The sequence below is a fragment of the Colletotrichum lupini genome, chromosome 11 (assembly GCF_023278565.1).
Source record: "Colletotrichum lupini chromosome 11, complete sequence".
NCBI lineage: Eukaryota > Fungi > Ascomycota > Sordariomycetes > Glomerellales > Glomerellaceae > Colletotrichum > Colletotrichum lupini.
The window spans coordinates 89,586-213,704 of NC_064674.1; the positions used below are offsets into that span (position 1 = coordinate 89,586).

The 124,119-nt window shown below is 41.3% G+C and overlaps 11 protein-coding genes across 11 annotated transcripts; 7 read left to right on the plus strand and 4 right to left on the minus strand.

The window, feature by feature from the left end:
* Positions 1 to 6,380: 6,380 nt before the first annotated feature.
* CLUP02_18370 (ATP synthase F1) lies at positions 6,381 to 7,487 on the minus strand (the record flags this gene model as incomplete). Its single annotated transcript, XM_049297272.1, has 3 exons — positions 6,381 to 6,628; positions 6,692 to 7,225; positions 7,301 to 7,487. 3 exons carry the CDS (start codon positions 7,485 to 7,487, stop codon positions 6,381 to 6,383), a joined length of 969 nt encoding a protein of 322 aa, XP_049138496.1.
* Positions 7,488 to 10,632: 3,145 nt separating this feature from the next.
* Positions 10,633 to 11,526, minus strand: CLUP02_18371 (uncharacterized protein; the record flags this gene model as incomplete). The annotated part of the gene is made up of 2 exons (XM_049297273.1): positions 10,633 to 10,731; positions 11,221 to 11,526. The coding sequence occupies 2 exons, from the start codon at positions 11,524 to 11,526 to the stop codon at positions 10,633 to 10,635; spliced, it is 405 nt and encodes a 134-aa protein (XP_049138497.1).
* Positions 11,527 to 12,359: 833 nt separating this feature from the next.
* On the plus strand, positions 12,360 to 12,788 carry CLUP02_18372 (uncharacterized protein; the record flags this gene model as incomplete). The annotated part of the gene is made up of 1 exon (XM_049297274.1): positions 12,360 to 12,788. One exon carries the CDS (start codon positions 12,360 to 12,362, stop codon positions 12,786 to 12,788), a length of 429 nt encoding a protein of 142 aa, XP_049138498.1.
* An 11,191-nt stretch (positions 12,789 to 23,979) lies between these two features.
* CLUP02_18373 (uncharacterized protein) lies at positions 23,980 to 26,540 on the minus strand (the record flags this gene model as incomplete). Its single annotated transcript, XM_049297275.1, has 5 exons — positions 23,980 to 24,198; positions 24,262 to 24,424; positions 25,021 to 25,367; positions 25,936 to 26,093; positions 26,315 to 26,540. The coding sequence occupies 5 exons, from the start codon at positions 26,538 to 26,540 to the stop codon at positions 23,980 to 23,982; spliced, it is 1,113 nt and encodes a 370-aa protein (XP_049138499.1).
* Positions 26,541 to 28,829: 2,289 nt separating this feature from the next.
* CLUP02_18374 (uncharacterized protein) lies at positions 28,830 to 29,444 on the plus strand (the record flags this gene model as incomplete). The annotated part of the gene is made up of 2 exons (XM_049297276.1): positions 28,830 to 28,937; positions 29,013 to 29,444. The coding sequence occupies 2 exons, from the start codon at positions 28,830 to 28,832 to the stop codon at positions 29,442 to 29,444; spliced, it is 540 nt and encodes a 179-aa protein (XP_049138500.1).
* A 19,248-nt stretch (positions 29,445 to 48,692) lies between these two features.
* CLUP02_18375 (FHA domain-containing protein) lies at positions 48,693 to 52,344 on the minus strand (the record flags this gene model as incomplete). Its single annotated transcript, XM_049297277.1, has 7 exons — positions 48,693 to 48,898; positions 49,069 to 49,185; positions 50,268 to 50,514; positions 50,581 to 50,617; positions 51,046 to 51,128; positions 51,272 to 51,431; positions 51,965 to 52,344. The coding sequence occupies 7 exons, from the start codon at positions 52,342 to 52,344 to the stop codon at positions 48,693 to 48,695; spliced, it is 1,230 nt and encodes a 409-aa protein (XP_049138501.1).
* Positions 52,345 to 59,884: 7,540 nt separating this feature from the next.
* Positions 59,885 to 60,502, plus strand: CLUP02_18376 (uncharacterized protein; the record flags this gene model as incomplete). The annotated part of the gene is made up of 2 exons (XM_049297278.1): positions 59,885 to 59,934; positions 60,337 to 60,502. The coding sequence occupies 2 exons, from the start codon at positions 59,885 to 59,887 to the stop codon at positions 60,500 to 60,502; spliced, it is 216 nt and encodes a 71-aa protein (XP_049138502.1).
* Positions 60,503 to 61,716: 1,214 nt separating this feature from the next.
* Positions 61,717 to 63,478, plus strand: CLUP02_18377 (AT hook domain-containing protein; the record flags this gene model as incomplete). Its single annotated transcript, XM_049297279.1, has 3 exons — positions 61,717 to 61,940; positions 62,511 to 62,709; positions 63,050 to 63,478. 3 exons carry the CDS (start codon positions 61,717 to 61,719, stop codon positions 63,476 to 63,478), a joined length of 852 nt encoding a protein of 283 aa, XP_049138503.1.
* Positions 63,479 to 66,841: 3,363 nt separating this feature from the next.
* CLUP02_18378 (uncharacterized protein) lies at positions 66,842 to 67,168 on the plus strand (the record flags this gene model as incomplete). The annotated part of the gene is made up of 2 exons (XM_049297280.1): positions 66,842 to 66,923; positions 67,044 to 67,168. The coding sequence occupies 2 exons, from the start codon at positions 66,842 to 66,844 to the stop codon at positions 67,166 to 67,168; spliced, it is 207 nt and encodes a 68-aa protein (XP_049138504.1).
* A 4,886-nt stretch (positions 67,169 to 72,054) lies between these two features.
* Positions 72,055 to 74,502, plus strand: CLUP02_18379 (uncharacterized protein; the record flags this gene model as incomplete). The annotated part of the gene is made up of 8 exons (XM_049297281.1): positions 72,055 to 72,319; positions 72,551 to 72,705; positions 72,873 to 72,998; positions 73,238 to 73,290; positions 73,403 to 73,493; positions 73,706 to 74,001; positions 74,093 to 74,183; positions 74,236 to 74,502. 8 exons carry the CDS (start codon positions 72,055 to 72,057, stop codon positions 74,500 to 74,502), a joined length of 1,344 nt encoding a protein of 447 aa, XP_049138505.1.
* Positions 74,503 to 109,916: 35,414 nt separating this feature from the next.
* CLUP02_18380 (VID27 cytoplasmic protein) lies at positions 109,917 to 110,492 on the plus strand (the record flags this gene model as incomplete). The annotated part of the gene is made up of 1 exon (XM_049297282.1): positions 109,917 to 110,492. One exon carries the CDS (start codon positions 109,917 to 109,919, stop codon positions 110,490 to 110,492), a length of 576 nt encoding a protein of 191 aa, XP_049138506.1.
* Positions 110,493 to 124,119: the final 13,627 nt, after the last annotated feature.

Below are 124,119 nucleotides of genomic sequence, written 5' to 3' on the forward strand. Positions count from 1 at the left end.
ATACTATATTTTACCCCGGTATATCCTTTTATAATAATAGATTTCCGTTAGTAATTATAAAGAGGAAATCTAGGTCGTTTACCCTTTTTTTAAATTCGTTAAAGCGATTATACGCTCTATCGACTTATACTTAGTTCTATAATACGAATTCCTCCTCTATAATTATTATTACTAATATTTCGTATAGCTCTCGTAATTATAATTACGTTAGTAATACCCCTTGCTTATAAAAGAATTTATAAACTACTTTTATAATTCCTAAGCTTACGCTCGCGAACTATTTATTTAGTTAGTAACTAAGGTCGTTTACGATCTCGTAAAATAGGGGTTACCCCTATAGCCCCTTTTTCTTATAAACCTTAGTTAAATAGATTAACACCGCGTTAATTTACTTACTATTAAGCTAATCCGCAATTCTATATATTTATATTCCCTAATAATCCGGGTTAATATTTACCTACTTATAAGAGATTAGGATTCTATTTAGGATCGGGTTTCGTCCTCTTCTTCTTTACCCTAACTCGCTAAGGGTCGTACTCTAGCTTATACTTATATTAATAATTATTAGCGTATTTAATTTTAATAAGGATATATTTAATCCGCGCGTTAGTTATAGTAAATCCGTACTTTTGCTACTTAACGAATTTATCGGGGTTTAAGAGATTCTTATTTCCTCTTATTATCTCGCTACTACTCTCGTTTTTATTATTTCTAACGATTACTATTACCTTTTTAAATCGCTAGCTATTATACTTATTAAGATCCTCCTTTTTATTTAATATAAAAGGGTAGGTTTTAGTAGTTCTTTTTTATAATAATAGTAATAGACGTTTATATTACTATAAAAAAATATAGTAATTAGTCTCGGGATCTTTATTAATTACCGATTTCCGCTATCCCATATACTTCTAGCTTCCTAAGCCTCGTACTCTTTATAATCTCTAAATAACTTCCTTCCTTAACCTACCTCCTCTAGGGTAGTATTTTATAAAAATAGTTAAAAATAGACGCCGGGCGGCTCGTAAAAGAGTTATATAAGCTATTAAGAACTATATAAGCTATTAAGTACGGTTAACGAAATTAAGCCCTCCTTTTTATAAAATTATAGATTTTAAGGACTTACTAAAAATGCCTACTTATCGCTTATACGTAGTAGGGTTAGATACCTTAAAAATCTTATTTTTTACGGCCTCTCGGTACCCTATTTTATATCTTTTAAATAGTTTTTTTCGTAGCTTAATTACGGTTAGGTAATTATTACTTAGGTATTTCTTTTTATTAATTTAACTAGTTAATTTCTAATTACGGGCCGGCTACGAAAAAGTCGTTTAGTAAAAAAGCTACTCGGGGCGATAGCAAAAGGCTAGTTACTTAAGTAGTTCCGTTAATTAATATATTTTAATATAGTAAACGTCGACTTCTCGTAAGTAGTAAAGGGCTATAATTACTTAATTCCGTACAGTATTTAAGAATTACCTCCTTTTTTATCTACTTCCGTAAGGTTAATTAATACGAATCTCTTATTCCGTACGGTATTAAGAGGTCGTCTTTTCTACGTAGTAAGATACCTTACCGATTTATAATAGTAGAATTTAATTACTAATTAGTATTAGTATTTTTATTATAAAGTAGTTAGTTCGAACCGTAGTTAACGAAGAGATTAATTAAACTATATAAATATCTACGTAGTAAGTATAAAAAGGAGGTTCTAACCGTAGGTTAGGCTAGCTATAATAATCGTAAATAGGGCCCCTAATTAGCCCCTGCGTAGTCGGCTATATGCCGCGGTCGAATTAGACTTCCAATCCGATAGGGTTATCTCTCTAAGGATTGCGAGAAGCCCGATGGCAGTAAGTTGCCCAGCCGGCTTTATTGACTTTTAGACACTGACACATATTCCTCAATAATTACCCGCATTAAGTGCAACAGCTGCGCTCTAGAGCTCCGAAGACGTCCGGCGCAACCTTCCTCCCAATCCCTCCTATGGCGACGATGCTTGCGGCAATTACCTCCGATGAACCTTCCTGACGGAAGCGCTACTTCTAATCTCCCGCTGCCGCCACGATCAGACGTCTAGACACGTACAGGGAGAGCGAGAGCTATGAACCCACAATCGACATTCAATTGCTTGACCAGATATGTGGGTGATATAGTTACTGACCGAGGATCTTTTCGGATCTTTGTGAGGATTCGATGATGAAAGAGCTGATGGAGAAAGATGGCAATTTACTGGTAATTGGACTATACGAAGGACGCGAGTGTCTCCTGCGCTTGTCGCCTGCTGAGACACGTGGTACTTTTTGGCAGCCGAGACGATCTCTGCTCAGGCTCTTTCAGTGTTGTAAGGCGGAGAGGCTAGGTGGGCCTGCGGCATGACGTACATCTTCCAGCCTGGCAAAGGTCCCTCTGCATCCAGGAATCAACGCACAATAGTTTGAACAGCTGACCGTTTGTCGACACCACCCGTCCCTCAGGACATTGTCGTGATGATAACCTCTGTAGGAGATGCATTGGGCTTGCGTCTAGTGTCCCTTCTAGTGCCCGCTCTGGCCGGCCATACATCCCATCGTTAAGACGCAATGCTTTAGAATAGTTAGGCGCGCGAGCACGGCACGTATCCGGTGCGAGAACGAGGTCATCTGCACGAATTCATTCGTATGATACATGTACTACCTACTGAAAGAGAGTCAATCAGCACCTCGGCCCTCGCTGTGCTTTCCCTTTCCGTTATGATTAGCTGGTGAAGGTGGAGGCGCTCGCATCTTGGACGGGTGCAACCGTCATGCCGACACGTGTGCCCATGGCAGCGGCGGAGGAATAGTCTACAATGTTCCTTTCTGCCTTGTAGCGCAGCGCTTCAGATGCAAGGATCTTTCTTGGTTTGGGGGCCGCCTGGGGCCGCCTGGAAAACCTACCTTTTCTGCTGAGGCAGACTTCGCAGAGCCAGTGCTAATTCGAGCTCGAATCTCTGCCGGTTTGATCAGAGACGATGACTGGGCGGCCAATGTCTCCTAAGGCTGATACCCTGGGTCAGAAAGTCTATTGCATGGTTGTTATATAAAAACGGAACCGTAATTACCGGCTAGTAATTACGCCTTATTACCACAATAGTCTTTGGTGGGTAGGCAAGAGTCTGGAAGTCTAGACTGAAGCGATTACTAGGGAAACAGTCATTCAAGCGTTGAGGTCAGGTATACCCAAGACTATCCAAGGGCTTATGCCGACGCCGGTGTGAGTAGAATTGAGACAACATAGGAGAACTTGGAATCGACGAAAGTGACTTACAGCATGTATGCCTTTTGCGTATCAGCGATACTACTTCTTTCATCTCGAGCTCATGTTTCCCTTGCAATCTTGTCTCGAAACTCAGGGCCAATTAACTTCAAGTTCTTACAGTGACTGTCAAATAGATCTATGACACAGGGAAGAAGCTCACAGAGGCCAACTGCTGTTAGGGTCTAGAAGAGGAATCACTGAAATCTGCCCTTCGCTCGAGGTGTACTACCAGCGCTCTATATATGCCTGAGCTGCTCCTTTGTTGCTTGGTCCCCCTCCTCATGCCCCTTAAGCTATCCCTTAATCGGCGAGGCCTGACAGTGACCCTAACAGCAGTCAGCGCCAGTGAGCTTCCTCCCTGAATATTACGCCTATTGACAGGTACAGTGAGAAAGTTTGCAATAAAGGAAGCTACATATGCACAATACCGTGCTAAACCAGTTGAAGAGATAAATTACTGAAGTCTGCCCCTTCCTAGACGTGTGTTCCCAGTACTGTATATTTATCTAAGTTGCTCCTTTGTTGCTAGGACACCTCCTAGTACTCCAAAATAACCCATATCCGGAAGTGCTCTGACAGTAATTCATGCCTGGCTTCTTGTCTTTCAACAAATATAGTCCCTGAAAGTTACAGTCGGAATTGAGGTGACAGCCAAGGCGGTCTCGTCCCACTTCCCATGCTCTGGTTGCTTGAAGCTCGAAACACCGTGGACCACGGTCCTCAGAACATGGTAGATTCTGTCCCGCCACCGGACTGAGCCACCGATCGCAGGTTTCGAATTCACCACGGTCTTTGCCGTATGTGCGTTCCATTACCTGATCCGTTGTGGTTGCCGCGTCTATGTAAAGTGGATTTATTGTCGTCATCTGCCTACCCAGAAGAAAGAGAAGCAAGAGAAGAGAAGAATGGATATAACACGGAAAATGAGGTCTTTGCCTTACCCGGTATCCAAAACCATAACTATACTAGAATTCGCTACCAAACCTATGCTGAAGACGAGCTCGGGGTGTTGATATGATCATGTAAGTTAGAAAATCTGACCTGCTACGCACGCATAGTTATATATATCAAATAGAGGGACAGATTAGAGACGACCAATCTCAAAGTGCTGCATTATTGCCTGAGCGGCAATGGGCGGGGCGTCGAAGATGGGATCTGCAAAGATAGTGGTCAGCGCGTTGTCACACGAAACTTTCCCAACGGCGTAAACAGCTAGGAAAGATCGTCCCCGGATACTGACTCCAAGAAAATGACTTGTCGAGTGGTCAGAAGCCTATGTAGTCGTATTTTATGACGTGGTCCTCGGCCATGGTTTCCTCAATGACCGCTCGGCATGTGCTAGAGCACTGTTCCACGCCTGGAACTTGGTTCTTCATGGTCTTCTAGATGAGGCACTGTTTCGTGTTCTCATCATTGTGCTTCGCCCTGTCCCAAAGTCCCACAGTCCGCCGGTTGGCTGGCTGTTTCGACCAACGAATCCTTATCTTCATCCGTCGATGACAAATACGCCGTAGGTACTTTGGGGGCAGTACCTGTACTTGCACGTAGACTTGCAGAAGCGGTGGGAGTTCAGGTCAAACTCGTCCCAGGCCGCACCCGTGCCCACAACCAACTTTCTGCAGCGATTTGACGGGCCCCGTAAGCTGCTCTCCGGGCAGAGTTCATAGTTTCATGGAGATTGACAAGTCCGCGTTCAGGTTCGGGGAGTCGACTTACACGCAGCTGATCTCGTCTGTTGTGGACTGAACGACCGGCGCTTTCACGTCTTTTTGCCGAAGGCCTGGGGATCGGCGGCGATATATATATAACCAGCGAATTTTGGCTTTTCCGATCCAATCATCGGGTGTCCCTGGTCACCGGCGTCATATTGCTGATATGTTCTCTGCGACATTCTTCGTTCCAGGGGCGAGGTCGGAACAAGAAGTTGAAAGTCGATGGTCCAAATGAGAAGAAAATTGACTGGTTTAGATGCAAATGTCCAGACACGGAGCCATCAGACTTTGATCAGCAACCAGAGCGGAATTAGAGGAGAGGACCGTCGGTCTCGAATTTATGAGCTGGTAGCAATCGGTCTTCTCCGCCCCGGATGATTCCTTTGATCTTAGCACCGTTGACATAGCCAGCTGCGTTCGCACATCTGCCATCGCTTGTATTTGACTTGAGAAGAATAATAGAGACTTCGCATGGTTGCCCCCCATAACCGTCCAGAGCTATACAGAAGGGTCGGCCGCAGCTTGAAGAGTCAATCAAAGGCTTGATTGATCAGATCCAACGATTTGAGCAAGTTTTAGACTCTCTTACCCCGATAAACTCGCCCTGATCGTGGAGAATTACACGAAATGAAGTCTAGATAGATGAAGTCGATAGTGCGGCATTCTATGTAAACTAAAGCTTGGGTACAGGATGAACTTAACTTACTTGCGATTTATATATAACCTGTTTAATGACGACAAAGAATCTCTTGCATGGCGACCTTGCCCCATGTGTATTATGGTTGAATGAAAGAGTTGAAGAGAAGACATTCAAGTGTAAGAACTCGATTGTGAAATTGTTTGATATATGCGCATTCTAGTAAAATTCATCTGCCACTATGATCAGGAGCAAGTGATAAGTCAAGGTCATAAACGTACCCTCAACACGCAATGGAATGGCTGGAAATGCATCAGTAGACGATTACTATCAACGTGATCATTTGAGGACGTGGAATGAAGGCGAACCTACATCAGCCACTGCTAAAGGTTATTAACTGTGAGGCAAGATGTGTTAGCGAATACATCAACTCATGTACTGTTAGTTCATTGAGCATAGGCCATCTGAGTTGGAATCCTAAGACGGGTTTTGAGCTGAGGGCTCCTACGTGCTCTCCGGGGGTTTGAGGCGTTCTTAGTGGTGCCCTGCTGAGTATACTTGCCTTCACTCTTATAGCTGATAGAATTGTTCCTCACCCAAGGATGGCCCCCAATCAGATCCAAGATCGACTTCTGGGGTTCGACAGTATCATGACGCTTGGACAAGTGACTACTCTGAACAGTGTCTAGCTGAGCTTCCTCGAGGTGACTTGACTTTGGCGAGTCCTCGATCTTCTTGACAGTCCCCTGAGTGAGCTAGGCTTCGCTGACGGCCGTCTTTGTAATCTCGCCAGCACTGAGAATCTTGATATCATGATCCGCTTCATGAGGGAACGAAGGAGAATCGAAGAGGACCATAAAGTTGTCGTAGTCAACTCCGTACCGACCTCCAATAGAGGTGCCAGAATTGCTCGTGCCAGGTCCAAAACCATAGCAATGAGTGCCGATGACAACGTACAATGACTTGTCCTCGAAGACTTTGAGGACTGGTCCTCCAGATTGGCCTGCATTCGTAATCCCATCAGAACAATAACTCCTGACAGGCTAGTAAAAGGGGTGTACTTTACCTTCATAGGTTGAGACTCGGTATTCGATCATATGCAAAGTGCTGTCTTGGAGATCGTACTCGGTACGAGCGAACTCTTGATACATCAAGGCACCCCCTTCACCATCTTCACCCCTTGACCCGGGGAGCTCTTTGTCTCCAGGATATCCTACAACGCCGAGTCTGACTTCGCCAGAAACAGGAGTCGGGTCTTGGACAGGGAACATATTGAGATCACCCTCGAACGGACGGTCGAGCTTGATGAATGCAACATCATGCGTCCTAATTTGTGGGCCCGACTGAACCCACTCCAGGGTAGTGATCACTCGCTCACCAAGACGAGCTTGAACATCGTGCTTCTCGCTATCAACCGAAGAACGCCCAGCATATCCAATGAAGCATTTGATCTCTTTTGCACGCTGGTAGCGATATTTCCAGTCGTAGACAACGTGTCCTGCAGTGATAACAGTGTCAGGACTGATGAGCCAGCCGGAGCCCATCATCCAAACTGTTCCACCGCTACCATTGTTGAATGCAGCTAGGATTTTGACAACAGCTGGGAGACGTCAGTCAAGGAACTTGAGCCATCTGGAAATGCGAAAAAGCTTCTGATAATCATTTCACAACTTACATCGGAACTTGCCACCATCCGCAAAGTCTTCGGGATCAACAGCACGGCGGTGATCCTTTGCAAAGACGCCTTCCTCCAGGTCACCCGCTTCAGGCTTGTATGGATTGGCTACAATGGCGGACTCCACCTTGGTAGAGGTCGGTTGGTAGAGACTCCAAACCGCCGCCTGAGGATGGTGCTCATCCATTATTTCTATGCAATGCTCGGAAGTGAGTTCCAGTACAAGGATGATTTTGAAGTAGGTGCTGTGGGACTATTAGAATAACGGCGAGAACAATAAGATTAGTAACCGTGACTGTGACGGCTTTGTCTGAACCTGTGAAATGAACTGTGATAAATGATGATCTATGATGCTTCTTATGCACTGGTGTCTGCACAGCGTAGAGATGGATTGAACATGTCAGGAAATGCTTCCATCTATCATCTATTTCAGTGCGAGCCGTAAACTTGATAGACTTCAGCTGTCGTTCTTAGCATTTCTGTTTCAACTGGCGCCTTGGTGGGTTTCGATGACCTGGACTCACCCCTCCTCTCTGGATTGGTAAGAGTAAGTCACAATGCAGACTTTGGTGTCTCTGAATCGATCATCTCGGGCTGAATAATCGCACCCAGACCCTCAGTTTATCATCCTTGGCATGTACAGGGTTCGAAAAACAGACTTGTTTCTACGGTAATCACGAAGAATGTGTCGGTCTACAGGTGACCTGATAAACTCAGCCGCACGCCCAAAGTTAGTAGTCATGAAATGCCAGAGATATTGTCGCTTGGTTCTGATGTATTAGGTTACTCATGTGCACGAGAGTGAGTTCGAAAGGGAGGCTCGTTTACTACGGCTTATTGAAAGTAGCTCACATCGCCCACTGAAAGTTCTGCAGCACAGCATCACAATCTAGAGAATGAATTCCGACTTCAATTTTCAGGTGGGTCAAGCAAGTATACCAAATGACGAAAAAGGCTATCCCAGTTTCAAAGGTTCAGGGCGCGGCCGCTAGCTGGAGGAACGATGTGTTGCCGACCAGGGGTCAAATCTTGGCGTGAATCCATCAGGAATGCTGATTTTCCGGACGCGTGATGGAGGTCCACTCAAGAGACGCTACTGATCTCTCAACCAAATTCTTTCGCATTCCACAGCGTATGTGGTCCCACAGATCCTCTCGTCAAGATCTTCTACTTATCATCAGTCACCTGATTCATTTTTGCGCAGGCCGACATGGAATATGAGTAGAACAACACTGGGGTTTTCGCATTGCGAAGACATACAAGTAGGCTCATGTGGTCTCATCTACCTTGTTGCATGTCAGCGCGTCAAAAGATAATTAAAGCCATAGTCAGCAAACCCTTTTCAACCAATACGCCACGATTTATATCAAATTGCGTGCCTGCCTATCCAGCTGAGCCAGCCGCTGACGAGTACGCTGGAAATATCGGGATCAGAGCTAAGGAGAATGCGAAACATCAGAACTTGAAGACACCCAATTCCGTGACTGGAAGCATGGCTTGAATGTTGGTTGCTCAGCCGGCCCCTCCCGCAGCCCTTCCCGCACCCATTCCGTTGCCACTCACATTCCACATAGGGCCGTCTCGTCAGCTGCAGAAGATACATCTGATAGAAATGCGTTTCTGCCTTCGATGGTATGAGCTGCCAGGCCGGGAATTATTAATCTAGACTGGAGTCCAATTTGCGGAGAACGTTGGGGAACGTTCTGGTACGTTAGACACATGTTTTCCCAATGACGCAAATATAGAGGAGCCAAACATAGCCAGAATGCATACTGGCATGATTCTGATCCTCAGGCACGAGAGGTAATTCCGTGGCGGGACTTAAAGTATCGCAGGCCGAAACAGTCAGGATGGTTGATACGTCAATGTGGGAAAACATGACAGCTTCTGGATTTCAATATACGTGTAAGATTGAATGCTGTGTACTATCATTAACCACTGAACGACAGATGTTGCCTGGCTTTAACTGACATTTAAGGAATGATGAAAGAAACGCCAAGTTGATATTGCTTGGCCTGAGTCTGACTTCGAAGGTTTGGATATCTTGTCGTCCATTTGGGCCATTCCCACGGTTAATCTATTGGTTGTAAAGACGAAATCAGTTCTCTCAGCAGCATGTTTTGTGACTCAGGCTATCGGTGAGAAATGGTGGGTTCAGACCAAAGCTTACAATAAGGACTCATATTCGAGAGACGAGTCGAACTTGAGCATTGGGGCTTCCAAGAAAATCCAAACCATCTAGCGGTAAGCGAGGGTATTTGAAAGGGGAATAGGAACCAGAGAAGCCTCCGTCTTGATGCGAAGTCATTCTCAAATTTGAAAGCAGATATACCTTCAACTTAGGCATGTCCACATTTTGGGACACCATATTCGTCTGGTCTCGTGCACTAATTTACTATGGTACTTCATTTATATGTGGCAATGAAGGGATGAGCTCGAAATCTTGGTGGTGCACCTCCTGAAACGATGTGTTCATTAGTTGTAATTAGCCCGCCGTTACTAGCCATGTGGACCTTTGCGATGGTGAAAGAGTACCTTACGTCAGGAGGTTCGAAGTCAGCTTTCGGAAGATTGAGTACTTCACTTACTGAGAGCCGCACGAGCTGAAGGCGTTCGGCTCCCCGTAGTTCCACTAGCTGTGAAAATCGTAGGTCCTGCGTATTGCACGGGACCTGCGCTTGATCCAGCCACATGTTTCCCTTTCGTAGAAGGTTCGATCTCGACCATCGTCAAGCCAAAGGCCCGCGCAATTTTGCCGCAGCTAACTTCGTCCTTGATGATCCCCGTCGCACAGATTCCGTGAGCTGTTAGTCGTGGGGGGTTCCGGCTTCGTCTCTGCGTGAGAGACATCAGCGCAGCAGCAGATGTAAATTCCTGGCTTGAGAGTCCAGCAGAGGTTAGGCTTTGGGCTGTACTCGGTGAGTTCTACACCCGATGTACCGCACTTGGATGCGAGAGAGGTAAAGCCATTGCCTGTGTCGACTCGGTGATACCAGCGGCACGTTGCGCTTTCGCTGGGGAGACCTGACCAATCCTAAAATATGGTTGTCCTCTTGCCTGAGCTTATGAGACTTCGAGAAGTGCTGTTCGTTGGGATCTTGCTCTCTTTTACCACATCTGTGGGGGGCGTTAAGGCGTTGTACCAAACTTAAATATCTATTGTCTTCATGGTAAGCCGGATATCGCTAGCATCGACGGCATTTTCCACCTTGGCTCTACGCTATAGCGACCTTCTGGATCGCAACAATACTGTCAAAAGTTTTGGTTAGAGAGACCAAAGACGCTAACGTCTGTCAGTCGGCACAGATATGGGCAACAAGACGATTGGGCACTCAGTCGCTGGCTCCTCCGAATTGGGCTGAAAATCCCCGTATAGCAGAGTCCACAAGTCGCTCGCCCAGACCCAGGCAGTTGTAGATGCTCGCAACTAGCTGTGTGCCTGGTCAGAGAGAGATCCGTTACAGTCATTGTTTGAGTCAAAGGACTTCTTCATGCCGTCTAGCAAATGATTCAATCCCCCGCTGAAACCTTGCCCCTAACCAGGCATAGTCAACACGAGCGCACTACTAGTTGTCCGGCCTTCGACTACATGGATTGGAGCCACTTCACTACAGAGTAAGCAAGAGAGGGGTGGATGCATTCTCGGGGTCATTCATGGGTATGGTAGTTGCGTTGATGACGGTTGCATCTCTAGCAAAGTCTGGATCAGCACCAATTATACAACTCCAAATGAGAGGGTTGGTACGGTGTTCGTTCAAAGAGACTAGCAGGGAGAAACAAAGCATGATAATCTTGTAGTGCTTCAAAAGATGAACCAAGTGGTAGGAAATCTACTTAATTTAAGCTACACTACCTTCTTGTTTATGCCATTACCTTCAATCCTTATTTTATTTCATGCCCGGGTATTTCCTCTTACGCACCTCCATGAACTCCCACAGGGCCGTCTTCATACTCTGCATACGAAACAACGATGCGGAATCACTCCTATCCGCTTGCCCCACAATATCTTCACCTGTTTGCTCAATGGTCGTAATATCCTCCGTGATTGTATCTTGCAAACTCGCAAGCTCGTTCCACGAGTCTGACGAGGGCCTGGGTGTGGCTGGAGGCGCTGCGTTATCTCCAGCAAAGAACTGTCTTGAATCCTGCAGAATCTCCTTGATTCCAAGCTTGATTTTGTCCATCCTGAAGCACATGCTGACACCTGGAACAAGAGCCTTGACCATTTTATGGACTCGCGGAGAGTGTGCCTGATATGCAGCCGCGGCTTTCTCCAAGTCTGCCAACTGGGGTTGAGTGTTGCATTTTCCTGATGCCTCCTGAAATCCCCTGCTGAACATAAGGATCAGATCGCATGCCAGCATCAGCATAAGTCTTCCTGTGGTTGGTAAAACAAGAGGAACATTGGAACCGGCGGAAATTAGAAAGAATGGCATCCCTAGAAATATTCCGGTCGTGATAACTGAGACGGTAGCAATCGCTTCAGCTGTCGCTGTCGCGATACTGTTGCCTTCTTTGTCGAATATGTTCCGCCCGTAAACATCAAAAGCAGTCTTTCCATCGACTCCTGGGATCCCGAAGCAGGAGAGAATAGCTTCACGAAGCTTGATTGCGGCTGACTTTCGGTTCATGGGGGTTGCTGCGGGCAATCCGGCCGTCAAAGTGGATCTGCGTACGACGTTCTTATAGATGGCCATAACGCTCTCCAAGGCTAGATCCACCTTCAGGTCAAGGCGTGCAACCTGAGCCCGGATGTATAGGAGTCTAATCTTCTCATGAGAAAAGCATTCTGCGGTATTCACAGACCAGGCTTTGAATCGATTTATCATCGTCTGTTGATGTGAGCTTAGGTGTCAGAGGCCTATCTGCGTAGGTACTCTTTAGAACACAGACCTTTTGACACTGCAACGCAAACATCGAAGCGGCCGCCATCCAAATTCATGATCAGTTTCTCGAGATCTCGGAGCCGCTTATAGACTTGGTCGCGCGCAAATTGAGCCAGATTCTCTAAATCAGGCGTCTGGCCCTGGGCCAACGCTGACATCACTCCGTCACTGAAATGAATCTTTTCGAAGTCATCCTTCTTCGTGGCAATCACAATGACTGGAATATCTTTCGCATATTCGGCTATGATTCGAAAAAGTTCCTGAGTCGCTTCTTGCACTGGGCGCTGATTGTTGACTTCGAGACAAAACCTGATGCTGTATTAGAGCTCGCAACAACGGGAGGCGAAGGCATGGAAATATTACCAGATAGCATGAAGACGCTTGTTAATCTCAGTATTCCTCTGTTTTTTTCTCAAAAACTCCCTCACAGCTTGGAGCTCAGCGGTAGCAGCGGCTTCAAAGCCCCTAGAATCGTGTATGACGAGATCCGGCCTTCCAGGCCAAGTGAGTTCATCCTGGACATTATGCTCACCTCGAACGTCATTAGAGCTTTTGGTCACCTCTTCACTATCAGGCACGCCAAAGACCTTATTGATCAGTGAGGATTTCCCGACCCCAGTGTTGCCACAAACTAAAATGCGAAGAGGTCCGAAGTCTTTGTAGTCCTGTATTGCCGCGTCGTTCCAAAACCCTTGATTCGGAAAATCCACATCCTGTCCCAAAATTTTGTACCTCCACTTTTCCAAGTTGTCATAGAAGGGGAATCTCTGCATGTCCAATCCAATGCCAATGTACCTGTCGAGAAGGAGGTAGACGGAGGGGTGAATAGTAGTGCCTTGAGGCTCTGTCAGCATCCCGTTTATCTATCACACGTGATCCTAATAGTGGAGAGATAGATTAGTTAAAAACATACCTGAAGAATAGCTCTGCAGTCCGCCACCCTTATCAAAGAGGGTCCGGATTCTCTCTTTCTGAAAAACCGCCCTTGGGCTTTGCTAGACCGTGTCGAACACTGTATCTTTCATCCTCATGCAACATTTGGATATCCGCCATTTCGAAACGTATCCCATTGTCCGTAGTACAACTCCAAGGATTGCCATGGCCTTCGAGAATTCTGAGCAGGATAGGATCCATAAGACTGGCCCGATCGCCGGCGAATTCAGCAGATCCAAACTTCAGACCTAGCATCTTGCTTTCGCTGACCGTCCACTGAAGTGGATACAGCGACAACCCATCTCTTGCAGAGGATCCCCCGATGTCTTTATGGCTACCTACAAACCAGGCCTGCACAGCCAGGTTCCGTTGCAGTTCCTGGTTCATATTGAATCGGGGAGTGTTGAATACGTGTTCTGCAAGCGTAAGTTCATTCAAAGCCAATGCATGGCGAAAGTTCTGAATCACGCTGTTGAAAGAGATGTCAAAGCTTTTGTCGCTACTCATATCCATTTCCATGTCGAATACTCCAACGAATTGGATTGTTGGTGCAGCCCGAGTTGTAGCTTGAAATATCTTCGAAGTCCGGGAAACCGATCAGCAACAGGAGACATGAGCAATGAAATCAACAGCTTTGCTGCTAGAATGTCAAGGCGGACTGCTTACTTGACCATCTCCAAGGCCTGCTCTCCCTTGCCTTCTGCGATACTCTCTGAGAGTTTTTTCGTAGTCGGTTTTGAACTCTCTTTCAGTTTTATCGGCTGATACCAGAGCTCGTACATGGTAAAGTAACCCCGCCACAGCCTGGACGACAAAGCCGCCCCGCCCGAAGCCAAAGAGCCATACTTCATCTTCAGGCCCGGTCAATCGACAACAGTCTCGGTAGACTTCCCTGATATTATCCGAAATCCCGGATGCGATTGCACTACGCATCGTTAAGCCGCGGTCATGAGATTTGATCCCATTGAAGTAACGCTTCTGCTATAGGAATCTTTCGCATAATTAATATAGTAAATAAGGCGTAATTACTAGCCGGTAATTATAGTTCCGTTTTTATATAATAGTTATAAGCCCTTTACCTCTATTAATTATCATATAACTCTAAAAAAAAGTCTAGCTTATATAATATTATACTAAGGGTTACGGGTTCGAATCCTATTTAATTAAATCTTTTTTATATAAAAGTGCGTTAGACGCTTATTAAGTAGTTAATAGTAAATAAGTCCCTAGTTTATAAGCGATTAATAAATATTTAGCTAGCTAAGCTATAAATCTGGGGGGGGTGTGTAGTAAATAAGGCGTAATTGCTGGCTGGCAATTACGGTTCCGTTTTTGTATGATAATTGATAATTAGACGTCAATTTCGAGACTTAGACTCATATATGTATTCTCGCAGCAGCGTACCTTTTCCCATTGTCATCGGTGATTTCCCCCCCGTAGACGGAGGCGAATAGACGGTACACGTTCGTTGTGTTTTGGTTGTCGCTGGCAGATAGCAAGGACTGGTCTGTATCGCACCATATGCCATCTACACAGACAACGAGACGTTGAGGAACTGGTCGCTCGCCCGCCATAATGGATGCAAGGACAGCAGCGAGATGATTCGACCTCTGGATAACGCACTGCTGTTGCTTCAAAAAGACGCAAGGGAAATTGCAGGAGAAGAAAGAGGATGGCCTTCCGATTGATAAAGACCAAACAAGACCCTGAGAACGCAAGTGCAGCAAAGTTCTGAAATCTGAGAGGTACTCTAAGAGGTATATATCCTAGAGGCGGTAGGCCTCGGCCACTCGAAGGGGCGTCGCAACAAGGCTCCTGGTAGTCGAGTCGGTTAACTGCACATGGATTTCAGTCTCGCCCTCTGGACGACAATCTTGCCCAAGTATTGACAGCCAGTAGCCTGAATATATGATGAGAAAGACCATAAACAAGTTGTATTCTAATCAGGTGGGAATCAAAAGTGCAGTTGAGAGCCCAAGCTACTGTCACGTTGCAGGTGCCGACCGTTCACCGAGTCCTACTTTTGAAAATGCTTTCCTATGATTCGCCAGCTCTGATTGATGGTGGGCAAGATTAAAGAGGAGAATTGGTTGAAAGCCTGGGAACGCGATTGGCAGGTCCATGGTTTGTCTCAGCCTGCGCCGTAGCCTGCTTCAGACACTTGCATTCCTGCGTTACGTTACCAACTATAGAGAACCTGTACCAATCTTCAATCAATGTAGGCCTCAAGATGACTCTAATATCGTCCCACCGGCATGATACCACCGCCTATCAATCATCAACTGCAAGCTGGACTGGCGCCCGCTCTTGTGTAACTCAACTCTGGTGGTATTTCTGGGCCCTCTGCTGCCTTGGGAATCAATTCCGGGCTTTCAATTCGCTGAAAGGCCAATGACAAACATGGCTGCAGAGAGGTGCTGGCAAAGCCATTCTTCTCTCTGAGGGTGTCGTCAATCAATGGGTCCCATCGATGAAAGGCACATCGCCACAGCTCGTATCTTCCCCCCACAACCCGATCTGGCATCTATGCCTGTACCATCTTCTTATGCGCATTTTCCATTCTATCATCTTGATTGGACGGCGACGCAAGAGCCCGTCGCGCCTTGCTCGTCATGTCTGTTCATCTCTAGATTTTGGTCGGCCCACAAGCCCGAAGATGACACCTTTGGACTTCGAAATCTGTATATCTCTTCTCCGAACCAAACGTCCCTGGGCTTTCTCGCTCAAAGGTGGTTCTTGAAGCTCTCAACATTGAACACGACATGAAATCGTCACCCCCTTCCGGAGAACCCTAATCGGCCCTCAGGCGATGACCTGGAATCACAATCCATTGATCATTCAACATGCGACTACGGCGGTTGGCCATACGTCTTTTGGGTTGAGTGGCTTGGGTGACTGGTTTTGCTTTAATGAGCATGGTAAGAGTTGTCACCTGCCCCAATATTAACCAGTGATCTGTTGATTCGCATGTTAGGAGTAGTTAATTGGAGGTATTAGGTGTGGTATCGAGATCGCACTATCAACGATCTTGTCATCTTTCTCGCAAAGCAATAGCACTTTCGCAACGGCTTCGGGAACACCATCCTGTGTGGCTTGATTCTCGTAAAACGGCTGCAGCTGCGGTGGAAACGATTTTGTTCCTGTCCACGGCCCTGCAGAGCCAAGCACTGCCTTTGTCTTTCTCTCCGGCGAACACCAACCTTTTGCCACTTTAGTCCACACTCTCTTTCAGCTCCTCTTTCAATCGGTAGAGCCACGCTGCCTGATGCTTATGAAGATACCGTTCGCTCTGCTATGTCTATCACCAAGGAATACTTTCTTCAGAGGCGCTTCACGCTGCCTCTAGCCCTCAATACTTCCACAGGCCTTGCTTGTGCCTTTTTGATCACCTTACGTTGGCAAGGTCGACTCAGCGACTAATCCTTCGGCTGGGAGGGCGCAATAATCGAGCATGGCTAGCATAGCAAACGCAGACAGGCCATCGCATATCAATTTTCCATAAAATAAGGAGCAACTCATATTGCGCATTCAAGATTTCCTTCCGGCCTTTCCGCGATATCCTCCGGGAGGGAGTTGGTTTGGAGTTCCGTGCACTATAGTTCACTTTGCTGCCTCATGGTTATTCGGCATGTGACCAATTAAGACATCTGTATTACCGTCTTTGAGTTAAAATTATAGATCAGACTAGAAAACCGATAGTATCTCAGTGAGCAAGATTCTGGTGGGATGTGCGAGCGTGTACTATTTAATGCTGGGACAGAGATCCCCTACGTAAGCATTGCTTCCTTCAATGGATTCACGTATTAACCAGACTTTCGGGGCCGTTTGAAGCAAAGCCAGACTATATTCCAGCCTGATGGCACAGGTCAAAGTCGGAGTTTGTCTTTCCCTCTTCGTTTTTTCGACCAGGAGAAGGGTTCTCTTTGTCCTAACTCCCGCCGAAGCTTTCTAACTACTCCGAAACCTTGGTGGCATCTTGTTGTGACAACGAGAGCGATCCCAGGGTGAGTAACGACATGGTGTTTGATGACCTGCAGTCTGCTGCGAAACAGCATAACACACTACGCCGCATCACATTCAATACCTCTGTTACAAAGGCCATATTGACATCCCTCCAGTGTAGTTTTGAGCTGGAAAATTCAGAAAACTATTTTTTTGCCCTTAAGGCTGATTGCCGTGGCCAGAGTCACATCGATACTCTTAATGCCGGAGCCTGTCAATAGATGTACGACGTAGGGAAGAAGCTCACAGAGACCAACTGCTGTTATGGTCAAAGAAATAAATTACTATAATCTGTACCCCCTACGAAGCGTACTCCTTGCGCTCTATATATACCTTACCTGCTCCTTTGTTGCTTGGATCTTTCCTGTCGCCCTCGTACAATTCCCTATTTGGGCAGAGCTGACAGAGCCTTTCTAGCCAGGAGACTCTGTCTATCCCCCATATCCGCTCGTGAAATTTTGACACATGCTACAGCGCCTTGAGTCTTCGATAATTGAATCCGTCATCATTGCTGGCTCCGCCAATTCGGTATGTGATGCCGTATATTTGTTGCTCAAGATGGTCAAGGGAATGACGCGAGTCATCACTACCAAGGGTGCTGGTTCTCTGGTCATTCTGTTTTTGATGATCCTGGGTACAGCGAACTTCATCGCCTTCACCCCTATATGGCTCCTATCGCTCCTGAGCTACTCAAATCTCAATGCAGAGAGCAGCATATCCCGGATGTTCCAGAGGACCGAACCAGGTTGTTGATAAGTTGTTCAAATCTGGGACTTTCTCGATCTTGCAAACCAGAACCACGCTGGTTAATACGTGGCTAGTGACCACGTGAATATTCTCAGGCCCGAAATCGACAGAAATGGTATCATCCTAGGCCCATTTTATTTTAGGTGTCGTTATACTGTCCAATTTCCGGCCGATGCTCCGTGGCGATCGCTTGTCTGTGATTTACGATAAGCTCCTTGAGCCCAAAAACAGCGCGGCACTACTGAGGCTCAGCAAGCCTATCGGGAACGGCAACGGCGACCCGTCATACGCACTGGTTTGGACGACCGCTTCGGAATTTACGGTTAACACTAGAAGCCCGACGTTGGACTTCATCATTAGTCTTCTAAGGACAGTAGCATTATTGACCGGAAAGCTACGAGGCGGCTGCTAACGAAGACGTCAACCAAATTCTATCATTTCCTGCTTCATTGCTCTAGCTGACTTATGAGCAATTCTCGTCTCCGGATCGACAGCAATTTTGGCGCCTTTATTGTATCATGGTCCCTATGAAATTGGCGACGGTGAGAATTCTCTTGCCATCATGGGACAAATCCACATAGTTCCAACGTCACTGGACTCCGCGGTTCAATCTATCTAGCCTTTACTGTATTGTCAAGGTCAACCAAACTCCTGGATATGGTGTTAATGAACAAAGAGGCTTCACTACGGGATACGTGGATACTAAAGCGGTCTCTCAGTCAGGAACGAGAGTTTCATCACTCGCGGCACGGTTTTCTTCTGGTGAGAGTGTTGCTTCCAAGACCCATACCTAGTTTTGAAGACCTCTCGAAGTGATCATAGATGGAATCTATGGCAACAGCTCGAGCGCGACCTTGCTGGAGTAAGTTGAGTAGAAACTAATGTAGGCGAGCTGAGTATCTTCGAAATATCCCGATGTCTCTCGCTTGGTTTTGATCAGCAGCAGATCTACTCCGTTGTTCATCGTTGCCTAGGTCATCTCTTTTCATAAGGTTTGTTGCAGGAGGTGGATCCTATGACTGGAATAAGAATCGAACACCCGGGGCGCCTGTTTGTGATGAGTCAGAGATTGTCGTCATCCATTCACCGCTTTGTTTAGAAGACTCTCAGCCGCCAGGCTCTCGCGCATCATGGGCCATCTAATTCGTGGCTTTACCGAGTGATGTTAGGACCCGGCTGGCTTGAATGAACTGTGTATAGACCGAGACGCGTGGAATAAGTTTGACGGCCCGAGAAGACTGCGTGAAGTCTCGGACTCGAGGAATTTTATTAATCGGAAGCTCCAGGAAACAAAACTTTCATTCACTGCGTCTAGTACTCAAGTTCTATTATAGATACAGAGCGTTTGAAGTCACCTTTTAGTTTCATAGCGGTCGATTTATTTATGATAGGTTCGGCTTGCGTTAAGTTGAATGGGTTGCAGCGGGGTTCAGTCAGGGGAACAAGCCAGTGATACACGAAGTGAACAAGAAGGCTCTGGTTTGTTCTCACTATTCAATGGTTGCATATTCATCACCCAGATTAAGGATAAACTGAGGTTTTCTTGACCTTGCTCAGCCTCTATTTACATTGAGCTTACTAGAACGTAGAAGGCGCGAGTCTGTGTCGCTTGCCTTAACTAATATTAATATGGATGACCTTTTGAGAATATAGCGAAGAGTCGGTCTTATATAAATATGCTACTAGTATTTGTAGTTCTGATAAGGGTCTTGTTGCGAAGTAGCGGGAGAAGGAGTCTTTGGAAATTTAAATTTCGTTGTTGCTAGCGCTCATCCTGTAGCATTGCTTAGTTAAAGTGGCCCTGATGTGACAGGAAGTAATGGTGTAACCAATGATCCGTTTTATATACATATAATGAGGATAGAAATAGATAGGAATAGAAATAAGGCCTTGCACAACCGATATTCTTGCACGGGCAACTGGAACTTCATGATTTATATCTGCGCGTCTCCCGGTTCCTAGCTAATGATGCGGCCTCGATAAAACCTGATTACTACGTGATATTAGCGAGCTCGAAGTTATACTATGGAATGCGATACTACTCTTGATCTGGGCGACTTACCTACCCTCCTTTTTGGGCGCACAGTCTTAATCTCTGGCCCGTTGCTGTTCTTTTGCTTGTTAAATTGCCAAAAGGCCCAGAAGTGACGCTAACTCGGAAGAAAAGAACACGTTGGGCGCTTTGCGTAATTCTTGATGATCTGCTATTTCCATTGAAAGCTAGTATACTATTCCGGTCAACGCACAGAATGCCTCGAGTCCCACTCTATCGGGGTCTTTGATATCTTTTGGAAAGTCTCTGCGTCTCTGGAAGCCCACTTTTATTCTCTTCTGGAAGGCTCCGTTATGTACGGATTCTGAACTGGTTCATGTCATCTGGTCCTGAATGGCAAGTACTTAGACGGGCTGAGCAGCAGGGAGGGCCGTTATACTGGTAATGTTAGATATGGTTATCTCGTTTTCATGTGGAATTCGGTGCCAAGGGTTGAAGTAACGACTCCTACGGCTGGCTTTCACCCACTATGCTCCTAACAATGCAGATGAATCTCTCAATACTGCTGGCGGACACCGCAAGGCCATAAGGCTGGCTCATTCCCATTTGATCCATGAACATTACCCAAACCCGGCGCATGGTTCTACCTCACGAAACCCCTGTTGTTGAGATATGTGGTGGCAGAAAGCACAGAGGCGTGATGCAGCGTATCAGGCGGGAAGGCTATGCAGGGAGAGCGGATGGATGTCGCGCAGCAGTCATCGAGGCATTTGACTTCAAGCTTGATCTCAAGCGTTGTTTCCTCTCTCCTTGTTTTGCGTCGCTTTCTCACGCTGTTCGTGACTAGTAGAGTTCGGCTGTGCCGCTGGTGATGTCTAAAGAGGTAGTCTTGGTGTCGGTAAACCCATACTTTAAGTACCTTGTTATCGAAGTAATAGACTTTTGTAAGTCATAAGTATACTCGGTGCGTTGTGCCTAAGAATTTGGAAACCCCCATATACTCCTGCCAAAGAAACTGGAGTGAGCGCGGGCGAGTCTCGAAACCTTCGGGCGGGTTGCTGAACCCATGAGCCTCCCAGTCATAATGATTGAAGCATGGCAACCTGTCTTGTGTTTCCTACATGCGCCCGAGGCCTCGGGATCTTGCCACTTCGCCCAATTGTGTTGAGTTCCACCACCTTCGTCGACTTGATGATTGATATCGAAGATTAGATACGGCGGTATGTCGGTTCCAGGGGCGTGGCAGGCGGCCATCAAGCGAAACATCAAGCCAGATAGCGAGGTTGTATTACCGGCGGAAAAAGGGTGGTGAGGTAGGCTGGTCTTTGCAGCCGAGAAAGGAGATTAGGAGGCATGCACCGAGATTCCAATCGTCAGGGCCGAATCATGTGAAGTTCGACATGATTCCGTAAGAGTAACGGTGAAGGGATAGCATGAGGGGGTGAGTGTATATGGACTTGGATTGAAGTCCATAGATTCTGCGCGCATGAAATGAGTTAGGACGCGATGGCACCGAGACCGGCAAGGTGTGCTGTGAATGCGCAATGGCGACCAGTGAAGTGGGCGAGGCTGACGGTGGCGCTTGGGATGACAAGGCTGAGGAATGAGAATGTGGAATATGTAACTGCAATGATGATGAAGGCGCGTAATCAATGAATGGCAAAGGTTGGGAGCCTGTTGCTCTGGCCTGGTCTCATTGTCAGTGGCGCGAAGCAGTAGGTACAGCGCCACGGTAACAATGACAGCCGAGCGGATACAGGTGGTGGGAGACGTGGGACCAAGCAACGCAGGACCCAGATCAAAGGAGCCCAGCACGTGCAAGAGTACTCAGCAGATGTCGGGCAGCTGTTTTCCGCGATTGTCGTAAAAGAAATAGGCCCGGTTATTGTCACTGTGTGCCATTGTCACTCGCTGCCAAGTGCACTCACGTAATCACGCCTCGTCGACTCGCAACTTCCGCAACAAAACCGGTCGCAATATACGCTTTCCACGGTCGCAATTGACAATTTCTCACGGTCGCAATCGACGATTTCCTACGGGCGCAAGGTGACGGCTTTTGCGGTCGCACTTGATTGGGCGTAAGTGGGCGTTTTGCGACAGCACGCGCGATGGGTTACGTAAGCGCCCGTCCCAAGCGTTAGCAGTGGCACGCAATCAAGCTATCCGCAATCATAGAAACTCCTGCATGTGAGGTCGCAGTTGAGTTGGCGTATCCGAATATTTCCGAGACCACAAACGTTGACGGGCGCAATTGATTGATCATCCATGTGAGCCTGGAGAAAGTCGTTAATTGCGGCGAGATGCAACCGAGGTAAGCCTGGCACATGGGCAACGTAGGCCAACGACTTAACCAAGATGACCACTCGCGATTAAGAGGGGGTGATAAATGATCCAGTGTACAAGAGTGGTGATAACATGCGATAGCTATTGGAGATCATGAGATGATGGCGTGCAAGTCGTCAACTGAGGTGCATTACCAATGATGGAAATATTATCGGTGTACCACAAAGATAAGCGATAAGAGATAAGATAAAGCTGGGACAAGGTACCTTAGGTTGGGCGGGCGGAAGGGTTCTGTGGTGGCCGATGCTTGTAAGTGGGGCTGCGCGCACAGGCCATGTATCTTTGACGGATACGTGCATGATCTTGTTGCATCTTGCAACACGACTATGCTAATGCAGAGTATACCGTACTGAAGGGGGTCTGTGTCACACATTACGTGTGCGACTGAGTCAGCGTCCTCGGACCACTCCACGATGTTGGCGATGTCCCTTTTGTCCATGTTGACGGGCTGGCACCTGGTCGAACGGCGCCAGTATATCTCTGGCCATCCCGATGATCTCCTAATGGATGAGACAGAAACCAAAGGGTGCAAAATTTTCCTTTATTTGGCCCATTCCAGATGCCCGCAGCATCGCTAATCTGAGTTTCGCTGGGATGCATCTGCAATCTCGGATCGTTGACACGTTTAAGACTGGACAAGTCCCAGAGATGACCCAAGCAGCCCGGGCAAGTGCATCGCTATTGGTGCCGTAGCTTTTCCCCTCGGCGCCGGCAAAAGCAGTCGACAGCTCGGTGATCCTGATGGCCTCAAAAGTGGTGCTGCGTTTAGCTGGCATCGGGCGTACGAAGCCTCAATTCTTCTAACAACGAGGAGCGCTCAGTATACAGCGGCCATGGTGGTGATACCCTGGTGATATGATGCTTGTGAAGAAGATGTGGCCACGAGCGATGGATGTGTCCGATACGTCAATGTCCATAGTTCCTGCCCCCCACTGCTCATCTTCTTTCAAGTGGCCACTGAAGTGCTGTCAGTGACAAGGACCCTGGACTGGGAAAATGGGATGTGTGGCATTGAACCCAGTGTAGCCCGTGTGACACCATGGCGTGGCCGATACTACTACCCTTTGTGATAGTGCTTCCTCGTCTTCAATGATACCGCATCGGCAGGGGGAAAGCGTGCCGTAATGGTCGCATTGTGATATTAGTCTATGATTGGGTTACAGAGAACCTGCTATCTCCAACAGCCTCATCAATAACAGCAATAGATTTCCCAAACCTAATTCCAGCCTCCGCGATTGCTCTTAGCATGCCCATGTTCTCCTCTGTCTCTACTAGCCTGAGCTTGCCGTCTTGGCGACCACCTGCTCATCGCTTGACTGCACTCTGACGGCTGGTGTCCAAAAGCCCAAGCGGGATCCCGGCTGTGTCAAAGGCTCAAACTTGCCATCTTAGTGACCACTTAAGTTTCATCGACCAGTCCGGCACGACACAGATACCGAATCAGCAGCCATGGCGAACGAGCAGATCTAGCTGTATCTGGTGATGATACTACTGGTGACGGCGTTCGTGATACACTGTCTGTTCTTCTTGCCGGCCTCGCTACCGGCGCCGCGATAGAGCGCTGCAGCGGTATTACGCACGCGTGAGGCGGCGGTAGAGAGGATACAGCAGATGTTCCCTCAAGTGTACCGGCGGACGATTCTGTGGGCTCTACGGAGAAATAGCGGGAATATCCAGGCGACGTTTAAGAGTAATCATGCAGGACGGATCCGTCTGCTACATGCCATCTTAGTGGCGACTTGGTCAGCGCTTGATTGCGATCTGACTTCTGGTGTTCAGGTTCTAAATGGGATTCTGGCTGGCTTGAAGAGCCCAAGTCTGTTCTCGTGGTCCTTCATCTCTCCAACGATGGATACTTTATCCTCGTGCAGGACTGCTGCGTGCCCTGATCGCCGCCGCTCGGCTTCGAGACCTCTGCGCCGGAACATCGCCGTAGTATTAACCAATCTCCGCTGGTGGCTGATCACATCCGGTTTGAGGACACGGTCATTTTCCTGTAGAGCCGTATTCGAGTCGATATACTTGAAAGAAAGAAAGCAAGAATGGACCTTACCTACTCTGCTCGGAGTTGGCGTACGTGAGCTGGTGTCAATGCTGGCGCCATTGCTGGCGACGGGCTCCTCATGGAGGGGGCTGGGGTACAGGAGCGGGTTCTCCTGTTGATCGATCCAGGCGCTGAAATCTTCCAGAGCGAAGGTGAATGGTAGCCTGGTCGCAATACTGTGAGCCGGCAAGCACGGGGTCTGCAACCACATCCTCATGCTGAGTGGTCGTCACTGATGCAGCAGATATTGAGGGTGGGTGCAAGTGTCCCGATGGCCGCGATGACGATGAAAGTGACGTTTCCAAAAGGCCGAGTCGGTGGAGCCAACGTCGGACAGGGCCGAACAATGATTGCTGAATTTCAAGTAGAAGGCTCGTAGACCATAACGTTGATTATGGCTGTAGCTTTGGACGTCGAGATGAGAAGGTAGTAAGGATAGTAGGCGTGTCAATTCGCATGCCGAAGTGTTCAGCGATTCGGATGGAATACCGGAGGAATTCTGGATGAGTAGCCATGCCAAGGTGAATTTAGCGGCCGCGAAAGTAGTGACCTTGTGAGACTCATACTTGTGTCGGACGTAAAAGTAGGTAGAGATCATGATGACCACAGATCAAACTGTCGATTCGAGATTTGACCAACATCTTGCATCTCTGTCTCTCAAGTTGAGCAGACGCAAGAGGGTGTAAAAGAGGAAACGCGTTCAGTCTTGGACGCCTGCTGCCTTTGACTTGCGCGACTTGGGGCCCACGATGGTTTCGGTGTCGCTTCGCACCGGTGCCCGCATTCTGTATATGGCACTGTCTTGCCCTTGCCGCCCTGGTGCACCTTGGATGCGGTACCGCGCTTGCCGCCGCTGGAGCTCGAAGCCCATGGGCCGCCACGAATTGCGGGCGTGAGCGGGATGGTGAGTGATAATAATATTTTGTTGATATACACGTCAGCAGGGCAAACACTTTCGTCCGTTACGAAGTCCAGCAATGGTATTCGACTGCGAATATGGTATGAAAGATCGAAGCTGGTGGACAGAGCCCAAAGTTCCTTCGTCGGGTGCAAGGACCTCATGTAAGGTAGGCGAGAGGGCCATTTGCAGCGGCTCAACCACCTTCCGAGCCCCCTTTTCTGCCGTGAATATTCCAGCATGTTCTGTGTCGGGGTGGATCGTAAATCGCCAACCAGAGTGAAGGCAGGCTGTCAATTGCGACCCTTACGCAGCGAGCCCAAGGTAGATGCGAGGGATTAGGGTTTGAACACAAGATTGCCGCTTCCATTTCCAGCAACTAGCAATTTGGCTGTCGCAATGGTCCTTCCTGCACTACCTAGATGTTTCCCTATTCGAGCAGGAGGAGCTCGGTTCTGAACTTGGCCCGGTTTTTTGTAATTCCCGAGCCTTCCATGCTCCCGTTTTTCACGTCCATTGGGTTCCGCGCTATCAGATTGTAGACATTGTTCCTGCAGCTCAAGGCTTGGTGGGGTCTGGTCATCCTTTCAGCGGCGAGCCCAACTTCCGGCGGATTCTTGAAGGAAACAATCGGGTGGCTATCTATTACCAACTCTGAAATGAACTTTGAATATCCTGTCAACCGCTCCACTCCACTCCTGGCCAAAAATGTTACCTTTCCGATAAGAGCTTCTCAGGCTCATGTAACCACGGTTCCCCTGTCTACTTTGACTTGCAGCAAGCACGAACACGACCGCGGTCGAGCGATGAATAGCTGGGCAGGCCAACTCTGACCTGAACCTTTACTATCCCGTCGACCACTCCCTTCCACGCCTCGCCGAACAGGCCTTCTTTGCAATGGGAGCTTTCCGGGACCATGTAATCAGATTTGCTCTGCCCGCTTTGACCTGGGCTCGGGTGGTAGGGAGCTAGCGTCAGGTAAGCACTTCTCCATTTTTACCTCGACGCCTGGTAAGCCTTCTACACCTACCTGCTCACATAGAAATCAACAGATGTGCCTTCCAACCGAAAGTTTCAATCGCTCAATCCGCTCCCAATCAGTACAATCCCGACCGCTGCGATTAATCTGCCCCGTCACAAAGTCGCCTTCCTCTTTTGCCTTGCCTACAACATGCTTGGTCTTCTTGCCTCACTGCCATTCCCGATGGCGGACCATCCTTCCGCTCGTTCTCGAGACCACGGGAAATCACGGTGACCTGATTGACGTTGGTACACTTCAACTGGTTCACGTCGGTGCTGCTGAGAGGTTTCTTGTGGAGGAAGTTGTGGTACAAGAGCGAGTACTCATGCTCGCTGGTCCAGGCGCTGGAGTCTTCCATGACAATACGTACCATTTTGAGCTGGGATTTGATGTCGTCTCCAACTATCACCAGCTGATCGGTCAACCCAGAGCTCGGCACGACTTCCCACAATTACATCACAATCGTCATGGCCTTTCTCTGAGTCCTTTATCCATCAGTCGATCGCGACGCACATCTTACAGCAAACCATACACCGGCATCCTAGCCAGTCAGACGGCGGCGTTTTCGCCTCAACAAGAGTTTTTCCATCCTAGACCCAGGCCAACTTTATCTGCGGGCAATTAGCCGACAGCTTTAAGCGTACTCGCATCGCTCATCGCACGCTGAACTACCTACACGGCGGTGTGCTTACGATCGCCTCACGCCCTTCCAACAGACACAACGCACAATCAATTTGTCCAAGCACGCACATGGATGGATCACAATGAAAGGCGTCAGGGCGGCGGACCGGATTATTCAATGATATGCCAGGAATTCAACGGCAGGCGAGCATCACCATTCTGGTTGCCAATAGGCGTACGATACAGGGAGAGAGACCACAGAGGCCAACTGCTGTTTAGGATCAAAGAGATGGGTTACCAAATCTGTTCCTGCATAGAGGTGTAATCCGAGCAGCTCCTTCGTTGCTTCGACCCTCCTGTTCTCCCTGACTAACCCATGTCCGAGAGGGCTCTGACACTGGTCGACTCTACAGTTTTTCGCCTCATTGGCCCACTTCGATGCTCCTAAGAAACCTTTTTCAGATTTAAACGGTTGAATCTGTGATCCTCTTGATCTCGACCTACTTTCGCGTCGCCAGTCTCGATAACACAAGGTCGACCAACTTCGGAACCTGCGCCACAGTGGCCTTGTGAGATCTGTACTTGCGCCAAACGTAAAGGGGGCTCGGCGAGGAAGACATTGATACTCCTTGGCTATTCCTGCCCTTTTTCTGCCAAATTGTATTCAGGTCGGTATACTCTCTCGCTGGCGACGGTCGATGCATAAAGGAGCTCGATGAGGAAGGCATGGATGATCCATTGGCTCTTCCTACCCAGCCCCCACGATGATGTGCTCCGATCGGTACACTCACTCGGAGAGAGAGACCGTATTTGGATCCATTTGGATCAGAGTCAAGGCGGTCGGTAAGAAGAACAGCAACATGTATGCCACCTCATCCAATAAGAGGGAAGGAGTGGCGAGGCTAACAGCACTTACGGACTTGTATCTTAGTGGAAGTACGTAATTTGGAAGCATTAGACTCATTACCTAGGTGGAAACAGTATGACGGCAATGATTGCAGCCATTAGCCCCGCCGGAGATATTGGCGCCTGATGGGGGTGGTATCAGAGAACTGAAGGGGTAGTGTGGCTATGTAATTTTTGGCAATGTGGCTAGAATGTCAGGCTTTATCTCAACAAGGTACCTTTTGAAAGGTACTCGAACGATTTGGCCAGGTCACTGGCGGTGCAATTTGTTCTGCGGGTGCGGGTACGGGCGGGCAGGCCAAGAGATGTAGCAGCGACTTTCCATTGAGAGCAGCAGGCCGGGGGACGGGGAATTAAGGTTTATAGCTAACGTATAGTAACGTACGCAGTAATTAGGTTCTTAGATATAGGTTCTAATAATATACTTTAACTAGTATTCTTAGCATATCTTAAAGTAAAATAACGTAAGTAAATACTTTACTATACCGAGTCCTTAGAGAGCTTACTATAACTAACTATAGAATTTAACGAGTACTCCGTATCTATATAGATAGGTACCTTACCTTATAGTAGAAACCACGGGGCCCTAACTCAGGATTCAATACGTGAATCACATCGGGGGCAGTGCCTACCTCAATGTACCTCAAGTCGCGTGCGGTTTCCGTGGTAGGTATGTCAGGTCAGGTGGCGGTGGTTGTGGCTGCCTAAGGTAGTGTACGTACCTACCACCCGCCCGTCGAAGTGGACCTGAGGTCGGAGGTCCAAGTAAGCTGTGGTCCAAGCTCCTTCCCGTCCAGCCCTTGCATCGGGTCCTGGCCTGCGTCTCTCAATTCCTCCTCTACACACCTCACACCTCATACCTCTCTCTCTCTCTCTCTCCCACTTTTCTCTATCATACAATCACCTCCCACACATACACACAAACGCACCATCACACACACACACACACAATCGCACATGACCATCCACATCAGAAGTCACCCAAATTGTTGAACCTCGTCATCAAACTCAAATCATTCGACTGTGCGCTCCGCGACCGCGTGTCCCACGCCCAAATTCTTTCAACTCAAGCGTAAGCTATTTCTACTCGATGCTACAATCACTCCCGATGTGCTAATTTAAACGCAGCGCAGAAATGTTCGCGCAATACCGTTCTCAGCACCTTGATCGCCACTATGCGCGCCTTCATTGGGATGCCGAGTTGGAAGCCATGAATGGTGAGTCGCTCCGCATTTACGACACAGTACTCCTCCTGCTTGAGCACTATTTCTAACATCAGAAAATAGCCAGAGATGACAAAGCCGCTTCAGACTAGCAGTCAGGCAACGGCGATGACATCCAATTTAACCCGACAATGTCCAACATTGTGCCTGAGTCCGACCACGACGACGACCAAAGTGCGATTCTTCGTCAGGCTGCATCCTACCAGAGCCGGTTTCCAGTCAATTTCCCCTACAGAGACAACGTTTCCGACGAAGACTCCGACAGGACATCAAACCAGCGCTATGCGCCGAGCTCCTCCTACGATCTCGAACCTCCGCCTTCATTGTTAGTGGAGACAGCCATGGACAATGAGGAAAGCCTGACCGGCAGTCCGACGCTTGATTGGGTGTGCGGTTTTATAGATAATTCTTTGAACACAATCGATTACTTGATGCCAGAGCAAGTTCGGGAGGTGATACACTTCGTGCTGGACTATGTCTGGGCATTCTGGTGTGGGGTTGATGACAGAGAGGGCTTTTTAGTCTAATAAATGAAGAAAACGGAAAACAGGTGTCCCCACTGGGGCTAATAAAACTTTTTAGGACCGGCAACGTCTCCTCGCCATTAGCAATGTCCAGAATGATAGTGCGATTATCCCTTTGTTATAATAGCTTTAACTATCTATAGACTTACTGTACGTTACGTAACCTTAGTTATATAATTACTAAGGCCTACTTCGTTCGCACCCTCTATATTAAAATAAGCTTTATACCTATTTCCTATTTTTAATAAATAACCGTTTTCTTTATATATATATAAGAGATTAGGCTATAAGTACTTAACTAGCGAGGCTATAATATAAATATAGGTATATTATAAGACTAAAGCTTATAAAGTCCTTTATAAGGGCTCTACTTCTTAAAAAGTTTTTTTATAATACGATCTATATACTAGTTACTAAGTTATTAGCGTTCTATTACTAGCTATATCCCGAATTTATTATAATTACTCCCCCCTTATATAACTTTAGTCCCTAAAGTTATTATATAATATCTTTTTTTAATATTAATAATAAAGTTATTAACGTCGTTATTTATAATAAATTCCGTAAAGCGTTAATAATATCCTTTTTTACTTAGGAATAAGGTATTATTCCTATTTCCTTATTTAATAGATACCTTATTATTATTATTTAGTAATAGCGCGCTAACTAGTTATTAAGTTAGTAATATATATTCGTAATAAAGTATTTTAATTATTATAATATATAAGAGCCCGCTTAACCTCGCGGTTATTATTATTATTAGGCTATTAAGTATAATAAAAGATTTTTCTTCTATTATTAGTTACGTATTTACTTTTTCTTCCCTCTTTTTATTTAGTAACCGTTCTACGAATTTTTTCCTATATAACTATACTTTTTTTTTTATAATATTCTAATTCCGTATCGTTTCCTAATTACGACTCTCTTACTATACTATTACTAAGTATTTACTAAAATATTTACTATTTTACGTATCTAGGATATACTTAATATAGAGTATAATTTTAAAAAGGGCTTTCGTAGTCTTTGTAGTAGTACTCTTTATATATACTATTTAACTAGCCTATATTATAATATTAACGAGCTTATCTATATTACTAATACTTACGTTACTAAGTATATTATTTATTAAATTAATAAAAAGAAGTATTTTATTATAAGTCGTCGAGTCCTTATTAATCTATTACCGAAATATTAGCTAATAATGTTTTTTAGGTTCTTAAGGAGCTATATAGCGCTGCCTAGTTTATTTAGAATACTTTTATAAAGTTCTATAATACTAAGGAATAGGGTAGCCTTAATTCCCGTAAGTATAGCCGCGTTTTTTATATTTTTAGCTATATTACTAGTGTATAAAAAAAGGTTACTATTTATATTACTAACTCGTTAGTAGGTAGTAAGATGAAAAAGGTCTATTTTAAATAGGCTATTCTCTAAGAGCTTATTACTAATTATAAGTATCTAAACTTATTAATTTTGATTATAATAAGTTATCAGTAATTATTTAGCGAATTTTTTTTTATTAACTTAGATTTTTCTTTTTAGGCTAGTATCTTTAATATTAATAATAAGACTAAGATTATTTCTTACTTTAATTACCTCTAACTAGCTTATTTTTATAGTAATAGTTATATAACCGCTTTATAAAGTAACCTTAACGCTCTAGCTTAGTATTATAAAGAAATTCTTAAGGGCGTTATTATTATATATATCTAGGAGTTTTTTATTTTCTTTATTTTTTATAAACGCGTTATTAAGTTCTTAGTAAATAAGGTATTTATTTATATTATTATTATATATAGCGCTACTTCTATTTTTTATAATCCTAAGATTTAGACTCTTATTAAAAAGCGTACTCTTATTACTAACTATATTCTTAATAATAATAACGAGCGGAATAACTTTAAATTTAAATTTAATAAGTCTTAGCGCGAGGATACTAAATTTAAAGAGCTTAGTAATAACTTAGAAAATTCTCTTTTTTAGTATTATAATAAGCGCCGCTATTTTAATATTAATAACTTACTAACCCCTATTTACGACGCTCTTTTTAATATAAATAAGGGTACCTTAGCCCTTAGTTATATTACTTTAGATTTTAATAAGGCTAGTATTATACTCCTCTTATTTTAAGTAAAGGCTTTATAATAGCTCGACGAGGCTATTACTTATACTAAAATTAAAACCGCGGGTCGTAATAAGTAGTTTAATATTAATAAGTTCTTTACGAATATTAATATTACTAAAGTCCCTTAGCTCGATTAGGACTACGAGAGCGTCGCTTTAAATAACGTCCCCCGTCCCTAACTTATTATTAATAATAATAATATTATACTCCTTATTTTATTTCTTATTTTATTGTTTATTATAGCTCCCGTTATACCTCTTATTATAGCTCCCGTTATACTTCTTATTATAGCTCTTATTATACTTCCCGTTATACTTCTTATTATAGCTCCTATTATATTTCTTATTATAGTTTTTAATAATAACTAGGTAGCGAACGCTTTACGAACTATTATTATTAATATATATAATACTCTACGCAACTTTAACTACCTCCTTTTTACTTATTATAATATTAATAAGGTTAACGGCCTTATTTTAAATAGTTAGCTAAGTATGCGTACGAAGCCTCTTTACTTTTTACTTATTAAGCGGACTATTATTACTAATTATTAAGCTTTAGAAGTATACGCTAGAGCTATTACTACTACTATTAGTATTACGTAGGTTATTCCCCCTACGTAACTAGATTTTAGTAATCTCTTAGCGACGTATTACTAAGGGTTATAATACTATATCTTTTTTTTAAGGATTGCGCTAGGCTAGATAAAAAGGGTTTTATAGTATTATTAATTAACTTATTTTCGGTAACCTTTTACTACGAACTTAACGTTTATTATCCTATTTTATATATACCCTTTTTTTATAGTATTCGAATTTATTAACTATTTTTACTACTTTTTTAAAATACTTAATAAGCTCTTACGTATTATACTTAGTAAGCTACTTAGCCTATTTAATAAGATAATATAATTTTCTTCCCTCGTTTTATATTATAATGATTTTTTTAACTTTTTAAACGTTTTACTTATTTTCTAACTCTAAGAGATTTACTATTTAGTTACTAACCGTTCGGCGATTTCCTTATAGCTTAAGTTAGGAAATTAGGAAAATATTATATATTTTCTAATACTATTTTAATAAATATACTTAGTAAGCTTATTTCCCTACCCTTTTAGTTATTACTATTTTAATATATCTTAGCGCTAGTTTATTATTTTTAAATCGTATATTCTTTATTAATAAGCCGACGACCTCTCTATAATTAAACTCCTTTAGGGTATATTTTCTATTATAATAAGCTACTTAGTTTTTAAAGGCTTATACTTACGCTTACGTAGCCTAGGCCCTAATCTCTTTAATTTTCTAAACCTTTTCTTAAACCCCCTAAATTATAGCTTTATAATTAAGTATATATTTAATATACCTAGGGTAGTAGCTATATAGTATTATATATAGGGATACTTTTATAATAGAGTATTAGTTATTATTATATATAAACTTAGCCTCTTTTAGCTACGCTACTTACTTATTTAGTAAGCCCTCGGTATAGATTTTTAAATAGTTTTTTAATATTTAATAAGTTCGGTCCGTTTAGCTATTTATTTATAAGTAATACGTAGTAAATAGTTAGTAATATATTACCTATTCTTTAGTAAACTCTTTTTAAAATACGTTTATAAAGAGCTTATCTTTATTTATAATAATACTTTTAAGTATACCGAACTTATATTCGACCTCTTAGTATAAAATACTTACTATTTATACTACGTTAAGTATTTTAATAGTAAGTAGGAACTTTGCGAACTTTATTATATAATAAATAATAACTAAGATATTATTATACTCTGCGCCGTTATTACGAGCGCTCGGTAATAGCCCCGTAATAAAGTTTATAAATATTTCTTAAAATAAATATAAGGGTAATAATAGTAACTATAGCTACTTATATAGCTTATATTTTAGGGTTATAACTCCTAAATAATACTTATAGTTCTTAATATATTTTTAAATATCTCGTTAAATATCTTCTTAATAGAACTTTTTTTAAATTAGCTTAAGAGTTTTCGTAGCTCTTATATAACCTATTCTATAATTATCGTAGTATTAGTAAAAGATTTCTATTTAAAAAGACTCTACTTAAGGAATAATAAGTCTTTTTTTAAAAAATAGTATACTTTATTTATTAAGCGAATATATTTTTAGTTCGCTAGCTATAGCGCAAACTCTTATTAATTATAATATATAGAACTCGTTTTTAACTTATAGTTTTTTAATAAGCTCTTTAGTTTTTAATAAGAAATAAGAAATAAATACCGTTTTACTTTTTATAAGCTCTTTTATAACGGGGCGTAAAATATACTATTTTAATATAATAACCTTAGCTCTATTTAACTCCTTTTTATCCTTATTAAACCGTTAACGAGCGTTTATTAATAACTCTTTTACTTTTTTACTTTAAGTTATTATAATAATAATTATTACTATTTTATTAGTACGCCCTATAATACGCTACTAATATAAGGGAGAGGATTCCCCGTTTTTAGAGCTAGTTAATATTTAGCTAGGATTACGAAGGGAGGCCTTAACTATTTAAACGTATACTTTAGTAGTATTATTTTATTTTTTTAAGCTAATTATCCTTTACCGGACGTTAGGTAGTAGTTTATTAATAAGACGTAGTTTCTAAGCTAGTATAGGGAGGACGTTTTTATAAAGTACTTCCTCTTTTATATAGTTTAGCTTTTTAAATAGACTATTTACTAAGTTCGTTTTCCTTAGCTAGTATTCTAAGTTAAAGTTAAATATTAATAGTTTATATACTTACCTCGCGAGCCTTTTTTAAAAGTCCCGCGCTAATACGCCGATTATTTTTTTAAGTACTTAGTAATCCGTTCAAATTATAAATTTTTATAAAAGGCCTTAAAAATAATAAGCCTAGTGCTCTAGCCTTTTTATTATAGTAAGTAGTTTTTATTAACTTATAATTTATTATTACTCCGTATTTATAAGCTTTTATAATTAATAAGTAACGGGTTACTATTCTCTATTAGCTTACTACGATAAAATTACCGTAATAGTTTTAATTAAAGCGTCGGTTTTTATTTATATAATACATTATAGGTTCTAATACGTAAGTACGGTTATTAAAGTAAAAGTAACCTTTAGCTAATTAAACGCCTCGTTTATTTCCTTAGTCTACTAGAAGTCCCTTATTTACCCCTTTTCTATTTTTAATCATACTATTATTAGTATAACGATACCTAAGTATTTAGTAATAAACTTCTAATAAAAATTATAAAACCCTAAGAATACTTAGATATCCCTAATAAACTCTAGCGCCTTTTAATTAGCGATTATTCGCACTCGCAATAAATTAATCTCGATTCTTTTTAGTATAATAATATAACTTAAGAACTCGACCCTCTTTTAATAGAACGAGTACTTTAATAGTTTAGTAAAAAGCCCGTATAAATATAAATATTAAAGGACCTTCTTAATATTCTCCATATATTACTCTTTTATTATTAAGTAGATTATTAAATTATCTATATATATTATATAGTAAATATCTAGCAAATTAATAAGCGCTTAGTAAATATATACTTAGAACGTTACGGGTACGTTCGTTAGCCTAAAAGGCATAATAATATACTTAAAATAACTATATTAGCTCCGGAATACTATTTTCTATCGGTCAACTTTTTTAATTTCAATATAATAATAAGTATCCCTAATATTTATTTTTAAGATCTATTTTACTCTGCAAAGCCTATTTAAGAGCTTATTAATAAGTAGTAGTAAGTATCGATTTTTTGTAATTATTTTATTTAGCCCGTAGTAATTTATATAAAAGCGTAGTATACTATCCTTTTTTAATATCAAAAGGATCGGTACCCTAACCTTACTAATTAAAAATATAATATAACCGTTCGCTAAGTTCTTAATAATATACGCGCGAAGCTTGTTAAGTTATTTCTTATTTAATAAATAAATAGGACTATAGAGTGGTTTAGTACTTAGAACTAGGTTAATAAAGTATTTTACCCCGCTATATAACTACGGTCCCTTTACTAACTACTTATCGAACGTTTTTATTTTTAATTAAAGTTTTAATAATAAACCCCTTTATAATTTAATCTCTATTACCCCCGTAATACTTCTTATAGTAGTAATATATAATATATACGCCCTCTCGTAATTCTTAATAATATTATAAGCTATTGCCTCTAATTTAATAACTAAAATAGGCTCGTACGACTATATATTTATTATTATATTAATATAAATACTCTCTTAGCCTATCGATAGTTATAATAGTAAGAGGTCTACTATTCCTTTATCCTTATTAACTATAGTAAATAGTTACTAAATCTTCCTTAGCTACTTATAGTAATTAATAAGTCTAGCACGTATAGCTTTAACGAGGTAATGCGGGATATTCTTATAAAGAATATAAAAAGTGAATATTCATATAGAAGCAAGAATATATAAATATAGGGGAAATAAGCGTATATAAAAGAGGTTTTTGTAGTAAAGAGAGTAATATAGTTGAATTACTATATGAGAAGTTGCTTGCTTAACGAAAGGTCTAGGTAGGCAAATACACGCCTATATATAGGCATAAAAACCTCCTACTAGAATATTCCATGCTTATTAATTATGATATAATTAATAAGCGTATACGTAAGTGAATGCGTAATCGTAGTACGTAATTCCGCCTCGAGTAAATTCCAGATTATTCAGTTACCTTCCAGTACTTTCCATTGCTCACGTAAGCTTATATAAGCAGTATTGCTTACATAATCAATACCTATAATAATCTACAGGAATCGTAGATTAATATGGTATATAGTTTGCTTACGTAATATTGACAATAAGGCGAATAATAAGGTAAACAAAGTTACCTTCGTAACAATAAGGAAGAGTATTAATTAATAAGCTTTCCCCTAGCTTACGGCTTTACTTTAAAAGTCCCTTAATAAAGGAGCTATAATAATAGCCGGGGTTAACCCTAAGTAAGTTACGAGCCTAGTACTAATAATATCTATTTCGGAGTATATATTTATATTAACTTTTACTAGCTTTTTAGTAATACCTCGTAAAACTATTACCCTACTTTGCGTAATTATTTTTATTAATACCCTCTTAATACTTAATATAAGCATATTAGGTATATTACTTATACTTACTCGTTTTTTAACGAGTCGACCTCTATAACTCTTAGCTTAGTAATAACCCGTTAGATAGTTATTAATATTAACTTCGATTAGGGGTACGTTAACTTATCGTCGCCCCTATTTCTTAACTTATTTTTTTAATACTTACTAAATATATAGCCTATTTTATTATATATAAAGTACTTAATATTACTACTACGACGCTTTTATAATAGCTTAGTACGAGTACTTTTATTATACGGCTTTTATAATATTACTCTTAGCGAGTTTTTAAAGCCTAGCCCCTTAGAGCTCTCCCTACTCTTTTTTTTATAAAAGGGGGATATTTAACGCAGTTATTTTAATAATAAATATAGCCTCTTTTTACCGTCCTTTTATAATTAGTCGCCGCCCTTTTACTAATTTAATAACTATAGTTTATTAGCTTTATAAGTTATATCGCGTACTCTCTTAATTAAAACTTTATAATAAATTAAATCGTCCTATAACTAGGATAGTAGTCTAAAAAAGAACTAATATACCTCTACCTTCGAATTCTCTATATTTTCTATACTTAAATTATAATAAATTGTTACGAAGGTAACTTTGTTTACCTTATTATTCGCCTTATTATCAATATTACGTAAGCAAACTATATACCGTATTAATCTACGATTTCTGTAGATTATTATAGGTATTGATTATGTAAGCAATACTGCTTATATAAGCTTACGTGAGCAATGGAAAGTACTGGAAGGTAACTGAATAATCTGGAATTTACTCGAGGCGGAATTACGTACTACGATTACGCATTCACTTACGTATACGCTTATTAATTATATCATAATTAATAAGCAATGGAATATTCTAGTAGGAGGTTTTTATGCCTATATATAGGCGTGTATTTGCCTACCTAGACCTTTCGTTAAGCAAGCAACTTCTTATATAGTAATTCAACTATATTACTCTCTTTACTACAAAACCTCTTTTATATACGCTTATATCCCCTATATTCATATATTCTTGCTTCTATATGAATATTCACTTTTTATATTCTTTATAAGAATATCCCGCATTACCTCGTTAAAGCTATACGTGCTAGATAAATCGCTAACTACTTAGCAAAGAACTAAGTAGGGGTCTAGCCCTCTTTTAGCCTCTTTATCCTTAGCTCTTTATAATATTCCCGTTTTTAAGTCTCGGGGTCTACGTATTATTAGTAAATAAATACTAAAAAGTCGCCCTAAGAGAGGGGATCCTAGAGGCTCTTTTTATAATTACGCTATTATATTTATAATAATAGGGATATTTTAAATAAGGCCTATTTAATATACTATTTTATAATACTTTTTATACAAAGCTTATTACTTACCTCTATAATAATAATTTAGTTTACTACTTAAGTACTTATAAACTTTTCTTTAATTAGTTTATAGTTATAAAAAGGAGGCTTTTTATATTCTCGTTAACTTAGATACGTCGCCGGCCGCTTAGTAAGTTATTAAACGAGCTCTTTATATCGACGCCGTTTTTAGTTTTAATTTTTAACTATTATTTCTATTATTTTATAAAAATAGGTTATTATTAAGCCTATAAGGTCTATTAAACTAACTATCTTAGTACTATTCGCGCCTTTATACGTACTTTAACCTCGTATATTTAGTAATTAGCTATTAATAAACGCCCTATTTATAATAAATAGGGTCTTCGGGGTATTAACGGGGTAACTAGCCCGTAAGGGTAATTTACCCTAATTATCTTTTTTATTTAGCTCTTTTATAAATATTAGTATTTAGGTAGGACTCGCCCTATAATAAGCTCGTTTTCTTAAATAGAATAGGGTTAAGTAGTCGACTCTAAATAGCTATAGCTCGTTAGTATTAACGGCTCTTTATTAATAGCTAAGCGTCGTTTTATTAACGTTCCGTTCGTTTCCGTAATTTATTATTACTTATACTAATTACTTTATAAGAATAAAAGCTTTAGAATTATAAAAGATTAGGCTATAAATACTTAATTAGCGAGGTTATAATATAAATATAGGTATATTATAAAACTAAAGCTTATAAAGTCCTTCGTAAGGGCTCTACTTCTTAAAAAGTTCTTTTATAATACGATCCGTATACTAGTTACTAAGTTATTAGCGTCCTATTACTAGCCGCATCCCGAATTTATTATAATATATAAATACTTTTATAATAACTTTATAATAATTATAAGCTTAGCTCTAATTTAAACCCCTATACTTTTATTAAAAAATTATTTCCTAGGGACTACGGTTTATTATATCCTTTTTTATAATATTATTTAACCCCTGTTACGTTCGTTAACCTTATTTTTAAATAAATTAATATTTTTTAAAAAAACTACCGATATTCCTAAATAAAAGCTTAATTATTAATAAAATTAGCTTAAGTAGTACCTCGCTTTATTAGTTAAGGCTTAGTTAAAAAATATCTAAGACTTACTAAACTTAAATAACCTTATTTCCTTATTAAATCCGTTACTTTTTATTAAGTCTATTTTTTTAATTAAAAAGTACGTTAAAATACGAAATACTACTTAAAATTAAGTATATAAAACGGCCTTAACTAAATATTAATAAAGACTTAAGGAGTTTATTTAATAATAAACTAAATAATTAAAAAATAAGATTATAATCGAACCCTTTATTAAAAACGCTCGAACTAAGTAATTAGTTAATTAAATTAAGTAATTAGTCGTTTTAATAAAACTAAAGGCCGTAATAATAAATTAAGTACGTCTTATTAAAAAATACGCCTTTTTTATTTAGTAAACCGTATTTAAAATAATCTCTTATTTATAAAAAGAGAGATTATACGAATTAATAAATTACTAAATCTCGTTTATAATTACTTACGAAATCTTAGAAAATACGAAAAAAGAGCTTATTAATTCTTTAAACTACTCCCTTTATATTATAATTAAGGTTTTTAAATGAAAATACGTACTAAATAACTCTAATTTATTTATAATTATAAAAAAGGAATTTAATATAATTATAAATAAAATAAACTCTAGTGTTAACTTATTAATTTAAATTAAAAACTTCTTTTTAGCTTATTATTAAGTAACGTAGCTTAAGCTATTTAAAGTCTAAAGGACCCTTGCTTTAAAACCCTTTTTTTATATAATTATACCTCGCTTTATTTTAAACTAATTTAATTAAGAGCTCGTTAAGATTATTAAACTAAAATAAAAAAGAAAAGCGATCCTTAATATAGGGTATTATATTAAGATTTTTAACGACTTTTTATATAAAGAGGTAGTATATAGTAAGAGTTATAAATAAACTTTTATAATATTTATAATATTAATAAGTTATTTAGATTTCTTTAAGTAGAATAAAGCAATTTTTAACTTATTTATTAACTATTTTTATAAAAGGACTTATTATTAAAAGCTAATAAATTATATAAAAATAAAGCTTATTTTAATAAGTAAAACGAAGTTAAAATATATTTAGCTAGGTATTAATAACGCTTAAAAAATAATTTCTTATTTAAACTAAGAAAAGTATACTAACCTCCGTATTAATTTTATTTAAAAAGGCTAGATTTATTTAAAACCCCTTTTTAAATAGAGTAATAATAACTAAAGTCGTTTTAAAAAAATAATTAAAACCGGTAAGCTAAGTAATAAAAAGAATTTTAAAAGAACCTATTTTTTAAATATTATAGTTATAATTATTAACGTTAGTTTACTTTTTAAGCTAAGTATAAGAAGGAATAGGAATAGTAATTTTATTATCTTTTTTATCCCCTTTATTAACTTATACCTCTTTTTTAAAAATATAATTGTAAATAATTATAATACTATTTACATTGTTGATAATTAATCGCTTTTAAAGCCGGATTTTATTTAATAAAATAATAGTTTAGAAAATATAGATTTTAAAATAGCTTTTTATTTTATTATTATGAAAAAAACGAGGATTATATATAATATTTTTATAAAATTAAAGGGGCCTAAAGTAGAGTACCTTACTCTTTATAATATTAATTTTATTAAAAACTTCTATATAAACGTTATATTAAAAGCTCTTTTTTAAAGAATTAGTATTTAATACTTAGGTTTTAATTATACCCTTTAGTTTAGTAATAAATTTAGGAACGTTATTATTAAGTAGCTCGAAAAAAAGGTTAATCTAGTTTTTTTAAAATATAAGCCCTATTCGTCCTATTTTTTATTTAGAAATTAGTCTTTGCTTATTAATATAATTTTAATACGTAGTACTTAGTACTTACGTTCTTTATACTAATTAAAGAACGACTAATTAAATACGGCCTAGCTCTAGTACTTTAAATCTAAATATTTTATATTAATAATACTTAAAAAGCTCGTTTTAATTACTTAGGGGGTAAGGATTAAAAGACTAAGCTATTTAAAATATTAATACTATATAACTATTTATATAAAATAGGTTATTTTATAACGTACTTTAAAATAAAAAATAACCTAACCTTATTATAAGATCTTAAAAGACCTTTTTAATTACTTACTAGCTTATAAACGAAATAAATAGCTAATATTAATTAAAAATAAGTATTTAAGTAAAATCTTCGTCTTTTTATATATTATAAAAACTTATAATATAGTATTTAGGGTCTTATACTTTTTTAAATAATAAGTATATACGTAAAAGGGCGTAGTTATTTATAAAATCCGATAAAACGTAAAACGTATAGTAATTATAATTAATAATAAAACTCGTTTTTAAATATAAGTACGGGAGCTAAGAATAAATTTAAAAACTACTCCTCTATATATAAAAAAACTAAATAAAAGAGGGAAACGAGCTAACTAGGAAATTATTAATAAAATAATTAGTATAATATTAATAGCTAGCTTATTAAACGAACTCTAAATAAAAGCTATATTAGCTATAGCTTACTTATATAATATTAGCCCTAGGTAATATACTAATTAGCTATTATTAATTTAAATTAAAAAAGTTTAGTTTACTTATTATTTTAAATAATAATAATTAATAAATATATTAAAGCTCGCTCGTAATTTACGTTTTTATTAGGGGTAGACGTATAGATATAATTATAAAGCGTACCTTTTTAAAAAGAATTATAAACAAAGAATTAATAAAAGACGCTTTAAAATAAAATAGAGGGGATATATTAAGTACTTTATAAGTTATATACCGAACGCTTATAACTTATATAGGATTTAAATCCCCTCGCTTTTAAAAGTTATTATTATTTAAAATATAACGTTTAATAAGATAGCTTTTTATTTAAAAGATAATACTAAAACCGTAATTCGTTTATTTAAGTTAAGGGCCGTAATAAATAAGATTTAATAACTATTTATAATAATTAAACCTAAGCTCTAATTATTTAAAATTATAAATAAAGAGGAGGCTATATTAATTAATAATAAAGAGTAGCTATTATTACTTATACTTATTTTATAAAAAATAAATAAGGCTATAAAAAAACCTAGTTCGTTTCTAAATAAATAAGGTAAGTAGTTACTTATTCCTAAACTAATTCTAAATTTTAAAAGTCCGGAGTTAAATACGAACTTTACTTAGTTAATTAAGGTTATAAGCGAGGCTATTAAAAAAGTCGATCTTCTTATTAAAAAGATTAAAAACGTAATATATATATAAATAAATAAAAAAACTTTTTAAAGCTCTTATAAAAAAGATCCTTTTACTTAACTAAACCCTAATAAACCCCTTTAATAAATAAGCTTATATTAAGAAATAAGAATAATAAACGACCTAGTTAATAACTTTAATATAATTAGTATATATAGTTAAAAAGAGGACGAGTATACTAAATAAAGCCGGAAGTTAAAAAACTAATTACTAAAAGTATTTATTAAAAACCTAAGTTAACGAGAGCGACTTAAGTAATACTTTTTTTATATTTAAGTAAAAAGAGACTAAGACTCCTTTTTTAATACGTATATACTTAATTAGTAAAAAGTAATTAATAAGGTAACCTAGGGGTATCGGACGCTATATTACTACGTTTATATTATAATTAGTAAAACGAAGTATGTTTTATTAATTACGGTCTAATTTAATTAAATTTATACGGATTAATTAATTACCCCTTTAGGGAAGTAAAAGGATATTTTTAAAATACTAAAACTTTTAAAAAGTTAATTTATAAAGGTAGTATAGTTAGAAATTTAGAAACTAAAAGAAATAAATACTTAAAAAGTAGTTAGTAAAGCGTCGGTTACCTCTAAGTTAATACCCCTTAAATAAGTATTTAATTATAAGCTAGATAGCGATAATTACTTTAATTATTATAAAACGAGAATTTATATTAGGGAGGACTTTTGAAAATAATACTTTTTAAAAAAAACTTACGTAGCGACGCTAATTATTAAGACGTTTAGGGTAGTTATAACTATTATTACTTAATTCGATTTAAAAATCTATTAATATAATATCATAAACGCTTTTTTAAATATAATTAAAAAACTAAGTAACCCCCCTATTATTTATAAGCTTTTAAACGGTTTTTATAAATTAAGAATATATATTAAACTTAAATAGGCCCTATATAATACTTATAACGCTCTATTATTATAATATAAAGAGCTAGTATTAATCTTTAAAGATCTAGGTTTTTTATTTATAAATAAGGACCCGTACTTATTTTAAGATTTTATTAAAAAAGTCCTAGTTCTTTTTTATATAAATAATATCCTTATTTTTTATTATAAAAACTACGTTTACGAGGCTAGTTAAGTAACTAAGGGACTTAAAAAAAAGTATAAAATAAAAAACTAAGAACTAGTTTCGTAATATCTTAAGATAAGGGTCGTTTATAATTAACTAAATAAAAAGATCTACTTAGTTTATAATTAATATTTTAAAAAAGTAACTAAGAAGTTTAATCTTATTAACTTTACTATTTTTATAACCCCGTTATTAACGGTCCTAATTAAAAAAAACCTAAAGATTATATCCCTAAATAAGACTAAGTTTTTTAAAAAAAAGTTAGATTAATATTATATATAGTAATTATAATTTAGCTTAACGTTATTTTTATATACGCTCTATTTTCTTAGTTTTTCATAAACCCGTCTTATTAATATTATTTTATTATAAATTAGGTTATATAATACCTTTTTTATATATAATACTTAATAATATACTTCGGGATCTCGGGGACTAGCTAGGTATTATTAATTATAAGCGACGCTTTATTTATAAATAATAAAGAGACTCGAAAATCTTTATAGGGTTTTATAATCTCCTTTTTTAATAGCCTCGTTTAGTAAAAAATAGTTCGTTAAAATATAATAACTACGTTAATTATAAAAGCCGAATTATTAAACTTAGAATATAAAATTAAAAAGATACTCGCTCTTAAATACCTTTTTAAAAATATCTTATTTAAACTTAGTAATATATAAAAAGTATATTATAATAATCGTTAAATAATTAAACTCGTAATAAAAAAAAAGAACGTATTTTAACTCGCTTATATTACGTTAATATTTAGAATATATAGCTACGATAAGAGTATTTAAAAAGCTTATTTTAAATAATTTATATATTAATAAATAAAATACTAGTTAATAGTTTTATAAAGAACTTTTTTAGAGCGAAGTTCGAGTATTTTATATTGCTCTTAAATATAAGAAATATATAAGAGATAATTATACTAAATAAAAAAACGTTTAAAAAGTAATAAAACGGCCCGGGGGGCCTAGTTTTTAATTAAAAAACGTAGCTTATAGCTAGGGAGTATAAAATTATTTTAATAACCCCGTTAAGTTATTTAAAAAGAGGCTATTTATTTAGGAAAATAAGCGTATATTTATTTAAAAAAGACTTAAATATAGGCTATATACTTCAAAAGATATATAAATTAATAAGAATATTGATTTTAATTTAAATACTATTTATTTTTATAAGTAAAATAGCTAATATTATTACGTTTTTAATAAGTTTTTTTAATAACGCTTTTAATATAAAAAAAGTACTTATAAACGCCTCTCTTATTAGGGCCTTATTTATATAAACCCCCTTATTCTTATTTTTATTTAAAAAACCGTTATATTTAAAAGCCTTATATAATACTACTATTACGTAAGTTAAGGTCTATATATCGGGTTATAAATAATAAATAGAACGAGGACGGCTTAAAATATACTTTATAAAGTATAAGTAGTTTTATATTAATAGTTATAGTTATTATTAACTTTTTTATTACCTCCTACTTAAAATATAAGAACTTTATATTTAAAAACTATACATACCCCTTAAAAATAGGAGTATAACCCGACTTTTTATAAATTTAGTAGCGTTAGTATTTATTATTAATACGTAAATTTAGGAAATACGTACTATTTAAATAGTTATTAAGGGCGCTCTTAATATACCTAAGGTATTTATAACTAGACGGGGGAGGTAAAAGTACTACCTTATATTAAACTTTAGTATTAAGGATAGTATTAAAAAGATCCGCTATTAAGAATTAGTTCTATAAATAATAATAATTAAAAAAGTATTATATATATAGTTAACTACTCTATATTCTTTAAAAAAAAGGTAAGGGAGGGGGCTATAAACCTATTTTATTTCTTCAAATTTTTTAAAAAAAATTTTTTTTTTTTTTTTTTTTTTTAAAAAGAGGTAAAGGAGGGGGTTACAAACCTTCTTTATTTACGCTATTTTTTTAAAAAACGAGGACGTTTTTTTAATTTTTAAAAAAGAGCGAGAAAGGGGGTTATAAACCCTCTTTATTTTTATTACTTTTTTAAATAACTTATTTAGTTATAAAGCTATTATTTATTAAATAAAGTAATTAAATTAATATTAAATAAATAAAGGCTATATTATAATTAAAATATAAAATAAAAGAATATTACTTACTTATCTCGGGCTCGTAAAGGGGGCTAGGGGAGCTACTATTCTTTTTTAAAGCCGTAATTTTATATTTATATTTCTTAATCTCTCGTACTATAGTAATATAACTATAATTTTTAATTAATCGTTTTAATAATATTTAAATAAAAACGATATTATTAATAAAAATCCTTTTTTAATAAAATATACGTATAAGAACGCGGGTATAAAAGCGAAAAATAAGAGGATATATATATAATAATAATATAAATATAAATTAAAAAGAGAAGGAAAGTCGGTATTATAAATAGTAATAAGAAATTTATATATTTACTATTTTTAACTTATATGTTAATTATTTAACTAATAAAAGGCCGTCCCTCGGTTATACTTTTTATTAATAATATAGCCTTAAGATTACTTATAATAATAAATATAGAGGTTAATTTATAGCTAATTTACCCCTTATTTATAACTCTATATATAAACCGATTTATTTTATAATTCTTTTTATAAATAGATTTTTATATAGTAATATTTAGTTTTTTATTTTAAATAGACCTTTTTATAATAATATAGGTAGTTAAGTACGCTTTTTTTAAATATATATTTATTTAGGGGCGTATATTATAATAGCTTTAACTATTTATAAACTTATTATATATTATATAACCTCGGTTATATAATTACTAAGGCCTATTTCGTTCGTATTTTTTATATTAGAGCGAGCTTCGTACTTATTTCTTATTTCTAATAAATAACCGTTCTCTTTATATATATCGATGCCCCTACAGTGACTCTACGACACCCTTGATGTCATGGCGACAAGCTTGACCGGGTGTTCGACACCTGTCAGTGCATTGATTCTGCAATGGTATCCTTCGTGCTATTTGCAGATCTGTTGCATTTGTACGCTACTGGCTTTTCCATGCGCGCTCCACACAGTCATGCATGGCATAAAAAGGACATTGTTCTTGAGGATAATGTTGCGCGGCTTGCTTGCTTCCAGAAGATGGACGCGACAATGGAGTGTTCAGAGCTCGTCGCATCACGACACGCCATGATAAGGTGTCTTACCTCACCTTCCTAACTTCCCCTCCGATAAGACACGAGTGATGAGGAAAGTGGAGAGTGAGTGGTTCTCAATACCTAGGTAAGACATAACTTTCCATACAAGAACTTCCCGTTGGTCGCCATCTTGCCGAAATCACGAGCAAGTTGAACCACTTGCTTCTTTCATTAATCTCCATCCTCATCGGCGATCTCCTGTATTGGACTTGCCCTCCGTCACTCGAGCGGATGATCGGCTAGCTTGGCCACAAGAGCGAGCTTGCGTCGCCATTTCGCCATCAAAAGTGAGCAGCTGCTTCATTTCCGTCTCCGTCACGGGACATGCAATTCTCACCACAGCTCCTTCAGGTGCCCACCTAAACCTCGAGGGCTTCCTGCACCGTCCTCTTCTGCTCGGGAATCTTGTCCCAAAGCGTCTACAAACTCCCTACGAGACGTCTTTTCGAATTTGTTCATTTTGCCACTCCAATCACATGTCGCTTTCATGGCGTTGATTTCACGCTCAAGTTTGCAACGCGAAAGTCTCGTTTCGAGTACAACAAAGATATCATCCTCATACCACAGTATGCCCCGTCACCAAAAACGATCACATCTTCCTTTCCCCGGGTGCCTATCCCACCATTCCTCTTGGCCCTTTTCCCGGAAACCTCTGCGTCATCAAGATTCAGAACCCTTGCGCTTCGACTTGTGTACCCGACTTCTGCGGTCGAATTTCCCGGCTAGCACCGGTGCATGAGTCAGCTTTTCCATCCCGAGTTACATGGCGGTTTTGCATCAAAATCGCCATATTGAGTGTTGCGCGTGTAGTAAAAGAGTACAGCATATTGTGTGATTTCCTTTGAAAGCCTGATCCTGCTGGGGCCAATGTTTTGGAAGTATGAAGTTGGAAAGTGAAAAAGGGAAAAAGACCACCACATATCCCACCATTCAATTCACAATGGCCCTTGCTCCCCACCTTGCCCAGGAAATGGTCTCCCAGTCGTGATTCCCGTCGTTTCCCGTCGTGTCCACACCGAGAACCTTTGTCCCGAGGACATCAGGAAGCTTGTTCCAACTTCACACTCCTGTCGACTCGTCGAAGAGAGTTCCCATGAGACCTGTTCCACTTGGACAATACTCTTTCTCTTCAGCACGTACAGAACTACTAGTAGACGACATCTAGGAATTGCATGCGTTCTTTGACTGTGACCTTAAGACTATCAAGGAGAGTCCACCACGAGTACACACGGCCGGCGGGAGCAGGACGAGTTTGAATATCTTGGACAATGTGGTTCGCGTGATGTTGGATGTCGATCAAGCCGTTGATTGCTTCGCAAGGTGAGGGTTCAAAATTGGTGATGAGAAGCAACGAGTAGGAACCAAAGATTTGTGACCCGCGCCCTGTGTGTGTGTGTGGCTGAGGCACCCGGTTATGGCAGGACTTCGCCATCGCGTGGGAGAGTCAGCATACGGGACATGCGGCAGCAAAGACTAATTTTGTTTAGAATCGAACACCGGGTCGCACGGGCGAACGGACGTGTCTTCTGGCAATCTGCTGAAGACCATCATGATCAGCATTTATGTCAAGGAGAATAAGGGTAGGTTTTTTGAGGGGAAAGCTCGCAGATCCTTTCATGAATGAAGACGGCGATGCAAACAAAGACGCTGCCAACAATGAGCACGCGGAGGACAAGGCGTCGGGAAAATGCGGGCAGCGACAGCGAACTCAAAAGCCAGAAAATGGTGCTGAGCATCGGCATTGGAAACCATAAAATGCTACATACCTGCTTCTCTTGCCATACGATCTGAGCCTCATCATCATGACTCGTCACTGCCGCCGCACTTGTCGGCCTCCCGGGGCCATATAGGTCCTTCGCCTCCGTCTCCTCTTTTCTCCCCCCAGACGTGCCTCGTGAGGCACTCCCAGCACTTCTGGACCCAGAACCACCGGCCAATTGTTGTTGTTGTTGTTGTTGTTGTTACTGCAATAGTTTGCGCTGCTTCATCTTCTCCTTGGCAGATGCGGACGGCTGGAAATCTCGGCCCACCTTGGTTGGGTCTAGGACTGAGGGTCTCGCGAGATTTGAACTTGTGAGGGCCATATCCGAGCGCAATGGACGCTCAGATTATCATCCTGTCGTTGGCACCTCTTAGGTCAGATTTAAGGACGTGATCGTGTAGAGTCCGCGTATCTGCATCGAGAGGGATGTCCGTCGCTCGGGCGTTGCCAGCAGCGACATCGGGGTACTTTGCAGGTCCCGATCGGGTATAGTTGACAATATTGCCCTCGACAGCGAGATGAATGTCGCGGGAAGAGCAGGGAGCAGCTACGGGCGTGACGTAGTGTGTGTGGGGGAGGTTTTCGTAGAGGGTCGAAGGGTTCGTAGCGCGGGTGTAGTAAGGAGTCGATTGTGTGCGATGTAGATTGGTATGGCGGAACAGGAGGCTGTGTAATATGTCAAATATTTGGCTTCAAAGCAAAGACAGCATTACTTACAAATGTGAGTACGCTCGGGGGTCTTCTTATTTGTGCAGCTGGGTGATGATACGACAGGCTTTCGAATCCCGGTGAGCTGCTTCGGAAGGAGGTCAGTCAAGATGATGATGACGATTGCTGTTGGCGTACACGTCAGCAGGACAAACATACGGTTGGAACGAAGTGTAACAATAGTTCTGTTGGCACTGCAGCCCGGAGCCTCCGTTTCTCATCGAAGCCTTTTTGGTACTGTCGTTGTCCTATAGTGCTGTGAACCAGAGACCCATAGGGAACCGTGTGTTTCGAGTCTCTAAAGCCCCTGGTTTCTTTGTTTTGTTATCGTACTCGACGCGTATGCGAGCGGAAGGAGAATGAGTTGGGCAGGGCCCTCGACCCCGCTAAGGGAGGTAGATAGGTGAAAGAGTCGCTTGTGTAGCCTTGACCGCCTTTGAGGCCCACCTTGTCTGCCGACTGCTCAGAGAGCCAGAAATGGTGATGATGGTCAAGGCGGGAATTATAGCTAAGAGGAAAATTTAATTATGGAGACAAAATTTGGGAGAAGGATGTTGAATCTCGGGGTTCGAGAGGCTGAGGAAAGCCACGTGCCACGGTCGACTCAGTATTGATGTTCTTCACTCTCTCGACGCTCACAAGCGCTGGGTAAACGGGGTCCCAAATCATGCCGTTGGCCAAGGTTGATGCATTTCTGTATGTGTACCGAAGACGGAAATCTAGACAGAGACTTGAGCGAAGCTCCAAGAAAATCTTGGCCCAAAATTCCAACCGCCAGCAAGAGCTTAGCGGGAAGTGGTGGGTTAGACCCTCTTTGAGATATCATGACAGAAGATGAAAATACGAAATGCTCCCCTGAATCACAAGCCGCCGTGTGCGCTTGTTTGTTGCCCCTCATCTCCAGCCCTTTTCTTATCGTCCGCTTCTGTTCGACTGACATGTTCCACAAGGCACTCATATCTACAGCGAAAGCTATATCGTGAGCCATGGGCCAAGTTAAAGGCTCCTGAAGTATTCAGACGGTCGCTATATCCATGTCAATAGGTGAAAGCCACAGAGAAGAAGATCGCAAAGGTCAACTGCTCTTTGGGTCAAAAGGATGGATTACTGGAATCTGCCCCCTCCTAGAGGTGTACACCCTGCACTGTATAACCGATGCATCCAAGCTACTCCTCTGTTGCTTAGAACCTTCAATATCCCCAACTAACCTCCACCCGGAAGGACTCTGACAATCAATGTGTTGGTATACACGTCAACAGGGCGAGTCCACGATTCCCCCCGTTGGATCCAGTGCACATGGATGGTATAAGGCGGAGAGAGGTCGGTGATTGGCTGGATGTCGATGCCAAACTTGAGAATATCGCCCTTTGTAAGCTCTTTCGAAGTATGCAGAGGCAGTCCTAGAGAGGGATCATAGGTTCCGTGTAGTGAGCCGATGTCTTTGACGAATAGTTTCTGGTCGTTGTGTTAGTATTCAGCGTAAAAATGGTCGGAGTAGAGCATATACCTTGTGGTACCAACCGACCGTGGTTTAGTCTGCTCTCCATTCATGGCGAGGCTGTCAAAGTAGCAATTGTCGGCTTCTGCTCCAAGTTGTTAAATCGCTGCCTCGCTCGCGAGTGGGAGAAACGGCCATTTGCAACCGTCCGAGCACCTTCCGCGTCCTTCTTTCTACCGTCAATATAAATTGCGGGTTCGAGCTCTGAGTTCCGGCAAGAGTCATCTCCCTCATGGAGCGTCTTGGGCTTGACTTGTCTTTGGCGATGATCGTCTCTTCAATGAATCTCTTCGGCAACGGCATGGCCGTTTGTGCCTTCCGTGAGGTCGAAATCCTTCCACGTACTTGCAGTAAGGAAAGAATCCTGGGCTCCGCCCACCAACTTCCTTCCATACCATATTCGGAGGCGAATACGATGGTTCGACTTCGTACTAACCGAAGGTGTTTGCCCTGCTGAGCGTCACCATCGCTTCAAGCCAGGCACATACATCGCAACGCTGACCTCGTACCGGCCGAAAGGCTTTGCCCTGCTGAGCATCGCAATCGCTCCAAGCACATACACTGCTGTATTCTGTAAGATACGGGGCGTTCAATCGCTGTGCTGCCTTTGTACAGCGCACTGGGGCCCTAAAGTCAGCGGAGGCCCCAGAGGCTCTCGATACTATGTAACCGAGAGCTGTAGGTAGCATAAGTATCGAGAGCCGTGAGCTTCACTTCTACGACCATCCCTCCGGCTCCTTCATCCAGCAAGCTGCCGCTATCACTGCGACCGTCACCGAGGTTGGAAAGTGGGAGTACTACGACCGATTCTAACAAAGCTCGTTCGGCGTCGACTTCAAGCTCGTTGAGGTCTTTATTATCGTGATCTCTCAACCTTTAAAGACGAAGGATATTGTCAGTGTTGCACATATAAGTCTGACGTCCTAGAGATCGCTGCAAGGACACGCTGACTAACTGTTCTCTGTGTGCGTACTAGCACCACGCTTCATACGCAGAGACAGATCCATCCAAATCAAACTCCCAAACACATTGCCGACGAAACCGCGAGCCAATTCTACAGTGCTGGGCTCCAGACCCAAGCCAGTGCAGACGAGGCCGAAAGAGAATAGGAATGGCCACCTGGCACATCGAATAATGACCGGGGCGAGCTTTCTGTGGGAGAAAGTTACTGTTGTGAGTTTCCCTGTTGCACTTACGCCCAAAGCGATTGATATACTGACAGACAGTCTGCCATGCTCAGGCGTATGTTGCGAAACAGTCTACAAAGACCGCCGCTAGTGGAAAACGCGATGACGGCCAGCAGGCGGCAAAAGAAGTTGAGACGAAGTGGGGCAAGCAGCACGAGCGGCAGAAGCAGCAGAAGCGGCAGAAGCAGTACGGAACAAAAATACGCAGATTCAACCGAACCGATTGTGGGAGATCTCAACAGACTCTGGAGTTGAAATATTGACGGCAGAAGAGGGGATTCGGGATGTGGCCGGGCCATTGTAAACAAAGTAGGGGTCCCAGCAGTCGTCATACTCATCATCGTCTGCGGTCTCGAGGGAGCTCGCGTGCTGAGTACAAGGCTTGATGAAGCGACGAGGCTTCTCGTGCTGCTGTTGCTGCTGCTGCTGTGCTGTGGAAGAGCGGGCAACTTTGCCCGCAGGGCCAGCAAGGTTGCTGCCTCCGTTCTTGGAAACGACCATCTGTAGAGTCTTCTTCTCTCTCTGCTTGGTCTTCTGATCGACAGTCTGGTTGCTCTGCCCTTCACTTTCTCGCACATCCACACCCAGGAGAGGAAACATGAGCTCTGCTCACAACGTTGTTCTCGGGCACACATACGCAGTTCAGTACTACAATTATTCAGTCTTTGTTAGTATCCCTATTATAGGGTAGTTAGTTCGAACCGTAGTTAACGAAGAGATTAATTAAACTATATAAATATCTGCGTAGTAAATATAAAAAGGAGGTTCTAACCGTAGGTTAAGCTAGCTATAATAATCGTAAATAGGGCCCCTAATTAGCCCCTACGTAGTCGGCTATATACCGTAGTTAAATTAAACTTCTGATCTAATACTAACTTTCTCTTTTTTTTATTAATTTAACTACTACGGTTAGAGGTATAATTCGACCTCGGGCCCGTTTACTAAGTCGTCTCCTTTTCCCCCTTTTCTCTACTCTTTTTATATAACCTATCCCTTTATTCGTATAGTGACTTTTTTACTACTTACGAATTACTTTAATCCCTTATTTAGTATTACTTTTATAAAGGCGTCTACGAGGTTATCTTTACTATTAATCTAATAGATTTTAAGTATCTCGCGCCTTTCGTACGATTACCTAAGGGCTATAATATCGATTATAAGCCTCTTTTTTTTTATTATTCCTAATTTAATAAAGTATTCGTATAGCGAATAAGAATCGGTATAAATAACCGTTAGAATAAGTAAAAGGCTAATTCGATTAGTAATCTTCCTTAGCGTTATTAAAATCGTATAAAAGAGGTTAATATTATTAACTATACTATAAACCTCTAATACTAGCATACTTCTTATTACTTACTTACTTTTAGTTAATAAGTAATAGATTATATTACTATATATAATAAATTCGCTCTCGCTTATACTCTTATTAACTAGGATAATAATATACCCTAATTACGAAATAAGGTCGTTATTATTCGTAAATAACCTATCGACGAAGACGTAGAACTTACTAATTATAAAGTTAATCGGGTAATAAATAAGACCTTAATTAAGATTCGTTTACTACTACTTAAGCTACTTATTAAGTACCTCGACGTCTCGTTTAGTTAGATCTATAGCCTACGCTATTTTAATATAGTTAAAAGTCGCTTTAAGTTAATAAATACTCGTAATATATACCCCTCGCGCGAGCTTAGCTTTATACCGCTTTTTAACGTTAATTACGTTCGGATTAACGAGGTTAATCTTCTCGCCCTACCCCTTTTATTAAAAAACGACGGTTTCTTTTTTAATTATAAAAATCTTATTATTAAATACTAGGGGGGTATTTATTATAAGGACCTCTTTTAGCTTTGCTACGAAGCCCGCTTTTTAAAGCTCCTTATCCTCTTTCTTTATAAAGTTAATATCGGATAGGCCTAATATATCGTCGGTTTATATTTTAATAATCTTAAATTAGTCACTTTCGTACTCCGTAACTAATAAGTATAGGTCGTACGTAAAAGTAACTATTAATAGTTAATTAATATAAAAATCGTAGTAGGTAGCCCACTAATAAGTACCCAATTCTACGAGCCTATATAATAGCTTAAGCACTTTAATAATCGTACTTTCTAAGTACTTACTAGCCATTTCCTTTAGTAAATAGGCTAGGATTTTCCTTATGAGCCCTGTGGCCGATTAGGTATAGGCCTAGGTAATATTACGGCTCTAAATCTCGTATCCCTTCTTCCGTAATAATACTATTAATACTATTATTAATCGTTAGCTATAGCATTATATAATAAGCGATTATATAAGTAGCGTTGCCTTTTTAACGTCGCTATACCCCTAAATTACGTATCTAAACTTCTCGTATAACTAGGGTATTCCTTTCCTTTTAATCTTACGAACTATTCGTAATTTAAATATACGGAGGTTTATATATTTTTCTAAGTTATATAAGGTAAATCAATAGACCCCTCGATCGCAAAGAGTATTTACTTTAATAAGATCTAATCCCTTATACGGCTTTTTAGTAGTTATAATTACGCCTTCCTTACGTAGTTTAACTACTAGCTCGAAATCGGCTTTCTCTTTTACTATATAAAAAGTATTAATTACCTCGTCGCTAGTAATAAATTGCCGCGTTAGGGCTTACCGTCGTAATTTTTTACGACGTTTTGCTAGTAGTATTAGTGCCCTTTTAACAATTTCCTCTTCCTCGTCGTCTATTAGTACTACTACGACGATTTCGTCGAGGATAATTTCCTATACCTCTACCGCGGGTTATATAGTTTCCCCTAGCTCTTCTTCTTTTTATAAATTAGAAATTACCTTATTAAGATCTATATAGTACGGTTTAACTATTATAATTAATACTTCGAGTAGCTAGTCGCGATCTCTCGTAACTATATAAGAGCGCTCGTTAACGGAAATTAACTTATATAGCCTAGCCTACTATTAAGTAATTTCGCGCTATACTTATATATCCGAATTTAGTAATATATTTAAATTATCCCCTATATTAGGCCTATTGCGCGTAGTAATTACTTCGTTAACTTACTTTTTTATATTTACTTCGCGTAGTACTTATATTACTTTTTTAACTACTTAGGCTCGTTAGCTTATACCTAGTAACGGTAGTAAGGCTAAGGTCGTTTTTAAATATACTCTAAATACTAATAGCGTTAGTATAAGTCCGTTAGGCCCTATAGTATCGTTATAATATTTAAGTACTATCTAGAGGCATTTATTATTAGTAAAATCCGGATTTTCTTCTTTAATAATTCTAAACGCCCTTTTTACTTTTCTAATACTATAGTGCGCTTTAACGAGTACGACTTTTAGTTATATACCGTAGGCCGTCGCATTATCCTTAAATTATACTAACTTAAAGCTAGTACTAGCGTCGGTTCTAATACCGTCTAGCGGTCCCTAATATATATCGATCTAGCTTTTTTATAAGGCTACCTATACTATCTTTACTTATAAATCCCAGAGGAATTACCTTACTTAGAAAGATATAGCTATGTCGATTATATATAATACTAGTTAACTATTTAAATAGAAAATATCGACGACGATTTCCTAGTTAAAATTAAACTTATTACGTAATTTAAACTTAAATCTGCGTAGGCTCTGCGCATTTATCTAGTATTAGTAATATACTTTTATTAACTACTCTAGCGCCCCTATTTTAATATTATTATTACTTAATTACTTTAAGAGGTTATATAGCCTCGTAACTAACGGGTACCTAAATCTCTAGTATAATCTTCTAAGCTTACTTTTTGTTAAGTAATTAATTAACTTCGTATCGTTAATAAGCTTTATAAACGCATACCCCTATCGTTATTTAACTACTTCGAAGTACTTACCGCTAGAGATTCTATTCCTCGTATTATTAAATATAATACCTAGTCGATCTATATTTTTTAGATATAGGAGAAATAGGATATTAATAAGTAAAATATAAAAAGTTATCGTTCCGAAGTACGTCTTTACTTTTACTATACTTAGGGCGACGATTTCCTTACCTAAGCCGAAACTAATCCTTATAATACCTGCCGTTAACGTATTAAGTATTACTAGCGCAGTCTTTTATAGCGCTTAGAATTACCCTTTTCCTCTAATTAACTATTATAATACCCTAGTATCTAGGATAATCTTATAAAAATTGTCTAGGCCGTACTTTTTACTTACGTAGAATACTTATACGAGCTTAGTATTCGAGGGATCTAAGTAGTATAAAAAGGACCCCTCTAGCTACCCCTAGATTTACTTAGTACTATATTCCTTTTCTTTAGATATTAAAAAAGATAGCGTCTTCTCCTTAATTATTAAAAAAATAGGCTTTGGCCCTATTAAATTCGCCCTTTTAGCTACCTCTATATCCGTTATTTAAAGGACCTTCCCTTATTATTTATAAATAAAAGCCTACTTATTAAGAGCTTTTACTACTCTCTATTTATTTAGCCTCGTATATCCTCTAGAGGCTAACGGGGCAAAAAAAGAGTAGTTAATATCGTTAATTTCGTTATAATCTAATTCGTTAATATAGGGGGTAAAATCTTCCTTATTTTTTAAATCTCTTATAGGGGGTATATACTTTAGGCCGCTACTTTAGCTACCGTTACTAAGTTCTATACCCCCGGATCTACCCTTATATATAACGAGGAATTAGTTAAACTAACGAGGGCTAGTTTTGCCGTCTATTACCCTTAACTTTCTATACTATTTATATAATTTAGCACGCTCTTCCTTAGAGTAATTACTTAACTAATATCTATCCTTCTTATAAATATAATATTACTTTTTCTATTACCCTACTTATAAATTAAATCTCTACTTATTTAACGAATTTAGGCCTCTTTACTAGCAATTATTATATTTAGCCTCTTTTCTTTTCTTATTATACGTTTAATTAACTTAATATTATTAATAAGGGCCGTCGTACGCTTAGAAATAGGTTTAGCGCGGTATTCTTATTTTAATATTAAAACTAGATCTTAGCCTCGAGCAAAGCGTCTTGTAGTTTTTAAGTACTTAGTATAGGGTAATTTTTATTTTTAATATATACTAAACTATAGTATAAAGATATCTAACTTTCCGCTCGTTTATCCCCTTATTTAACTAGGTTTTCGCTAGCTTATCGATTCGATCGATAAGCTCTTCGAGGATCTCTACTCGCAATTTACCCTCTATTATCTTAGCTATAAATACGAAAAAAATCGCTCGTAGTTTAAATAGGAGCTCTAGGTTCTTATCGTAAGTCTCGAAGCGGCTTCGGATTACGTTAATTATATTAAAAAAGTCGTTTTAATTAAGATTACGTACCGCTTCGTAGTAATAATTAGAGGCTTTACTTATAAATACGATATTAATTACCGAATAGTACTAATATTCCCTAATTTTAACTTTTTTATAGTAATTATAAAACATCGTTAGGGTTTCTTATAAAACCTTATACTTCCCCCCAGAGTATAATTTCTCTTTTAAGAAGATCTTTTTAAGGTCTATAAATTACTTTATATTCGCTACTAGATTTTTAGTATTTATATACGATCCCTACGTTGCTACGTACTATTAGTAACTTCGGGTCGTTTACCTCCTTTCTTATTAGCTAATCGGCGCCGAATTTTATATTAATAGCGGTAATAAGTTATAAATCGAAATAGGTAAAATTATCGATTATCGTATTTCTAGTACTATATTTTGCCCCGGTATATCCTTTTGCGACGATAGATTTCCGTTAGTAATTATAAGGAGGAAATTTGGGTCGTTTACCCTTTTTCTAAATTCGTTAAAGCGATTATATACTCTATCGACCTATACCTAGTTTTATAGTACGAATTCCTCCTTTATAATTATCGCTACTAATATTTTATATAGCTCTCGTAATTATAATTACGCTAATAATACCCCTCGCTTATAAAAGAATTTATTAACTACTTTCGTAATTCCTAAGCTTACGCTCGCAAACTATTTATTTAATCAGTAGCTAAGGTTGTCTACGATCTCGTAAAATAGGGGTTACCCCTATAGCCCCTTTTTTTTATAAACCTTAGTTAAATAGATTAATACCGCGTTAATTTACTTACCGTTAAGCTAATTTGTAATTTTATATATTTACGTCCCTTAATAGTCTAAGTTAATATTTACCTACTTATAAAGGATTAGGATTCTATTTAGGATCGGGTTTCGTCCTCTTCTTTTTTATTTTAACTCGCTAAGGGTCGTACTCTAGCTTATACCCGTATTAATAATTACTAGCGTATTTAATCTTAATAAAAATATATTTAATCCGCGCGTTAGTTATAGTAAATTTATACTTTTACTACTTAACGAATTTATCGGGGTCTAGGAGATTCCTACTTCCTCTTACCGTCTCGCTACTACTCTCGTTTTTATTATTTTTAACGATTACTACTACTTTTCTAAATCGCTAGCTATTATACTTACTAAGATCCTCCTTTTTGTTTAGTATAAAAGGGTAGGTTTTAATAATTCTTTTTTATAATAGTAGCGGTAGACGTTTATATTACTATAAGAAGATATAATAATTAGTCTCGGGATCTTTATTAGTTTTTAATTTCTACTATCCCGTATACTTCTAGCCTCCTAAGCCTCGTACTCTCTATAATCTCTAAATTGCTTCTTTTCTCGACCTACCTCTTCTAAGGCGGTATTTTATAAAAATAATTAAAAGTAAACGCTATACGGCTTATAAAAGAGCTATATAGGCTATTAAGAACCGTATAGGCCGTTAAGTACGGTTAACGAAGTTAAGCCCTCTTTTTTATAAAATCGTAAATTTTAAAAACTTACTAAAAATGCCTACTTATCGCTTATACGCAGTAGGGTTAGATACTTTAGAGATCTTATTTTTTATAGCCTCTTAGTACCCTATTTTATATCTTTTAAGTAGTCTTTTTCGTAGCTTAATTACGGTTAGGTAATTATTACTTATTAGTAATCCCTTTTATTACTTAGTTAATTTCTCGAAATTAGTAATCTTGCGCCGGGAGCTAGTATAAAAAGAAGCCCTTTAGCGGCCCTTTAGAAAATTCTTTTTCCTCCCCTCAGATCCTCGTCCTTTTAGCCTTTTCTTAAGCTAATAATAACTCTAGCGGGAGGTCGTAGGACTACTTTAGGGTAGCCGCCTTCTTCTTAAGTTAATCTCCGAGATCCGTAATATTCTTAACTTAATACTATTAGGACCTCTAAATCCCCTCCTCCCTCATTAAACCGTCCCTTATACTATATTCCTAAGTAATACCCGGGAGGTAGTTAAGGGAGCTATAAAGAGGTCGTTTAGATCACGGGCTTAAAGTTATATTTATAAAATCCTCGTAGTAATAGACTTTTCTATATACTATAAATCTCTTAGCTTAATAGCTCCCATAAGGTCACCTTCGTTACTAAGTAAGAATATTTATATTTAAAAATCCCCTTTTTTAATTACGTAGTACTCTTTTATATTATATTATTAAGCTTATTCGTCGCGCTAATTAATTAAATAAGTAGTCGTCGTATAGGTATTTCCTTTTTCTAATTTAACTAGTTAATTTTTAATCGCGGGCCGGCCGCAGAAAAGTCGTTTAATAAAAAAGCTACTCGGGGCGATAATAAAAAGCTAGTTACTTAAGCGGTTCCGTTAATTAACGTATTTTAATATAATAAACGTCGACCTCTCGTAAGTAATAAAAAGCTACGATTACTTAATTCCGTACGGTATTTAAAAATCGCCTCCTTTTTCGTCTACTTTTATAAAGTTAATTAATATAAATCTCTTATCCTATATAGTATTAAAAAGTCGTCTCTTTTATATAATAAAATACCTTACCGATCTATAATAATAGAATTTAAATATTAATTAATATTAGTATCCTTATTATAGGGTAGTTAGTTCGAACCGTAGTTAACGAAGAGATTAATTAAACTATATAAATATCTACGTAGTAAGTATAAAAAGGAGGTTCTAACCGTAGGTTAGGCTGGCTACGATAATCGTAAATAGGGCCCCTAATTAGCCCCTGCGCAGTCGGCTGTATGCCGCGGTCGAATTAGACTTCTAATCCGACAGTCTTGCACCAACCGAAAGATCCAACATCGCTGACGTCGGGTGGATACCAATGACCGACGTCACCCGACCAAGATGAGAGAGCTCGCCGACTTCCTCGTCGAACACGACCAAAACTTCCGCAAGTCCGTGCCTCACTCTCTTTCTCCCCCCCCCCCCTCCCTCTCATTGCCTCGTCTTCCAAGCTTTGAGCTCAATTGTATACTAACTCCCTTGCCTGCGCAGAGCCCATTTGCCCGCCCTCTACTCCGACTTCCGCCCCCAACAGACCCTCAATCCAGACAGCTTCCAAGCCAACTGTTGAATTCTAGGCAGTCGGCAGAATAGGTGGATCTAGGAGGCATTCTGGGCCATGCAAACGGCCCTTCCACTGACTTACCATTTTTGGAGGAATCCTTCGCCCACTTCTTCCTCCTTCCGCTTCCATACGCAGCAATAAACCGCCATGTGATTGCCCTTCGTAACAATCTTGGATGTGTATACCAACACTAATATCGGCGCATGGCGCCATGACCTCGCCCGCACAGCATGGGAAGGCCGAATCGCCTCGCAGCTCTCAGCGCCGAATGTCCTGGTCGTCAACGTCGACGACAAGAGCAGGATCAGATGAAGCAGGAGAGGCAGAAGGGGCAGGAGAGGCAGAAGGGGCAGGAGCGGCAGGAGCGGCAGAAGCGGCAACTGCAGGAGCAGTAGGAGGAGCAGGAGCTTGCGAGTGAGCAATGCGTTGCAGTTCTCACTGAGCAGAACCAGAAGGATACCAAAGAAGGTAGCAACAGCGATCAGAACCAGAAATGCCAGGACTCATATAAGAAGGTGGCACCATCTCAGTCTATCCCTACCGGCGTGCTCGCATCACTCCCGATGAACGATGTTGTGAAGATGCTCCAGTACAGTCCATCTACCAGCTTACCCGCCTGTCCTGCAAAAGACAGCCGTTAGTTCCGTAATTGCTTCCGTTCTCGTGTACTTGTCTGCAGCAGATCTAGCACCAAGAGCGGAACTGTTGATCCGACCCATTTCTCGCAGCAGGAGCTGCAACAGTTCCGGACGGGGTGTCTCTAGGGGAGAGAAAGAAGGCCAGGGAAGCGGGTGAAAATGGTTAGGGGTCGCCATCACGTGGATGACGAATGGCCGTGTCACTCAGGTTTTGAGAGCAAGACTCACTTCTGTTCTTTGTCCGATTGAATCTCACTGGACATGTGCACACCGCCCCCTAGGTGGTCCTTATCTCAGTACAAGGTAGACGGCAAGTAAGGTAGATAGCCTTAGGGTGGCTTCAAATCATGAAGTGATTACACGTGGACAGCACGCCACAACGAGCAGGGCAGGTAAACACCGTAGTGGGCAGGCGCCGTACCTACTTGACACCCAGGCAATTTCTTCTAGGTAGAAAATAATTGGCAATGGGAAAGTGCAGCTCCATCGGCAGTGGGTAATTGCCGTTGTAAGCGAGAAAGTTCAATGGCAGGAACCTACGGTAGGCTCGCATAAAATGTACCCACTTGAACTGGCACCGGGCACCGTCTGGGCAACTGTCTACTCTTGACTGCGCTTCCGACTGCGCTTTCAGTTGTCCACCCTCAATCAGGATAGGTACTTCCTTCCACTTGTGATTATCCGGGCACGTACTGCCCCGCTGGGCACCTTCCAATGAGATAACGCATCTGAGCTTGCCTCCGAGAGCCGCCAGCTGTGGCCTATGACATCATCCAACAAGCCAGAAGGGAAGGAGTCTCGGACATATCCTTCCATCTCAGAGTGTCGGATTGGAGGTCCAATTCGATCCCGAGTGACCATCCAACTTACGGTTGGAATCTCTCTTTTACATCCCTACACAGAACCAATCAATCTCTCCGTCGTGGCTGGACTTCGACGCCTTGAGCTGGGGAGAGCTCATTCTCCGGCAAATGACGTTTGACATGATGAAGCTCTGGGAGGGAGATGGGACCGCCGCTTCTGCCAAGAACATGGCTCTTGAACTTCTCGGTGTAATGAGTGCTGCAGTCTCCAAGCTTCGCTCACACGTTCGTAAGGTCACTTATTCCATGGATGGAAGCGATTCCAACGAGTTATCGCGGTACCTGTCTGAGCCTGAAGGTGATCCCCTCCTCTTCATCTTATATCTTGACGGGTCAGTTCAGCTAACCAGCCCACGAAAGGTAATTTCATCACGACCATTCCGCAATCATCTACTAATCCGTCGCTCAAGATGTTCGCAACATTACTCACGTGCTGAACTACGACTACCCCAACAACTCGGATAACTATATCCATCTCGTATGCTCGTTCTCTGGTCTTGCGGCCCGCTGCTTAGGTTGCTCGATGTCTTCTGGAATCATCGTACGGTATGTCAACATGCGCGACGCCCGTATCTGGTACCTCCCATCTTTGGATTGCCTTCATACGAATGATCTCCTGACTCAAAGGCAGACGTAGCACGGATGTTGTGGTTAACCCATAGCAACACTCGGAACGAATAATACACGGCTCGTTTGGAGCCTGCAATGCTCACTCGTCATGCCTCCATCAAGGCGACAAATCAAGTATCAGGGGTGGCATTCCCAAGGCATAGCACCCCTGGTTGCAATATTCCGAGCCTCATTTACAACACATCTTCTTTTCTCCTCTATCTTCGGCCTACGAGCAGCACAGCGCGACGGTTCCATCCCAGCACGTAATAGTGGTGTCGACTGCACTGTAGAAAAGCAGCGCAACCTCATGTCGCCATTTTCTACGTCATAGAGAGTGATGATGAGGCTGTTAGAGGTACCTTGAGTGCTGCGTGGAACTTCATGCAAAGGCATGCTGTGCCTAGCATTCTCATCTCAAACGACGAGGTCTACCACCAGCTTACTGCAATGTGGGACGACAGGATCAACCAGCACGCTATGAACATCTGCGTGGAGTCTTCAGGATGACAAGGGGATATCGAAGCAAGAAAGAGCTGCTCAAATGTATGTACAGTGCAGGGAGTACAGGTCGAAGCAGGGGCAAATTTCGGTAGTTCATCACTTTGACTCAAACAGCATTCGGCCTCTGTGAGCTTCCTCTGTGTCGTACGCCTACTTACAGGAGTAGTCGCTTAACCGCTCAGTCCTTCTCTTAAGCTCTCAATCAATCTGGCCTCAATCGAACGTCCCGCATCGTACAGATCAGAACGTCGTGACCGCCCAACGGGCCTTGCAGGCAATTACTTCTCCGCCGGTGGCGGCTCCTAACATTTGGACAAGTATGGAGTAGGTCACGCTCGATCTCCTCCCGCAAGTGAGGGTCATTGATGAGCTCAAGAGTGACATGTGCCGTATTTGTCCGAATACGAAGCGTTGGATTGCGGAGTTTGATCGAATCATGACGCTGCGAGTGGACAATGCTTCGGAGGCTTTGGTACCGGAAGCTCGGGGGGCATGGGTGTGGAAGATCAATGTTGATGAGGTTCTGTACACGACGTGGAGCTCGAAGCGAGCATGGAGTGGTGTCAGTTCTGGCACAGCGTACGACAAGACTGTGTCGAAATGTTCTTTGTCAAATAGAAAGAAGGTTAGCAGCGGGAACAAGGATGAGGGTGACGATGATGATAATGACCAAGAGGATAGCGACGACAATGGGACGGACGATGAGGACGCGGAAGAGGACAATGGCACTCATCAGAAAGGGGAAAGGAAGGCATAAAGGAATGGCAGTGGAGGGAAGTCTAGGCTACTGGAGGTTATGGACAATGACAAGGACACGGCAGCTATTAGGCCAGAGAACTCGGCATCGTAGGTGTTTATCAATATACCACCGAAGCCTCAGCATTCAATGATCCGGCTGCCGTGACTGCCGGGGTGGGCCTGATTCTCGCCCTGAAGCGTTGGTAGGTGCTTTGGCTGCCTATTCAGTCGGTCGTTTGTATAGAAAAGCGAGCTGATGCCAAGCGTGGCGGCCAACCTTGTGAACTTGAGGTGGCTCATCGGGTTTTGAGAGCACGGCATACACTGCACACGAATCGGCAAGGAGCCCAATGCGAGGAATGATCTTGTAGTTCAGTTACTGTCTAGGTACAGCGAGAAATTGTCGAATTCTGGCACTAGTGATACAGTCTGACAATGTCATGAAATGCGAGGCGAGGCGGGATGGCGTCGAAATAGACCGGTTAATTGGGACAAAGGTGCCTGGAAGAGCTACAACTGTTGAACAGGGCATTAGCCTGGTCGGCAGCAAAGGATTCAGGCATCTCCGAGGAAGAGATGGAGGCCTCACCACCTCCGATGGGAATGGGGGCAACCCGGGATCAATTGCTTGAAGGACTGTGTACGGGAGCCTGGCTTTGGGAGGGTGAGCCGCGACGGCTTGTGGAGATGACAAATTGTGAAAACTGATGTCATTGATTGTGTGTCGGGAAGAGTGGGCGATCCTTGTTTGCCTCTGGTCAGTATCTGAGTTCAATGTGCGAAGGATGGGTTTGGTCAGAGAGGTCCTATCTCGCAATTTGAAGTCGGCAAATAACTCGAGTCAAGCTCGAAGAAGCAAGTCTGTAGAAGAACCTGGTGTCTTGGATACACCTAAGGAGGAATTTACAGTGTCTCGGCTGTACGTTAGTCGATACCAAAAATGCATCGGCTCTCGATCATGGACCAAGCCGCCCGGGCCTTGTCTTCATCCTGCATTCATACCAAGGCAATTTCTACAGTCCATCATCGCCATCAACATCTCTTTTTCGAATACCTTGACTGACCTAGTGCAGTGCATGGTCGACAAGCAAGCTGCTGGAGAGAAGCCAACGCGTAGCCGGCCAGACACTTTTCGCCCAGAACGTTGCTCGACCGAGCCGAGAAGACCAAGGGAAAACCCCGCCAAGGCTGCCAACGTCACTGATGTCAATGTCGATGCCCGACTTGCCATCTGACGTTGCCTCATATGGTCCTACTCGGTTTCTCTTGGATCAATGCATGCCAAGTGCGCACATTTGGCGCGCGTCTACCTTACCTACCTTGGGTAGGTACATAGATAACGGAGATGCGATACTGCAGTGGCGCTACCTAGGTAGGAGTCAGTTCAGGCCGTCAGAATGGGCCACGTCAAGTTTGGCGCGTGATGTGTGGTCCTGAGGCTGCCGCCTTGGACCCGGGCAGAACCTCGGGAGCACCTTCTCATGGGCACTTCAATCGCGCCTGACGCTTGCGAGGTTATACTTAGACGCTTGCGAGGTTGGGATAAGGTACGCGCTAATTGAACAAGGTTCGGGGGCTGGTCGACTACCCTATCCTGCCCGAGGTGGAGTGTGCCCTGGCACCTGGTAGGTACCCATTGGAAAATGTACCAACTGGGGCAGTTTCATGGTTGGCGCCTTGCTACGCCTCTAAGAATCTAGTGGAAGTCACCGAGGTAATACCGGAGACACCATGGTGTTGGATTCTGGGCAGTCGGAAGAAAAGGTGGACCTGGGAGGCGGCCTGAGGTGGGCCACACAAACGTCCCTTCCACTTACATACTGGATACCTTTGCAGGACCACGTCAAGACGAATCGTGGGCTTTGCCTACTTCTTCCTCCTCCCACCCCCATACACAGCAAGAAACACCACTTTGTTAACCCTTCATGCCAATCAAGCGGCTGCCGTGCTGATATAGATATCAACACATAGAGTAAGTACGTCTGACATCTGACAGTTGACTTCCGATTTGGATTCTCCCTGCTCAATGGGCCCATCTGCCCTTTTGCACTTTGTACTTCATGTTTCCTTCAGTCACGTCCTTCAATGTGTATTTGTACACACATGTTTTTTATTGACAACAGGTGTCAAATATTAGTACCATTCTCCCTCGTCCTAAGAGGTTGCCTTACCGAGCGCCCAATAGCGCATTCCCCTTCTCGCGTGGTTGTCATTCCCAGATCCAGGCGTTGCCTGTCACATCTCCTCCCGTTCAAATATATCCCTCATGGACCAAAATGCATCATCATCACGATGACAGACTTGATTTCCAGGTAGGTCAGCAGCCTCCCATTTTCTCATGACAGCATCTGACAGCCTTCCAAAGAACAACCAAAACCCCCTGAATTAGTCCTGTTCAAAGAGGCATCACCCATAAACAGCATGAGGCAGCAGCGGAGACTTGTCGAGGACAGCGTTTAGGACAGCAACGAGGACGACAACGAGGATGCCAACGAGGATGCAAATAAGGACACTAACGACGACACTCCTGTTGCCCATACTACCCAACTCAATTTCCCCCTCGTATTCTTACCACCGATTGGCCGCCAGCTTCCATCTATCTGCTTCCACTCTTCTGACGCCTTCACCGTCGTCTAAGTCTTGATTCCAGCAATATTAACAATGTCCTCCTCGACAATAATGACGACTATGATGATAGGATTGTTTCGGAGGGCAGCAGCAAGCTTTCCGACGCCTATGTCGATGCTAGCCCCCATTATAACTCTCTCGCCATGGCCACCTGCGACGTTATCGTTGTTGCATCTTTCGACACGTCTTCGGGCGCATCCGCTTCGCGCTGTGTTTTGCCCACCGCTCTCATTCTTGTCATAATTTCTGCTCCGCGATCGTTCTCAAGTTCCCCACCTCTATACGATACTCCAGACCATACGACACTTCCACAAAAGCAGGGACAGCAGAAATCGTCTTTCGTAAACTTGTGGCTATTGTTCAACCCTATGCAAAGTTCGTTCGGCTTCTCGACCAGCTAAAAAACAACACGACCCTCGATGCCATCTAGCGCGACCTCTCTGAGCTCTGCCTCGCCGGCGTGGGCCTAAGCCATTGAGCCCGCACCATGTTACCGAGTCGTGCACCTTCTCGAGAACGCCAACGCCCGATTATCGCAAATGTCGCGAATTTTCGTCGGCATTTTCACGCAAAAGGTGTCCGCAATCCCGTTTGTTCTGAATGAAACACTTTTTCCCATGGCCCCCGCCGTCGACCGGCGACAAGAATAGTATCAGATAACCCATCCCGGGGGCGAAGGCGAAGACGGCGACAGTGTATGGAACCAGATAGCCGAGGGTATTTTCCATCCCGTCATCTCGCAAGTACCAAACCGATGGGACGACGACAACTCCGTCGCTACACCATCACGCACAACCACGGAGTCCCTGCTGGAGGTGCGCAGTCTCGAAGACGGTGTGAGTTCAATGTTCAAGCCAGCTATTTCCCATGAAGATCTGAATACCTTGTAAGAGATGCTTATTTTACTACATTGACTGTTTGCGTCAGAGGCTGACCGCAAATTCGCTCGGCGCTAGCTTTGCCTAAGACGTACTCTGCGCCCTCGACCGACTTTTTGACCTCCTCGTTCCACGCCGCCATACCCAACTCGATACCCTCGAATCGACTAGAAAGACTCAACGAAGCCGCGCAACGTGTCTAGGGCCGCGCCAGCAGTTCACTTCATGCCAAAAGAAGCCGCCATTCCGTCTTCATCCCAAACCATGGGCCCAACCCACGGGTACCATTCTTACCCCACCTTGCCGACCTGACCTTGCTTACCTTACCTGTCCATTAACTCTGTACATTATCATCTCTAGACTTCGAACCCGGGTTTCCTTGCCTTCCATTCCGTAATGCTCCCGCGAGCTCAAAGTGTTGATCTTTGACTACCATCTCCACAAGGTCCAGTACTTATGCTTGAGACCTTTGAGGCCTTGTTGACATGGCTTTCGGGTCTAGTCGGCGTATTGACTAGCGACCTCGAAGCCGTGAGTGTCGGGAAGAGGAAGAGGCGAAGATACGCAAGGCTTTTGGAGGAGTCGAACGCTGGCTAAAAGGCTGCGGAAGAGGCCATGAGGCCGGGGCACAAGAGGCCACTGGAAAGGAGAAGGTAGCATGAGCCTCAATAGGCACAATCCCTTTGTTAGAAATTGGTCAACATTTTGACTATCAACTGCTCGAAGGAGTTGGTACATCCGTCTTAGTCTTTCTCAGTCTTTGTCTTTGTCTGTATTTCTGACCTATTCATAGGCGAATATGAGAGAGACAGAAGCGGAAAGTACGCAGATATGCTTTGACGCCATTTAGCAGTCAAGAGGCGAGGTCTACTTAGCTGGTGGCATAAAATCGGATTTAAAGCGATTAAGTCACTCGCTTCTACTTTAGATGGCTACCAGGAAGGCTTGGATTCCGCCAGATCACGCTATGCCTCTCGCTAAGTAGGCAGCAGGGAAGTGAGAATGACTGTTTAATAGTCATCACACAGCTAAATAACCAACTATTAAAGGATGAACACTGTCCTCCTCCAACTCCTCGACGCGCTCTCCAACGACCCTCGGCTCTTCCCTCAGCCCCCGACATCAGCTCCGTCAACCTGTCTTCAGACCCTGATTCAGACTGCGCCGTCGTTCTTTCCATGTACGAGGTGTACGCATACAACCTCTGACGTCACCTAGCAGTTGATGGGTACTGCCTTCTTGGCTGCTGGCATAGAATCGGCGCTGGAGGCGACCAAGTCTATCGCTTCCACTTCAGAAGGCTGCCAGAGATATCTTGCTTTCCCAGACCACGCCCTGACTCTCGCTGAGGAAAGAGACGCGACACGTCAGCCAAGAGAGGAACTGCCGGTGCGCAGGAAGGCAACAGGCCGCAGGGCCAAGTCATGTGCTTGGATGTGGTTGAGAGGATGCGTCAACATGTATTTGACTTGAAGTTGAGTTTAGTCAATTGGTCGCAATAGAGGCATCGACGAGGATTGTAGAAGACGGTTATTGGACGCAGGAAATGGGCACAAAGCCCGCCCTGAATATAGAGGGTGCAAGCGAGTGTGGACCTCGGTGATTACGTAGACAAAGGTCAGGTGGAATTCGGTGAGGCCATGGATGATTGAAGCCATCACGAAAACCTTGATATTGAGCGAAGTCACCTCGAAGCTCCCTAGAGTGAGGCAGAAAAGTGTACCTGAATGGCAGGCTTGTCAGGTGGCGACATCTTCTGCGTCACAGAGAATGAAGATGAGGCTAGTAGAAGCGTTCGTAATGGGCTGCCGGCAGGTAAAGTCGGCTAACATGTTAGATAAAACCCGAGGAAAAATAGCTTCTGGTCTGTACGTTCTGTAATCCTCTTAGGAGGGCGGTTACGGCACGGCCTACTCCTCCTCCGCCCCCGTCTCCAAGGCTCCCTCTTACTCGTGGACGGACTTCTCATCTCGATTGACTCATTTGCATGGCCACTCTGTGCTTCGCGCTTGAGGTGAGCAGTGACGACACAATGGTCATGTCAATGGAGAACAAGAGTGTGTTCATGACCCAGTTGCCCACGAGTATCGGAGCAATCGTGCCATCCCAAGGTCGTGAAGCGCTGGCTTGCTAAAGAAAATGCAAACGCCTCCACCCTAGCAAGGTACCGGCGTTTTTTCATTGTTCCTTATGAACATAAGCAGCCGCGCATAGACAGGCGAATGATCTATATACAGACGGACAAGTAGGACGAAGAGGTGAAGGCAGATATGCCAACCAGGGTCGTCGAAGTTGAACCGGTGGAGGAGAGCACGATTTTTACGCGGAATTGGACCTTGGGAGGCCGGCAATTTCCGCATCAGCGGACTCGACCATGACCCTGGAACGGCAGAGACAGACTCAACAACAGATGGTGGGTATTGGTACACACGTCAGCAGGGCAAGCCTTTCACTCGGTACGAAGCTCAATAAACGTTATGTTGAATTGCGAATGTGAATTAGGGGGGAAGAAGTTGGTGGACAAAGCCCATGATTCCTGTGTCGGTTGCAAATGGGTGGAAGGGCCGTATGCAAGGGCTCGACCACCTACCGAATCCCCTTTGTCTGCCGTCAATATTCCAATCGTGGCTGTAGTTCCCCGTGAAGACAGAAAACCAATCACCTGGGCAGTCCGCAACAGAAAGAAAGCAGAGAAAGCAAGCCACGGTTGAAGGCAAAAGACACTGGTTCTATTATTTGAATGGACGGGTACGGTTGCTCATGGGCCTCTGGGATGCATGGACATTCCTCCGGGAATCGCGAGGAGGGCCGCGGTACTGAATAGGTGGGCACCGGGCTAGAGCATGATACCTTGCTGCGCGAGAACGCAGGTGATTGAGAAGGGCGAGTGAGACAGATGAACAAGTGACGATCTCATTGGGCGCCGGGTGGATGAGTCTGATAAAGTACGTAAAGAAGGATCTTGTGGTCTGATTGGTTGGCACACTTGTCTCGCAATGCCATCGGGGGAGATTCTCTCATTCTTTCCACCATGATGACATGGCTCGACTGCCCGGAAGGCAAAAGTACTCGCTTCAGCAAGCACCTCATACAATGCTTCACGCAACGCCTCAAGCAAGGATAGATGAGGTACGCTCCAAGGATGAGGTGAAGTACGGTTGCCAGTGGACCTCAGTTCGCCTCGGGCCTGGGGCCCACTGCACTGCACTGCACCTTCTGGAGTATGAGGTGAGTCAGGTCGGTGGGGTTGTTCAACACTGGGGTGTAAATGCAAGGCAACAGGTCACTGCGGAGCTGTCGAATGCGCGTGGCAAGACATTCTCACGGCAGGGAATGAAAAAGACTGCGGCTGCAGACTTGCTGCAGTTGAATGGCATGAGATGGCGCGTGGGCAGCCCGGCAGCCGGAGGATGAAGAAATCTCTGTTGTAACCTGCCCTGGGCAGAAGGACTTGGAATGCGGACGTGGCTTTCCTTTCAGGTGGAGTACTCAGTACTTGTCGACTTTAAGGAAGGTGAGGCGGGTGAGGTGGCCCTGAAAATCGGCACGACTGGAACAGACCGGGAATCAGCCACATCAGCACTACGTATACGAGGTAGGTACTCGGTGACGTACATTAGTCCAGTCATGCCAGGAGCAAGTCAGTCCATGCCAAAGAACAAGGAAGCTGTGAGGTTCAATTAAGGTTGACACCTCACCTTACCCACTTAGTGTAGACCAAATGGAAGGTATCAGTGGGTCCTGGAACGGTCAGGTAGGCACGTGCTCACGTACCGGTCGGTACGTGGGCGGGAAGTGGCCCCGATCCCCCATCGTCGGAGCAGTCGATCACCTTGCACCGGAACTCAGCAGAGGCAGATGACGAAGAATCACAGAGAAAGAATACTTGATACTCGGCAAGCAAGTAATCTCAACCGTGCCCACTGATCGTCGAAGGAACCACCCTGTTGTCGCGATTGAAAGTGTTGGCCGTCGCTCAGATTCGAGACCATTTGAGCGCGAGAGGAGAAGGAAAGCAGGTTGACTAAAACCTGTCTGATAATGTCATTGTGTAATCAGTAGAGCTGTATCGCATCATGCACAGAGCGTGTTGGGCATGTCAGGCGAGCCGCAAAGAATGGAACCTTAAGATTTGCCTGAAGGTACCTTACGCAGTTGACCTGGCGTGGGTGGGGCGTCGACTGCCGACTCCAAAAGCTGCCGGGCGTGCGGTTGGATTTGGCCGACTCACTCCAAAACCTACCGCGGGCACGGTTGAATTTGGAGCTTGGCATTGTTGTCTTATAGGGTCCCACACTATGGCACTCATCACCTCATTCCTTGAACCAGACCCCCTCGCCTTATTCACGTAGCGCGGACCTTATTTCAACCTCTCAAGAATCAGGTCCGATTAGAGTATCGGTCTTTCGGACAAGAACAACATCAATGGAAGCTTCCTGTTCCGGTGACATAGAAGGCGGAAACCAGGGGATGCCTTCTAATGGTTACACGGTACCTACCTTACCTTCCATTGCCTTCCATGCCGGGTAAGTAGCTAAACACTACATAAGGTAGGTGCGGAAATTGCACACTCTCTGATTGCTCTTTCGAAAGTCCCTCCATCACACCTACTCTTTGTGAACTGGGCAAGTCGTCACCCCTGCCCACAATCAGGCGCAGACGCAGTTCCTTCTCCATCAAGTGTTTCGGCATCTGTGCCTGCACCATGGCTTCTCGCCTCGGTTTGCACCAGCTCTCACCAGCAACAGCATCACCGCCAATATCGGCGTCAACGACCACCCCACCCGCGATTACTTATCCTCTTTGGTGTTCCGGTCATGAACGAATCTCCAGTGGCAGCCGCAGCCAACCAGCATCCACGAGGCATGTTCCGGCATTGCGTCGCTCCAAGAGACAAAAGCTAACATTGGCCCGCAGGACCTCGCACCAGCATCGTCGCTGCCATACCGCCGTCACTGCCAAGAGCGGCCTGACCGCTCAACTTTCGCCTGGAACTAGATGATCGTGAACGAGCAGTGACGAGACGACGAGATGTCGAATTCCTTCTAAAGCGTGTTGCAGCATTGGATGCCAACACCGCGGGCACTGGATGGGCACTTACTCCCTTGGATGGCAGTCACTCCACTACCGGGATTCTACAGCCGCGGGTGGCAACTACTTGGTAACGCAACTCCTCGCGAACTGTTTCGCCATTTCCGAGCATGCGCAGACAAGCTCAAGCGGCCACGCATATTCCAAGGCCAGCCGGGATGCGAATGAACAGTACACAACCCCAAACTCGTACGAAGTGTCTCAGCAATCCCCTCGTGCTAGCAGCCAGGCTCCATTCATCCAGAGCCAGTCCATATCTGCTCGTATGGACTTCCGATCACAAGCAATCTCTGTCGCATTGGAAGACCAATTCGACCTTGAGGCCGCGGGCCCGCGCAGGGGCCACTTACAGACCATACTTGTGATCATTGCGGCCTGCCCAACCTACGGTTTGAGCCTCCCTTTTCCACCTCATGCAGAGATCATATAGTTCAATTGACCTCTTCGTCAGCCCACGGTTCGAGCCAATTACTCTGTGATAGGGATACCAACAGTCTCTTTGGAGCAGTACATGATTCCTCATCCACCAAAGTCGCAGCGCAAAGCAGGACATGGTTCTCAGTCCGAAGCGGTAGCCGATTCAACTGTTCCAATCCCCACTGCAGACCAAGTCACTCTGCTGCAGGAGAAGATTGAACGGCTCGAAGACGTATTTGTCGCCCAGTGGTTCATGCATCGTGGTCTTTTGTATTGGCTTGCATAGTCTCGCGACATCTCTACTACCTCCACCACTACCACCATCGTCATCATCATTATCATCATCGCCGCCTATCAACATCCCACGGTAACGTCTTCCGTTTCGCCATATTTCGGCAGTCGGAGACGGAGAAGGCCCAGCCTCTCGCCATCGGCTATGCCCACACAGAGAGCGCGCCCTTGACAAACGGAAATCACTCTCAGCCTGCTGAAACCCTCTTGTCCTTGTCAAACAAGGGCATTGCCGTGGGCTATGGCAGCAAAGCATAGGCACCAAGGTACGGTAACAACAACGGCAGTTTATCAGATTCTTCTCAGCGCGCACATCTGCTTATACATTTCTGTGGCCAGAACTTAGTTGGTGAGTCTCCCATCGACGACATCCCCCAAGACACCACCAGAACCAGAAACTCCCGTCCTTTGCCCAAGTCGACGAATCTGGTCTTCCCACTCTCTTCTAGCCACATCACTGACTAATTTCGTAGAGGGGGTTCATCATCGATCCTCAGCCACCATATACCGCAACAATAGCTCGACGGTATGTTGCCAGCCTCTCATCACAACATCGTGTGTTCCACCATTGATAACTTTCTGATCCAATCTAGTAAATCTGTGGCAATCGTATGGCCTATTACGTCCCAACGATCAAGAAGCAACGCGACTTCTACTGTTGCGTTCGCATTCGTGCCATCATTCCGTATTCCCCGCACCGTCGACGCTTCCTCTCCTCCAATGCCGACCGTGAGTTCACCACCTCCACTCAAAATAACGAGCTGATACCCCGTCTCTAAACTGATTGCAGCATCCTCGTCCACGACTCGGCCTGAGTCGTTGGAATCCTCCACTTTGACAGTCTCGTAAGCCACCACGCAACAAAGTGGATGACAGATACCCGCCACGGACCGCTCATTACTTGGTGCCCCGTCTCATACTGACAATGGGACGAGAACAAGACGGCGACATGGGATACCGGCGTCGTTGATGCTATTGAGCTGAAGATGCGCCAGGACCTCGGCAAGAGTGACTCGTGGCGGAGAGATAAGACATCTCGCATAACACACTCCCATCGTTTGCAAACATTTGGCCGGCACTCACGCCCTCACTTAAGAGCATTCCAGGGAGGACAATCCGATGCTCTGGTCAACCAGGTGAACAAACTATTGCTGGAGACGGGTCTTATGGGACACCGTCAAATCCCTGAGACGATGACCGTCAAGACAATGGTGCCGTTAAGCGCCGAGATTGTTCCGTACGTCCAAAACCCACCGTTCTAATGTGGCCATTGACCAATCTTCCAAATCTCAAGCCTTCGGCAGCATACCCCTCAGATCCCCCGGCAGAACCCTCAAGGGGTCCCACCCGCCCGGGCTTTCCGAGCATAGCCATGTCCGCCCCAAACAACAACACCCTCTGCGCGGCGAACAACATCGTGTGGGCAATCCGGGCAGATGACCTAGCATTCAACCCCGCCTTCAATCTCTAGGCCGGCGACGATAGCAACGACCCAATCGAACCTCCGCCACAGGAGACCTCTGCAATCTACTCAGCTCCCGCAGTCTCCACATGGAATGCTGGTCTATCACCGTCGCCGCCGCTCCTCATCAGCCTCAGCATCCCGTCTTCAACTCCCCAATTTCCCGACTTCTTGACTTCACGGTTTTCTTCTCCTCTGCAGCTCGCAAACCCATCGGCCAGTCTCGTGGGCAATAGCACCATAGTCTCTGGGCTCAGCAGTCTACCTCCACCTTAAATGGTTTGAGAGCTTCTCCTTCCTTGTTTCTTCCTCAACATTTCACACTTCAGAGAGTATCGCAAAATCCTGCGACATTGCTCTTCATTTTTATCGTCAGGCCACCTGGACGCGACGTACACTGCGCGCCATCCAGCTTTTGAGACTCTGGAGGATGCACTTCAACATCTTATTGAATCGCCATCCTCCCCATCCCTTCCATCCTCTCCGTCCTCCCTGTCCTCCTCATCCTCTCTATCCTCCTCATTCTCCTCGTCCTCGTATAACCTAAATGCTCTATACATCTCCCTTCACGTCTACCAAAACGGACAATTCCACCCCGAACCACCAGAGAATGTAGAAATACCGGAAGGAGCCCTCGAGCACTGCGGTACAGGACCTGGATTGGGAAAGAATTCGAAATCGGATGGCATGTTCAGGGAATGGGGGATGGCGAGTACACTGCCGCCTTCCAAAAGATCATCATGCCCATCGCCAAGGAGTTCAACCCCGACTTGATCGTTCCCATCCCCCCATCGTCCCCATCCTCGTGAAAGGCTTTCAAGCTGGAATCTTTGATGGATTAGGACGACTGTCAACGCATTTTTCAGGCTCTGCCCGGATAGGGGATAGCATAAGGGATAACAGGAGGAGGACCAAGCAACAAAGGAGCAGCTCGGGTACATATAGGGCGCTGAGAGTACACTTCGAGGGAGGGGGCAGATTACAGTAATTCATCTTCTAGACCCTAACAGCAGTTGGCCTCTGTGACCTTCTTCCCTGTGTCATACACCTATTGACAGCATTCCACCCTCGACACTTGAATTCCTTGCCCTGAAGAACAGACAATACAAACGTTGAACCTGACGCAAAGTTTGACTTTGACATGGAGGCTTAAAGCGTGGCAACTGCGCTACGGGGTTTAAGTCGTCAGTCCTCCTTCTCTGCCACCTGAGGTCGACGCTGCGTGCTTTTCGAATCAACTGACGTCTCGACTTGGGTAGACACCCCCACCTCTTGTTTTCGTCTAAGTCTGGTCGCAGATGCCAGCAAGACCAGCCCACACACGACTTGCCGTGCCACACCGGATGCCTTTCGAAGCCGTCTGAGACGGGGTATTACGGCCTAGAATGTGGACGAGCGAGCACACAGTTCCATTGACCAGTCAACCTCCCGTCCCTGGGATCGCTCGCCGGTGATTCCACCAGGACGATTTGGGTAGAAGAGGACCGAGAGTGTGTTTCTTATAATATCTCGCAGCCAATAGTTGCTACGTGCTATTCACAATGGCTACAATCATCGTTCCTTTTCGAAATGTTGTTATACACATGGTCAAGCAAATCTTTCTCCGAGATAGGCCCCGGTAGCTACTTATCTCTTGTCAAAGCAGCCATTGGCCGACACACAGTCCTGAGGCGCTTCTTAGCCTGATGAATAATCGCAACGCAGCAATCCACACACAGTCGTGATGTAGGACAGTCAAGCCCAGTGCCATTGCATCAGACTTCCTCTACAGCTCCTATTGCGTGAATCTTGAACTTTGCATCGCCCTGCTTGGATCCGACGACTTGAATACCGCCGCAGATATCGACTACAACAAAAGGAGAGCTTTGGAATTCAGTGACTTGGCGCCTTCTTTCCAGGTCTTTGTGAAGGAGTAAATAAATCAGAGCAAGCTTCCACTAACGTACAGCGGTTGCCCGACTTTATGTACCGCTCAAGTAAATGGCTAAAACCACAAAGACAGAAGCAAACATGGATGTTATCGGACATAGTCGACTCCCTCAGAGGCCCATGTGAAACGTTTGGGGGACACATTGCTCCATGTACTAGATCAAGTTCCATCGGGTTGTGTTCAAAACGAGGGATCGATTTGGTGACACCGTCCACAAGTAAACAGCCTGAGGGTATGTTCTCCCGATTCCCAAGCTGGTACTTCTGGCTAATCAACACTCCTCTGCTTCTCTCCACAGAGACTTGACCAGCCACATACTGGTGTTCTGGATCGCCTACGTGTCTCGAACAGGCCACATCCATCCTAATTCTACACAACGAACATCAAGTCCAAGGGTCAGAGCTCCGTAGCCCAGGAATTGCACTGGAAATTTCGACGAGCTTTCTAACATAATGGACTTCATCCAGGCTCACACAGCCAAACGCAGACTCTGCCAGCCGTTGGCCCTGAGGCGTTTGAGATTGTCGTTCCAGGCACAAACCCTGAATGGCCCCGTGGAACAGGAATCATCTTTGCGACAAGGCACGCAGCCGTTGGATGCGTTTCATTAGAACTTCGAGAACAGTCATTCAGGAAGCCTTGAAGGAAGCTTGTCACGGTCTGCGTCATGCTTCAATATTCACAAGTGCCTTGACGCTTCCCATTTAAAGTTCGCAAAAAGACAATGTCGAGGTCTCTGGTGCGGGCAAGACAGAAGTCAGAGAAAACATGTAAATGATCATCTAAGTTCTCAGCTTTACTTTCAAGCCTTCCTAATGGTCTTCGCACACATTCATCAACCCGGGCCACCAACCCTGAGGGTTAGACCTTGCGCTACGTTGATATCGCCCTTCACCATCTTCATCATTGTGCTTCGTCTCTCTACGACCAACGATTCAAGCTCTCATTCCCTCGGGGGCGGTTCTACGTCGATTACGGTCTACCTGTGCTCCTATTAGGCGTGCAACACCCGTTGATTTCATTGATGACGGGCCAGGTGAAGACTGGACGCCAAAGGGACGACAATTACTAGCAGTTGGCTACGGTCAGTTGAGCCACTCAACACCCAATTTCATTGGAGATAAGTCCACTGTGACCAACCCATTGTAATTCCAAAGGCGACCCTCCTGTCTGGAGGTGTGATGTCAGTAGAAGAAAGCAACAGAAAGCGTATTTCTCAACGCCGAGTCCAGTGCTCCTCATCAGCCTTTTTGGTGTTTCAAGTCACAAATACTTTCGCAGCGTAAATGCTGGCTTAGGGCCAGACTATTCCAAACAAGCTCGAGTTTCTTTGGGTTTTGTGCCCTTAAACCACCTCGTTTTCTGATCTCTTATCGGAAAACGACAGATTTGCAATAAGATACCTGAATGTAGCCATGGACCCGAGTGTCAAGATGTAAGTTGCCGTCGCCTCGGTCAGGTGTACGCTTAAGTATACTCATCGTTGACGGGGGTCTGAGGCACCCTTTCGTTGTAGGAAATATATGGCGTGCTGTACTTGTCGGAACCCATTCATCTTGAATGCAAGTGATCATCTACAAACGTCACGGCTACCATGGCGGTTTTAGATGACGGTCGACCGCGAGATTGAAGTGCTCATTATACTCACTTGCTCATCTGCGAAGTAAGATATTTATTGCATTGAATGATAGTTCTAAGTTGGTTCGGCAAATGGTCACGGCTTGAAGTGAGACGATGCAGAGAGATGAATGGCTTCAGAGATGTCAGTGTTTTTCTGAACGGTGAGAACTTTACAAAAGATACTAATAGGGACAGAACTTGAACTGCCATTAGTGAAGCGGAGACAAATGAGCATCTCGTATTCTACACTTGCTCTTGCGTCACATGATTCTACAGAAATCGCCATCAAAATGCAACAACGTCGCAAACATTGTTAAATCTGTTTTCTAAATGATTCTTTCACTTTGCCGCTCTACGGCTAAGGTACTTAAAACTCATGAGTTGGAACAGCCCGAAACAACATGAAGTGAACGCGCCCCCGGAATATGAGACCAGCTCTAGTTGACCTCGCAGAGTAGGTAATGTCTTCAATGTCTTAAATCATTGGGTTGAAAGGCGAAGGCTGATTAGAGACTGATTTAAATGTATGGTTCTGTTGACTATCACTGTGGTGCGTGATCCACCACGACATATTGCTCTGTTACTGTTGGTATACGCGTAAGCATGGCAAAGCCTTTCGGCCTGTGAGAAGTCGAATAATCTTATATTGAACTGCGTTCGTAGACTGGAAGAGGATGATGGTGAGCAGGATCCACGATTTCTCCATTGAATGTAACCATGTGGAAGGACCGTTTACACAGGCCCGATCGCCTTCGGAAGCCCCTTTTTCTGCCGTCAATATTTCAACAACTACTACGACCTCTTTATAAATTACTTCAAGACGCGGTAGAGAATATCATGTCTTCAGTGTTACGGTTGTTGTGTCTACTTTGAATGAAAGATCCAGTTTCCTATTTTTGTTATTTTTTTCCAGACTCGCAAGAGCGATCTCTACCGTGAGCTATTGTCAGGAACGGGCCTCATTCCGCAAATCGACGGCGAAAGGTATCCCAAGAACCTCACATAGCACAAAAGTCGCCTGAGCCCGCGTAGTTGTCTTCAATTTATACCACCGGCGGAGGTAGCAGCAGCAGCAAGAAAAGGGGCCATCGGGGTCGGAGCGTAGTCAAGCCTAGATTTGCGAGGTTTCTTAGCTGGGTTAGACGTGAAAGCCCCCTTAATCTTGGAAAACTATGACCGAAGCACTCTCCTGTTGTCTGATAACTTAAACCAGCGAGACACCTATGTAAATGAGAGTCTAAGCAATGGTCTTGAGTTCTGATACCGTGGAAGTCATCTCGGCCTGAAGATTCACAGAATAGGCTAGCTTTTCCCAGAAAGGTGCTCAGGAAGCTCAAATGGGGTAGTTTCAAGAGTGGGTATAAAGATTACGACTGAGATTTTCCCTCACAATGTTGTGATGAGTCCCACGACCTGCAACTCTGGCCTTAGGTTCATGGGGCACTGGACTCGACTCGGCGTTCTCCTCCCGAGGCAAAGGCACGTTCTAGTGATCTTTGCTGACAGCTGCCCTCGATCATATGCTGCTATCTTCTATCGCAGTCGCCACCATGTGTGAACTTGTTCGATGAGGTGGGAAGGGAGGCTCTGTCATTATCTAGGCGCAGAGTGCCCGGCGCAGACATCAGGCTTCACTCATCCCTGAAAGAAAACGGGCTCGACCCAGTCGTTGACCTCGGCTTCTTCACGGAGACCTACATCCGCCAATCGTCTCTCTGCGCTGACTTGTTGGCTATTTGTGAGAGTCGCATTTTCTTTTAAGATGCGCACAAAACAAACCATCCTGTGTTCCGAACCGATACACACCTCGAGCAACAGATACCTTGAAGACGCCGCATAAAGAATACTCTCGGAGAACAAATGACTTGGCACAATATTCCATAACGCGTATTGTTCAAGCTGCTGCTAACACTTTCTCTTGGTAGATGACTTGAGTTTCGCAATCCATAAATACTGTCATTTTGATGACGAAATCTAGCCGAGAGTGTCATATAGTTGAGAAAGCAGAGCAGAATCATCGCTGTTTCTGATGCCTCCATTGCTCACCTGCAAACACCTAGATCTCTACGCTACTCAAGCAACCAAATTACTCACTCATTCTCGCTCAACAACGATATGCGAGTTCATCGCTGGTTGACAAGATCATCTATCATGGATGCCACGGAGATTTGAGTATTACATTTTCGCCAGTAAGTTCCTGAGGGGCAAAGTTCACTGCTATCAATGACTTACCCGAGGTTATGTCAGTCGGTACTCGTGCTCTGCATGATTTCTTCTACGTCAACACGTCAACAATTACTCCAAGACAACATCGATTCATATAAATACTTTTTTTCCGTCCTTTCAGAACCAGAACCTTTCAAGATCTCCAGAAGGAATTGTCGAATACTTGCCGGTGGCAAGTTCATATCGTGAGAAAGAGTCATCTCCAGAGCATTTCCAGCGCCAGGTGGTGACTGTTTGCGTCATGGTGACTCGATCTCCGTCTCTCGCCGTGTATAAGAATTTTAGGTCATAATCCTAAGCACACTTATGAAGCAGAAGACAATAGGCAGCTTCTTCACAACTCCAAGATTCAATGGCCGTTATACGTAGGGCTTCGATATAACGCCTATCATATGCCAGATCCATTCCCTCGAAATGGATACTGTGACCAATTCTGTCAGCTCGAGTGGAAGAACTTTGTTCCATTGAGCAAAAAATGGTGTTAATCCAAGCGTATGCTCACGAAGTACAATTGGGAATTGGAAGTTAACCCGGATTCGTTCCCTTGGGAATATTGACGGCAGAAAAGGGGTCCGGAAGGTGATTGGACCGGTGCGAACAGCCCTTCCACTTAAGTACTTACACACATAGGAGGAATCGTGGAGACCTTAGCTCCCTACTTCCCCTTCCATACACAGACACAGTTCAATACTAGATATTGAGATTCATACCGACCGACATGCTTGACCTGCTGGCGTGTAAACCAGCGGTTTGAGAAAGAACTTGGCAAAATGGGGCAAATTCTTGGCCATGCTTGCTTGAGTAAAAATGGCCCCTTGTAGCCATGATCAGTATTCGGTTTCGATTCAACGTCTCTGGGACTATTCGACAAGGTCACGAGGGTACTGCCATCATGAGGAGGCTTGACAGAAGGACAGAATAATGAACCAAATTCCTGGTTCAGTCGACTCCCATCATGGAGGGCATCTACCAGATCTCATCTGTCTTACAGTTCCTGGCCACTGCAGAAGTGTAGCAAAGCCGAATGCTACAGTCGCCTGATGATGCGGTTAGATCGTTGAAGGCATTCCACAGGTTAATGAGATAGACTGCAGGCTGATTGACGGGCTTGATACACTCACGGCCGGTGATCTTGCTTTCGATTGATAGCCCCATAGGCCAATGGAGAAGGCTGGAGTAGTCAGGGCGGTTCATTGGTTCTGCGAAATATCCACGAGGATTCTTGCTTCACATAGATGAAATAACCTGCTTTCGTGTCATGGTGGACAGATTCATCGGGTCTGCCATGTAGCTAGAATGAACTCGTGACAATGTGTTCCTTGAGGTGAGTCAAACGCGAGCCCTGGAGCGATATTCATATCGGATGTCTTACAGATCGTACTGCTGAACGAAGGGATGAGTAGTGTTTTTGCTGATGCATCACTTTGGCCACACAAGAGATCTGGATATAGGCGAAAGCCCCTATGTTACATTCAGTGCCTGAGAGCGGCCGTCACCCACTGTTGCATCGTTCATTTCGACATGTACACGACCGTGGCGCAAAGCTGTTCCAACACATGATGTAGCAGCGGTCAACAAATAACGCTGTTTTATAGGCCTCCCTCGTGCCGGACTGTCTCTGCGTCATTGCATTCTATCCAGCTCACTTTGATCTTGTCAATTTGGGGGCTGGATCCAGCTCTTCATGGCACGAAAGGGTTCGAATAGACGACAGGATTCTTTCTTTTGAGGCGACTAGGCCTTTAACTGACGTGTTGTTCCGGATCCAACAGAACAGGCCATATGACCCACTGTTGGAGCGAAGATGTGCCGGTCTGGATGAGTCTCGTCAGTGGTGGTTTCCGTAACAGATTGGGCAAGCGCCACAACATATGAGGGTCACTAACCTCTTTACTACGTGAAACTAACTCAAAATCTCTCCCCATAGCCTCTATGCAGTTGAGGATATAGTTCAACCCATCCGGGGCTACGACTCGATCGTCGAGGCTCATTTCGGAGATGGACAGCTCAATGGCTATGAATTTCGAGTGCTTCAATGAACTAAATTGTCATTCCACTTTGATCTCTTGAGCAGTGGGAATCGTTTCTGAGACGATATTTTTCTGGTAACGGAGGAAGATGTAATTTGAATGAATAATGCGGTGAGTAAGAATGGCATGGAAGGATGCACCAAGCCACAAAACTATTCAGTCCGCTTGAAGTCGAATTCGGTGGTATTGCCATCAGGGGTTGGTTTCAATTGGATCGCCAAGCTTATACGAGTGGTGAAGCCTTCTTGTTCGGAGGTTTTCATGGCACCATAATGCAGATATGTCTTTGAGGGGAGCTTAAGAGCGGCGTCAGGAGGTGATAAGAAGATGTGGACGCTGAGTTTTATTTTCGTTGGTGGGTGTTAATGCCAGGCTGCCATGGCAGGAATAGAGGCAGAAGGGTAGCATCAGTAGCTACACTCGGTGTCGAGATGGACAGCTAACTGAGGATCAAGCTGTTTCCAAGTATTAGCGACAATTAGCGGGGGCGATTCACAGTTCGACGTAGAAAGAGTCGAGTGCTGCTAAGGGAGAGGTGAGATATGTATTACGCTTGGTGTGAGTTGGACAAGAAAGGCTTCGGAAGAAGATGCTTCCTCTCGGGTGATAGTCAAAGTGCCAAAGGGGAAGTTGTAGAAGTTCTTGGCATGAGCACCGGCTACGACATATCATGCGCATCAAAAGCTCCCATTCTCACATACAACTAATGTCAAAAGTGAACTTGGGCAACTCGGCTGCGTGTCAATCGATCCAATTTGGTAGGCTCGGCCATGTGGCACCTTCGCACGCACATCGCTTCTTTGCATTTTTGAATCAGAATCTGCTTTGGCCGAATTTTGAGTGCGGCTGAATTTATCATTGATTCAGCTGTGCGTGGTCATTTCGGACAATCAGCTTACATCAGGGAGAAACTGAGCAAATCTATCCAGCAGACACAGCTTCATCACTCAAGTTTGGGTTCCTTCCCAATGAGTTCTCTTCAAGCCATCCTTCATGTGGTAATGAGCCATTGTCCTAGACATTCATGCTCTTCATCTCAGTAAACGTTACCTTTAGCCTGCTGTAAGCATTTTCTGGACAACTAATTCTTCGCGCTCTGAGACAAGTGTGCGGATGAACAGTAAACGAATGAGGGTTTAGACCAGGTTTGTCAACCCTATAATCTCACACTCGTCAACAGAGACTTACTCAGAGTATCAGGGTACAGAGAATTCATAGCCCTGCTCAAAGTTGTAATTCTTTGTAGGGTTATCGACACGAGCCGCAGTGAGATTGAAAAGAGTTTTCAGCTGTCTGACGGCCTTACGAGAGTGCTTCAGAGAATTGTTAAGGAACAAGTGATATCATTCAGTAACTTCCCTTGTATTTCATGCATGTAGTCAACAATTGAGAACTTCATATATATTATTACTGGCCATAAACGTCAATTATCGATATATGACACCTCTCATGGCTAGCTGCCAGCTTCTTTGGTTCTTGGCGGCCCACCATATTCCACGCATCTCAAAAGGGTTGCGTCCGCCATTATTTATTTGAATTGGTTCTTTTATGTTACTTTCTCTCTCCCGCTTGTCTCGACTGATGACTTGAAGCTGAGAAAATCAAGTTTTCTAGTGTCATACTGGGCGCTATGATCTGGAAATCACGATCGCTCCGATCGAATGCTATAAGCAGTAACTTGAGCCTTGTCATACCAGAACATTAGTCATGCCAGAATTGATAGTCACGTCGTCTATAGCGGTCATACTAAAATAGCTGCATTCATGCCAGACTGCGTACGTCCAAACAGCACTAGAGGTGTGAACCGGGTATGTGATCTTCTGTGCAAGGTGACGCAAGTGTATAAACAGGCCGAAATTTAAGTACTGTTCAGCCCATTGATAGCTTGCATCTAGATCTACGTATGGCTGAACAATAACCCCCGGTCTCAGAGACGGTAATTGTAATATATTTCTGGGTCAGCGGGGGATAAAGCGCGCGGAGGTGTTACAAGCAACCCAGGTGTACGGAGGTCTGTAGCTACGTTGAGACGAATTCCTTCTACTGCCTCATGTAGATATACTCGTCACTTCATGGCATCCTGCTTAATCTCTACCGTCGTTCTTTTTCCTCTTCAGCCATTCAGTTTTATTACATCTTAATCGCAATGACGGGGGGACCGATGGTAAAAGTTATTATAGGCTGGCGTATACCGAATCCTCGGACGACTTGCGGGAGGCCAGGTATTTCACGAGTCACGTTTTCGAAACACAAACCTTGTGTGTCACATAGAACGCTCGCTTCTCCTTTCTGACCTGAAACTCAACCCATAGAATCCATGTTCTCGTATACGTTTGCTAGAGATATTCCACGGGTAATTCACGATATGGCCATTGCTGCATTGTGTTCATCAAAGTCTGCGCCAAGTTCCACAGTAAGAGCAAGAGACTGGTCAAATCCTCTTAATCAGCCAGCGCGGTCCACGTTCTACGAGCTATTTATCTTGGCTAGTGAGAGGCCCTTGGCCCTAACTCCACAATACGCGTTCCTCCCTTCTACTCATTATCCCGATCAAAAACCTTCAGACTCATGCAGATCCAGCGCCAGTACGAGGTCTGGGATTGGTGCTAGTCTTCATAACTCTCAATTCTCGTCTTTCGGCATGACAAGGCTTCTGGAAAGACTTCTCTTCCATAATGACTTTGAACTCAGCTTGCTTCAGGCTAGCGTGACTGAGATGTCCAGCGGTGATCAAAGCGGTCGATTATGCTACAGAAAATATCATAGTCCGCCTAATCGTCCCATCAAATCCTCGGACGCACGTTGTTTTCCTTTTCTGGAATACTCGATACTGAGTTTGATCTTGTAACCTCTACAGTCGGGCGCAAACCTTGTGGTAGGCGTTGATCATCCTTTAAGATGATGCTGCAAGAAACCAAATTACAGAGGCGGGTGGACTTCATCTACCACCATTGTACCAGAGATCTTGATTCTATGCGAGCGACATTACTACTGAGCCCCAGGATAATCATGCATTCAGTATCCAGATCGTCCAAGGCCGCGGCGGACGGTTCATGCTCTCGAAATCTTTCTGAGACCCAAGTCTCTATCCAGACATCAGAGCTCTACAGAAGACAAGTTCTTCTCTTCCCCCCCAGTCCGTGTCAATTAGAGTACGGCACAAAGAAGAAGCTCACAGAGGCCAAATACTGTCAGGGTCAAGGAGACAAATTATTGAAAGACGCCCTTCCTATATGTGTACTCCCTGCGCTAGCTAGATATTAGAGCTGCACCTTTGTTACTTAGGCCCCTTCTATTCTCCCCACCTAAGCAGCATCCGGAAGGGCTCTGACAGTCCGCACCCCGTTTCCAAGAACTTAGAACGATGCTTCCCACATCATGATATCCACCAAAGACCACATATATAGCAACAATGCAATACGAACCACGAACGTTGAAGGTGGCCTTCCCAGCCTTGTCTCTGGATCGTCTTAGGTTATCGGGGCTCTCTTACTTATCCTGGTCATCCATATGGAATACATGTTACCGCTATTTCATTCCACAACATCAAAATCATCTTTTCCTCTTAACAATAGCCTGCTATCGATGTGGCCGGCCGTAACAGTGCTCAGCTAGTCTCTCACTGCTAGCATGCCCATTGACAATTGCCTGGTGAAGGGGGCTCTCGTTGGTATTTGTGTATCTGGGAAAGCCAGTACAAGATGGTTAGATTGGCAACAGATATAGCTGAGGTAATCGGGGGACAGTCGGTATGTTGATTATAATTTTCAAGCTTCAGAAAACGAGGTCGGCACTGCTGAAGGTTTGCAAATAATCAATATGATCATTACCGCAGAAAAATACCTCGAACATGCACATACGTTACAAAAGCTACATGACGTATTAGACTACTGACTCTAGGAACTTGAGCTCGTGTGTGATTCTCCCCTTTTGGGACTGGGGATTGAATAAAAATGAAAACGCTGGTACAAGCCGAGAGAGGCCGGGCCACTAACAGTTAACGGCAGTCCGAGCAGTAAAATGACAGTAACTTGTCATTGGCATTGGCTTTAGTTGGATTTAAGTTGTGGTAGATGAGCTTCGTTCCGTCACATTATGACGCTTGTCGGGAATTCAGAAGTTGAGAATTTTTCCTAACCTCCGCTCGATGTTCAACCATCATATCCCGAGACGAAACGGAACATCACGAGATAGCAGAATTAGATATCTTCTGAGGTGATGACGGGTCTAGGGTAAAGTGTCTTGGGAACGTACGTTTTCATCAGCACGTCTCTGAGTGTCGTCATTGTCCAGATAAGCCAGCCACCATCAATGCACAGATGCCAACGGTGTGAAAATGAGGATGTTTTATGACACACCTGGAAGACTAGGACCGGATGTTGCTTTGAATGTGTTACTTATTCCCAAGGGGCGCTGATGTTATCACTATTCCCGGTTTTTTTGAGCTTATTGTACAGACGAGTCCAGTTTGCCGCAGCTCTAGGACACGGATCGCAGCGTAGCCTCAACCCAGGTGTATCCAAATCAGACCCTACAAGAGCACCCTGGCCTTATTTGACTTCTTCAGGCTCATTGGCGGCGACTGGAACAAGCCGCGGCATCGTGAGCGAGTGTTTCTGAGAGTCTGGGTGCGGGTTGAGATGGGATCGTTGGGAAGATGAGTCGCGAGGTTGAATGCCTACGTGGCTGAAAGATGAGCCGCCACAGATCCTCGAAATCCTGACTCAATTTGGCAGTGGCATGATTGTAGTCGTTGAATTCATCGGTGCCCTGAGGGCTTCCAGAGGCCATGATTGTGACGGTCTTAGTAGCCTCTGCGCTGCGTCGGCATTCCTTGGACCGTTGGTCTGTTATATCCCCCATAACAGTCTCTTGGTACCAGCAAACTTGTATTTTCCCCCATATACCGCTGGTCAAACGCTTCAGCTGGTACAAAATTTGATCATCGATCATCTCGTGCGAAACTCTGTGGATGTCACAACAATGAAGATAGGTAAACTGGCACGACTCGTTAGCTCCACTGAATATACACCGCTTTTAGAGATCGGTTTGCATGCTCTTCATCATGCGACAGCCTATAGCTATGCAATTGTGGAGGTTTGTACTACATCCCTGAGCTAGTAGATGAAACCTGATTAGCCTGAATGGAGCATCGTGTGAACAAGGCAAGCGGGGATTGAATACCGCGGAATTCTTCTTTGGCTATAATCTTTGCCGAGATTAAGATTGAGTAGCTGCGAGTACCCAGCAATCTTGCCCAAGCAGCTCCTCCCGTCTTTTATGAGAAATTTAACAACTTTTCTCCGCAAGGTTTGATTAGGCATGGGTGACCATAACCGCCAATGCCAAAGGTCCCCAGAGTTGTTGTATCGTTCACAGAGATATCACGATTCAAACTTGGACCTAGCTAGGGAAGCTATATACGAGAGTTTAGATGTGAGAGTGTGATTCGATGCTTATGCTTATGTATGTATTTATGGAACGCAATTGAGGTACTCGGCTTAATAAAGTGTAAGTATTAGTATCGCTATGGGAGTTGAGATACGTATCTCCCCTGGTAGTCTAGGGGATTACGGCGTTAACTACTATAGCGGGTTCGTCGCTACTACGTTCGTTATAGCTACTAGAAGCTCTTCCTCTATAAGTATTAAGCTACTCCTATAACTGGGCTATACCTTGGATGCCGTTTACCTACTACTAAAAATATTTAGTACTAGAAGATCTACTATCTACTCCTTTCCTAGTATTAATAAGTATATAACATAGGGAAAAAGCTTATAAAAGCTAATTACTATTAGGGTTTAAAAAATAAATTATTAAAATCTGCCCTTTTTTTAAAATATATTATTAACGCTCTATATATACCTAAGCTACTTTTTTATTACTTAGTCCCCCTTTTTATACTCCCTAAGCTATTTTTTAATTAATAAGGTTTAATTAATAAAGCTTAATAAGGTACTCCCTCCCCTAAGCTTTATTTTAAAACTTATTTATAGTTTATATATATTATATTAATTTTTTATTTAAAAAGTTTTTAAATATATAGTATAAAGGTAAGTATAAGTAGCGCTCGTTAGCTTAAGTATAAGCCCTTTATTTTAAATAATAAATTTAGTTAGCCTTAGAATTCTATTCTTAGATCGCTTTTATTTATAAGCCGTCTTTATAATTACTAGTACTTAAGTAGTCGTTACCTTATTTTTACTTATTAATATTAACCTCTTTTTAAGTTATTATAATTCTAAATTCTTTTTTTTTTTCATAATTATTTTTTTTACATATAGTCTTTTATTTTTATTAATATTTATACTACTCCCTTATTATATAAATATTATAGTTAATAAATATTTTTTAAATCCTTATTTTCGTATACTTCCCGTGCCTAAATAAGTTTTTTATAAAGTCGTTTTGTATTTATTATTAACTCGTTTTAATATAAATATAGCTTTTAATTATAAAGTTATTATTATTAGTAATAAAACGGTTATTAGCGCTATAAATATATTTAATAGCGGTAGTAATAGCGGTTTATTTAAAAAGCTTAATATCCCTTTTACTTACCCTAACTTTATATATATATTATTATTTATATATTATTTATATTAATTATTATAAACTCTTATTAAAAAAAAGAAAAAAGCGAACGTTAAGAAAGTTAGGGTTAGCTAAGTATGCTCGCTCCCTTACCCTATTTATATTATATATAAAGCGCTTAATTTAAAAATTAAGTATTATAATTAATTAAGTTAGTAATTTATAGCCCCTAGTTCGCTCTTTTATTTAATACTTTTTTAGGATTTAATATATATTATATTAAGTATACTACGCAGAACTATTTTTATAAAAATATAATAAGCGCTTAGTACTATTATTATTCTATTACTTTTTTTATATATTATATTAATAATACTTTAGGTCCTTAAGTTTATAAAATCTATAATCCGAACCTTATAAAGTACCGCTCTTATTTTAAATAATAACGTTTATAATTTAGAAATTTATTATTGCTTTATTGCTTTATTATTATTATTACTTAGGTTACTAATATTATTTTATAGTTTTAATAGACTTATTAAATTATTATTAGTAATATATAGAGGGTACTTAAGCGCGTTAATAAGGAGGCCTACTCGACCCTTATTATTAACAATAATAATAATAAGGCGGCTATAGGCTCTTTTTATATTACGTTTTCGTCCTATAATAATATTATAATAATATTATTTTATATTATTTACGACAAAGTATACTATTTAAATAATATTTTAATTAGTATATAGTTACCCCGCTTATGCTCTATATTTATAACTAATTATTTATAAATTTATTAATAATAAAGAGATTATTTCTTTTATAACGACCCCTAGGATAATAATTAGGGCGGCCCTTTTATATATAAGGGTAGTTTTTTTATAAATAAGGGCGGTCCTCTTGTATATTTTACGGATTAAAAAAACGGTTTATAATTAATATATTTATATTACTTAGTTATAATTATATAGCCCCCTTTTTTTTTTATTAATAACTAATTCGCTACGTTATTAAGCTTATTAAAAGCTAGGGCGCGCTATTTAATTAAAACTCGTTCTTTATATATACTAATTAATATTATGTTTTTAATATATTTAGTTAGTTCTTATATATCTTTATTATTACTATATCCCTTTTATTAAATTAGGTATTATTACTTCCTCTTTAGCCCTCTATATTATATAATATTTTTTATTTTATAAAATAGCTCCTTATTTATATTTTTAATAAATAAGGGTTTTTAAAGGGCTTCTTCGCAGTATTAATATAGCTTAAATAAGGATATATAGAATATATTATATATTTTATATTACGTTAATATATTCAATTAGTAAGCAACCCTTACCGTTCTAATTATTAATTTAACTTTAAATAGGCCTAAATACTTATTAATTAATTTCTAACTAGGATATTACTTCTTAATATTCTTTTTTAATAATAATACTTAATTACTTATTTTATATAATATATCTATCCTAGCTTTATTAGCTTATTATTTATACGTTTTACGTATTTTTTATATAAAAAGTTATATAGCTTTTTAATTAGCTCGTAATCGGGCTATATACTCCTTAATTAAGATATTTTATATACTATTTCGAGCCCTTATTAAGATTAATATAAAATACGTAAATAAGAACCTAAATAGGGCCTTAATAAACGCTTTATAAATTACTAAGTACTAAGCGTTATTATATATAAACTTAGCTAAGTAAAGACGTTATACTTAATCTAACTAGTTTTAAATATAAAAGTAATAAAAGTATTATTTTAAATATTAGTTCTATTATTTTATTTAACCGTCCGTTTATAAATAGAACGTAATACTAAAACGCCTTTTTATTATTAAAAAGTAATAAAAATAAGTTTAAAACTTATTTATAAATAACGACCCCTTATTAAAAACGATCTTTTTAAATATTTTAAACTTAATAAAAATCTTTATAAATAAAAGGTTTATAAATCCCTAGGCTATAAGGGTCGTCCTCGTAATAATATAAACGCTATATTTTATAAATCGGTTTATTATAATAAGTACTACGTTATAGGGGCGCTTCTTAATTAGCGTAGTTAATATAAATAAGCCCATAATAAAGTTTAGTAATATTTCTTATTATAATTTAATCAAAATAAATAGGGGGTATAGTAAGTTATATAATTTATAATAACAAGGCTTTATTTTTTAATATATTATATAAGTATTAATATAACTTTTTATATCCTTACTTATTTTATTTTAATAATAGTAGCGTTTTAGTAATACTATCGTCCGCTTTATATTATAATATCTTATTATAAACGTATTAAAATATATTTTAATAACCTCTTTTTTTAGCCCCTTATATAATAATATATAAGCGCGGCTATTATAATATAATAGCCTTTTTAAATTATATACTTAGTTTTATTATTACTTTTTTTTAACTAAATAAGGTTATTAGTTCTTTTTAATTTATTTTTTATTTTTTATAAAAGCGTCCTTTTATTAAGTAGCCTATAATTAACTTATTATTAATAACCCCTTTTTATTAAATACTATTTTAAGTATTCTTATTATATTAGAGTCTTATAAAACGAGTAGTTCGTAATTTATAATTTTAATAATAAACTTAAGTAGCCTTTTAAATATTATATTATAACTTTAATACCCTAAGCTTATAGCCCCGTTATACCTCTCGAAATACTCCTTAGAGTTCTCTTAAACTAGAGTTCTTAACCTTTTTTATTTATTTCTTTATATTATTATTAATTCTATTTTTAAAATACTTATTATTTTTTTATTTAAGAGCTGCTCTTATAGCTCGTCCTTATATATTTTATTATTATAACTTTAAAGGGCTTTTATATATTTTTAATATTATAAAAATCTTTTTTTATTTTTAATAATAGCTCTTTTACTTTATTATTATTATTATTTTTATTATAGTTAGGTTTTTATAATAGTCTATTTACTAAGTTTTTTATACCTAGTTTAAACCTAATTTTAATATTAAATACTATGAGTTTATTTAATTAGCGTAACTATTTTTTATTTAATCTCTTTTTTATATTTAAGAACTATAAGTTAAAATAATTTATAAATATTACGACTTAATTTTAATTATAAGCGAAGTAGTATTATTAGTTCCTTAGTACGTTCATAATAGTTAATAGTTCCGTATTTTCTATATTATAGCGGCTCTCTGTATTTATTAATTTCTTTAATTTATAAATAATTAAATACTAATTACTTTTGAATAATTACGTAATTACTAAGCTAATAGCTCGAGCTAAAGTATTTATTTATAATTATATAAGTAAAATAGGGTCGAAATATTATAATATTAATACGTTAATAAATATTATTAATAGCTTCTTAAATAACTTTATAACGGGTATTAATAGCTCTAACTATCCCGGTTTTACCTTTCTTAATAAGTTTATTAAAAGTACCGTTATTTTAGTATAATTCTTAATAAATTTATAATAGAACCCCGTAAATTTAAAGAACGTTTATATATTTTTAATACTCTTTAAAAGTAGCTAACTTATTATAGTTTTAGTACGTATAGGTTCTATTTTTATACTTTCGTTAAATACGATATACTTTAAGAATTTTATATATAATATATAAAACTTATATTTACTACTATTTAGATATAAGTTTTATTATTATAGTTTTTATAATATACTATATACGTACTCTTTATATACTACGTAATTAATATTATATATTAAAATATTATTTAAGTATATAATATTAATAGTATTAACTAGGCTATTTAGAACGTTATTAATATATATTTAAAAAGTCGCGGGCGCGTTAGTTAGCCAAAAAAGTATAACTAAGTACTTAAACTACTCGTATTTAATATAAAAAACCGTTTTTTACTTATTACCCTTAGCTATACGTATATAGTAGTATGCGTTCTTAAGGTTTAGCTTTACAAAAATAGAGGTATTAAATAGTCTATTTAATATCTTTTTAATTAGTAATAGCGGCGTTCTATTTTTTTTATATAATTTTATCAATTACTTTATAATTAACGTAAAGTCGTAGCTCTCTTCTTTTTTTAAGTATAAAAAGGATAGGTATCTTTATTAGGCTTATAGAGGGGCGTATTTAGCCCCTAGCCTCTATTTTTATTCAATAATTATATAAGATCTCGAGCTTATAATTTAATAATAAGTAAATAGGTCCTTAGGGAATAAGTACCGCGTTATTTAGTTTAATATAGTAGTTATATAGTACTTTATTTAGTAATAAAATAGCTTTCTTTTTAAAAAATAAATTATTAAAGTCTTAATAACGTAGCTTCTAGTCCTCGGTTATACTTATTAATATTATATTATTATTTATAATTAGGTTAATTATAATATGCGTAAGTATTATTAAAACTAAGTTATTTGATAGCCCCTTTTTTAAGGTGTTTAAGCGGATATATCGTTCGTAAATTAAATACTACTACTTTTTTTATTTCTAACTAATTAATAAGTCGATATTCTCTAATTAAGGGAAACTAAGGATAAGTATAAGCACTATAATATTAGCTATTATAAAGCGATATAACTATATTTTTATTATATAATTATTATTAATAATTCGAAGCTATAAGTAGTAGTTTCTTAATATCTCTATCTATTTATTCTTAATATTTACTAACTATAATAATAAGTAAATTCGTAAATTAGTATTAAAATTATTAAATAGCCTAATACTAACTACGTTCCTTTTTACTTTTAAATTAATAAGGGCGCTTAGCTTTTTTTTTATATAGTTTAAGTATATATAAGTTAGGACGTCTAAGCGCTACCCTTATTAATTATTAGCTACTCTCTTTATTAAAATAATATTTAAGCTCGTTATTAGTTTATATTACTTAGCTAGGGCGAGGTTTAATTAATAATTAGTAGCCTTATACCCTTTTTAATTATATTTATAATATATAACACTCGGGTAGTTATTAATAAAGTACTTAGTTTTATTATAATTATAATATTATTAATATTACTCCCGTAGTTACGGGTAATCCCTTATAATATAGCTAGTTTTTTTATAATTATAATACGTAGTAATTTTATTAAATAAGTTATAGCGTATTTTTTATATATTTAACTTATTAATACCTTAATATCTTTTTATTAGCTTATTTAAGTTTAAATTAAAATATTACTTAGGGGACGTTTATAAGCTCTTTATTAATAGCGAGGATTATTTAATATATTTTATTAATAATATTAGTTATAAATAAGTCTATAGAAGTTCTATTTATAATATTATTACGAAGCGTAGTTCGGGCTATAGCTTACTTATTAGCATAAAGATCTTCTACTTCTTTATTAAGATATATTTTAATTTTATTTCGAGCTTATTAATATGGCTAACGAACTCGTTAAATTTTTTTTTTTTAGTTTTATAAGGTACTATTTAGTTATATATTTATTATTATTCTTTAGCTAATAAGATTAAATAGGTTATTTTATAAAAAGGTCTCTAGTTCTTTTTATATAACTTAGTTTATTATAAACCTAGGGGTCCTTTAGTAATTAAAAATATAATATATTTAAAAGGTTTTTATATTATTATTTAAATAGTTAACTATATATACTATTTTATCGTAGTTTATTTTTATTTATTAAGCTTATAGGTCGAAATAATAATAATAGTTAAAAAAAAAGCTTTATAAATCCCGTATTAATTTATTAATATATAATAAATTAAAGAGGGATAGTAATTTAAATATAAACGTTTTATTTATAGTACTTATTTAAGTTAAGAGGGAGCTAGTAAATAGGGGCTTAAGTAATATAAACTTATTATTTTATTATTACTTAAGTAGCGCTTTAAATATAGCTTTATTTATTAAACTATCTTTAGTCCGGGGGTTTATATTTTTATTTATATTAAAGCTAATATTTAAAGTTATTATAGCTAAGACTATAGTTTTTAGCGCGGGGGCCGGGCTATTTAAGGAGCTCTATAAGTATTTTAAATTTACTTATTTTTTATATAAGTACTCTTTATATATTATAATAAGGATTTTTTTTTTAATTATCGTTCTTATTTTTATAGTTTTATTAGCTTATTACTTATTATTTAGTTTAGGTATTAATAAGTATAAGAGATTAGGCTATAAGCACTTAACTAGCGAGGCTATAATATAAGTATAAGTATATTATAAGACTAAAGCTTATAAAGTCTTTCGTAAGGGCTCTGCTTTTTAAAAAGTTCTTTTATAATAAGATCCGTATACCGGTCGCTAAGTTATCGGCGTCCTATTACTAGCCGCATCCTAAATCTATTATAATTACTCCCCCCTTACGTAACTTTAGTCCCTAAAGTTATTACGTAATATCTTCTTTTAATACTAATAATAAAGCTATTAACGTCGTTATTTATAATAAATTCTATAAGGCGTTAATAATATCCTTTCTTACCTAAGAATAAGGTATTACTCCTATCTCCTTATCTAACGGATACCTTATTATTATTATTTAGTAATAGCGCGCCGACTAATTACTAAGTTAGTAATATATATTCGTAATAAAGTATTCTGACCGTCGTAATATATAAGAGCCCGCCTAACCTCGCGGGTATTATTATTACTAAGCTATCGATTATAATAAAAGATTTTTCGTCCGTTACTAATCGCGTATTTACTTTTTTTTCCCTCTTTTTATTTAGTAACCGTTCTACGAATTCTTTTTTATATAACTATACTTTTCTTCTTATAATATTCTAATTCCGTATCGTTTCTTAATTATAACTCTCTTATTATACTATTGCTAAGTATTTGCTAAAATATTTACTATTTCGTATATCTAAGATATACTTAATATAGAGTATAATCTTAAAAAGGGCTTCCGCGGTCTCCGTAGTAGTACTCTCTATATACGCTACTTAGTTAGTTTATATCGTAATATTAACGAGCTTATCTATATTATTAGCGCTTACGTCGCTAAGTATATTATTTATTAAATTAATAAGAAGAAGTGTTCTACTATAAGTCGTCGAGTCCTCGCTAATCCGTTACTAAAATATTAGCTAACGATATTTTTTAAGTTCTTAAGGAGCTATATAGCGCTACTTAGTTTATTTAGAACACCCTTATAGAGTTCTATAATACCGAGGAATAAGGTAGCCTTAACTCTTATAAGCGTAGCCGCGTTCTCTATATTTTTAGCTATATTACTAATATATAAGAGAAAGTAGCTACTTATATTACTAACCCGTTAGCGGGTAGTAAAATAAAAAAGGTCTACTTTAAATAAGCTACTCTCTAAGAGCTCGCTACTAACTATAAGTATCTAAACTTATTAATCTCGATTATAATAAGTCGTTAGTAATCGTTCGGCGAATTTTCTTCTTACTAACTTAGATTTCTCTTCTTAAGCTAGTATCCTTAATATTAATAATAAGATTAAGATTATCTCTTACCTTAGTTACCTTTAGCTAGCTTACTTTTACGATAATAGCCGTGCGACTACTTTATAAAATAACCTCGACGCTCTAGCTTAGTACTATAAAGAGACTCCTAAGGGCGTTATTATTATATATATTTAGGAGTTTCCTACTTTCCCTACTTTTTATAAACGCGTTACTAAGTTCTTAGTAAATAAGGTACTTATTTATACCGTTATTATATATAGTACTACCCCTATTTTTTATAATCCCGAGACTCGGACTCTTATTAAGAAGCGTGCTCTTATTATTAACTATATTCTTAATAATAACGACGAGCGGGACGACTTTAAGTTTAAGTTTAATAAGTCCTAGCGCGAGGATACCGAATCTAAGGAGCTTAGTAACGACTTAGAAAATTCTCTTTTTTAATATTATAATAAGCGCCGCTACTTTAATATTAATAACTTACCGACCCCTACCCATAACGCTCTTTTTAATATAGATAAGGGTGCCCTAGCCCTTAGTTATATTATTCTAGATCTTAATAAAGCTAGTATTACGCTCCTCCCGCTCTAAGTAAAGGCTTTATAACGGCTTAATAAGGCTATTACTCGTACTAAAGTTAAAGCTATAGGTCGTAATAAGTAGTTCGACGTTACTAAGTTCCTTATAAATATTAATATTATTAAGGTCCCTTAGCTTAACTAGGACTACGAGAGCGTTACCTCGGATAACGTCCCCCGTCCCCGACCTATTACTAACAATAATAGCGTTACGGCCCCTATTTTACTTTTTACTCCGTTTCTTATTATAGCTCCTATTATGCTTCTTATTATAGCTCTCGTTATACTTCTTATTATAGCTCCCGTTATACTTCTTATTATAGCCTCTAACGGCGACTAAGTAGCGAACGCTCTACGAACTACTATTATTAATATATATAATACTCTGCGCGACTTTAACCGCCTCCTTTTTACCCGTTATAATATTAATAAGGTTAACGGCCTTACTCTAAGTAATTAGCTAAGTACGTATATAAAGCCTCCCCGCTTTTTACTTACTAAGCGGACTACTATCGCTAACTATTAAGCTTTAGAAATATATACTAGAGCTACTATTACTATTATTAATATTACATAAGTTACTCCCCCTATATAGCTAGATCTTAGTAATTTCTTAGTAACGTATTACTAAGGGTTATAATACTATATCTTTTTTTTAAGGATTGCGCTAAGCTAGATAAAAAGGGTTTTATAGTATATTATTAATTAACTTATCTTTAGTAACCTTTCGCTACGAACTTAACGTTTATTATCCTATTTTATATATACCCTTTTTTTATAGCGTTCGAATTTATTAACTACTTCCGCTACCCCTTTAAGATACTTAATAAGCTTCTACGTATTATACTTAGTAAGCTACTTAGCCTATTTAACGAAATATTATAAGTTTCCTCCCTTACCTTATATTACGACGATTTCTTTAACTTTTTAAACGTCTTACTCGTCCTCTAATTCTAAGAGATTTACTATCTAGTTACTGACCGTTCGGTAATTTCTCTATAGTTTAAACTAAGAAACTAAGAAAATATTATATATTTTCTAATACTACTCTAGTAAATATACTTAGTAAGCCTATTTCTCTACCCTTTTAGCTATCGCTATTTTAATATATCTCGACGCTAGTTTATTATTTTTAAATTGTATATTTTTTGTTAATAGGCCGACGACCTCTTTGTAATTAAACTCCTTTAGGGTATATTTTTTTATTATAATAAGCTACTTAGCTCTTAGAGGCTTATACCTACGCTCGCGTAGCCTGGGCCCTAATCTCCCTAATTTTCTAAACCCTTTCCCGAACCCCCTAGAAGTGCTATATACGGGGATACTTTTATAGTAGAGTATTAACTATTATTATATATAAACTCGGCCTCCTCTAGCTACGCTACTTACCTATTTAGCGAGCCCTTAGTATAGATCCTTAAATACTTTTCTAATATTTAATAAGTTCGCTCCGTTTAGCCGTCCGTTTATAAATAGTACGTAGTAAATAGTTAGCGACGTATTGCCCGTTCCTTAACGAACTCTTCCTAAAATACGCTTATAAAAAGCTTATTTCTATTTATAACAATGCCTTTAGGCATACCGAACTTATATTCGACCTCTTAATATAGGATACTTATTATTTATACTACGTTAAGTATCTTAATAATAAATAAGAACTTCGCGAACTTTATTATATAATAAATAATAACTATAATACTATCGTACTTTGCGCTATTATTACGAGCGCTTAGTAATAGCCCCGTAATAAAGTCTATAAATATTTCTTAAAATAGGTATAAGGGTAATAGTAATAACTATAGCTACCCGTACGGCTTATATTTTAGGGTTATAACTCCTAAATAATACTTATAGTTCTTAACGTATTCCTAGATATCTCGTTAAATATCTTCTTAATAAAACTTCTTTTAAATTAGCTCGAGAGTTTTCGTAGCTCCTATATAACTTACCCTATAGTCGTCGTAGTATTAGTAAAAGATCTCTATCTAAAGAGACTTTACTTAAGGAATAACGAGTCTTTTTTTAAAAAATAGTATACCCTATTCGTTAAGTAAATATGCTCTTAGCTCGCTAATTATAGTACGAACTCTCGCTAATTATAATATATAGAACTCGTCTTTAGCTTATAGTCCTCTAACGAGCTCCTTAGTCTTTAGCGAGAGACGGGAAGCGAATACCGTTTTGCCCCTTATAAGCTTTTTTATAACGGGGCGTAAGATATACTATTTTAATATAATAACCCTAGCTCTATCTAACTCCTCTTTATCCTTACCGGACTATTAACGAGCGTTCGCTAATAACTCTCTTACTTTTTTACCTCGAGTTATTATAATAATAACTATTACTATTTTATTAATACGCTTTATAATACGCTATTAATATAGGGAAGAGGATTTTTTATCCCTAGAGCTAGCCGATATTTAGCTAGGATTGTAAAAGGAGGCCTTAACTACTTAAACGTATACCTTAGTAGTATTATTTTATTTTTTTAGGCTAATTATCCTTTGCCGGACGTCGGGTAGTAGTTTGCCGATAAAACGTAGCTTCTAGGCTAGCGTAAGGAGGACGTCCTTATAAAGCACTTCCCCTTTTATATAGTCTAGCTTTCTAAATAGACCGTTTACTAGGTTCGTTTTCCCTAGTTAGTGTTCTAAGTTAAAGTTAAATACTAATAGTTTATATACTTACCTCGCGAGCCTTCTCTAAAGGTCCCGCGCTAGTGCGCCGATTATTCCCTTAAGTACTTAGTAATTTATTAGGACTATAAACTTTTATAAAAGGCCCTAGAGGTAGTAAGCTTAGTGCTCTAGCCCTTTTACTATAACGAGCAGTTCTTATTAGCCCGTAGCCTATTACTACTCCGTATCCGTAAGCTTTTATGACTAATAAGTAACGGGTCGCTATTCTCTATTAGCCTACTACGATAAGATTACTATAATAGCTTTAACTAAAGCGTCGGTTTTTATTTATATAATACGTTATAAGTTCTAGTACGTAAGTATAATTACCGAGGTAAAAGCGACCTTTAGCTAATTAAACGCCTCGTCTACTTCCTTAGTTTACTAAAAATCCCTTATCTACCCCTTTTCTATTTTTAATAATACTATTATTAGTATAACGATGCCCGAGTATTTAATAATAAACTTCTAATAGAAGTTATAGAACCCTAGGAATACTTAGATATCCCTAATAAACTCTAGCGCCTTTTAGTTAGCGATCGTTCGCACTCGTAACGAGTTAATCTCGATTCTTTTTAGTATAATAACATAACCTAAGAACTCGACCCTCTTTTAATAGAACGAGTACTTTAATAGTTTATTAAAAAGCCTATATAAACGTAGACGTTAGAGGACCTTTTTAATATCCTCCGTATGCTACTCCTTTATTATTAAGTAGATTATTAAATCGTTTATATATACTATATAATAAGTATTTAGTAGGTTAGCGAGCGCTTAGTAAATATATACTTAGAACGTCGCGGGTGCGTTCGTTAGCCCGAAAGGTATAATAATATACTTAAAATAACCGTATTAGCTCCGGAACGCTATTTTCTATCGGTCTTCCTTTTTAATTCGGATACGGTAGTAGGCATCCCTAATATCTATTTTTAAGATTTATTTCGCTTTGCGAAGCCTATTTAGGAGCTCGTTAATAAGTAGTAATAAGTATCGATTTTTTATAGTTACCCTATTTAGCCCGCAGTAGTTTATATAAAGGCGTAGCGTACCGTCTTTCTTTAATATAAAAAGGATTAATACCCTAGCCTTACTAACTAAAGGTATAATACGACCGTTCGCTAGGTTCTTAGTAATATACGCGCGAAGCTTATTAAGTTATTTCTCGCTTAACGGATAGATAGGACTATATAGTAGTTTAGTACCCAGAACTAAGTTAATAAAGTATTCTACCCCGCTATATAACTACGGTCCCTTCGCTAACTACTTATTAAACGTCTCTATTTTTAATTAAAGTTCTAATAATAGACCCCCTCGTAGTTTAGTCTCTATTACCCCCGCAATACTTTTTATAGTAGTAATATATAATATATATACCCTCTCGCAATTCTTAACGATATTACGAGCTATTACCTCTAGTTTAGTAACTAAGATAGGCTTATACGACTATATATTCGTTGCTATGTTAATACGAATACCCTCCTAGCTTATTAATAATCGCGATAGTAAGAGGTCTACTATTTTTTTATCCCTATTAACTACGGTAAATAGTCGCCGAATCTTCCTTAGCTACTTATAGTAGTCGATAAAGAAGAGCGTTAACTAATAGGCTTTCCCCTAGCCTACGGCTTTATTTTAAAAGTCCCTTAACGAGGGAGCTATAGTAGTAGCTAGGGTTAACCCTAAGTAGGTTACGAGCCTAGTATTAATAATATCTATTTCGGAGTATATATCTATATTAACTTCTACTAGCCTTTTAGTAATACCTCGTAAAACTATTGCCCTACTTTTTATAATTATTCTTATTAGTACCCTCTTAATACTTAGCGTAAGCGTATTAGGTATATCGCCTATACTTACTCGTTTTTTAATAAGTCGACTTTTATAACTCTCGGCTCGGTAGTAACCTATTAGATAGTTACTAACGTTAGCTTCGATCGGAGGTACGTTAGCTTATCGTTACCCCTACTTCTTAACTTATTTTTCTAGTACTTACTAGATATATAGCCTATTTTATTATATATAAAGTACTTAATATCGCTACTATAACGCTTCTATAATAGCTCGGCGCGAGTACTCTTATTATATAGCTTTTATAATATTATTCCCGGCGAGTCCTTAAAGCCTAGCCCCTTAGAGCTCTCCTTACTCTTTTTTTTATAAAAGGGGGATATTCGACGCGGTTACTTTAATAATAGATATAGCCTCTTCTTACCGTCCTTTTATAACTAGTCGCCGCCCTTCTACCGATTTAATAATTATAATTTATTAGCCTTATAAGCTATATCGCGTGCTCTCTTAATTAAAACCCTATAATAAATTAGATCGTCCTATAGCTAAGATAGTAATCTAAAGAAGAACTAATATACCTCTACTTTCGAATTTTCTATATTTTCTATACCTAGGTTATAATAGATCGCTAATTACTTAGTAAGGAACTAAGTAGGGGTCTAGCCCTCTTTTAGCCTCTTCGTCCTTAGCTTTTTATAGTATTCCCGTTCTTAAGTCTCGGGGTCTACGTACTATTAGTAAATAAACGCTAAAAAGTCGCCCTAAGAGAGGGGATCCTAGAGGCTCTTCTCGTAATTACGCTATTACGTTTATAGTAATAGGGATATTTTAAATAGGGCCTATTCGATATACTATTCTATAATACTTTCTGCGCGAAGCTTATTACCTATTTCTATAATAATAATCTAGTCTACTACCTAAGTACTCGTAGACTCTTTTTTAATCGGTTTATAATTATAAAAAGGAGGCTTTTCGTATTCTTATTAACCTAAACGCGTCGCCGGCCGCTCGGTAAGCTATCGGACGAGCTCCTCGTATCGACGCCGTTCTTAGTTTCGATCTTTAACTATTATTTTTATTATTTTATAAAAGTAGGTTATTATTAGGCCTATAGGGTTTATTAAACTAGCTATTTTAGTATTACCCGCGCTTTTATACGCGCCTTAACCTCGTATATTTGGTAATCGGTTATTAATAAACGCCCCGTTTATAACGGATAGGGTCTTTAGGGTATTAACGGGGTAACTAGCCCGTAAGGGTAATCTGCCCCGATTATCTTCTTTATTTAGCTCTTTTATAGACGCTAGTATTTAGGTAGGACTCGCCCTATAATAAGCTCGTTTTCCTAGATAAAATAGGGTTAAGTAGTCGACTCTAAATAGCTATAGCTCGTTAGCGCTAACGGCTCTTTATTAATAGCTAAGTATCGTTTTATTAACGTTCCGTTCGTTTTTATAATCTATTATTATTTATACTAATTATTTTATAAAAGTAAAAGCTTTAAAATTATAAGAGATTAGGCTATAAGTATTTAATTAGCGAGGCTATAATATAGGTATAGGTATATTATAAAACTAAAGCTTATAGAGTCCTTCGTAAGGGCTCTGCTTTTTAAAAAGTTCTTTTATAATAAGATCCGTATACTAGTCGCTAAGTTATCGGCGTCCTATCGCCGGCCGCATCCCGAATCTATTATAATAAGTAAGAGTAAAAAGTTCGTTATTTTATTTAAAATTTATTAATATTCTTAATAATACGGTCTTTTTATATTATTATTATATTATTTATTCTATTACGTTTTATTTTTATATTATTTATTAAAAAGGAGGTAACTTTAGGGGGTTTAATAAAAAAGAGTTATTTTTTATTATTATTATAATACTAACTATGCTCTCTTATTACGTCTTATTCTTATTAATATTTTAAGCTTTTAGCTTAGTCCTCTTTATAAATAAAGATTTTAAATTATTAATAAGTATATAATATAAAGAAAAAGTTTATAAAGGCTAATTATTATTAGGGTTTAAAAAATAAATTATTAAAATTTACCCTTCTTTTAAGGTATATTATTAGCGCTCTATATATACTTAAGCTATTTTTTTATTACTTAATCCCCCTCTTTATACCCCCTGAGCTATCCCTTAACCGACGAGGCCTAACTAGCGAGGCCTAATACTTAGATATAACTATATAATAATAGTATAAAAGTTACTCTTATAATAAGTAACTTAAATATGCTATGTATAGTAAGATTATTATCCGTTCTATGACTCTATATGACTTATTTTCTAACTTAATATAGAGTATTACTCGTCGTTACTTGCGGAATTGCTTAATAGATAGATACGTAATTAGATAAAGCTCCCTGTGTTTTTGATTGCCCCCTTATAGTGTTGCTTTTCCGTCTTGTAAGTTTCTTTAATGATTTTTAGTTTTATTAGAGGTTACTTTGTTTGCTAGTGACCCACCTTGTTATTAGTTGTTCCTTAATTTCTAGGATTATTATTGGGAAAGGATATTTAAACTAAAAGCGGAAAATGATAAGTAACGCGCAAGTTTTGAAAGAATCTAACATCCCTAGCGTTGCGGTTACTATGGGTATAGTTACGTAGAGCTATAGAGACCTGCTTGGAAAAGAAAAAGATGTCTTTAGAATGACCTAGCCTGTGGATAATAACCGTAGAATCTGCATATTATGAACCCCTAGTGTATGTAGTATCCAGACTCTGGAGGGTTCTGGTGGGATGCAAAAGAGCCTGGCTAGTTTCATCACTTGAAGGCGTCAACCGCAAGATATATGAGTTGGATAACAAACCTCATGGATTTATTTGCTCATATCTCAAAAGGTCTGTCATTTGCCAGGGCTGGGGTGGCATTTCGCATGTCATTGAATGTGAAGGGAACAGGAACAACGAGAATTTTGGTGACTTGAAGCTTTTGGCTACATGGCTAGCCAACGCGAGTTGAGACAGCCAAAATCTTTTGCCTGCTTCACAATTTACATAGATACCTCCTGAGCAAGAGTTGGAGCTGTTCTGCAGAACCATTCCTACGAAGTTTCCCAAGCTCGAAGCTAGAAGTCGAGTTTCCTCTACCTTCAGTACCAGGCCTATCGCTGCTCCTCATCCACAATTTTACGTTATAAATTCGTTCATCTAGCTTTCAAGTGTTCTGGTGTCGATCCCGCTGCTGAAGAAGAAGCAAAAATAGCTTCTGTGTATTTGTGCAAAGATCACCCGCCTTTTGGAGGCTTACATTCGTCCAAAGGACAGCTCAAAACTCCAAGCAAAGTCAGCGTGAGAAGAAAGGAAAGCAAGCTCAGACTCGGTCTCAAGTCACCTTTCGAGGTTACAGTGTTTTCCGATGGGAACCTCAGTCCATCACTGACCGTTCGAAGTGCCAGATGTCAGCGAAGCCAGCTCGATAAGGCTGGCGCAGTAGCCAGAAAAACCTTGTAACAAGTAGCGGCATTGGTAGCAGCGCTCTGCATCTAGTAGTCATCTTGGTCACTTACTCGAGTACTTGAGCACATTCTTTGTTCTCGAGCATGCTTTTCCCTCTACCTCTAATAGAACATATTTCAGCAGGGCAGGCCTTTCGGTCGCGGCAAAGTCAACGGCTCTGTATCAGCCGATTTTTCGTAGGTGAGGGAGGAAGTTGGTAAGCAGAACCCACGATCACTCTATGGATGTAGGTGAGTGGAAGGGTCCGTCTACACGGGCTTAAACCGCCCACCTGCCTTTCACCCCTACCCAATCCTTTTCAGCCTTCTGCCTGAGTGATCCAACGGTCTCCTCCTCCGAAGACAACAGACTACAGCGACTCGTAGGTCGTGTCTTGACGAAGGACAACACAAACCCTGTTCTCTTGTCTTTGACCTCCGAGGCAACAGCTCAAGAGGTTTTGTTTGCGCTCCAGCGCCGAGCCCCTGTGATCTTCTCCTACGAAAACCATCTCCTCAAGACATAATAGGTATCTCACGCCCACTAAGGTCGTACCAGTGTTCCTGTGACGGAACTTGGCGAAGTAGGCGATGGTTCTTTGACTAGGAGACTGCGTGGGCTCTCGGAGCACTGTCCAGGACTTGACGACGGTGTCGGTCTGGTGAGAAAAAATGGCGGCGTGGCGGAGGGGAAATACAGGCACTATGGGCCTGGGTATCCACTCTCGCTGGCAGATAGATTTGTGTTGACGGTCGTGACATGTGCGAAAGGTACAGACCAGGTTCTGCTGGGTAGATACTTCAGCTTTCAAGCTCTAGTGAATCGCGTGTTTGCGTGCACTGCAGCTCGAACATTGGCTCCTGAATGACAAGGTGTGAGGCAACAAACGGTTCAACAAACCGCGGGTTCGGCTTGTGTTGAGGGGAGGATCATGGAGATTCTGTCAATTTCGTTCCTTTCACCAGCACGTCAGCGGCCTTCCTAGACCGGCTTCTCAGGATAACTTGCCTAGAAGATGGACTGCTTCAAGCTTCCTACCTACTCAATCATTCCCTTCATAGCCCAATCGACAAGTGCAAAGATCGGAGTCTTCCTGGTGATGGTACTTTCCTTGCGCAATACCGTCCAGCTTACGGACAAGAGATAGCTAGTAGAGGCATTTGAAGAATAGACAGAGGTGAGTTACACTGGGACGGTGTTGTAGGCGAGGAGCGGTGGGCTGGTGCGGGCTCGGCGGTGCTGTCGGTGGTGCAAGTACCAGAAGCCGCAAATACGTCATGGACATGATCAAAGCAATCTGCGGCTGGCCATGAAGACGCACTAACGACGTGACACAAGCGGGAGAGAAAACAATGCCGCAATTTGGCTTTCCCAAGGGGGGAGACAGCATATTCTGCCGTTGGTGAGAGCATTGAATCGCATCTCAACGTTGGGGTGCTGGAGCTTTCCCATTGCCCCACTGCTCCAGCCACAGTCGTCTTGGAACTGCCCTTACCATACACACTCTCACTCACAACCCGGCACTCTTACATGTTCTTGTCTCATTGCTGGTGTTCCAAAATCTCGTGACCTATGTCAGATGGTAAACTTCCACACCCCAATCAGTCTGTTGGGCATTTCCCAGTCGTTGAAGCTGAGCGATTGGGTTTGCTGCGAAATTGCAACTGGTGCGATAGGAATGCGCTTGCATTATGTAAGCGTGGCGGGTGGTGGCTGAGGACGGCTGTGGCGGGCCGAGTTTGGGCGTTCATTAAATCCAAGGCTTTTTCGTTTTCTCTTTCTTTTTCCTGTCTCTGTTGGATTCTCAGCAGTTTGGCAGAAAAGGTCTGGTGGAACTGGAAGGCGGTCAGGTCCACAAAAAACGGCCCTTCCACCTACCTTACCTTCCATATCTGTATGCCATCTCTAATCAGGTCACGCCCCACCCACATATCAGGTCAGCAGGGAGCCGGGAACGTCAGGTCAGCTACACGTACTTGGTGCCTCTGGAGGAGTGGCTCGCCCACTTCCTCCTTCCAACTGCATAAGGTACTCCGTTCGCAGCAATAGACACCATTTTACTGACCCTTCATGCCAAACGCACGGTTGCTCTGCTAGCATGTGTACCAAATGTGTCTTTTTCTTTCACTTTTTTGTCATTGGTGTTTTCCATTTCTCGCGTTTCCCTGGAAGCTTGTTCGATTCTGGTAATACCAGGTCTCCACCCCTTCACAATTCAGACCGACATAGTTCTCTGTTTGCCCCGGGCCGAGCCTCAGTGGGTAAGGCACTCGCCGTTCAGAGCCAAAGATGGACGAAGACCCACTCCACTGTTGGTCAACCGCGACCACCATTCGTTCCATTCACCCCAAATGACGGAAGTAATGCACATGATGTTTCCGATTCAATTTCCTCGCTGTCACAGTTGACCTAGAGCCTAGACAGATAATGAATTGCTTGGGAAGCACTCCTGTCGAGTTGCTGGACCGTCCTCAGATCTCGAAGAAGACCGTCTGGGATACCATAGCTACCAGATCATGTCTTGCGTCAAGACTGTCTGATCATGAATGATGATTTTCGCCTATCCATACTTGCTGATCATCCTGCCCGCCAAGGCACATCCCTGATACGCGGTGGGTCTAGTTCACAACGAATCGGCCAAGAGATGTGGTTCTAATGTGAGTTCCCAGCGCCCTGCTGCTCGCCTTGCCAACTCCCCACTCCCGCAGTTGCATTCTATTCATTCGTCCGTATCCATACATTCGCAGGTTTCCTCTGGCCCAGAACTCAGAGGAAGCATCTGATTTTCCGTCACCCAAGCCCAAGAGCGATGAACAATTTCAACGCTAGGTTCCAAGGAAACTTCTCCCTTCTTGATCACGGCATCCCAGAGCAGGTGCTAGTCGAGTCGAGTGGCCAGAAAGTGCAGGAAGGTGACTTCACTCAAGAGCCACCAGTCCCTTTCCACAGACCGCAACAACAAAGTTCCGCACCCGGCCGGACGCAAGAGAAGACAAGCAATTACTCACAAGCAACAGCGAGAGGCCAGAGAAAGACGTAGTAGGAAGGGAAGAAACACGTATGAACAAATCTCTACAAATGCTCTAATCACTCCGACGATACCAAATTTACCGAGAGAAAGCTGAAATCCCCCACCCTAAGAAGGGACAATTTTGAGGTGGTAGGTTCCATTCAAGGGACTCACGCACGAAGCCACTCATTCCTCCTGCGCATAGAAAGGTGCGTCTTCCGAGTACCTGTCAAACTGCAGCTCAAGCAAGGTGGTTTCCTCAAGATCGATCGCGAGGTAAGGTAGATAGGTGGCAGGTGACAGCCCGGTGTGCGGATCGGGTATCTTCCATTCCTTCCACTTTCTTGCAATCAAAGTATTCTGGGGTGGCAGGCGCCAGTGAAGGGACTACCGTTCACACAATGCCACCCGTTCCTGTGTGGGAAGTTGTGCCTTCCGAGGAGTAAACCGCAGCTACCTTCCATGGTTTCCTCAACCTAAAATCGGTCGCAAGGTACCTACCTTACACGCATTAGGAAGCAGGTGCCAGTGGAGTCACCGTCATCCAGCCCAACACAACATCCCGGGTACCTTCCTCCCGCTTTTTTGCAGTCATACCTACCTAATGTCTCAATCAGGTCTAGTCCTGAGATAAGTAGGAAAGGCAAGGTCTCTTGGTCATTGTTTCCTTCACCAAGTCCATACACTTTTCGTTCTCTTTTCCAGTTTTCTTAGATGTAGATCCCTCAATCCATCCACCAACAACCACATCTCTCTCTGGCCAGCCCTTCGACACCCACAGCATTCATCACGTCACCATACTGAATCTCTTCACTTTGCACATGAGCAGGGCAACCGTACGGTTGGCACAAAGGGTCAGTACAGTAGTGTTCATTGCTGCGGCTGAAGGTGCAAGGGCTGTTTGTATGGCCCAAACCACCTGCCAGATCCACCAGACCTTTTCTAACCGCTGCCCAGAATCCAGCACTTCCAGCACCAATACCTCTTTGACACCTCTCTTGGAGCGGAGTATGCCATGCAGAATATCAGGGTGACAACGCTGAGATGTACCCATACCTCCCGCGAGCCCACCAACATGACTCCCATCTCCAAAACGAGAATCATCGAAGCACAGAGTAATCTGAACAGGACGCCGTCCTGGGCCCTGTCCTGTCCCGCAGCAACATTCATACTCGTTGCACACGATACACAGTACCCCGCGACAGCAGAGAAGCCTTAGCTCTTACCCAGATAAGACTGTCCCTGCCTCAAGCCAAGAAGATTCTGGCGAAACAGGCCAAGGCGAAGAGATCAAGCTACGGCATCGTCGACGCTGGAAGCTCATAGGACAATGATGACTTCGATAATGACTACACATCACTCAGCCTCGTCACACTCAACATCCGATTCCCCGTCACAACCCAGGAGCCTCAGCTCATTCAGCAACCCGTTGAAGGGGCCACCCTTTAGTCCATCAATATGCTCGAAAAGTAGGTCAAAGCGAAGAGATCAAGCCATGGTATGAGCACACATGCTAACTTCTGAAACAGTCCTTGGGTTGCCGTCGAATTGAATCCTTCAGATGGTCATGTTGAGAATCCCTTCTTAGCCAGCATGAACCCCGAGCAAATGCACCGTCTGCACCGACGGATTAGGTTGGTATACACGTCAGCAGGGCAGACCTTTCGGTCGCGACGAGGTCAAAAGTTCTTATGGGTCTACTGTGCGTAGTGGGAAGAGGAAGTTCGTAGGCAGAGCCTGCGATTTCTCAGTGGAAGTAAGTAGGTGGAAGGGTCCATCTGCGCGGGTCCAAACCGTCTTCCAGATCCATCTCTTCTGACGACTGACCAGAATCCAACAGCACGCGTCTGCACCGGCGGATTACCTTCTTCAAAGCGAAGGAGTAGCACCACTTCGTGATTCATGGGAACGGGTTGTGAGGCAAGAAGTTCAGGTCACTGCCAAGACAACTCGAGTCTGTCGGTGAGGGTCATCCCGATAAGATCGCCGATCAGGTCTCTAATGCCTTCCCTCGACTCCTGCTCCGGAGACGATACTTTGGCGGTAACGTTATGTCTCCTGGCCAAGTTCCGCAATTCGAGCGCGTCGCCAAGGAGTGCCAATACGAGCGCACATACCGTAAGCCGCACACAACTTCATCCGGAGTGACCTCAAGTGGTTCGAATTCCGGGACGAGCGAACGACGAGACCGCAGAAAGACATAATTATGAATACAATGCATTTCAATGGAATGTACAATCACAACAGCCTCAGTCAAGATCTGAACAGAGGCTTCACATGAGTAGTCTCCAATGATTGGATGGATCACGGAGGACAATCTGGTGTTGATTGGCGCCGGACACGATGCCAGATGGGAGAAGTTTGTTTATTGCTTATTGATTATTGTTTGTTTGTTTTATTGTTTGGTTTTGTTATTTGTTTTATTATTTTATTGTTCATCGCGATGGGAGAAGTTTGTGATATCCAAAGGAGAGGACGGACGCCGATATGTCATGCGAGAAGGCTGGAAGCGATACTTGGGTAGCGCTTCATAACGGGGCGTCCCTCAAGCTGGCTCGTGAGCAGCCTATTCCTCCCGCAAGTCCCATTCGGGACCTCATGTTCAAGGTCGCTCGCGAGACCGCCACCAAGGCCACCCAAACGGTCATGGTTGCTGGAAGCTCCCAGGACACAGAAGATCTCAAAGAGCTTGACTGTATCTCCTGGTCAAGTTGCGGTACTTGCGCTGGTGTTGCCAAGGAGCGCCAATACGAGCGCAAGTACCGCAAGCCGCATACAAAGGCATCAGAAGTCGACCTCAAGCAGTTCGAGTTCCAAAACGAGCAGCCCATTCTTCCTTCAACTGTTTTCTTTTTTGCTGGTCCGCACGTCAGCAGGGGAACCGTTCGGTCGGCACGAAGGGTCAATAAAAGTGGTTTCTATTGTTTCGTACGGGAGTGGAAGGAGAAGGAAGTGGACAGGGCCCACGATTCCTGCATTGGGTGTGGCTGGTGTCGGGCATCAAAGAAGCACGCTCTCCTACAACGAAAAGTACGCACGCAACCGGAAGCAAGAGACAAATAGCTACAAACTTCCGACACGCCCCATATTATTCTCATCATTATTCTTCTTCCAGGCATTGTGAGTAGCCTTATTCTTGAAGGAATACACAAGAAGTGAACTGGGGACGAGACAACAGGGACAGCGGCAGTTGTAGAAATAGAGACGTAGAGCGGGATGATTGACATTTATCTCCCCATCCGGTGGTCTAGGTATCTTATGGGAAGGTCGAATTATGAGACTCCATCTTGCTTTCTGAACACCGAGCGCCCGTAACTCCTTCACGTATGATTCCACGACGTCGCCTTCTCTAAGATGGACAGTTTACAAATCCGTTGAGTATCCGAGCCAAGAATTGAACCCAACCCAGAAGGAAGCGCGTATTTCACGTTTGATGGTCTGCCGCATGGAAATGGGTTGAGCGGCAAGATCGTTGGGGTCGAAGCAAGTCCTGACTTTTGGCTCATGCCAGCAAGTGGGGTGCACTACAATTTTCCCTGCTCCAACTGCCCGTCTTTCAAGGTCGCGATTACCACAATTGGGAATCCGCAATGCGTTTGAGCTGCTCATCTGTGGAAGCTCCCGGCATACGCCTGATTGCCAGTCCTTGACAGGCTTCAACTGTTCGCCATTAGTAGTTCGTGGCGGGCTGATAATTGCAAATTCTCGTTGTACTGACCAGGCGCGAATAGCCTCTAGCCGGGTTGGTTTGGTTGATTATGAGTGTAAAGTAATCACTGCTCCACATAGTCCCGACCTCGATGCACAGGACCCTCGCCATCACCTCATCACAACCCTTCGTCATCCCCATCAGTGCGGGGCGTGGGCTCTCCATTGAGGCCGAGACGGGTGTCGCTATCCTCGAGCTTCAACTGGTCGAGAGTGTACACAATTTAACAACGTGGATGGCTCAATGCAATGCAAGGTTTGACAATAATCATCTTGCACGTGTCGGAACAGGGTTCAGGACCTGACTAAACAAGGACTGATCCGTCAGCGAATGGATTGTCCCAATGCCAGCCGATTTTGTGTTAGCTCTCGTCTGCACTTATTAGTTGCGACAACGCGGCTACGAATCCACCACTGCGTACGCTTTCAAAGACCTTGATATGAACTTGGGCCTGGCAGAGGCCATTAGTTGATCCATCTGTAACTGGCGATGTTGGTCACGATTTGCCCACGCAAGGTCGCGCGCCCATGTTCATATACCGGCATGGTTGAGGTCCAACCCCAACGAACAAAAGTCAGTCATACGCTGTGATCAATCGCTTCAAGATGCTTGATGTGGAAGCATACTAACCGAGGCGGACGCGATAAGACTGTTGAAATATTGACGGCAGAAAAGGGGGTTCGGAAGGTGGTCGATCCAATGCAAACAGCACTTCCATACCCACTTGCACCCAATGGCGGAACCGTGAGATCTGCCCACCGACTTCCTTCCTCCATGCCACATTTGCAGTTCAATGCGATTATTGCACCTCGTGCCGGCCGAAAGGACTTGCCCTGCTGACGTGTATACCAAAAGAGACCTAGATCAGGCCCCAACCGAGTCGAGAACTCTCTGGCGCATTTAGCCATTTGCATATCCGTAGCCGGAGTCTGTACACCACGACCCGAGCACTCTCGTATATAAAATTATTTAAACTGAAGGAGGGTCGTTCTGAACGATCGCTTACGAACAAGGCACGGCGTCGTCTTGTTTCGAAGGCGGGAGAGATTACATAGACTACAATGTAGCATTCGACAGATGTTTTCAAGAGGGCCACTTCTCTTATAGCTACTTAAAAACAGCTAAGACCCTGTACAAGATGGTGCGAACGTATAGACGCAGGAGCGCAGGTCTTACCCGTCCGATAGAATATACATAAAGAGTTATGTAAGACTAAGACCATGCGCGCCATAATCCTCATCTCGACCATGGAATTGAGAAGTAAAGAGCGATAACGAGAAGACCGAGAAGAAGATAATGACAAAAACGCATGTACCTTGAGCCACTCCCACCTTCATAGTCTACCAAGGACCCCTCAGTGACCTCATCAATCATTCTAGCCATCTTGGCATATAGTCATACCTCCAATATGATACTGATTAACATTGAACATGTTTTAGGATAACTCATGTCGATCAATACGTAAGTAGGCGCGCCCTCACGGGTGGAAGTTATGCAAGATGCTTCTATAGCTTAACAAAGAACGCGTACTTTCGGCAATCTTTCTTTCTAGAATCCAGTCGGGCTATTCTTATGCACTAATTCATCTCAGCATATCAACACTCTTCATTTCTGCGTTTCGATACGATTCTATTATCTCTTATCTACTCGGCCAGTCGTCGTACATGCTCGCACGCAGCCATCCGGCAATTGCGCCTTAGTAACGATTAGACCAGACCGCGTTTCTCCGATCGAGCATGACGGCTTCTATAAGATCGGCTATCCCGTTATAATCGACGTATCAAGTAGTACACAAACGGTTCATCGAATTACCAATAGAAATGCTCCCTGTCGCTACTATCACTCACTTTTTATTACAAGTATATATCTCTCTCTGGAAATCCTCACCAAGCGAAAGAACACCCAAACTCCTGGTCCAACGCGTCTTATAGTATCCAATAGCAACATTTTGTCACCTTGACTTATTATAAACACATGCCGATGTTCTAGTCCAGCAAGTGATTGTGATTACCTAGGCATGTTCGTGATTCTACAAAGCACATAAGGCCAAAGTCAGCAGCAAGCAGGATGTTTTCTTGGAAGGTTTGAGTCGGGCAATGTCGAACAACTAATGTTCTATGATACCTCTCCTTTCTCATGAAATTTTCTTCTTCTCTCTCATACTTTACTGAAATAAATTCATTCCAGGCTTGTTTACACCTCAGTCTTGGGATGGGGATTGCTAGGACATCAGGGCTTTCCATACAATTTGTCTAATTCTCATCTTTCTGTCCTCTGGCCTCTATGGTCTAAAGCGCTTGGTCGGTATTCCGTTGGTGGTTGATCGCGAAGATCTATATTCCTTGATGATTCTGGGAGCAAGAAGTGCTTTCCCTGATGCCGGATTCGAAGTGAATTGCCTGAACTCTTGCCATCCTCCACATTTCTAGAGCTGGCTGTGATGCGCATTTCTCCCCGCCACGGAAATGATTGAGGATGTGACTAGATCTCGTTGATGGTCGTGATCTTACGCAGACAGTAAGTAACGTTTACGTCTTCCTTGCTCTCACGCTCGTTGTTCTATTCATATTCACAATTGCGGCTACGATAGTCTCATGGGTCAGGCTAAGCTGTGACAAATCAAAGTGACGTTGGAAGTCACTTGTGAAGTCAGTCTATTAGAGATAGCGAGTTGATTCGATTACCTTCCTGCAATGTTGTGATGAGATTTCTGTGTTATCGTGCTTGATCCTTTCTTGTCTAGGTAAATAATCCCTACCCCTCGGTACCAAACTATTAATGAGCCTCGTCTGAGAGGACTCCCTCCAGTGTTATAGAGTGGTCTGTTGTTGAGAAATAGCTGAAAGATGACGTTGTTGATAGTGTTGATTACCAATTTTAACTCAAATGTCGCATAGGTTTACAGACCAGAAAGATTGATAATGATACAAGACTTCTCTACTTGAGAAATGATACCGTGAAGATACTGGGCACTGTGTTGTCAGTTCTTCATATTGGAACTGTGCCATGTTTAGTGAATGCTGGCTATGTTAATAAGCGAACACAAGTGTGAGTCAGAAAGCATATGAACGCCAAGATTGATAATGAAGCTGTTGTGAGATTTAAGGATCTGCAACGAACTCTAATGTAAAGTTAGATGCAACTGCTTCGCAGACGTTTACTTACATCTCGACATGCAGGGAGGTGTGGTCATGCCTCGTTCATCAAAGGTCTCACGCAAATGAGAAACGGCTCTCAGTAATTGTGGGAAGTAATCGCCACTTCCTCTCTCTCAGTTGATCGACTCTGATCTGAGCATGTATTCCAGACCCTTCCATGGTGCCCCTGAGATATTCCTTTGTTAGTGCTGGTGCTGCATGTTTTCTCGCACAGCCTTGACGTCTCGCGACTAACTGCGCAAACACTTAGATGACATAGAATGATTCTAGCGCCATACAAGAGATCCGTTGAAATGGCAAGAAAGTATCATCACGAAAGAGTTAGCGCAATCACCGTGAACTTGCCCTATTTTTGTTTCTCTTCATCTGGTTGGATTTTGCTCGATAGTGACTAGTGATAGAGCTAGGTAAGTCCGACAGTGATTATCAGGTTTTCTATCAACGCATATGCTATCGCATATCCGCACTAAGCAGTAATACTAGAACTACTGGCAACAGAGCCTATAGAACTCTTGTATGTCTATGTTCCCCATCCTCGTGAAGATCGAGGTAGCTGACAAGGACTTTCGAACCACAGATAAGGATGCCTTTCTTACGGACTGATCCAGCAAGTCAATCAACGGTTTATCCACCCAAAGCCTGATCAGTAATTAAACGATTCTCAGCGCCCTCTCCCTCCTTTACAACCCGTTTATAAGACGCCGCAAAAGCCCATGATGTCCGCCAAGAAAGTTGAGGTGGCGGACACGCTTCACATTTTCTGCGTCAAGATTCCCTGCAAGATTTGTAAGGACAAAAACTGCGAGGTTTGGTGTCAGCCACTTCCCCAGTCCCACTGATCCCTCCAACGCAGTGAGGGTTTGAAGATGATGCGCCGTCAAGTTTCAGCTCACACATAATAAGCTATTTTAAGGGCTCGGATAACCCGACATACCAATATCTTTTCCATGTGCACAATGCCAAAATGTCAACCCACGAAATGCTGGAGAGTCCAGCAAATCAGCCGCTCATCATCGCCGATGGTACTGAATCCCTCTCGGGGTGCGGAACTACAGAATCGCTACTCAACAAGAAGCTCAAGGCTGTCAAGGCTGATATTGGACCTTCATTTTGGAACATGTTGAGTTAAATAGTGGCCGTCTCGGTGTGGTTTATACGCTTTTCTCTTGAAAACGCTTGCCGCCTTCTAGGTTTTCGTATGTGGTACTTTCTCTAACTCTCCAGTGCCGAATATAAGGTAACGAAAGAATGTGATACAAGCTCTGTTATGTGGCAGCATGGCAACATGTACCATAGTTATCGCAATGTAAAGGTTGATAAAAGTGAGAAGATGACATGCTGTGAAACGTGATAGCTTCCGGCGGTCGACCTCATGATTCGTACAATTACACTTCCAGCTTTCAAGCAGTAAACCGTCACTCTCTACCTCTTCAAGCAGTATTAATAATCGCCAGAATTAGTACAGTCATACAACAGGCACGTATGGAATATTCGCAACGGTCGAGAACACTGATGAACCTCGGCTTCCACTAACACGAGAACGCACAGCCAATAAGTTAGCAGTAAACTCAATGAGGTGATTTATGCATTATTTCCGTCTACAAGCTTATGGTAAAGCCTTTGGACACGTATAGCAATCTCTTTGGTCAACATTCATAGCGCCATATCTTTCCGAGAGACGCATTGAGATACGAGTTTTCTTTTTCTTGTTATCTTCAGCGATGTCCATTGGCCAATCATTACGTACAGTCTACTTACTAGCCTTTCCCAGATCGTCCGCGAAGCCATCCTCCTCGACTGCGCCTTCGGGTTCAGTTCCCGTGGTCACAAAAGTCCATACCTGACTCGAACCAAGGCATTAGCCATAACGGAACTGTCATGCTAGTTGTATAAGCCTTTCGCAACGAGAACAAGACTAGGTCGCATGGGTTTAAGCACATGATCAGACGCCTGCAACTCGATCATTCTATAGAATCAACACCGCCCATCATAAGCGTATTATATAGCTTAGAAGAGATCCGAAGCCTCAAGGTCGTGATAGTGAGCTTCACAAGTCGCACCAGTACGTCCCTGTGTTCTCTAGGTGCTGATTATGATGTCCTAAGAGTTTGGTACTTTGGCCTGCTCCTTATGAGTGAGTGCTTGTAAGTCGCCAGTGTTGAGTGAGGTTAGTTGATATATTCATTGCGCCTCATTCACCCTAACCCCGTGCTCGACTTCATGACTCTAACAGAGTCAGTAAATCCGTTAGCGCTGACGGACTTCTACATAACAATCGCTTTCTTTCCTTCCAAACGTACTTTTCAATAACGAGAACAGCTTTCTAGGATCTATGAATTCCTCGAAATCACTTGGCGCTTACCCTTGCTTGAATTACTCTCACAGAGACCCTATTCCTGACCGAGTTTTGTTGTCAGAAGATGTAAGCAAGGCGAAGTGCGATGGAATAGTAGGAATATTTGGAATCACTGGTGAGCTTCTTCGAGGCATACGAGCACACGGAATCAAAGTGAAGGTAAGCCGTCATGATGTGATAGCTGAACGCTTAGATGAACGACAAGAATGCTTGGTAGCACATCTGGAACGCAGCCTGAAGCAGTAAACCTGGCCACGTCCAGAAAATGCTACATCTAGCCTGGTCTCTTGTCAAGGTAGAGGTGACAACTATGATATGTAAGATTGATCTCGCGCCGCTCTCACAAGAGTGTTCGAGCTAGTAACAGTATCACCAGCGCAAGGCTGAAGCCGCTCAAATCGTACTCTAGTTGACTAGATTGCCGACAGCGCTAGCAGTAAATGCCTGATTAAAGCAGCATTATGTACGTGACTGTTGGATTACAAGTCACGCCGGCCTCATTATCAGAGTCAAAGTTTCAGAGTCGAGTAGTCAACTTCATCATAACTCACGTTCCGTCGTCATGAATACTTTACATAGACTAGAGCGAAACTTCACAACGTCGTAGAGAGAACTCCGAGTCAATGCTACTACTGATTTGATATAGAAATTAAGAGCTCAACATGGAGAAGCAGTAGAGCCACACAGAACGCTGACGACCTTACTGAGACGTCCCTACCAAAGCTAGAACGACATTCAAGACCGCCCTGTAAGAACAAAGTAGAAACTTCTTGACATTAAAGATTCGATTCGATTGAATGACCATCGCGTAAACGCACATGACATTAGGGCACATTGAGCAGTATCATTTGGCTATTTGGGCAACAGTCCAGTTACATAGCTAATTGGAGCTCTTATGAGGAACTTTCAATCCTACATTCTCCCTGTTACACCGGCCACAGGCGATCAAACTCACTTGCCTGCCAGCGGTCACGTACTTACGTATATATTAGGGCCTGGGTTACAATCGCCCACTCATCGTAACTTCATCATATACTTCAAGTAAGTCGACCTACCCCCTTTTGGCCACCCCATTTCTCCATCCCAGCCACCGCATTAAAACCCTACCTACGATTTTCAAACTATTATAATAATTACAAAAATCGTCCAAATATAATTCTTTTTTATATACTTATTTATTAATATATAATAGTCTCGTATACTAAAAATAAAGTTATTCGGGCTCTTAAGGCTATTAAAAAAGGTCTCTTAGTTAATTAGGCCTCGATTAAGTTCGGAGTTCTAAAGTTAACTCTTTATAACCGTAAGAGAGGTTACTAAATAAGAGTAATAGTATTTATAAACCTCTAGAGGCTTCCTCTATAGTAAGAAGACTAGCTAGCTTAATAAGTTCGTATTTAGTATAATCTAAGCGTTATACTAACTTATAAATAGTTTATAAAATTCGCTAAGCGAGTTCTAAGATCCTAAGGGGATATAAATCCTCTTAGGAAGAGATAGATAGACGCTTTTTTAAGGAGGAACTTATTAATTAAGGTCTAAAGAAGTCGTACTATTGATTCGAGGTATCTAAATAGGGCTATTATTAATATAATTAAGTTATAATTTAGATTACTTAATATACTAAAGATTAGTAATATTAAATAGGTTAATAAGTATAATATAAATAAGACTAATATCCTAGAGGGTAAGGGATTTAATAGCCTAGTTTTAGGTAAGGTAAAGACTATAGTAGTATAAAAAAAAGAGCCTAGTTTGCGTACTTAGGTATTTATAATTAAGTATATTTTTACTAATAGTTAAGTTATTAAACTACTAGTTATATATAAAAAAAAGTTAGTATAGTAATAGTGGTTTTTATTTAAACTTAACCCTTATACTAGTTAGGAGTTTATAATAATAAATAATAGCTAGACGATTAATAAGACTGCCCTTAAGTAGTTAAAAATAGTGTTCTTATTATAAACTAAGACCTCCCCCCTTAGGGAGCTTAATATACTTAATAAGCCTTAACTATTAGTTCTAAATAGCTATGGGAGTTATATAACGATAGAATTTATATAGGAATGCTATAGAAATAATATCTACTTATTATTCTTATTACTATATACTTCTTATATCCTCTAGCTATTAGATATAGCTATTTTTAGACTTATTAAGTCTAAGTATAAGAAGGAGCTTAGTAAGGAGGATATAGTAAATAATTTTACTATTATTAAAAAGCGGTACTTCTTAAGCTACTATTAAAAAGCTCGTTTAGCTAGTTTAACGTCGTTAAATATACGAAGTAAATAGAAAGTAATTAGACTATATCCCCCTAATATAGCTAGACTACTTACTAATTTAATAGTCCTACTTAACCTAGTTATACTAACTAAAAAGACCGTAAATACTAAGTAAGTAATTAGTAATATTAGAAAAGCTATTAACTAGGTATTAGCGGCGTCTATTATTAACTAGTTAATACTTAGGAAGGCTAGCGAGCTCTGCGATTAGTTAAAGTTATTTATAGAGCTTAGTTTAGACTATAATACTTAACGATTACTATTTAGAAAAGTAAAAAAGGTATTTAGCGAATAGGCCTACTATTTAGTAGCATCTTAGTACTATATTCGAGTTCTAAAAGCTAAAGTTAACTAATTAAGGCTATAAAAAAAGAAGGGTATATTAATAGACCTAAATACTAGGTTTATAAATATTTAGGATATATAAAGAGCTTAGGAGGACTCTAGCGACCGTCTAGTTAGTCCTAGTTAACTCGTAGGGGTCGAATTACCTAGAGAGAATAATAACTATATTATTGTAGTAGTAGAAGATAGTTAATTAATTGAGTGTAGTTAGTGGCGATATTTTGATACTATGTTTTGATAGGGTGGCCAAAAGGGGGTGGGTCGACTTACTAATGATTCCCTGGGCACGGTGCTTAGTAACTGGATCTAAATTATATGTATTGCGCTGTTACGTGTGGGTTGTTGTTGCCCAGCTTCCATTTCAGACCGTGATGTAGGTAGGGGAGGAGTATGCCCTGAAGAAGAAAAAAGGGACAGATGCATGCAGGAGTTCACAATAAACTAGTCAGGTGTGGGTCACGATAACCGAGCAAAACCAAAAACATACAACACCAGGTATTCGCTGGTCGTCACCGACCCAACTACTAGTCCGGCCCTCATTGGCTTATCTATGGGAGAGCGGACGGGATCCCGAGTTTTCCAATGGGTATGGTCGTATGTGACAGCTTGATGATGCTAGCTTGTACTTGAAACGCAAGAGCAAAGCTGGAAGTTCATCATCTCAGCCTTCGCAGGCCACATGGCATCGGATGGGCCACGGCCACTGCCCGAACGCGCGAGTCAGCTCTTTTATTCTCGAACTTTGAAGCGTCGCTGTGGACGGCTTTATTTATTGCCTGATATCTCCTTGGTCATGAGATAATACTATCAGCAAGCCCGCCGTAACCCGACGTTAGCTATACGATAGCACTCTACCTCTGCAGTCGCGACTGTGTGAAGAGAAACCTTACATCAGACACTAAACAACATCTCATTGGCCACATGTCGTGCTATTACAAGGTAGGCATCGAGATATGTAATCATTGAATTGAAGATTTGCTGCCCAGCAGGAGTAAAGATAGGAACGAGTCTCGCACTAAGGGCGGGTGCGAGCGAATATGATTCTTAGCGCAACCACTGTATAATGATATGACCGAAGTCACATGGCCACAGTAAAGTTACGGATGGTTGAAGCCATTCCGCCATTATGAGAAGTGATGTTAACCATCGATAGAACGCTACTCGAGTAATTGAAAAGAGGATATTTCCGCTCTTATTGACGATAATCTCCAACGGCCGATAACCAAAGATGCGTAAACTAGGTCCAATGCTAGCTATGCTGGTCAATCCAGCGAATCAAAGGCTGACTTCAATCCAGGGTCTTTGCTCAGTTCATGCAGTGCTCATCCTAGATGGTTTACGATCTTTGGTTGTATGAAACTGCTGATGAGGCAATTCAACTTCATGACGGGCAGTTGGACTCGAACGTGTGGATGTTAGACTGTACGCGATAACCAGTGGTCAAACCCATGGTTCAGTTGGTGACGAAGATGGGGTTTGAGCATGACGTAAAACCATCCGCCAGACTGCGAAACGAGTGGCGGGTGCTCGCTAGTATCTCGACATCTGTTCTAAAGCTGAGATTCACGTGAAGGAGATCACCGGCACTAATGATGGGTACGCGATCAGAGATGTTCATCGTGAAACTCTTAGTATATACCCCTTTCAATCGACTCGAGGCAGTGACAGAGGTTGTGTTGGAATGATTCTGAGGAGAAAAGGAGGATATGGATGGCGGGATGGCCCCACGTCAAGTTCCTACCGAGTTCTCTTTCACCTACATACACCCAACGAAGGAATCGTGGACTCTGCTCAGCAAGCTTCTCCTTCCGAATTCCCATCACACAGTCAATATACGATTATTAGACTTCCCACTGGCCGCAAAAGTGCCCTGCTGATGCGTATACCAACAGGCCGATAGTGTCAGAGCCTCGAAGGCCGATCGAGGTCTTGGTTTTGTCGGAGCCCCGGAGCCGCTATTTTGTTACAACTCACTACCAAGTCGGGGCATGTAGGACCATAGCCGTAAGGGCATCCTCCTGGTCCTCATTTCCCTTCTCGGCCTGACTATTGTCAGATGACGACACCCCTACATTGACAAGGCCTAGGACCAGCTTCTTACGCTTAGAGGAAGAAATAACGCTGGCTTTTGCTCTTAGTACATGGCCTCCTGCTTGGGGATCTCACAGAACTGATTTTGTAGGTCGTAATTGGTAACTGAGAAGGGGCTGGCTGTGATCAAGAAACGTATACCTGCCTCCGTTTGGATGGAATCTCATCACCAGTCTATGTTGGCAGGTGTCTCGAAGGAAGTCTATCAGTTTTTGTGGTTTCTTAGCTTTCTACTACAACTTGAGATTTCCACTGGTCTAGGGATGAATGAATTGAAATCCACTGCTGACGCCTCAAGCTTCTGCACGGCCGAATCCACCTTTTGAATAACGCTAAGTTGGCCGAGGGTCTTCAACTGATCTAGATAATTTGCTTGGAAGAAGATGAGTCTCGCGTCCTGTGATTCCTTGCCTCTCATCTCTACTCAGAAGACACAAGAGTAAAATGGGAGACGGTGATTGCAGGTCAACGACAAGTTCTTGTGTATGAGTACTGCTGAGACGTTCGGTTTACACAAACCACGCTGGGGTGTCTGTGAGAGAGACAGTCGTTGGCGACCTCAAGAAGATCGCTTGGTGCTGGTTTGCAGCTCTGTGAGGCAGGATTTGTTCAGACGCCTTACTTTGAAATAAGAAATCTTTGGCCGTATGACATATAAAGTAGATGACGTCACTTCAAAGAGTCAGAAAATAACCACAGGGGTTGACTATTCTTTTCATTTCATGCTGATCGAGGTCACTGACTGACTCAACAAGCGCCTTCGTTAAGCCCGAGGTCATTGGCCAGCATACAACAGAGTCTCCAAGGAAACAAAAGCAAATGTCAAAGTAAGCGACAGCAGCCGTCACTGAAACAGCGACGGCGAGAAATACCATAGCCGCATCAACAAAACTACACGAACGAGTAGAAACACGAAAGTCGTTAGATCGACCAGGTGCAACAGCTACAGAAGGAGCGATCACTTTGCCACATTGCAGAACAAGGCGAGAGGCTCGGAGCGGGCAGCCCCATATAAGATCCCGATTCCATCCACCTTGTGCACCCCATCAAATGAGAGGATTGAACACGCCCCAAAGGTTTACCATTTTTTAACTATGGCATTGGCCACATCTTGGAAATGGGTCATCCATATTGCCTAGATTCCGATGCCAGAAACCAGCCACCAGCCAAGGCTGCCACATCATTCTGAGGAGAAACCCTACACTGCAAGCTGAAGCGTTGACGGTGGGCTTGTCGTTGATGAAGACAATTATCATCAGATCACGGAGGTAATGAACATTGACAAGCGCCGCATTGAGAATGGATTCTGGCGATCCCTGGGCACTGAACCCATATTCGATAACAACAGACAGTCCTAGATAAGACTCGGAGCCTTGACTAGAGTGGAGAAGTGTCTCAGGGCTTGCTACGATACCATACCTAGAGAGAATGGGCATCCCGGGCGCCATTTTGTATGCCCGACTTTTAGGCGCTGACGGACGTCACCACCCTAATAAGGCTTCTATTGTGCAACTTTGCACAGATCGTACACGGCATTCACAGGCAAGGTGAGGCCGATCGGCTCGGAGTACATCTTAACCGATGTCTTTGAAACTCAGGGACACTGTAATACTTAGACTTGCTTCAAGAGAGGCCGGAGCATGATTCAAAGACATGACAGAAAGAACCGCAACATATCGGAGCTGGGTTGAGAAATAGAACGCAGATTCGGCTTCCGTCGAATGCACACAGCGAGCTCCCATTCTGGATAAGGCAAAGGCCCCAATGTTTCTCCACCTTCTGAAACACGTCGAGCTTTTATAATGGGTATAGCAGAACGCTTACGTCTTGGAGGCAGACGTAAATTGAATGTGATTGACGACTACCCGGAAGCAGAGGCAAGAATGGCATGGCGCAACTCACTGCTGAAGAATTCACTGAGATGTGTGCAAAACGCAAGATACGATCCCCACACTATCAGATATGCGAGAGTCTGTCAAATCAACATGAGGGTTTTCTTTTCGTAACAAACAACAAAAAAGACTTTTTGGAGAGCTGGGATAGCTACACAGATGAAGGGGTAGGCGGCACGCCTACACCTCTCCCATAGTCTTCCGCCCACACACCGGCGATTATCACAGTCGGCGAGATCGTTGAGGCCTTCGGAGAAAGCTGCGAATATAATGCAATCTGTGGTCACTTTGAACAAAATTCGAGGTCTTCACAGAGAACGAGACAACGAGATCCAGTCTGAAGTAGAACGTTTATTCTGATGTTTGATTTCATATGACGGTTGGCGAGCTTCCTTTAATTTCAGACTTGAAGACACCTGGCGACACTTTTAGGGCTTTCAGAAGATCAGGTTTTGGTTTGGCGTCATTTGAATATTGATTGATGTTTGAACAATCACTTTCATCTGGTTTACTCGGGGGCTTCCTTCTCTTAATGTAACTAGAATGGTTCGGTGCGCACACTCCCCATGGCGAATGAAGCAGCCAGATTGGGCTAGATTGCTTGGGGGGCAGTGAGACGCGCGATCTACTTATTTGAACCAAGTACTCGCAGGATGTCGGATTAGAAGTCCAATTCGACCTCGGCATACGGCGGCCGCGCAGGGGCCAATTACGGCCCCTACTTACGATTATCGCGGCCTGCCCAACCTACAGTTAGAACCTCCTTTTTACACCTACGCAGAAATTCATATAGTTCAATTGATCTCTTCGTCAACCCACGGTTCGAACCAATTACCCTGTAATAGGGATACCAA